Here is a 144179-nt window from a genome sequence, read left to right as displayed (position 1 = left end):
CTTTGTGGATTGGCCCGGGGGCGGCGCAACCACGGCAGTGCGGTGGGGCGGGGAGCGGGGTGTTGGTCGGGGCCACGGATGGCGGAGGCAGGTTGCTCTGCCGTTGGTCGCTGGCTCTTTGGTGAAGATTCCGAACAGTGTTAGCCGGGAGGCACAAGACGGCCATCAAGCCATCCGGCGTAGATCGGACAGTACCAAAATAAAATAAAATCGTGTGACCACAATTTAGTCTTCAGTCGACAGATGTGTGACCACTCTAGTACCTTGTTGTTGATCTCTTAGGGTATTTCTTCAGATCAAAGAGATGTGTCATTCTTAACATTATGCGTTTTCTCCATCTTCAGCCTCACTGTCTTCCGACTCACCGCAGCTGCTCCAACAAGGGAAGCATACACCAGAAGGGAGCTATAGTCCCCACTCAACAGTTCCCTACATCGAATGCGCATGCCCAACATGGACAACCACAACAACTACAGGGCCATCGACAAGTCAGCACATGATGCTCACTCCTATGGATGGCGGCCAGAGAGCTTGTACCCTCATCTTAGTTGTGTGCAACATTTATGGCTTTATTATCCATCTAAGCATGGAAAACAAATTATCACATTTCACTGTATATTCATGTTGATCTCTTACGGGTCTTGTTCGGGAGTTAACGTTGTTCCATAGTTCAGCTAAGAGACTTGTACTTTTGGTAACGTTGTTCCATAGTTATTGTCGGTGTCAAAACCGGCGGATCTCGGGTAGGGGGTCCCGAACTGTGCGTCTAGGCGGATGGTAACAGGAGACAAGGGACACGATGTTTTTACCCAGGTTCGGCCCTCTCGATGGAGGTAAAACCCTACTCCTGCTTGATTGATATTGATGATATGGGTAGTACAAGAGTAGATCTACCACGAGATCAAGGAGGCTAAACCCTAGAAGCTAGCCTATGGTATGATTGTTGTTCGTCCTACGGACTAAAACCCTCCGGTTTATATAGACACCGGAGAGGGCTAGGGTTACACAGAGTCGGTTACAATGGTAGGAGATCTACATATCCGTATTGCCAAGCTTGCCTTCCAGGCCAAGGAAAGTCCCATCCGGACACGGGACGAAGTCTTCAATCTTGTATCTTCATAATCTTGGAGTCCGGCCAATGATGATAGTTCGGCTATCCGGAGACCCCCTAGTCCAGGACACCCTGAGTAGCCCCCGAACCAGGCTTCAATGACGATGAGTTTGGCGCATATATTGTCTTCGACTTTGCAAGGCGGGTTCTCCTCCAAATTCCATGTGCTTGCCGAATAGTGTCCGGCTTCCTTGTAAATGTTGCGCTCCTTGGCTTCCACGTCCAATAATGGCCCTCTTCCACGTGTCGTATGAATGCGAAAAGACAGGGTATTTTTTTGTTTTACCACCTAGCTGCGCGAATAAGCTGCCTATAAGAGGGGCAAGGATCTAGATCCGAATCACACCATCCTCCTTCCGCGAGTACTCATCGAAGCGCCTCTGACAAAAATCCACTCCATCATGGACAGTCGACGCGACTCCTTCTCTCGCGCTCCCAGCCCTCAGCCAGGAGATTGGAGGAGATGTTTAGTCCCGCATAGCGAGCTAGTGATGCTCCAAGCAGAGGGATACCTTCCCCCAGCCTTCATGGTTCCGGTTCGAGCCGGACTGGCCACTTACAAGTGTGGAAAGCAGGCGGAGAGCGTCCCCAATCCCTCTAAAGGAGAGCGGATATGCTTCGTCCCTTATCTAATAAGGGGGCTCGGATTTCCCATACATCCGTTTCTCCGGGGGCTCCTGGAGTTCTATGGGCTCCAGCTTCACCACCTTACACCTGCCTCCATCTTGCACATCGCGGGCTTTGTAGCCCTTTGCGAGCTGTTCTTGGGCATCGAGGCCCACTTTGCATTGTGGAAGAGATTGTTCTTCCTCGTACCCCGTTCTCACGAGGGGTCGATATATCAAGTGGGCGGAGCCGAAATATGGCGCATCGCCGGGACCGGAGACCTATCCGGAATCCCGAAGAAGGCGTTCGAAGACTGGCCTTCGGAATGGTTTTATATGGAAGACGCCCCACTACCGGACCCAGTTCGGATCGGCCTCCCAGAGTTCAGCAACGCTCCTCTGAAGAAACGCCTGAGTTGGCGCCCGCGGAGCCCTCAACGAGAGAATGATAGGGGCGTCCAATATCTGATGGGCCAGATAAGATTACTGGCTCATTCCGGATTGACCATGATTGGAGTCATGGCCACGTGCATCATGCGAGGGGTGCAGCCACTCCAATATAGGGGCCACCACATGTGGGATTTCAACGGGGAGGATGATGCCACTCGTCATGGCCGCAAGGGGCCGGGATCGGTTGCCGATCTGGTGAAGATCCTGTCCGGCTTGTACAAGGGGGAGAAAGAGGACTTCCTTTGTGCGAGTCCATTGAATGGATTCTCCATGAATAACCCTCGGAGCTGGGTAAGCGGACGTTTATCTATCCGATCCATATTTCTAAAGTCAAGTGTCTTACTTTGTGATTTCGACGCAGGAACTGCGCCGGGACATGGAGGGCATACACAAACCGACTCCACAACCCGAGGATCTGGGACGATCCCTCAATCCGGCCTCCGAAGAGTATCCGGACATAGAGGTGGATTTGATCGATGGGGTGTTCCACCAACTTAGCATGGACAATGCTTTGGTCGCCATCACGGCTGACTACCCCGGTTTATCTCCGGGTTCCCAGGTAACTGTGACCGGAGTCCTGACATCGTTACTTCTTCCATGCTTATTTCTGACCACCGTATACCAACGGTGCCTCACAGGAGGCGCCTTTAAGGCGGGAAGCCGAACCCGTGGGGGCTGACCAACAAGGGTCAGTTCGGCCCAGCTGGCGGAAGAGGAGTGCGGCGCCAATCGAAACGTCGCCGCAATGGTATGGCGCACCACCACATTTAAGGGAAAGATTCTTAGGAGGTATACTAACGCTCATGATTTTTCCAGGAGAAAGAGCGCTCGCCGGACTGTGCTCGGAGAGGTTGCCAATCAAGCCTCCGCCAGCGAGGCTCCAACGCCTGGTCCAGAGGGGGAGGCGCACACAAGGCGTGAGCCATATGCTCCTCCAACGGAGGATGCCAACAGGTTGTCCGCCACCAGGTCCGAGGTGGAGAGTGCCATGAATCACAGGCGCCGCCGGACAGTTCTTCGTGATGCGTGTTTCTCCCCGGAGGCGTTGCATGCCTTTAATGCGGGAGACGCGCACCTCCGTGCCACTCGAGATGGTTTAACCAAAGCCACGGAGCAGTATGTGAAAGACATATGGGTGAGGAATTTTAATAGTTATATATGCCAGTAGCCCTCGAGACTTAAAATAGTTAGAATAACTGATTTAAGGATCATTTGTTATGCAGGATCTTACGGAGAAGAATAGCCACCTGTCCTAGGAGCTTCAAGAGTGCAAGGCCCAACTTGAGGCCGCGCTAGCCGCCGCAGGGGGAGGCACAGAGACCCCCTCTGGTAATACATACTTAGAAAAGATAAGTAGTTTATGAAATGCGACGTGTGTATAAGTCTGACAATAATATTGCAGATGGTGCCGGACTAGATCCGGACAAGCAACATCTACTGCGCCAGCTGAGGGCCGGCGAGAAGGTGCTTATGAGGGTGCAGCAGGAGAGGAACAAACTCCAAGATGCCAACACCCAGCTGGGCGAAGAACTAAAAGATGTTCGGGCCCAGCTCTCTGACTCCGTAAAGGAGAATCGGCGGCTTCGTCGCGGCATTTATAGTAAGTGCTTGAGCAAACTCTTTTGAAAAGAAGAGTTCGGCGAGGAAGTCAATTGACAGAAATGTGTCTGTAGGTGTGCTCACAGGTCGTCCTGCGGAGGAAATGCCCGGTTCCACGGGTGACCTACTGCCCGAGCTGCTGCAACTGCACGAACGTGTTCGGCAGGCGATGAGCTGCGTCGTCCAGGCCTTATGGCCATCCGTCTGTGGAAGATATCGGCCTGCCGTCAAGGCGCCAGGGAGGCCTGGGCCATGGTGAAGACGCGGTATACGAAGGCTGATCCAAACCACATGGCCGAGGTCGGACCTGTGGGGCCCGATGGGAAGGAGATCCCTGTGAGCTTAATGTATGGCCAAGTAGAGTTGGCCGCGAAGTATTCCCAGTGGGACTGTAAACTAGACAGCCTGTTAGATGGGATTGAAGAGGAGTACAATCAGTCCATTTGATGATGTAATTTTAAAATGACATGTAAAATGCCTTCTAGCCGGATTGTAGATCGTTTGTCTTTGCGGACTTTTTGTCTTCAATCTCAGGACCCAACGGTCCGGAGTGTGTCCGAATACCCTCACGGTTATATAAAAATTGGGGCATGCATGGAGACCAAGCGTAGGGGTCATTAGTGCTTTATCAGACAAGTGCCCAACTAGTTATGTTATATTACATGGTTAGTAAGAAACATCTTCCAAGGAGAATAGATCCATTAGGGGTTCCTTTCCCTGGGAGGCATGCCCTAAAGTGCATGTCCGGACTGCGAAAAGAGCAGAAAAGCATCTGGGGGCAGATAAATAAATAAGTAAGAAATCATCTTTCAAGTCACCGACCGAATATTCCCTTAAGAACGCTAGCTTTCGGCTTCACCCAGTCTGAGGTACACATCCGGCTGACCCGGCAGTAACAATCGCAGAGGTGCTCCCTTTACCTCCTAGCCGAACAATCGGGAACGTAGGGGTAAGCACAGGAGCCAGGCAACCCAGCTTGGCCAAAACTTAAGTCATATCGATGCATATAATGGTGAATAAAAGGTACATGCGGAAGTGTGACACATGTGTTGGGCATGAAGCCCATATAAATAAGCTTCTGTTAAAGAAGCCCCCAGGTATAATGAGTGCGAGTAGCACGTCAAGTGTGTGCGAACAATGTGCAGATCAACCCTCAAAGGCTTTACAAAAAAGGGAGGAAAAGGGAGAGAAACAAAAGACAGCTAAAGTATAAAATGTGGACGGAGGAAGGAGACGAACTCTGAGTCCGGTGCTAGGCGTAGAATCTTCGGAGACGGGCTGCGTTCCATGGGTTCGGCTCGAGTCGGTTGTCCGATGCGTTTCGTAGACGGTATGTTCCGCCGGTCAGGACTTAGTCGATGATGAAGGGACCTTCCCATTTGGGCTTGAGTTTGTCCTTTTTCTTGTCCCGCAGGCGTAGAACTAGTTCGCCAACATTGTAAGTTTTGGCCCGTACTTCTCTGCTTTGATATCTTCGAGCCTGCCGCTGATAGAATGCGGAACGAGCTTTTTCCACGTCACTCTCCTCTTCTAAGGCGTCCAAGCTATCCTGCCGATCCAACTCGGCCTCTCTTTCCTCGTACATGCGTACGCGAGGTGAGTCATGAATTATATCGCAGGGCAAAACTGCTTCTGTGCCGTATACCATAAAAAATGGTGTGAATCCGGTAGTGCAGTTTGGCGTGGTCCGCAGCCCCTAGAGTACGGAGTCGAGCTCCTCCACCTAGTGCGTGTTAGATTCCGTGAGGGACCGCACTAACCTGGGTTTGATGCCGCTCATCATTAGATCATTTGCTCATTCGACTTGACCATTAGTTTGAGGGTGATAGGCTGAAGCGTAGTCGAGCTTGATGCCCATATTTTTGCACCAGAGTTTAACCTCGTCGGCCGTGAAGTTCGTGCCGTTATCGGTGATGATGCTGTGGGGGACGCCATAATGGTGTACTACCCCAGATATGAAGTCTATCACGGGTCCGGATTCGACCGTTTTAACTGGCTTGGCCTCTATCCATTTGGTGAATTGTCCACCATGACCAATAGGTATTTTTGCTTGTGGGTTCCCCCTTTAAGGGGTCCAACCATGTCAAGCCCCCAGCCGCGAATGGCCAGGTGATGGGTATAGTTTTGAGGGCGGTGGGTGGCATGTGGCTTTGATTAGCAAAGAGCTGGCAACCGAAGCACCGTTGGACTAAGTCCTGAGCATTTGCCCGAGCCGTCGGCCAATAAAATCATGTACGGAAGGCCTTGCCTACTAGGGCCCGGGCTGCAACGTGGTGCCTGCCGAGTCCGGCGTGAATTTCAGCCAGAAGATTTCGCCCTTCCTCTTCGGAGATACACCTTTGAAGGACTCCGGTTGTGCTTTTCTTATAAAGCTCTCCCTCATGGACCTTGTAGGCTTTAGATCACCGTACTATGCAGCGGGCTTCGTTTTGGTCTTCGGGAAGTTCCTGCCTAATTAAGTAGGATAGGAATGGTTCCGTCCACGGGGCAATGAATGCCATTATTTCGTGGGCTGAAGGTGTTATTTCATTGGCTGAGCCACCGATTGTGTCAGAATGTTCAGTGTTGGGCGGTGCGGTTGGATCCGGATTGTTGTTTCCGGACTCCTCTACCCATAATACGGACGGCTTAAAAAGCCGCTCCAGGAAGATGTTTGGAGGGACGGCGTCACGCTTTGCGCCGATGCGTGCCAACACGTCGGCCGCCTGGTTATTATCCCGGGTTACATGGTGGAATTCGAGGCCTTCAAACCGTGCTGACATTTTTTAAGACGCCGTTACGGTAGGCTGCCATTTTCGGATCCTTGGCGTCAAAGTCTCCATTTACTTGGGATATTGCGAGGTTAATCCCCGCGGACCTCTAGGCGTTGAATACCCATGGAGATTGCCATCCAGAGACCATGTAGAAGGGCCTCGTATTCGGCTGCATTGTTGGAGTCCGTGTACATTATCTGAAGTACATATTGGACTGTGTCTCCGGTCGGGGACGTCAAGACGAAGCCAGTCCGTGTACTCTTTAGGGAGTTCGGCTTCGGTCCATTCAGCGATGAAGTTGGCCAAAACTGTCGACTTTATAGCTCGCCGTGGTTTGTAGGTTATGTAGAATGGTAAGAGCTCAATGGCCCATTTTGCAATCCTGCCCGTCGCGTCGCGGTTGTTGATAATGTCGTTGAGAGGTACTTCGGAGGCCACTGTTATCGAACACTCTTGAAAGTAGTGTCGTAGCTTCCGGGATGCCATGAACACCGCGTATGCTATCTTTTGATAGTGTGGATACCGGGACTTGCATGGAGTTAAGACAGTGGATACGTAGTACACTGGTTTTTGAAGAGGGAATTTGTGTCCTTCTGTTTCTCGTTCGACGACGAGCACTGCGCTCACAACTTGATGTGTTGCCGCGATATATTGTAACATTGGTTCGCCCAAGTTGGGCGCGGCCAGGACCGGATTTGTTGCCAATATGGCCTTTATCTCTTCGAGTCCGGCCGTGGCAGCATCCGTCCATTCGAAGTGTTCGGTGCGCCGGAGGTGGCGATAAAGGGGCAATGCCTTTTCTCCCAAGCGGGAGATGAAGCGGCTTAGAGCCGCCACACATCAAGTCAATTTTTGTATTTGTTTGAGGTCTTTTGGGGTTTCCAACTATGACAGAGCTCAGATCTTGGCTGGGTTTGCTTCAATTCCTCTACCGGATACAATGAAGCCCAAGAGCTTTCCGGCTGGTACGCCGAAAACGCATTTTTCTGGGTTGAGCTTAATGTTGTATGCTCGGAGGTTGTCGAATGTGAGCCTCAAATCATCTACTAGAGTTTCGACGTGTTTGGTCTTGGCGACCACATCGTCTATGTATGCCTCCAATGTTTTGCTGATCTGGGTTGCCAGACATGTCTGAATCATGCGCTGATATGTTGCACCGGCGTTTTTGAGCTTGAAGGGCATTGTTTTGAAGCAGAATGGTCTGTATGGAGTAATGAATGCCGTTGCGGCTTGGTCTGTCTCCGCCATCTTGATTTGATGGTATCCGGAGTATGCGTCGAGGAAGCACAATGAATCATGCCCTGCGGTAGCATCGATGATTTGATCGATGCGGGGAAGGGGAAAGGATCCTTTGGACAAGCCTTGTTAAGGTCTTTAAAATCGACACACAGGCGCCAGGATTTGTCCTTTTTTGGTCCCATTACCAGGTTCGCTAGCCAGTCCAGATGTTTTATGTCTCTGATGAATCCGGCTTCTAATAGTTTGGCTAGCTCCTCTCCCATTGCCTGTCTTTTGGGTTCGGAAAATCGCCAAAGAGCCTGCTTGACTGGCTTGAATCCTTTTAGGATGATCAGGCTGTGTTCTGCCAACCTGCATGGGATTCCTGGCATATCTGAAGGGTGCCAGGCAAAGATGTCCCAATTTTCCTGAAGGAATTCTCATAGTGCGGCGTCTACATCAGGGTTTAATTGTGCCCCAATGGAGGCCGTCTTTGTGGGGTTCGTTGGATGGACTTGGAATTTGACTATCTCGTCCGCTGGTTTAAAAGAGGTGGACTTGGATCTCTTATCGAGTATCACATCGTCCCTGTTCACCGTGGAGCGCAGCACAGTGAGTTCCTCTGCTGCTAGGGCTTCGGATAATGCCTCTAGGGCTAGTGCGGCTATCTTGTTTTCAGCGCGGAGTGCTATGTCCGGATCACTGACAAGAGTGATGATTCCGTTGGGCCCGGGCATTTTAAGCTTCATGTACCCGTAATGGAGTATAGCTTGAAAAATTGTGAATGCCACTCGCCCTAATAAAGCGTGATATCCGCTGCTGAACGGGGCCACTTGGAACGTGACCTCCTCGGACCTGTAATTGTCCGGCGAGCCGAACACCACATCTAGTGTAATTTTTCCTGTGCAGCGTGCTTCCCGACTAGGGATTATTCCTCTAAAGGTTGCACTGCTTCGCTCAATGCGGCTCCAGTCCATTTCCATTTTTCAAAGGGTTTCCTCGTAGATGAGGTTTAATCCGCTGCCGCCATCCATTAGTACCTTGGTAAGACAAAAGCCGTCCACTATTGGACTGAGGACCAATGCGGCTGGTGCTCGGGCTGTTCGGAATTTAGGTCCGTCGCTGGCATTGAATGTGATAGCCGTGTCGCTCCATGGGTTTGTTGTGCTCGAGGTTGCCATATTATTTGATGCGAAAGTCTTGAAGACTATTAATGCCATACTGGTACTGTTGGGCTGGTTCTCCGGGGCTAGAAGCTCTTCGCCACTTTTGGCCACCTGCCGTAGTATCCAACATGCTCGAAGGTTATGTGTTGGAGTGGCGCCTCTGTACTACGAATTTTACAGGGTCCGCTGAGCCATCCTTCCAGTACGGTTCCGTGCCCTTTAGGGGCGTTTTTGCTTTTTGGTTTTTGTCCCAGGTGCCTGAGCATGATGCACCCATTTATTTCGGACTAGGGTTGTGTTCGGAGCCGGATTGTCCCAAAACTTAGTTTCGGTTTTCCAGGCACTCTCCATCTCACAGTACTTTCGTACTATGGATGCCAGGTCGGCGAAGCGTGTAATTTCGCGACAACTTATGGCGTTCATGATTCCCTTGTCCGTGCAATTGTTGAAGAAAATTGAGATTGCACTTTCCTCACGGCAGTCCTTTATCCTGTCCATAACCAGGAGGAATCTAGCCCAGTAATGATGTACTGTTTCAGCGGGCTCTTGCCGAATTTGAGATAGATCGCTTGTGTTTGGGTGGGCGGGTGGAATTAAATTTGGAACTCCGCCCAATCTGAGGCTCAAGGGCCGAAAAGTTTCTGAATTTGGAAGCTTGGATTGCTGGATGTTATCCAACGAATCTGGTCCGTTGCCTGACTTTAGGTTTAGTACTTGATTGGCATCCGTCCCTCCGCAGGAATCTGGCATGGAGGGCTCAGGAATCCGGACATAACTGGTCTTTAATATAGAAGAAGAGTCGCCGCGCTGTTCCTCTACCACATCAACGTGGTGGGTAGCCTGGGGAGAGTTAATCTCTCTCAGATCGGTTTCAAGCCCAATCTGATCGTAGTCTGTAGCGACTCCCAGGGCGGCCATGCGATCCAAGAGCTCGTTTACGGAGGAGAGGTCCATCGGATCTAGCTGCTCGGCAAATTCCGAGTTGACGTGAAGATCACTTTTGATGACCCGAGAGGTCATTGTCGGAGCGGCGGCCGAACAGGTGGTCATAAGAAAACCACCTAGCCGAATAGTTTGGCCGGTGGCCAAAGCTCCCTTGGCAATGGTACCGTCTTTGAAGACGGGAAGAGGCATCCTTCCTGATTACGACGGCACAGAGGAACTCTCAATGAAAGCACCAATGTCGGTGTCAAAACCGGCGGATCTCGGGTAGGGGGTCCCGAACTGTGCGTCTAGGCGGATGGTAACAGGAGACAAGGGACACGATGTTTTTACCCAGGTTTGGGCCCCCTCGATGGAGGTAAAACCCTACTCCTTCTTGATTGATATTGATGATATGGGTAGTACAAGAGTAGATCTACCACGAGATCAAGGAGGCTAAACCCTAGAAGCTAGCCTATGGTATGATTGTTGTTCGTCCTACGGACTAAAACCCTCCGGTTTATATAGACACCGGAGAGGGCTAGGGTTACACAGAGTTGGTTACAATGGTAGGAGATCTACATATCCGTATTGCCAAGCTTGCCTTCCACGCCAAGGAAAGTCCCATCCGGACACGGGACGAAGTCTTCAATCTTGTATCTTCATAATCTTGGAGTCCGGCCAATGATGATAGTTCGTCTATCCGGACACCCCCTAGTCCAGGACTCCCTCAGTTATCATCCATCAGCCAATGCTATCCCACAGGCTGGTGATTATCGTATTATTCCACTTCTAGTATTACCGATGTTGTTCTTTAATACTTTTGTGTGTCATCCAGTTAATCTCGAGTACAAACGATACATATTCTGTAGCTTTCATTTGTGTTCTCCATTTAGTTTTTGTGACCTATTGCTGCTAGTTAACCCCAGTCCTATTATTTATGTCATCTCCTATAGGCACTTATTACATAAATCTAACTAGTAGTTGTCTTCCATGCATGTCATATATAATTCCACACACTGATATATCCACAAGAACCTCAGGAAGCAATGTAAAGGCCAATAAACATGATGTCAATGATACCCAATATGATGGAACATGTAAAGGCAGTTCTTCAGAAGACTTGCAGAAAGATGATGAATCCTCTTCACCCCACAAGGTCCTTGCTCTAACTTGGCTCGTGATATGGGTACAACGTGCATATAATGTCATGGAGTGTATCTACTCTGTTGCAATGCCATGTGCTTAGCATGCTGATCATGCATGTAAATATGTTATGCCTTCCTGTTTTTCAGTACCTATTCCACTCATGATAACATGTTTTCAAATTCAAGTACTGTCATTCTACTCCATCACAATGCCATCTGCTTAATTTGTACATCATGCTTCTGAATATCTTATGCATTGTTATTCATCAATATGTACTTCATCTGTCTATCATACAATGCTGTTCTAGTGGTCTGTTGCAATGCCATCTTAGTTTCCCAATCAAACACGTGTATGTTGCCTTAGTTTTTTCTATACGTATTCAGCTAGCATACAGTTTTACATTCAACTAGTCTTTTTTTTTACTGTGTTGTCCTGTCATATCCCTAGCTCTTACACAATACTCCCTTCGTCCGGACTACATGTTGCCGAAATGGACAAAAAAATGATGTATCTAGAATTGAAATACACCTGGACCCATCCATTTTTCCGGATGGAGGGAATATACGTGAGTATGTCATGCGTTTCTATTCTGCAGTACCTATTCCATCTCTCCTGTAGCATGTTTTATAATTGAAGCACCATTCTTCTATACAAGGCATTCAAGGGAAAGACGACTATGTTAGAGTCTGAAGGGTTACAAACAAGGTCTTTACAAAAGATCCAAATGCCAGGACATAGTAAACCAACTCCAGTTTATATAGATACTGCTCCAGCACAGAGAAACCCAGCTCCTACTGATAATAAGCAGATTCCAGTGGCTAAAGAACTAGTCCACTCTAGTCCAGAAAAAATATGTCAACTCCATTCTAAGAAGCGTGTGCGTATCCTCGCATCATGAAATTTTATAGCATGCTGATCATATTTTCTACATGTTTCTTACCCATCTCTCTTCTAGAAAATAAGCTTAACAGACAGAAGAATTTCTGCACTGGTATTGTCTGTGAGGAAAGATTCTTGCAGGAATTCTTTGTGCTCCAATGCAGATGTAAGTAACTGTTGTATATCACTATATTTTTACATCAGCATGTATTTTGTTAGTCGGCATGAATCTAACCTTTATCTGATCTAAATTTAGTTGTAGCAAATTGTACGATTAAAGGCCACAATGTTGATTCTTGTAAGGAAAACTGTCTGGTAGTTTTGCATCCTGAGCTGAATGAGTGTACTATCTCATATCAGTGGGTTTGAATACTTTGGTTCGGTAGTGGGTTTTTAGTGTTCTTTTACTATTTGTCATGTTGTATCCCTTGCTCTTACATCATACTCCCTCCGTTTGGATTACATGTCGCAGAAATGGATAAAACTGGATGTATCTAGAACTGAAGTACGCCTAGACCCATCCATTTATTTCTGGATGGAGGGAATACATGTCAATATCTCATACCTTTCTTTTCTTCAGTACCTATTCCATCTCTGCTGTAGCATGTTTTATAATTGAAGCACCATTCTTCTATATAAGGCATGCAAGGGGAAGATGGCTATGTTAGAATCTGAAGGGTTACAAACCAGGTCTTTGCAAAAGATCCAAACGCCAAGAGATAATAACCAACTCCATTTTTCATAGATACTGCTCCAACATAGAGAAACCCAACTCCCACTGATAATAAGTAGATTTCAGTGGCCAAAGAACTAGTCCGCTCCAGTCCAGCAAAAGAATGTCAACTCCATTCTAAGAAGCTTGTGCCTATCCTTGCATCATGAAATTTTATAGCATTCTGATCATATTTTCTACATGTTTCTTACCCATCTCTCTTTTAGAAAATAAGGTTAAACGATAGAAGACTTCCTCCATTGGGATTGTATTCGAGGAAAATATCTTGCAGGAATTCTCTGTGCTCCAATGCTGATGTAAGTACCTGTTTATATCACTATATTTTTACATCAGCATGTATTTGGTTAAGCAGCGTGAATTCAGCCTTTATCTGATCTAAAATTATTTTTAGCAAAATGTTAAAGGCGCCAATTTTGATTTTTTGTAAGGAAAACTATCTCATATCATGCACATTACTGAATTGTAGTGCTGCTCTGGTTGCCCATTCATTCATTGTGTCAATGTTGCTTTCGTATTATCTTACCTGGCTGATGATAGCTGTGCCATATTGTGTTAATTTGGTGTAGGCTAGTTTCCAAAACGTTTGTTGTGTCAATGTTGCTTTCCTTGTGTTAATTTGGTGCAGGCTGCTGAAGATAAGAAGTCAAACTTTGAGAACAGCAAGGCAATCCCATTGTTTCTTTCCAATAAATCTAGGCCAGGTAATATGGCAATAACTCATGATTAATCTTTTTGGTTCCCCTCCTAATTTGTGTTATGATGCAGTGGTCGAGACACTCTCCACTATCAATAATACAAGCCTGCCAAAATCCCCATCTGAATATGTTCTGTTTCCTTTGTCTCGAATGCAACGGAAAAAATGTATGTTTGTGAACCGATTAATGGCTGAAGCAATGATGGAAATTGTGGAGGAATTAGAGGTGCCGATTCGGGCGCAACAACAACTGATCAATGTTTTTAGAGGCAGTGTAGCAAAGCAACAAGAACTTGCCCACATGCTTATGGGCGTTATCCGTGCTGAGGTTGCAGATTATGACGTTGTAGATCGTTAGGTTCTGTTCATTTATTTGCACTGGCATCAAACTTTGATTCCCCAGTGGATGTAATTTCCTGTAATATATGCTGGATGTGCAATGTTTTTCCCTGCATGCGGTACCTTTGCTTGATCGGTTTTGGTCCTATGCATAATTGCTCATCGTAATGGGCTCAAATTATCTAATTTGGCCTAAAGACATGTACGAACTTTAGTGGGCCCATTAAGTTAACGCATGGGCCATTACCAGGCCGAAAGTTAATGGTCGGCCCTCTTACCTCCCGGGTCGTTAACAGGCCGACGTCGAGGCGGGCAACAGGTGGGCCTATTTGATTTCACGGGCCATTAACATGCCGTTACTAAGGTTGGGCTACATATGGCCCAACTATACTGTGGGCCTTTAGTAGGCCGAAAGAGACAGCGGGCTGGTACTGGACCATGAAGAGCATGGGCCGCTAAGAGGCCAAAAATCAGGTTGTATTGTAAATGGCCCAACTGTGTTGTGGGCCTTTAGCAGGCCGAAAGAGAAATCGGGCTAGTATTGGACCATGAAGGGCATGGGCCATTAAAATGCCAAAACTTAGGTCTGACTACAAATGGCCCAACTCATTTATGGGTTGTCAACAGGCTGAAAGACACACAGGGCCGGGAATCGGCCCGACACTTAAATGGGTCGCTAAAAGGCCAAAACTCAGGTCCGACTAGAAATGGCCCAACTGATTTATGGGTCGTCAATAGGCTGAAAGAAACACCAGGACGAAAAATTAGCCCAACGCTTAAATGTGTCGCTAAAAGGCCGAAAGATGTACATCCTGAAAATTGGCCCATCCCTTGAATGGGGCGTTAACAGGCCAAAATCACATCGGGCCGATGTTGAGCCCAAATATATATCGGGTTATTAACGGGCTCGAACTGACAATGGGCTGCAATGGTGTCAAATCTTTAACAGGCCATTGATGGGCCGAATTGGCACATCTCGTATGGGCCGTGGGCTTAAATGGACCTGACACATGTAGGCCTCATATGGGCCTGCCTGCTAATTTTACCGGGCCGACCTTTTTCACTAGAATGGGCCACTGTTGGGCCGTGCCACGTGTCGACCTATCATAGGCGCCTTGTGTCCAATGAGTGGATGACATCTGTCCCAACGAAAAGGCAACACGTGTTTCTTCCGCCCAATGATGATTTTACACGTGGAAAATCCCCATTGGTCAGGGCTGTTAACGGGTTATCGGATCCAAAATCGGACCCGATAGCTTAACGGCGTTCCGTTATAGTGGATGCCACATGTCGGTCACCCTTGAAGAACACTTCCGTCATGATAATTTTGGTAATTTCATGGAACACTTCTACGATAGCACAGGTATGACTATCTTGATTCTGTCATAAAATCGTCATGGATGTACATGCATGACAGAAAATGTGACCTACTGTGACAAACACATATCATCACGGAAGTGTATTTTTTTGTATTGTTAAGCCATCTGTGGTGTGGCAGGGTGAGGGCGGTGAAGGCAATGCAAACCTGGTCACAACCCCAACCACCAAACACAATGCGGTTGGCGTTGGAGGTTTGGATATCGAGATAATACCCTCCACTCATGAGATCATGGCGGTTATCGCTCCTTGGACCGAACCTTACCTGGCGTACCTTAGGCAAGAGCTCCCCGACGATCAAAATGAGGTGCGATGCATAGTTCAGCACTCCAAGGCCTTCAAAGTACATGAAGGCGAACTATATAAAAGAAGTACTACCGGAGTCCTACAAAGGTGTATCTCAGAAGAGGAGGGAAGGCAGCTCTTGGCAGAAATACATGCCGGTCTCGGCGGTCATCATGCCATAGCCCGTGCCCTTGTAAGCAAAGCGTTCTGGACAGGCTTTTTCTAGCCTACGGCTCGAGCTGACGCCCAAGACCTCGTTTAACATTGCGTGGGTTGTCAACTTTTCGCCAATCAGAGCCACATGCCTCCCACTTCACTAAGAACAATCCCCATTACTTGGCCCTTTGCGGTCTGGGGGCTTGACATGGTCGGACCCCTTAAAGGGGGAAGCTACAAATAGAACTTTGCTGGTTATGGTGGATAAATTCACTAAACGGATAGAGGCCAAACCAGTAAAAACAACTGAGCCTGGACCACTGATTGACTTTATATCCGGCGTAGTCCACCATTATGGTGTCCCGCACAGTATCATCACTGATAATGGTTCTAACTTCATAGCTGATGAGGTGAAAACTTGGTGCGCTAAGTTGGGCATTAAACTCGACTACGCATCTGTATACCACCCTCAAACAACTGACCAAGTTGAACAGGCCAACGGTCTGATCATGAGTGGTACCAAGCCCAGATTAGTGCACTCTTTACGAGAATCAGATAAGCAGTGGGTTGAGGAACTCGATTCCGTATTTTGGGGACTCCGGACCACGCCCAATCGAACGACCGGATACACACCTTTCTTTATGGTGTATGGTGCAGAAGCCATACTACCTTGTGATATTATTCATGACTCAGCTAGAGTGCACATGTATTAAGAGAAAGAAGCTGAACTAGATCGGCAAGACGACCTAGATGGACCTGAAGAGGAGCGTGATGTTTCAAAGACCCGTTCGGCATTCTATCAATAGCAGGCCAGGCGTTAACAAAGGAGAGAAGTGCGGGCTAAAACATATAACATCAGAGAACTTGTTCTACGCCTCCCGGAGAAGAAAAAGGATAAGCTCAAACCCAAATGTGAGGGCCCCTTCATAATTGATGAAGTCCTTACTGGAGCAGCCTATCGCCTTCAAAACGCTGAGGATAATCGCCTTGAGTCGAACCCATGGAACTCCGCTCGGCTCCGAAGATTTTACGCATAATTCGGCCTCCTTTGGTCTCAGTGTACACTAGGTTTTTTCTATTTTCTCCCCCCTTTTACCTTTTTTACCATTTTCTCCTTAAAATTGTATGTCCGGATAAACCGCATTGTGGGGAGTACGCATCCTTAAAAGTATACACCCCACCATACATGGGGGCTTCTTTTAAATGAAGCATCTTATTGCAAATCTTACAAAATTCTTTTGTCCATACTATCTGTTGCTTTTGCCATTTTATGCACCTCTGTGACTTAAGTTTTTGCCAAGCTGGGTTGCCTCACTCCTGTGCTTATACCCTACATTCCCGATTGTTCGGCTATGGTGTAAAGGGAGCACCTCTGCGTTTGTTACAACCAGGTTATCCGGCTCTGTACCTCAGACGGGTGAAGCCGAAGGCTAGCGTTCTTAAGGGAATAATTGTTCGGTACATATTCAACATGATGTTTCCGAAAAACACATAAAAGTGGCTATCTATACTTCAGATACAAGCCCAGCCAAAGAAAAGGAACCCTGAATGGAACCATTTTTCTTGGAAGATGTTTCTTATGTTAAATAGTAATATAACATAACTCCGTCGAACACATTTTGTCTGTTTGAGCAATATGGATTGATTGCCTGGTTTCCGAAAATACTAAATGTTTCTTAGTCAAAAATAGTATATGGAAACACTCCAACCTTTTGGTTCGGAGGTAGAAGCCGAAGGTCTGTGATGACAAAATTTTCATACAATTCGGTAGGAGATAAGTTCGGTCATAAGGTGCATGGGTACATCGAATCAAACGCTCACTCTCTTTCTACGCCATCTAGTAGACTATCTAATTTACAATCCCGTTGCAAAAACTTCGCCGCTGTCCTTACTTGGTCGTATTCCAGGCTTATGGGAATTTTCTTGGTCCCGCGGTCCAACTTTGGCCATATGGTTCGGGTCAAGACCAGTATAGCTTGTCTTCACCATGGCCCATGCCTCTCGAGCACCTTCGCGGCATGCGGATGTATTCCACAGCACGAACCGATGCCGGGCACCCTTGAATAGATTAGCCAATCCTCCATACTTCTTGGAGGGACGTCGGAAGGCCATAAGGCTTTGGCCATATTCTTCATAGCTTTCTGAGCATGCTCGTGCAGCTTTGCCAGCTCCTTCAGAATGTCGCTCTGCAGAACAGGCATTTCCTCCTCGGGGTAGCCGGTCAACATACCTGTATAAATCGAACTATCATATTCCACATATATGACCCTATCAATAATCCAGAGAGTTTACAAGACATACCGAATATGCCGCCCTTCAGCTTCTGGTTTTCTTGTTGTGCCTCTAGGAGTTGAGCCTTCAAGCTCTTTATCTCTTCGGCCTGTTTCTTCACTTCTTCCTCCAGTTTCTTATCATTCCCATAATACATTGGGGCACTCTTTATTTCTTCAAGCTCGGAGATAACAACGCTTAGCTGCATCGGTCTTGTCTCAAGCTCCAGGGGCAATGCACTGTTCCTCTCCTTGAGAACCTGTGGTCATCAAACGATCCTTAAATCGGTTTTGTCCACCCGCTTTAAGTATCGGGGGCTACTGCTATCTATCCACTAAGTTCACAAAAGTCTCTTACCTGCATATCCTTTGAGAACAGGCGAGCGACCCCGGTGAGTCCGTCCCGGACAACCCGAATGTATGCACCTACAGTGCTTAAAGCGCTAAACTCCGGCTCCGTTAAAGCAGGGGCGCGCAAGGCCTCTTTCAAGTGATGATGATTCATTGCACTCTCGACTTCGGAGTTAGTAACGAACATTTCAACCGTCTCTTCATACGGCGGATGAGATTGTGCCGCATTTGCATGCGCCCCCATCCCGGCTGTCGGCGTTCTGGAAACGGGGGTCTCCAGACTTGCCTGCCCATGGCCTGTGGCGTGGCTCAGGGGTGGCCCAGTACAACCCGTCTTCATCAACCCAAGTTCAAGACCCTCGCGAGGGGCCAAGCCTCGTGGGCGGACGACACAAGGCCTCCTCAGGGGCGGCCTCACCAGGCAGGCTCGCGAGGAGGCGGAGGGATAAAGGAAAGGGGCACCTTGCGAGGTGCTCATGACGCAAGCCATGACGATCAAGACCAGGCGGGCGCCAGCCTGCGTAGTGTCCATGTTTCCTCTTTGGTGCAAAGGGGGCAAGCGCAGGCGCAGAGTACCAAGGTGTCAAGCAAAGGTTTCCATATTGGTGCAACAAGACCAAGACAAGTAGGACGGCAGGACAGAGGTCACCGTGGAGCCAAAGACGGCGTCATCACTAGAGCCTTTGGCAGTCGAAGACCACCTTTAGTCAGGATAGCCTGTACTAGCTGTCCCCTTTCAAAATGGTCGTTGTTGGCTCCCTTCTCGCTCAATATTTGGGAAGAGGACTTGGGCCTCTATATATATATATGGCTAGCCACTATAGTAGGAGGCACCGAGATCTCACCCAGAGCCGACGAAGACGGAGCAATTCCTCTCCAAGCACACCACCACAAGAACACCTCTCCTCGCGAGGCTGTTCTTCCCATGTAGTGTTCATCATCAGCCCAAGAGGCAATCCACCACACCACACACTGGATTAGGGTATTACACCAGAACGGTGGCCCGAACCAGTATAAACCTCATGTCTCTTGTGTTGTTCATCGTGCTAGCTTAGATTCACGGCGAGGTTTCGGGGCGTGTATCGGTAGGAAGAAGATCTTCGTGCACACCCCAGAGTTCGAACCTTAAGGGTTTTGCCGGAACCTGATATCCGACATTTGGCGCACCAGGTAGGGGTGCGCTAAAATCCTCTTTCCGCCGATCTGCGTTCCGCTGCTTCGTCGCATCCATGTCCGGCGACCCAACGACCAACGCCGACCGCTGGGCGGCATGGCCTGCCCATGCCATGCCGCCTGCCCAAGGTGACCTCAACCCCGTGCCTCAAGCAGCACGCGCTCTGCAGTACGCTGCGGGGCGCAGGTGACATGGTCAAGCGCCACCTGCCCTCACTCCGCGGTAGGTGCGATCAGCAGCAAGGGCCTCAAACCACGCTGCAGCCACGGCGCTACACACCCAGCGGGAACAAGCGAACATGAGGGCTGCGCTCATAGTGGCTTGGGAGCTGCTGCGGTGCAGGTTGCAGGAGAGCGGCAGAGACGTGCTGTTGGAGCGCGTTGCCGAACTCCTGGATGCCGCAGCTTCCGGGGAGCCTCCCTTCTGCGTCCAGCGTCCACCCGAGGCCCCGAGCGGATCATGCGGCAGGCCAATCCACGTCCGCGCTCCCTCAGGCCTGCCCCAAGGCTTCATCAACATTAACTCAACCATCAGCGTCGGGCGTGAAGCTGCACCAGCACCACCCCAGGTGAGCGAGGGCATACGCATCGCCGCCTATGGCCCGGGTGGGCGGCCGCCCTATCACCCCCAAGACGGCGCTTCGAACCAAGCCGCACAGAACTGGGGCACTACGGCGAAGTCTTCGGGGCGGCGAGCTCGGAGGCTTACGTACCCCACATGGTGGATCGGGTATACGCACTGGAAGACGATCATGACTCGTTTCTCGGGCCTGGCTGGGAGGAAGAGACGCCAGAAGCCGAGCCTTTTCAGGAGCCTCAAGGAAGCCTCACCAACCGTGCTGGTAGCAGCAGCTATTGAGTATGCAAATTCCTCAGGAGCAAGCTTATGCTAACCATGGGTCGCAAGAAGTTCAGGTCATTACAGCAGAAGGCTGCCCCAGCTTGGCAGCCTCCCTTCCGCCAGGAGGGGCGCACTGGGGGCTGCAGAAGAGGGGCCGGGAGCCAGGCCCCTCCCCACGGTGCACGGAGCAAGGTGTTTATCGGAGGTAGGCCCTCTTCATGGGAGGTGCTGCAACGCCTTCCCCCGGCAGAGGAACCGTGGTCGTTGGGGGAACCGCTGGCGTCCCCTTTATCCCATTGGCGTCGTCCTTGGTTTCCGATCGCCGTCAATAGCGGTTGAGGGTGGCGCAAGGCGGGGCCCTCGTCTGGCGATATGAAGCAAGGCCCGTACCTGTGAAGAAGGCCCAGTGCCTGTGAAGCTCGCCACCCATGACACTCTCACGTAATAATGAGTTGGGGCGGCACACGCCTCGGAGTCTCTGGAGATCCGCCCTCGGGCCTCGGGGGCTCCCTCCCATGCCGAGTGGCAGCACTTAGCTCCACATTGGTGAGAAGACGTCGAAGACTAGACTAGGTGCGGGACGCAGCCTTTTGCTTTTTGCCTCCTTTTCTGTGGTCGAGCTTCCTTGCTTCGGATTTAAGTTGAAATAGGATTTGTGTTTGCATATGCGGGGAGGGGTGTCTTGTCTCGTTTGTGTGTTCTCTTGCGTTATGGTTTCTGCCCTAGTCCAGATTTCGCACTAGCTGCCTCTCCCTCGCGGGCCACTCACGGGCAGGACTGGGCCATGTGCACGCGCGCATGCCGTCTCGCGGCTAGCACTCGCTCTCGCGAGGCTCCCACCACATGGTTAGCGGATCCCCCGTAGGACCCTCGGAGGATCACAGCCCCGCAAGCCTACTCAAGGCTTGTCCGAGCTAAAGTTAAACCACAACAACTAACTCATCACGGGGCCCGTAACGTCATGCACGCGCACATTCAGCGTCACCCCTAAAGGCATGTGGACAACAATATTTTTACATGAGAGGATTCCCCTCCCAAAATGCTGTTACAACCTTCAGGGCCGCGCCCGAGGTTATTTTGTGTAGGATAAAATAGCAGGGAGACACAGGATCAGTCAGACATATCGCTCACTGCGTCCTCTTGGTCGCCTCCAGAGGCATCGCTGGCGCCGCTGTCGCCGTCACTGGCATCACCATCACCGTCATTGGTGCCATCTTCACCACCATTCACCACGTCACATTCATCCGCGGCGACTATCACCCCGTCATCATCAGAAGCGAAGGCCCTAACAAGTGCATCCATGTTGTCCTCTACCCACCACGCCAGGTCGCCTTGAATGGCCCCTGGCAATGGGGCAATGACAGCATCGAAGTCGAAGTGGGGGTCCCTGTCCTGAAGATGGCTGAAGACGTGGGAGAATGTGCGACCGAGCAAGCTGCGACCCCTCTCCTCGATAAGTTGGCGAGCTCTTTCGGAGCGATTCTCTAGACGCGTCACCACGTCAGTGAAGAACTGGAGATGGCCGGCATAGTTGGTCACGTGAGGGTGCAGAGCGTTCGCATCGTAGATATTTCCTAGGGCCGTGTTGGCCCTATCCGTGAGTTCTTGGAGCATGGGGCCATGCATGTGCTCCAGCGTCTGCCGCTGGAGAATTTCTTCTCTATTCTGCCATGCAACAGATTCGGCGTCGTCGACCTGCAGTTGAAGAAGCAGCTCGGCGCGGGTGGAGGCCAACTCAGTCTGCGCCTAGACCAGGGCAGCTGTGGTGGTCTCCGCGCGTTGCCCCGTTTCAGTCAGCTTGGACCTGAGAGCGGCAGTTCTGCCCTTAGCCTTCACTTCAATCAGCTCCAGCCTCTGGTTATACATGCACTCAAGATCTGTGCGGGCTTCCGTCACGCGGCAGTCAACCTCCTCCTGGATTCGAGCCTCGCGCGTTCCAAACTCATCTTCCGCCTGGGTAACCTGGCGCTCCCTCATCTCCAACCGCTCAAGGTCAAGATTGTGCTCGGCGGGCTCCAGCGTCAGCACTTTCTCGCGCCTCCAGAGCTCTTCCTCCTCGACAAGCGTCCCTTCAGCGATGCAAGGGCTGTCTAACACAGATCCACCTGCTGCTCCAGGGAAGCGCTCCAGGCTTGGAGCTCACACGCGCGCTTTTCCACGACCTTGCGCCGTGGTCTGCTTCTCGAGCCTGCTCAATAGCTCGGGAGCAGGCCTTTCGTGAGGCTGCAACGGATGCTTCGGCCTTCGCGTTGTCAAGCTCCCGCTGATGACGCGCAAGGTTGGCTGCCACCTTCAGCTTGCGTTGCTCCTCAACCAGCCACATGCCTTCAGCTACAAGACACGCGTCCACGTCCGCGAGTTCTCCACCAAGCTGGCCCATCCCGCACTCGCCTGAGCAGGTCGTCGATGTCGTCCTCCGCCGCCGGTGTTGGCAGTGGGCCCTGAGGTGGTACACCCCCTGTCGGCAGGGGGCTGGGGGCTGGCGCCCCCACGATCATCGGACGGGCTCCGCAAGGGACCCTGGCCGGCGTAGATGCATCCCCAGAAGAAGAGCCAAGGAACGATTTCAACCATTCGCCGTCCACGATCAGAGGAGGAGCCCTGGGTAGGCTGGTCACACCCTGGGAGAGGCCGCGAAGGAAAGGCGGCAAGGGCACAGGCTCAAGGCACCCTGCGGACCGACTTACTTCTCCGGCCGAAATCGCGTCAGGGGCAGCACGCGAGTTTGAGATGCTCAAGGCCAGCGAGGAAGGCGAGGGCGGAGGAAGTTGCTTCTTGGCATACTTTGCAGGCTTGGCGGGAGGGATCCTGAAGGGCCACAGTCAGGAAAGGGAGTAGCGGTTGAGGAATTACAAGAATGAGGTACTTACTCATCTATGGCGAAGTACTTCCTATGCTTCAATGGTCGGAAGAGGCGCCCACCGCCACTCGAAGACTTCTTCCTCTTGCGGAGGGCGTCGAAGTCCACGCAGAACCGACCCAGGCGCTCAATGTGAGGGCCCGCACGCGAAGCGGATGAAGAAGCACTCAGGCAGCCAACCTCAAGGGCACCAAGCTAGGAGGAGCGATAAGGCACCACTTCCTGGTGACCTGCCGAGGCCTCGAGGGCTTCGGCCTCGGGAGTCGTGGGTCGCGTCCACCCATCGACAACTGCCTCAGGGCAGGCTTCACAAGCTCCGGAGGATGACGCCTCGGGAGCCCCGTGTGATGTCGGCACCACGACACCAGAGCCTCCAGCTTCAAGCGATGCTTGCCTCCTTGCACCTGCTCCTCTGACAAGATCGGTGTTGGCGACGGGGAAGGGAGCCACGGCAATGGGATTCTCGCGAGGCCCCACAAGGCCAGCAGGGTGCAACCCCCATTCGTCGAAGTGACGCATCTGCCTCGCGAACTCGGCCCCGCCCGAGCAGAGATACAGGAGGCTTCCCTCGTGCCGGATATCGCCCGGCGAGGGGTCGCCATTCAAGACCTCGAGCACCTTCTTGAGCGTTTCGGGCGCCAGCACCGTCTCCTGGAGCCTCATGCGGTCCTGGTACCCGGTCAGGGGCCACATCGGTCGGGAGTGGCGCTGGAGAGGAGCAATGCGACACTGGAGGAACTCCTTCACCAGCCCGGGCGCAGTCACGCCGAGCTCTCTCAACCTCTCCAGTCGGCGCCAAACAAAGGAGAGCCGGGGGCTCACGAGCCTCTCGTGGCCCTAGCCCGGATTGGGGATAGTAGGCAATGTCGAATGCAAGAGTAAGGGGCTGGGCGCTCCGACATCCACATACAGCCACCACGTCTGGAACCCGCTCGTGGAACGTGGAAGGCCAAAATAAATCCCCAAAGTGGCCGTCTCTACCACGGCCTGGAAGCTCACGCACCCCAAGCACTACAAGGGGTCGGTCAGGCGCAAGGAGAAGGAGTGGTGCAAGAGGGCAATGGAAGGAGCAATGCCCGCCATGGCTTCACAGACAAAGGCGAAGACAGCAAGAAGGGTAACAGACTGAGGATCAAGATGCATCATATGGATCTGATAGTGGGAAAGCACCGCATTGAAAAAGGCGGAGAAAGGAGGAACCAGGCCAGCCCACAGGGCATCAACGAAGAATCGAACCTCCATGATGATCCTGTCGACGGAGGCATGGGATGCAAGCCAAGCCGTCGTCTTTCCGCACTCGTTGAAGCTGGAGGCGAGTGCGGAGCGGACCTTGTCCAAGGCTTCCAGATTGAGCACCAGCGACCGGCGGACAGCGGGATCGATTGCCAGAGGCGAGCTAGACGAGGGCGCGGGCTTCTTCCCTTTCTCTTTGTTAGTTGGCGCCATGGCGATGGAGGGGGCAGAGCTCAAGTCAGATTGGAAGCGGAAACAGAGGTTCAAGGAAGAAAGGGTAACAGGAAGCACACGGGCAGCAAAGAGGAAATAACTGTGTAAAGCTTCATGGCCCTTTGGCTTCGCTGCTAAGCCAAGTCCGAGCGCGCCTAGGGCCCGAGGGCTACTGTCGGTGTTATGGGAACGGGGGTCCCCAGATTTGCCTACCTGCGGCTTGCGGCGTGGCTCAGCAGTGGCCCAGTACGGCCCATCTTCATCAACCCAAGTTTAAGACCCTCGCGAGGGGCCAAGCCTCATGGGGCAGATGACACAAGGCCTCCTTAGGGGCGGCTTCACCAGGCAGGCTCGCGAGGAGGCGGAGAGATCAAGGCAAGGGTTACCTCGCGAGGTGCTCGTGATGCAAGACATGACGATCAAGACCAGGAGGGCGCCAGCCTGCATAGTGTCCTCATTTCCTCTTTGGTGCAAAGGGGGCAAGCGCAGGCGCGGAGTACCGAGGCGTCAAGCAAAGGTTTCCATATTGGTGCAACGAGACTAAGACCAGTAGGACGGCAGGACGGAGGTCATCGTGGAGTCCAAGAGGGCGTCATCACCAGAGCCTTTGCCAGTCGAAGTCCACCTTTAGTCAGGATAGCCTGTACTAGCTATCCCCTTTCAAAATGGCTATTGTTTGCTCCCTTCCCGCTCAATATTTGGGAAGAGGACCAGGGCCTCTATATATATAGGGCTAGCCACCACAGTAGGAGGCACCGAGATCTCATCCAGAGCCAACGAAGACGGAGCAATTCCTCTCCAAGTGTACCACCACAAGAACACCTCTCCTCAGGAGGTTGTTCTTCCCCTATACTATTCATCATCAGCCCAAGAGGCAATCCACCACACCACACACTGGATTAGGGTATTACACCACAATAGTGGCCCGAACTAGCATAAACCTTGTGTCTCTTGTGTTGTTCATCGTGCTAGCTTAGATTCGCGACGAGGTTTCGGGGCGTGTACCGGTAGGGAGAAGATCTTCGTGCGCACCCCAGAGTTCGAACCTTAATGGTTTTGCCGGAACCCGATATCCGACACCAGCCGGTACCTCCGGCTCAGTTGGTTGCGATATTGCTTATGGTTCGCCATATACCCCAACTACGATGATAGAAGGAGGATGGGAAATGACAATTCGGCTTCACATTCGAATATGACATAAGAGGAATATACCTTTTGGGTGATGGAGCAGGTTCAGCGGTGCTACCGACTTCCTTTCGCTTTGCGCGAGCCTTCCGCGAAGGGTCTGACCTTCTCTTGGTCACTCATCCCTGAGTACGGCTCGCTGAGCACTGATCTTGTGAAACATGGTCCAATGCGGAGGATAAAATGATGAGCAAAAGTATCCCACTTCCCTGAGAATACAATTTCCGAATACTTACCTTCACGAAGGGGTAGAGGTCGGGGTAGTCCGCCATAATGGCCACTTCCAAGCCGTCAAGGCTCGCCTGGTAGTGGACCTCATCTTCGAACTCTACAAATATGTCCAGATATGATCCTCATGGAATCCGGGGTCTTCATTGCGATCATGATCCTCTGGCTAGGGGGCGGGGTAGTTAATGTTCTTGAAAATTTGCCTCCATGACTATTCAAAAAATAAATAGCCAGGGTATCCGGTCAATGCATCTCTATGGATAAAAAAGCATTGAGCGGTTAGAAAACTTAACCATTCAATAGGAGTGTACATGGAAGAGGCTTCTCGGCAATTTACATGAAGGAAGTCTTCTTCTTCTCCTTTATAGAGGTCGGCCAGAGCTACCGCCAATGCGGCTTGGCCATCCGGACCCTTTCGCCTGTAGCGGGATGCGCCGTCCTCCCCGTTGTAGTTCCATAGGGGAGTTACTCGGGATTGAAGTGGCTGGATGCATATCTGTATCATAATAGCCATAACTTCCACTATGGAGAGTCCGGAATAGGTCAATATCTTGATCTTGTTTACCAAGCTCATCACCTCCGCACTGTCTTCTTGGGCGGAGGATTTGGGACGCCAGCTGTATAGCTTCTTCAAGGGGGTAGCGACCAGACCTCAAACAGTCTGATCTCTGTGCTCAGTGTCATCCCTGGATCAGTAATGCTGACACCACACAGTACTTGGAGGATTTATAGCAGAGTAGAAATCACACACTTATTACATCGAATGTCTCAAGAGAGAACTTATTGAAATAAATATGGCTTAAGGCCAACTAAAAAGATAACAACGGAAGGCTTGGAAGATAAGCGAGTCCATCAACTCCAACGGCATCACTGAGTATAGAACCACGACCTAAAGACATCTTACTCGTCGTCTGAAAAGTCTGCAACATGAAACACCGCAGCCCGAAAACGAGTCAGCACATGGAATATGCTGGCAATGTAACACATAGAGAATAACAATGGAATAAACTATACTACATGCATATTTGGCTGGTGGAAAAGCTCGATGGTTACAGTTTTTGCATAAAGCCAATTTTTCCCTACTGCAAAGGAATAAAGTTATTTAACTATCATGGTGGTTGTTAAACATTGAGAATGGTTGATAGCATTCTCAATCCCAATTAAAAAGTACTCATTAAACCCAACAATATTAAATTAGAAGTAACATGATGAGATTCACATGATATCCAGGTACTAGATACTCAAGATGTTCATAACCGAGAACACGGCTAACCATGATTAGTTTATACACTCTGCAGAGGTTTGCACACTTTTCCCCAAATGACTCGATCGCCTCTGCTTGGTTTCTCGCACTACATGGTGTTTGAGAAACGGATGACCGAGACATAGTCTTTCAGAAGCACTTGCACCTTACATAAGGGGTAGACTGAACCAACCTACATCCCCTACATCTGCTAGTCCACCCCGTAAGAGTTCGCACAACTTAGTCAACTATGCTAGAGCCCATAATAGCATGTGGCTGCACACGGAAGTTTCTAGTTTGAATAATCTCATGATCCCTTTGAGCCTGGGTGGCGGTCCGAAGAAATACAGGAAAGTCCTGATGGAAACCAGGTGCCTCAATCCACCCAGATGTGTATTCAAGTTGCCACCTTAAATAAACCATTTATTAACAATCTCACATCTGTCACGGAAATTCACTCACCCAATCCACGTCTACTGGCATAGCATGGCAATATAAGCAAACATAGAAGTAACTCCCAAAGGTTTGATAATAAAACAGGTAACAGGTACTACCTCACCTACTTCCCATCCCACAGTTTAATTAGATCCTAATCATGCAATGTTTGAAAATAGATCTAATGCATAAAAACTGGGTAGTAGAAACGTATGATCAAGTGTTACTTGCCTTGCTGATGATCCGCGAGACCTAGAGACTCGAAGTAACAGGCGGCGCACTACGGGTATTCTATCGCAGACAAACAAACAAGCATACAATAAGTGCTCATCTAATGCACAGGTAAAGCTCGAGTAAAAGATCTAACCAGAATGTTCAACTTAAGAACTCCGGTTTGCAAAAATAAACAAATCAAACAAAGCAACGAAAGCCAAACGGCGAAAGAAAACAACTTCGTTTTACTAATCTGGATCTAAGTCAAATTTTACAGAACCAAAACTTGTTTAAGTAGATTATTCGGAAAGAGGGTTTCGAGACGAAACTCCAGGCGCTTGAATCGCCTGATTCCAATAAACGAACGAAAATTTATACTAAAACGAAAATCGGATCAGGAATCGCGATCAGAAAAATCGCGGATTAAATCCGAGAAAAAGAAAAACGACGAACGGGTCAACGAACGAACGTTCGTTAACTAAACTAATCTGACGAACATGTTCGTTAAAACGAACGAACGAGCGAACGCTCGCTAATTAAACTAAACCGAAAATAAAACCGATCTAACAAAAAAACCGAAACTAAAAAAACCGAAAATGAACCGATGGAAAACCTCTCGGTTTTCTAAAAAAACAGGCACGGAAAACGAGGCGGCAGCGAACCTCGGCGAGCGTGCGGGCGGCGAGGTCGGCGGGGTCCGGCGGCGGCATCGGCGGCGGCGGCGGCTGGGCCTGGGGGGCGCCGGGCGGTGCTGTATATAGTGCCCCCTCGGGCGGAGTCCCGCTCGGGCACGGCCCGTAGGTCGGTTGCATTTTTTTAAATAATTTCGTGCAGAAGAAAAATAAAAATAAATATTAACTGACTCCAAAAATCCCGAAATAAATTCTCCCCAGCTTCTAAAATCAAGCCGGGCAAGATGAACATTTATTTGGGGCCCAAATGCAATTTTGAAAAACGCGCATTTTTCCTAAATTCCGATAAAAGGCAAAAAACTCCAAAATAAATCTTATTTGATTTTTTTATTAAATCTTCATTATTTCTTTATTTTGGGAAACTCATTTTATTCTCTCTCTGAAATTTTGGTAGTAGAAATAATTGAAGATAAAATAAATAAAACCAAACGATCCTATTTTCAAAATTTGAGGAGAAACCCAAATATGAAAATAACGAAATCCCCAACTCTCTTCGTGGGTCCTTGAGTTGCGTAGAATTTCTAGGATCAAGCCAACAATGCAACAAAATATGATATGCAATGATGATCTATGTATAACATTCCAAATTGAAAATTTGGGATGTTACAAAGGGGGCGCTGTAAAATTTTGGCAGTCCGCACCGAATAGGGTTCGGAAGGGGTACATCATCAATATAGAACCATTCTAAAGACCATTCGACAGATCCTTTCCTCGGAGTCCCGATGAGATAGCCGGATCCGACTATACGCCATACTTCGGGCCCGCCCACTTCAAAAATAGACCCGCTGCCCTGATGGCGGGGGACGAGGCAGAAGAACTTTTTCCATAGTTCAAAGTGAGCCTTGCAAGCCGAGAACAATTCGCAAAGAGCGACAAAACCGGAGATTTGTAAAGTAGAACCCGCACTACTAGAGAAAACCTTACTAATGGCGCTGGTTTTTTACATAGCAGTAGCGTGGGCACCCTCGCTACTGCTAGGGCGCTACAGTTATTACTTAACAGTAGCGTGTTTCTAAACAAGCGCTGCAGCTAAGATACTTAGTAGTAGCGCCTCTTTCTCTATGAATGCTACTACTATCATCATGTAGTAGAAGCGCCCTATTTTCTCCCCACGCTATAACTAGGTAAATAGAAAAAAAGTCAGATGCAATATTGATGGAAATCAAGAGAAGTCTAGTGCAAATAAACTAAGTTCACAGAACCATCTCACAAGCATTAACGACAATACCACATTTAATATAACCACACAATCTCACAAACTAATATAACGACAATGCATGGATAGATCATAGTTGATAAGTCTACTAGGTAGTCATAATAGCATATATATGGTTCAGCAGCCACACACATGCATATGTAGTTCTAGATGATATCGATGACGACCATCATCCTCAAGCCTGGGTGGTGGGTGTTCCTGATAGTAATTAGGATTGCCTGTCCAACATGAAGATTCTTGCCGATGAGAAAGCTCTTCTACCAAACCGAGTTGAAGTGTGTGCGACCGTCCGTGTCCACGCCGTATGCACAAGTGGTGACGGAGCCCCTCGTGGTAAGGCGTATTCCAGCAAAGCCTTCTTCATCTGGCTTGATACCACAACTCTCAGATAGGCTATTTGGGAATTTTTGAATAAGAAAAACATATCAATTAATAAGTAGCCTCACACATTCTACACTATCAAAAGACGGTACTACATTTCTGCTAAGCACGAATTTTACTAATAAGTATATATGGATTCTACACTATTAACAGTTCTTTGGATTCTACACGAAGCATATATATCGTCGGATTCACTAAGCATATAGATCATCAGATTCACTAAGCATATAAGATTCACTAAGCATATATATCATCGAACTCTACACTAAGTATAACAATAAAGCATATATATCATCGGATTCACTAAGCATATAAGATTCACTAAGCATATATATCATCGGACTCTACACTAAGTATAACGACAAAGCATATATATCATCGGATTCACTAAGCATATAGATCATCAGATTTACTAAGCATATAAGATTCACCAAGCATATATATCATCAGACACTACACTAAGTATAACAATAAAGCATATATTTCATCAGACTCTACACTAAGTATAACAATAAAGCATATAAGATTCACTAAGCATATATATCATCGGACTCTACACTAAGTATAACAATAACGCATATCATCAAATTACTATAGTAAATGCAACATACCATGATATGCCGATAAACCATGGAACTTGTCAGGCGGGTCACAAATGGCACCCCGACGAAGTCAGCACGTGGCGGAATGATGTCCCATAGGTTGCACACCTCCTCCTCGCTCGACCACATTCTTTGAGCTACGATGGCTGCACCAAGTGGGTCGTCATCATCCTCATCATCCTCATCATCTTCAGCATCTTCTGCTTTCTTGACATAAATCACGGCCAACTTCGGTCTTTCTGCTCTGAAGGAGAAGCTGTTCAACTCACCAGCGATGATACACATGTGGGCGATGAAACGGACCCATCCATCTCCTCCCACCTGCGTCATATTTCGTCCTTTCTCGACCTCTATAGTGTAGGGGCCCCCAGGAGCCTCAAAGGTTACAGAGTCTCAGGTCAGCTTGTTGAATTCTGACCTCACATTGCATGGGACGATCTGAGTACAAAGATAAAAACGATATATACACGATGCATTAATGCCAATAACACTAAAAACAAAATAGTGGTTACTAGTGACATATAATTTATTACCGCCGCATGAAGAAAACTAGACTTGAAGTAGATGCCGAACAGCGTGCCAGTTGCAAGGCTGCTGGCGTACCTTGACTTGCACCATCGACATGGTGGTGGTGGTGGTGGCGCAATTTCCATAAACCAATATGATTAAAGGATTAATGATCCAAAAAGTAAACATAAAGTTTTCAATACACATCAGGTTTGAATAATATACACATCAGGTTCACATCATAGAGAGTACACATCAGGTTCACATGGCAAGCAAAATAACAACTAAATTGTAGTTCAGTTCAAACAATAACCTAATAGAGATCATTGTAACCCAAACAGAGCCTAATAATAAGATAAATGGAATATTGCCATTATTGCATAAACATACAAGCAAAAGTACTTCAATCGAGAGAGAGAACCCATCTCTAAACCCTAGAACACTAGGCACCGCCGCCGCCGCCACTAAACACAAGCCAAGGCAGGATGAGAGAGAGAACCCCTCTCTAAACCCTAGAACACTAGGCACTGCCACCCCCGCCAGTGCTCCAGGGACAGCAGCCAAGGAAGAAGAAACCAAGCATCCGCCCTTCTGCTACCCTTAATCCCCCTCGCTCAAGTCAATTCGTTCGCTCCCTTCTGCTGCCCTCAATCCCCCCTCCCGCCTCTACCGGGTTGTGTCAGTGGGAAACGACACCTATGGGATCACGAGAATCCCTACTGCGGTTGTGGGGCGCGGGGTGGTGAGAAGAGCGGGATCAACAATCAGCACAAACACTCAGGTCGTTTTACCCAGGTTCAGGCCGTGAGGATGTGTAATACCTAGTCCTGCTTTGATGTGTATATATGTGTTCTTGGAGTTCTCGAGCTAGCTATACTTAGCATAACTTGTCCAAGAGTCTGAATCCTTCTCCTGGATGCCTTGGGCCTCCTTTTATAGGCAAGGGGATCACCACGGTGTCACATAGGAGGTGGGATCGGGGTACTATGGCTAAGCCTATTGCTTGCCATTACGGGACAAGACGCATTTAATGCGCCTTTGACGTGTCTCCTTCACTTTATCGCTTCCTTGCCCTGCCTTGACACACGCCTGGGCAAGCGAGGCGGTCAGCGCCATGTAGGCTGGCAGGATGCTGAGGTGGCGCGGTGGTAGGGCCTTCACGAAGGTTTGCATGCCACCATGGAGGCATGCGCTGAGTTAGCCGAGAAGCCTCATTTCGACACGCAGGCGCCTGCCTAGCAGGTGGGCTGGCAGCTGCATGGGAGTGGTGGTAGAAACTTGGCGGGTGCGTGCCTGGCTGTGGCCTAGCGGATGTCCTCGGCAAGGGCCTTGCCGGGGCCCCGACAAGGGTCTTGCAGTGGCATTGCGGTCATCCCCGGCAAGGATCTTGCTAGGGGTCTTGTGGGTTTCCTCGGCAAGGATCTTGCCGAGGTTCGCCGTCTTGTAATCCTATTTTGATTTGGAGTGTTTCTTGTCTTCACAAAGATCTACATGCCATCATAGAGGCGCCTCCCGAGCCCAGGTCCCAACGTGGTTGGCGGTGTTGGAAAAACTGGGTCTTAAGGGTGACGCGCTCTGCTGGCATCGGGTAAGATGCCTCGGCAAGGTCCTTGCTAGGTCCGTGGAGGCTGCCCCGGCAAGTGTCTTGCCGGGGGAAACCTCCTTGCCTTCTTGCTCTTTGTGCCCCTCTCTTGGTGTTGCTTTGGCCATCTTGCGGCTATGATTCCCTGTCCCTGCTCTGCTTAAGCATGGCCACAGGTGTGGCTCTAACTGCCAGTGCACGAGTAAGGGGTACGAAGGAGCGTCCCTACTTTAGTACACCGACAAGAGCCCCCGGGCCTGGGCCACACATAAGCACAAGGCGCTGTTGGGCTAGGCCCAGAAACCATGCGCGGGCAGGCGGGGCCGTTTTTAGTTGCGGTGATTTTTCCGCCCGCTATGCTCTCCCACGACCCATGTTGCACGCGTGACGTGGGGATCGTGCACGCGGGTGATCGAAGCATGCTTGCGTCATCCAGCGGTGAACAGTAAAGAGGCGACTTGCGTGTCCCTTTGAGACCACAGGGCTGCTGCTCATTTACTCTCCTTACCTGGGAACTGTCGCTCCACGCGTCCCATTACGCCCATCTCTTGCGCCACGTACGCCGCATGCACTATGTAGGGCGAATGACAGGCGCGTGGAATACGGGAAGACGTGCGCGCGTGGGTCGATACCCATGCGCCTTCAATTGGGCGGGAAGGGCGGTCGACGGCCTCGCCCGCTGTCTCCTTAATGAGCCGGATTGGTTGAGAGGGGCTGCCGAGCCCTGACCCCGTCCCTTTATAAGGAGGGGTGCGGGAGGGATCGCGCTTCTCAGTACTTCGCCATCCGTCTCTCCCCATCCCTTCCCCTTCCTCCCTTCCTTCATGGAGAGAGGGCACGCTGATGCTTCATCGGTGGCGGCAAGGGTCTCTGCTCGACAATGCGTCGATCCTCCCCAAGAGCCCGTGGCAACGGAGCCGACCGCGAGGGGAAGGGGGAGGGGGAAAGGTCGATGCCGCCGTGGTGCTCGGGGAAGAGAAGGACGGGGCGGCGCATCGGCCTCGCCTCCGCCAGCGGTCCTTCACCCAGTGGAGGACCACGTCGGGGACAACCCTTGCAAGTTCTTCATCAGGCTGCGCCAGCCGGCGCGCTGTCGTCTTCGTCTCCTGACCCCATTCTCCCGGGAGATGGAGCTTGACCTGCCGCAGGCGCTGAGGCTGCACATGAGGGGCTACGGGAACAGCGGCACATGGGCCGACGTCGACTTCCCAGCCCCTCACGTCATGTATCTTCGCCGTGGGTTGAAGACCATCGCTCGCATCCACAGCTGACTCCGGGTTCATTCACTACTTTAAGTTAATGGAGAATGGCCACCTCTCCGTCAAGTTCTTCGGCGACTTCGGAACTCGCCTAAGTGCTGCGTGGAAAGCTCCTCGGATGACGAAGACTCGTCCTCAAGTGAGAGTGACGAGGAGGACAACGACAGTGATTACGAGGGTAGCAGGTAAGAGGATGACGCGTCTGACTAGGTGTCGGACCCACAGCCCCGGGGCGGTGCCGGCAGCAGCAGCATCTGCACCGGGCTCCACCCGGTGCAGCCGGCTCCTTAAACTTCTCGGGGTCGCCTCCTTGGGCAGCTAGCGTGGGAAGGCCGGAGAAGGCGAAGAAGGCGGGTGGCGGGCCGTCAAGTCAGAGTACAATGGCACCGACGCCTTTGTAGCATATTGGCCGACCGCTGCCTCATCTTCGAGCTCTTCCTCCAGCACCACCACCACCAGCCCTCTCCTAGGACGCCGCCAACATGTTCTCTTGGTGCCTTCTGCTGCTCGTACCTCGCCTTAGGCGCTCGTTCTACCCTTTTGTCTTCTTGTTTCATTTCCTGAGGAGAGGGACAAGAAAGGGATTATGTGCACCTTATCTTTTTTTAGCTTGTAAGTCTAAGGGCCTTAGTTAGATTTAAAACTTGTAACCTCTCTGTTCATGTTTACATTCCGTACAAACTGTACCTGTATGGAATGTATTAATGAAAAAAGGGTGCTTGCTGGGTCTTGTGTGTGTGAGCAAAGACCATACCAAGGAACAAATCCTTGTAATTTTCAATATAGACACTGTTGCCCAGCGGAAGGCCTTGCCACTCCCCTACTCTGTTCGACCATACTCACGCTTTTGGCGGGGGCAGGGATGAAGTAGAGGTGCCCCCCTATGCTTGCTTCCTTACCGCCGCGGCTACAACCAGATTCCGAACCAAGAAGAAGTTCTTGGGTGGTAGGAATGAAGGGAGCACGACAGTCTTGGAATAAAACGAGGTTTCATACGTCCCAGTCTTTATACTGAAATGCATAACAGGAGATAAGAAGGCTTATCAGGATCTGCAGCCCCCCGGCAACCGTAGCTTGCCGCGGGTGGACCTTTGTGTCTTCAGTTCCCGGCAAGCTTGGCTTGCCGGGGCGGAGCGCCGACTTGTTCTCTTCCTTCCCCTTTGCTTGGCGGAAACACTTAAGTACCCTGTGAACCAGAGAGGATGGACAGGAACAAAGATATGAAAACTCGACCTCTATGCTAGGGGTTAGTTGCTATTAAGCACTATCAACCCTAACCGAGGGAGAGACTAGATCTAGCATGCATGCTATAACTTAGGGTGCCAGCGCTTCGTTTATTTATGATTAGGGTCTGCGCCTGGCTTTGTACAGAGGGTTACATGCCTTGCCGGCAAAGCTTGTACAAAAGGTGGCTTGCCGGGGGGCCCGATATCCGCGCCTTATGGGTAAAAATTGCGAAGATGCTCGATGTTCCAAGAGTTGCTCACTGGAATGGCATCTTCGGTCTCCAAGCAGATTGCGCCTGGCCTGGTGACTCATGTTACGCGATAAGGGCCTTCCCACTTCGGCGTCAACTTGTTGGAATTCTTGGCCAACTGAACGCGCCAAAGAACAAGGTCGCCTTCCTCAAAGCTTCGGGCATGAACCTTGTAGCTATGGTAGCGGCGCAAGGCTTGCTCGTTGCGTGCTGCTCTCACAGCCGCCCGAAGACGATCTTCCTCGAGGAACGTTGCATCATCTTTGTCGGTGTCAAAACCGGCAGATCTCGGGTAGGGGGTCCCGAACTGTGCGTCTAAGGTTAATGGTAACAGGAGGCGGGGGACACAATGTTTACCCAGGTTCGGGCCCTCTCGATGGAGGTAATACCCTACTTCCTGCTTGATTGATCTTGATGATATGTGTATTACAACAGTTGATGTACCACGAGATCGTAGAGGCTAAACCCTAGAAGTTAGCCTATGATCATGATTGTTGTTATCCTACGGACTAAACCCTATCCGGTTTATATAGACACCGGAGCAGGCTAGGGTTACAAAAAGTCGATTACGGAGAAGGAAGTCTACATATCCAAATCGCCGAGCTTGCCTTCCACGCAAAGGAGAGTCCCATCCGGACACGGGACGAAGTCTTCAATCTTGTATCTTCATAGTCCAACAGTCCGGCACAAGTACATAGTCCGGCTGTCTAAGTACCCCCTAATCCAGGACTCCCTCAATCTTGCCGCAATCCCTCTTACTCAAGCTCATCATAAGCGAGTACTCGTGGTGACCCGTATATGAGTTCCGTGGGGAGAACTGCTTCTGCCCCATAAACCAGGGCAAAGGGTGTCTGGCTGGTGGCTCGATTTGGTGTCGCTCTGATCAACCAAAGAACCGCCGCCAACTCATCAATCCAGCGCCTTCCGCTCTTGTTCAGCCTGTCAAAAGTCTTCATCCTCAGACCACGTAGTACTTCAGCATTTGCCCTCTCTGTTTGGCCGTTGCTCCGTGGATGTGCCACGGAAGCAAAACAGACCTTGCTGCCGAGGTCTTCAATATACTTCATGAAGGTGTGGCTTGTGAACTGTGTGCCGTTGTCGGTGATGATTCTGTTCGGCACACCACAGCGGCAAACTAGCCCCTTGAAGAATTTGACGACTGACTGTGCGGTCGCCTTCCTCACTGCTTCCATTTCCGGCCACTTTGTGAACTTGTCGATTGCAATGTACAAGTACTTAAAGCCCCTGATGGCACGGGGAAAGGGGCCCAGTATGTCGAGCCCCCAGAGCGAGAATGGCCATGAGAGAGGGATTATCTGCAAGGCTTGAGCTGGATGATGAAGCTTCTTTGAATGGGACTAGCATGCTTCACACTTGGTTACTAGCGCCGTTGCATCCTAGAGGGCAGTGGGCTAGAAGAAACCTTGCCGGAAAGCTTTTCCTGCAAGGGCCCTTGACCCTATGGGGGAGCCACATATGCCTCCATGTATCTCCGCCAAAAGCTCCAGTCCTTCCTCCTGGGAGATGCACTTCAATTTCACTCCATTCGGTCTTTTTCTGTATAGAAAGTTGTCAACAAACTGGTACAGAGCAGACCGGCGGGCTACTTTCTCTACTTCTTCCTGCACTTATTCGGGAAGCTCCCCTATTTGGAGGAATTGGACGGTATGCTGCGCCCATACTGGAGCCTGTGGCTCGACGGCAAGGACCAAAGGCATTTCTTCCGCCGCGGGAACGGTTGCCTCCATGGCAAGGGCTTGGCGCCCCGCCGGAGTCGGTTGTCCTATGGCAGGCTCGACGTCCACGGCAACTCCTTCGCTGGCGGCTCCAGGGAGCTCGGTAGGGAAGTACTGGCTGGGGCCGGACTTCCTTCGCTTATTCTGCTCTGTTGATGGTTCAACGGAGGGTTGAGTTCACCGAAGCACAAAGGTACCTGGTTCCACATGTAGCTTGAGGGCAACGCGCTTTGACATGTAGTCGGCGATGTCGTTCTCCACTCGAGGGACCTGATCTGCCTGTATACCGTCAAAGCGCTCCTCCAGTTTCCTCAGTTCCTCCATGTAGGCTTCCATCAACGTGCTCTGATAGTCCTTGTTGATCTGCCTGACGACAAGCTGCGAATAGCCCCTGACGATGAGCTTCTTGACTCCGAGGTCTGCCGCGATCCTGAGACCAGCAAGCAATCCCTCGTACTCAGCAGTGTTGTTCATCGATATCTCCCTGGGAAAGTGCATTTGGATCACGTACTTGAGGTGCTCTCCAGTGGGTGCGACGAGAAGCACACCAGCACCGACGCCTTGTAGCGAGAAAGCCCCATCAAAGTACATAATCCAGTTGTGACTCGTTTCCTTGCCGGGGAGAGTGGTCTCCTGGATCTCTTCATCGGGCGTCGACGTCCATTCAGTAATGAACACCGCCAAGACTCTGCTCTGAATCGTCGAGGTGCTTTCGAACTTCAAACCAAAACATGATAGCTCCAAGGCCCATTCCACAATCCTCCCTGTTGCATCTGGGTTATGCAGTATCCGTTGCAACGGAATGCAGGTGACAACAGTAATCTCGTGTGCTTGGAAGTAATCACGCAGCTTCCTCGAGGCCATAAGGGGGCCGAAGAGCAATTTCTGCACACCGGAGTACCTCGACCTAGCCCCCTGCAAGAGGGAGCTCACGAAGTAAACTGGGTGATGCACCATCTTCTTCTTCTTCACCACTTCACCTAGTCGCATGGGCCCTATCGCATTAGTGTCAGTCCTTGTCGGTGGCTCAGTCTTGCCGGGACCAAGCCCTGCCGGGGAGGGTTCTGGCTCGCCATCTGTCGACTCCGCCGTTGCTGCCGCCTCTTCATCGACCTCCCTTTGCGCCACCAGCGCAGCGCTAACCACTTGATTTGTTGCCGCTAGGTACAGCAACAACGGTTCTTGTGGTTTGGGCGCAACCAGCACTGGGGTAGAGGGGAGGTATTTCTTCAAATCCTGCAGCGCTGCCTCGGCATCCGAGGTCCACTCCATTGGGCCCGCCTTCTTAAAGATCTTGAAAAAGGGAAGGGCACGCTCGACGGACTTGGAGATGAATCTGCTCATGGCGGTAACGTATCCAGTGAGCCGACGCACGTCCTTGATCCGCTTAGGTGCCTCAATCTGCTCGATGGCCTTGATCTTGTCTCGATTTGCCTCAATCCCACGCTTTGACCGAAAGAACCCGAGAAGCTTGCCGGATGGAACACCAAAGACACACTACTCAAGGTTCAGCTTGAGGTTGATCTTGCGCAGGTTTGCAAATGTTTCCTCCAGATCTTGCACAAGTGCTGCTTTGTCTTTGGTTTTGACAACAATGTCATCCATATAAGCATCCATATTTCTATGTAGCTGGGGCTCAAAAACAATTTGGACTGCTCTTGCAAAAGTCGAGCCAGCACTCTTCAACCCGAAAGGCATCCGTAAAAAGCAATACGTACCACATGGGGTGATGAATGTTGTCTTCTCCTCATCTTCTCTTGTCATGAAGATCTGATGGTACCCTGAGTAGTCGTCGAGGAATGATAGCAGGTCACACCTGGCCGTGGAGTCAACAATCTGGTCGATGCACGGTAACGGGAAAGGATCTTTTGGGAAAGCTTTAGTGATATCTGTGTAATAAATACACAACCTCCACTTCCTGATTGCCTTGTGCACCACTACCGTATTGGCCAGCCACGTCGGATGGAGCACCCCTCTTACCAAGCCTGCCGCCTCTAGCTTCCTAATCTCTTCCGTGATGAACTCTTGCCTCTCTAGAGCTTGCTTCCTGACCTTCTGCTTGACGGGCCGTGCGTGAGGATAGACAGCAAGATGGTGCTCAATCACTTCCCTAGGAACGCCGGGGATGTCAGATGCTTGCCATGAAAACACATCGAGATTCACCTGCAGGAAAGTGACGAGCTCTCTTTCCTATTTGCCATCGAGGGAGGAGGTTATGGTAAAAGCTCCTCCCGCGCCGTCCTCCTTGATGGATACCTTCTTGGTCTCTGGTGGTGCAGCTCTGGACTTCTTGCTCTTGCCGGTGGAGCTCTATGGCACGTCCTCGACGGGAGCGCAACACCCTGAAGAGGTGCACTTGCCGGAGTGGGTGCGAGGAGTCTTGCCGGGCTTCTTTCCTCCCGGGGCTTCAATGGCAGGAGCAAGTGCCCTCACGGCAGCTGCTGCAACCGCTTCCCAATAGAGTTGGTCAGCCCAAATCAACGCATCTTTCTTGTCGGTGGGGACAGTGATGATATTCATCGGCCGGGCATCTTCAGCGTGTTGTAGGCGTAGTGAGAAGCCGCGATGAACTTGGCCAGCGCCCGGCGGTCGAGGATCCCATTGTAGGGCAAGGGGATCTTGGCTACATCGAAGACAATCCTCTTCGTCATGTAGTTCAACTCACCTCCAAATGTCAAGGGCGGCGTGACCTTTCCCTTCAGCTGGCTCCTCCCCGGGTTGACCCTTTGAAACGTGCCCATCTCCTTGAGGTCTCCATCAGGGATCTGTAGCCTCTTTACCACAATAGGCGACATCAAGTTCAGACCGGCCCCGCCACCGACTAGCATTTTTGTCACCTTGAGGTTGTGGATCGTTGGTGAAACCAACAACGGCAAGCACCCGACCGCAGCGGTCAGGGTGGTCCTCGGTGTCGAAGATGATAGGCGTGCTAGACCACTTCAGTGGCTTCCGTGCATCGAGTGACGGCTCCACCGCCGTGATCTCACGTGCCCACTGCTTGAGCTGGTGGTGGGATGCATGTAGCGAGGCGCCACCATTGACGCACATGGGCTATGTTGCTCTCTGGAACTCATAGTCGCCAGACTCATCGTCCTCATCATGATCATCGTCTTCCTGCTTCTTGTCGCGGCCCCAGGCGGGCCTCTCTTGTTGATTATCCTTGACGCGGTGGCCTCCTTGGCCGCCATGCCTCTTGCCGGATCCTTCGGCACCGTCTTGTCCCTTCTCCTTGTCCTACCGTTCATATTCGGCTTTCTGCTTCTCAGCGAGCAGCTCAACTTGTCGACAGTTCTAGAGGTTGTGGCCTTTGGTGCGGCGGATCTTGCAATACTACTTGTCAGAGCCCCCTGGCTTGTCGGCAGCCGCCAAGGCCTAGCAAGCGGCATACCTGGAAACCACCTTGCCAGGGTCGCTTGCCTTGGCCTTTTTGGCAGCGCCGGTGTCGTCGGATCCTTCGACGGTAATCATGGTCTTGCCCTTGCGCTTCCGGTTATGGCACTGGCCCTTCTTTGCCGGGGCGGAGTGTCATCTGTGGAGTCGGTTTCTACGCCGGCGTCCTCACCGGGGTACTTCCTCCCCTCTTCAGCTCGAGCGCACCAATCGGCGAGAACATAAAGCTCGTCCACATCCTTGACCTTGTTCATTGCCAGCTCCTCACACATCTTGCGGTTGCGCACATTCTTATGAAATGCAATGATCATGACGGCAGGATGAATGTCTGGGATGTTATACTGCACTCGGCTGAACCCCTGGATGTACTTGCACAAGTTTTCTCCTTCCTTCTGGGGGATGATGTGAAAATCGCTCGCTTGTCCATGAGCTTGATGGCCTCCAGTAAAGGCACCAACAAACTCATGACATAGATCCGACCAAGAACAAATGGAGTCCACCGGCAAGTGCATCAACCAAGACATAACATTGGGCTTGAGTGCCAACGGGAAGTAATTGGCAAGCTATGTTAGAAGGAGCCCTATCATGGCCCTGCGGCTGTCCGCCATTTTCGCCAGCACCTCGGAGTGCATGCTGGCCCTCCTCGTCACGTGAAGGGCATGCGGGACTCTTCCCGGGGCGGCGCCCAGGGTCACCAGCGGGGCGGCGCTGCTCTTCGCCCACAACTTGAGAAGAGCATGCCATGGGTGCCGGTGTTGGTGTCTGGGAGGTCGCCGCACCGCTGTTTGCGGCGTGTGGCTCGTCGCCTGGCGTACGAACGACGCCGCTCACCAGGCCCGGACTGCCAGGGTGATGCGGATGTTCGCGGGCCGCGCCACGGGTTCTTTCCGCGACTGGCCCTCTACTAGTCCGCACCGGTACAGGCAGTCTGGTCCCGGATGAACCAATCGCCGTGGTCGTCTTCTTCTTGGGAGCCATGGCGACAAAGAACTATGCTACTATCTGCTAAACCAGATTCTCACTACTGAGCTCCCCTATCTGGTGCACTAAAGATGTCGGTGGGAAACGACACCTATGGGATCACGAGAATCCCTACTGCGGTTGTGGGGCACGGGGTGGTGAGAAGAGCGGGATCAGCAGTCAGGACAAACACTCAGGTCGTTTTACCCAGGTTCCGGCCGCGAGGATGCGTAATACCCTAGTCCTGCTTTGATGTGTATATCTGTGTTCTTGGAGTTCTCGAGCTAGCTATACTGAGCGTAACTTGTCCAAGAGTTCGAATCCTTCTCCTGGAAGCCTTGGGCCTCCTTTTATAGGCAAGGGGATCACCACAGTGGCACATGGGAGGTGGCATTGGGGTACTGTGGCTAAGCCTAACGCTTGCCATTACGGGACAAGACGCATTTAATGCGCCTCTGACGTGTCCCCTTCACTTTATCGCTGCCTCGCCCTGCCTTGGCACACGCCTGGGCCAGCGAGGCAGTCAGCACCATGTAGGCTGGCAGGCTGCTGAGGTGGCACAGTGGTAGGGCCTTCCCGAAGGTTTGCATGCCACCACGTAGGCATGCGCTGAGTTGGTTGAGAAGCCTCATGTCGACACGCAGGCGCCTGCCCAGCTAGTGGGCTGGTAGCTGCATGGGAGTGGTGGTAGAAACTTGGCGGGTGCGGGCCTGGTTGTCGCCTCGCGGATGTCCTCTGCAAGGTCCTTACCGTGGCCCCGGCAAGGGTCTTTCGGTGGCGTTGCAGTCGTCCCCGGCAAGGATCTTGCTCGGGGTCTTGTGAGTTTCCTCGGGAAGGATCTTGCCGAGGTTCGTCGCCTTCTAATCCTCTTTTGATTTGGAGTGTTTCTTGTCTTCACAAAGATCTGCATGCCATCATGGAGGCGCCTCCCGATCCCAGGTCCCAACGTGGTTGGCGGTGTTGGAAAAACTGGGGCTCAAGAGGGGCACGCTCTACTTGCATCAGGTAAGCTTCCCCGGCAAGGTCCTTGCCGGGGCCGTGGAGGCCACCCCTGCAAGGGTCGTGCCGGGGGAAACCACCTCGCCTTCTTGCTCTTTATGCCTCTGTCTTAGCGTTGCTTTGGCTATCTTGCGTCTTTGATTCCCTGTCCCTGCTCTGCTTAAGCATGGCCGCAGGTGCGGCTCTGACTTCCCGTGCACGAGTAAGGGGTACAAAGGAGCGTCCCTACTTTAGTACACCGACAGCTTCCTTTTCTGTCTCCTGGATTCGACCTAGTTTGGCTGACCAAACTTGTGCATCTAGATTAGTTCCTCACCTAACCCCTCTCTCCACTCTCACCTAATCCCTCTCACCTAACCCCTCTCTCGCATCACAGAGGCTCGGCGGCACTGCTGCTCTTCTGGGCCGTGCTCGGCGGCACCGCGCCGACTACGTGCTCTGAAAGGACGCCACCAAACCATCAACACACGCTGCCTCTCCAGTCCTGCGCTAAAAATGGATAGAACCTGCATCAGCTTCACCGACGAGCAGAGCTGTACTAATAACTACACCTTCACCGCTTTAATCTCCAACGACAAGGGTCAGCGTCAGTGATGAAGAGTCATCATTCGTTTGGCAAGGGCAGCATAGCGCGCTGCTCTCTCACTGCTGCTCCTCCCACCGCGCGCTATCCAGCAGCTCCCGCCGCCTCCTATACCTCTCCTGCACCACTCATGCCGCCCAACAAAAATCCTATACTTCTCTCTCACCTAACCCCTCTCTCTACTCTCTCCCCAATCATGCGAGGAAACAAGCCTGGAACACGTCGCATCGAAGCGTGGAGCCACCGTGCAATCCCTAAATCCCTTTCCCCCATGTGAAATCCCAAAACATGGCAAGCCTCCGCGGCAAATTGATCGGAGCCTAGCTAGCTAGTGGTGGAGCCCATGGAGGAGGAGATCAAGGGGGACTTACGGGCTAGAGCGTCGGAGGAGGCGAGAGGCGATCGCGCGTGGTGGCGGTGCACGGCGCCGTCGACGGGGGTGAGGCGGCTGTGGAGGAACCCTAACCACGGTGGTGTCGTCAGGTAGAACGGATCGATATTGTGAAAGTGAGGGGGTGGGGGGCGCTCTGGCCGGTTTTCTTTTTCTCTAGTAGTAGCGCTGGGTAGAGGCCGGCGCTACTGCTAAGCCCACCAGCTGTAGCGCCCGTTCGAAACAAACGCTACAGGTAAGTGGGCTACCATTTTTCCCTTATGGCCCATGTAACAGCAGCGCGGCCCAAGCTAACAAACGCTGCTGTTATTCAGTAGTAGTAGCATGTTTTCTACCCAACGCTACTGGTAAATACCAGTAGCGTGGGGTCATAAACTGGCGCTATTGGTAAACTTCTATCTATAAGCACTTTCCTAGTAGTGCTGGTGTGAGGTTGTGCACCTGGATCCCGTAGTGTTCCAGTAGGCCCCTAATGATGGGGTGGATTGGGAATCCCACGCCTCTCAAAAGGAATGAGGTAAAGCACACCCTCTCCCCTTGACAGGGATTGGGGAAATTCTCTGCCAATGCATCAACACCTATAGTGGTTAGCCCCGCCCGTATAGAGACTAGATCTAGGGGAGGGAGATATCCTTGTGTTTGGAGTCGACTGAGCTAGAGGTGAGATACGGAGCAACTCTGCTAGTCCCCCTCTTGAGGGCCATGAGAACGTTAGGATGAACCAGGGGCGCTCGCGATGGTCTGAAGTTTTTCGTGGCTTGCTCTGTTACTTTTGGTGCGATGCGGGAGGACTGCTTGAAGATTTCACCTCGCTTTATAGGCGCGGCATGTGCTTGTCAGGAATATTACAATATAGGGATAACGAATCAGTCGCATTCACTTGGGCGTGTGGAAATCAAGGCGACGGCAGGGAGGAATTATAAAAACTGGGCGCGGAAATCGATGCTGGACTACCATCAATCCAGAGTATAATGGAGAACTCGCGTTGCAAAGCTGAAGACTTGTGTCCGCATACTATATCAACGTTGATGGAAAGTTCGGGGGCTACTGAGGGAGTCCTGGATTCGGGTGTCCTAAGGTGTCTGGCCTAGGAGTGTGGGCTGGGTTACATGGGCCGTACAAGATCAAGCTGAAGATCATCAACCGTGTCTGGATGGGACTTCTCAATACGTGGACGGCAAGAATAGAGTCTGGAGGTTTCCTCCCCTGATAAACCGACCTTGTACTAACCCTAGACCCCCTCCGATGTGTATATAAACTGGAGGGGTTAGCCTGTAGGGGGGACTTTTGAATCAGAATCTTCATAGGCTAGTCAACTAGGGTTAGCCATTACGATCTTGAGGTAGATCAACTCTTGTAATATTCATAATCGTCGAATATAATCAAGCAGGAGTAGGGTTTTACCTCAATTAAGACGGCCCGAACCTGGATAAACATTGTGTCCCCTGACTCTTTGTTACCATCGATCTCTATATGCACAACTTGGGCCCCCCTACCCGAGATCTGCCGGTTTTTTACACCGACGATCACCATCATTGGAAATAGGAAGAGAGCCGAAGAATGCCTCTAGAAGAGAACCAAGATTGTAGATGAGGAGATGGCAGTAGTGGAATTGGAAGAATACAAAACGAAAGCAGATTCGAGTGATTTACACTACTCTAAGAAGCCTGCTTCCGAGTCTGCTTTCCAGATGGCAGGAGAGACTAAACAAGTCCACATTCACCTGGAGGATCCTAAGGCTGCTTCGACTAATATCTCAATGACACTCGACAGCAAATAGGAAGCCACGCTCATCTAGTTCCTCCGTGAGAACTGGGACATCTTTGCATGTAAACCATCCGACATGCCTGGTGTACCCAGGGGACTGGCTGAGCCCCGCTTGAGAGTTGACTCGAAGGCCGAACCTGTCAAAGAGCATCTTCGCTGCTCTATTGCCGAGAAAAGGAAGGCGATTGGCAAGGAGGTGGCTCGGCTCCTGGCAGCCGAGTTCATACGTGAGATATACCACTCCGAGTGGCTCGCCAACGTCGTCATTGTCCCTAAGAAGGACAAGTCACTTCGTATGTGTATTGACTTCAAGCATCAATTGGGCTTGCCCGAAAGATCACTTTCCGCTTCCCAGCATCGACCAGATAATTGACTCGACTGCGGGGTGCGAGCGTTTGTCTTTCCTTAATGCGTACTCCGGTACCATCAAGTTCGATTGTACGGGCCAGATGAAATAAAAACAGTCTTCATCACCCCTTTCGGGTGTTTCTGCTATGTTACCATGCCATTCTGTCTTAAAAATGCTGGTGCCACGTTCATGCGCATGATCCAGAAGTGCTTGCTCACTCAGATCAGTTGGAATGTTGAGGCCTATATGGATGACATCATGGTCAAGTCACGCCAAGGTTTCGACCTGCTGACTGGCCTCGCTGAAACCTTTGCTAACTTAAGAAGATACGACATCAAGTTAAACCCTTCCAAGTGCACCTTTGGAGTACTGGGTGGCAAGTTACTTGGTTTTCTCATTTCCAAACGAGGAATCGATGCCAACCCCGAGAAAATTAGGGCAATTGTCCGAATGAAGCGCCCGATGCACGTGCATGATGTTCAAAAGCTCAAGGGTTGTCTTGCAGCTCTCAGTCGGTTCATTTCTTGTCTTGGAGAAAAAGAATTGCCCTTGTACCGAATGATGAAGAAATCTGATAAGTTCGAGTGGACCCCTGAAGCTGAAGCAACGTTTGTTGAGCACAATGCCCTGCTTTCCACACACCTAGTGCTTGCTACTCTGAATAGCAAAGAGTCTCTACTTTTGTACATCGCAGCCACTGGTCAGGTCGTCAGCACAATTCTCAAAGTGGAGCAAGAAGAAGAAGGCAAGGCCTACAAAGTTCAACTTCCAGTGTATTATATTTCTGAGGTTTTGACTCCATCTAAGCAGAGATTTCCTCACTATCAGAAGCTTGTCTATGGCATTTATTTTATAGCGAAGAAAGTGGCTCATTACTTCCAAGAACACTCAGTATTAGTCGTCAGTGATGCCCTGCTCTTTGAAATTATGAACAATTGGGATGCAACTGGTCGAGTGGACAAATGGGCTATTGATCTCCTTCCTTTTGATATTAAGTTCGAAGTGAAGCAGGCGATCAAGTCTCAAGCGCTCGCAGATTTCATGGCTGAATGGATAGAACAGCAGCTGCCAACTCAGATTCACTCAAAACACTAGACTATTTTCTTCGATGGGTCTAAAATGCTGAATGGCTCTGGTGCCGGTGTGGTCCTGGTGTCTCCAAGAGGTGACTAGCTCAGCTATGTCCTCCAGATTCGCTTTGATTCTCCCAATAATGAGGCTGAGTACCAAGCACTGCTCTACGAGTTGCGTATGGACATTTCACTCGGCGTACGTTGCTTGATGGTCTAGGTGACTCGGATTTGGTGGTCAATCAGGTGATGAAGGAGTGGGATGTAAAAAACCCTACCATGATTGAATACTGCAACACTGTGAGGAAGCTAGAGAAAAAAGTTCGAGGGTTTGAAACTCACCACATTCCCTGAATCAAAAATCAAGCAGATGACGACCTGGCAAAATTGGTTCCACTCGGAAACCTATTCCTAGCAATGTGTTTCTTGTGCACCTTCATTCCCCATTAGTACATGAAGACCCTTTCACTGAAGAGCATCCCCAAGCGATAAGTCCTATAGATCTGACTGAAATCAAGATCCTTGCTGTTATTGACTTGTTGATGGAGATTCTGGCGATTACCCCTGATTGGACAGTGTCCTACATTGCATATTTTCTTAGGCAAGAACTCCGAGAGGATGAGGTTGAGGCGCGTCAGATTGTTCACAGATCCAAGGCATTGAAAGTGATAGATGGACAGCTTTATAGAGAAAGTGTCACTAGCGTATTCTAGTGATGTATTTCCCCAGAAGAGGGTCGACTTATCTTGGAAGAGATCCACTCATGCGTCCTCTCGGACAATTGTGGACAAAGCATATATACCGAGCTGGATTTTACTAGCCACGGGCCAATGAAGCAACTAAGGAGATCGTTCAGCATTGTGAAGGTTGCCAGTTCTACACAAACATGCCCCATAAGCCTGCATCTGCCTTGAAAACCATTCCACTTGTCTGGTCGTTCTTCACAAACATGCCCCATGATTGGAACGCTTAGGACAAGCAGGAGCTGCTTCACACATTTGCTCGTGGCAGCCGACAAATTAACCAAGTGGATCGAAGCCAAACCAATCAAGAAGCTAGATTCACGACGACCATCAAATTCCTAAAAGAGTTAATATTCAGATATGGAGTCTCACACAACATTATCACGGACAACAACTCAAACTTTGATTCGGAAGAGTTCAGATAGTTTTGCGCTTCAGGGCACTCGGGTGGATTACGCATCCGTTGCGCACCCACAGTCAAATGGTCAAGCTGAGAGAGAAAATGGCCTCATCCTCCAAGGATTGAAGCCTCGACTCATGCATGACCTCGAGCACATAGCTGGAGCATGGGTGACTGAACTGCCATCTGTTCTGTGGGGCTTAAGGATGACTCCTAACTGATCCACCGATCGCACCCCTTTCAACATGGTGTATGGGGTTGAAGCCGTGCTGCCTAGTGATCTCTTCCACAATTCGCCTCGAGTGGAACTCTATGCAGAAGCTATGAAGTAGCAAACACGGTAGGACAGCATTGACCTTTTGGAGGAAGAGCGGGAGATGGCCATGATAAGATCTTCGTCGATTCCACGCAAGGAACTTCGAGGGTCGAGAATTTCACGAAGGATACAACATGCTTTGAGTGGACCAACAGCAACCACATAAGCTCGCCCCCGCATCGGAGGGTCCTTTCATCACCAAAGTGCTACACAATGGGGCTTATCACCTCTATGACCTTGCAAAGAGGAAAGACGAACCAGGCTCCTGGAACGCAGATCTTCTTCGTCGATTTTATACCTGATGGTTGGGTTGTTAGGATGTAATAAGAGTACTTTTTAGATTATTTATCAAGACATGACTCCTGGAGTCCTTCAGTAATTATACTCGCACAATCATGTGTGTTCAAAAATCCCACTCAAGTGGGTGGCTTACCTGCGAACCAGTTCTCGCCTAAGTTAAAAACATCTCCGAGTGAAAGCATCCCTTTCCCTCGAAGGCTTAGATGCGAGCCAGTTCTCTCCTAAGTTAAAAACTACTCCGAGTGAGAGCATTCCTCCCACTCGGGGGCTTAGCCGCGAACTAGTCCTCTTCTAAGTTCAAAAAAAAACTCTCCAAGTGAAAGCATCCCTCTCACTCGAAGGCTTAGCTGCGAGCCAGATCTCGCCTAAGTTAAATACATCTACGAGTGAAAGCATCCCTTTCCCTCAGAAGCTTAGCTTTGAGCCAGATCTCGCCTAAGTTAAAAACTACTCTGAGCGTGAGTGTTACTCTCACTTGGGGGTGAGCCACGAGACAGTCCTCGCCTAAGTTAAAAAACTTCTCCGAGTGAAAGCATCCCTTTCACTCAAAGGATGAGCTATGAGCCAGATCTCGCCTAAGTTAAAAACTACTCCAAGTGAGAGTGTTCCTCTCACTCGAGGGCTTAGCCACGAGCCAGTCCTCTCCTAAGTTAAAAAACATCTCCAAGTGAAAGCATCCCTTTAACTCGGAGGCTTAGCTATGAGCCAGATCTTGCCTAAGTTAAAACTATTCCGAGTGAGAGCGTTCCTCCCACTCAGGGGCTTAGCCGCAAGCCAATCCTCGCCTAAGTTAAAAAAACTCTCTGATTGAAAGCATCCCTTTCACTCGGAGACTTACCTGCGAGCCAGACCCCACCTAAGTTAAAAACTACTCCGAGTAAGAGTGTTCCTCCCACTCGGGGGCTTAGCCGCGAGCCAGTCCTCGCCTAAGTTAAAAAACCTCTTCGAGTGATGAAGAGTCATCATTCGTTTGGCAAGGGCAGCATAGCACGCTGCTCTCTCACTACTGCTCCTCCCACCGCGCGCTATCCAGCAGCTCCCGTCGCCTCCTATACCTCTCCTGCACCACTCATGCCGCCCAACAAAAATCCTATACTTCTCTCTCACCTAACCCCTCTCTCTACTCTCTCCCCAATCACGCGAGGAAACAAGCCTGGAAAACATCGCATCGAAGCGTGGAGCCACCGTGCAATCCCTAAATCCCTTTCCCCCATGTGAAATCCCAAAACATGGCAAGCCTCCGCGGCGAATTAATCGGAGCCTAGCTAGCTAGTGGTGGAGCGCAGGGAGGAGGAGATCAAGGGGGACTTACGGGCTAGAGCGTCGGAGGAGGCGAGAGGCGATCGCGCGTGGTGGCGGTGCACGGCGCCGTCGATGGGGGTGAGGCGGCTGTGGAGGAACCCTAACCACGGTGGCGTCGTCAGGTAGAACGGATCGATATTGTGAAAGTGAGGGGGCGGGGGGCGCTCTGGCCGGTTTTCTTTTTCTCTAGTAGTAGCGCTGGGTAGAGGCCGGCGCTACTGCTAAGCCCACCAGCTGTAGCGCCCGTTCGAAACAAATGCTATAGGTAAGTGGGCTACCTTTTTCCCCTACGACCCATGTAACAGCAGTGCGGCCCAAGCTAACAAACGCTGCTATTATTCGGTAGTAGTAGCATGTTTTCTAGCCAACGCTACTGGTAAATACCAGTAGCGTGGGGTCATAAACTGGCGCTATTGGTAAACTTCTATAAGCACTTTCCTCGTAGTGCCGGTGTGAGGTTGTGCACCTGGATCCTGTAGTGTTCCAGTAGGCCCCTAACGATGGGGTGGATTGGGAATCCCACGCCACTCAAAAGGAATGAGGTAAAGCACACCCTCTCCCCTTGACAGGGATTGGGGAAATTCTCTGCCAATGCATCAACACCTATTGTGGTTAACCCCGCCCGTATAGAGACTAGATCTAGGGGAGGGAGATATCCTTGCGTTTGGAGTCGACTGAGCTAGAGGTGAGATACGGAGCAACTCTGCTGGTCCCCCTCTTGAGGGCCATGAGAACGTTAGGATGAACCAGGGGCGCTCGCGATGGTCTGAAGTTTTTCGTGGCTTGCTCTGTTACTTTTGGTGCGATGCAGGAGGACTGCTTGAAGATTTCACCTCGCTTTATAGGCGCGGCATGTGCTTGTCAGGAATATTAAAATATAGGGATAACGAATCGGTTGCATTCACTTGGGCGTGTGGAAATCAAGGCGACGGCAGGGAGGAATCATAAAAACTGGGCGCGGAAATCGATGCTGGACTACCATCAATCCGGAGTATAATGGAGAACTCGCGTTGCAAAGCTGAAGACTTGTGTCCGCATACTATATCGAAGTTGATGGCAAGTTCGGGGGCTACTGAGGGAGTCCTGGATTCGGGTGTCCTAAGGTGTCTGGCCTAGGAGTGTGGGCTGGGTTACATGGGCCGTACAAGATGAAGCTGAAGATCATCAACCGTGTCTGGATGGGACTTCTCAATACGTGAACGGCAAGAATAGAGTCCGGAGGTTTCCTCCCCTGATAAACCGACCTTGTACTAACCCTATACCCCCTCCGATGTGTATATAAACTGGAGGGGTTAGCCTGTAGGGGGGACTTTTGAATCAGAATCTTCATAGGCTAGTCAACTAGGGTTAGCCATTACGATCTTGAGGTAGATCAACTCTTGTAATATTCATAATCATCGAATATAATCAAGCATGAGTAGGGTTTTACCTCAATTAAGACGGCCCGATCCTGGATAAACATTGTGTCCCCTCACTCTTTATTACCATCGATCTCTACATGCACAACTTGGGCCCCCCTACCCGAGATCTGCCAGTTTTTTACACCGACGATCACCATCACTGGAAATAGGAAGAGAGCCGAAGAATGCCTCTAGAAGAGATCCAAGATTGTAGGTGAGCAGATGGCAGTAGTGGAATTGGAAGAATACAAAACAAAAGCAGATTCGAGTGATTTACGCTACTCTAAGAAGCCAGCTTCCGAGTCTGCTTTCCAGATGGCAGGAGAGACTAAACAAGTCCACATTCACCTGGAGGATCCTACGGCTGGTTCGACTAATATCTCAATGACACTTGACAGCAAATAGGAAGCCACGCTCATCTAGTTCCTCCGTGAGAACTGGGACATCTTTGCATGTAAACCATCCGACATGCCTGGTGTACCCAGGGGACTGGCTGAGCCCCGCTTGATAGTTGACTCGAAGGCCGAACCTATCAAAGAGCATCTTCGCTGCTCTATTGCTGAGAAAAGGAAGGCGATTGGCAAGGAGGTGGCTCGGCTCCTGGCAGCCGAGTTTATACGTGACATATACCACTCCGAGTGGCTCGCCAACGTCGTCATGGTCCCTAAGAAGGACAAGTCACTTCATATGTGTATTGACTTCAAGCATCAATCGGGCTTGCGCGAAAGATCACTTTCCGCTTCCCAGCATCGACCAGATAATTGACTCGACTGCGGGGTGCGAGCGTTTGTCTTTCCTTAATGCGTACTCCGGGTACCATCAAGTTCGATTGTACGGGCCAGATGAAATAAAAACAGTCTTCATCACCCCTTTCGGGTGTTTCTGCTATGTTACCATGCCATTCTATCTTAAAAATGCTGGTGCCACGTTCATGCGCATGATCCAGAAGTGCTTGCTCACTCAGATCAGTTGGAATGTTGAGGCCTATATGGATGACATCATGGTCAAGTCACGCCAAGGTTTCGACCTGCTGACTGGCCTCGCTGAAACCTTTGCTAACTTAAGAAGATACGACATCAAGTTAAACCCTTCCAAGTGCACCTTCGGAGTACTGGGTGGCAAGTTACTTGGTTTTCTAATTTCCAAACGAGGAATCGATGCCAACCCCGAGAAAATTAGTGCAATTGTCCGAATGAAGCGCCCGATGCACGTGCATGATGTTCAAAACCTCAAGGGTTGTCTTGCAGCTCTCAGTCGGTTCATTTCTTGTCCTGGAGAACAAGAATTGCCCTTGTACCGAATAATGAAGAAATATGATAAGCTCGAGTGGACCCCCGAAGCTGAAGCAACGTTTGTTGAGCACAATGCCCTGCTTTCCACACAACTAGTTCTTGCTACTCTGAACAGCAAAGAGTCTACTGCGATTGGAGCATCCAATATCTGATGGGCCGGATAAGGTTATTGGCTCATTCCGGATTGACCATGATTGGAGTAATGGCCACGTGCATCATGCGAGGGGTGCAGCCGCACCAATATAGGGGCCACCCCATGTGGGACTTCAACAGGGAGAATTACGCCACCCGTCATAGCCGCATGGGGCCGGGATCGGTTGCCGATCTGGTGAAGATCCTGTCTGGCTTGTACAAGGGGGAGAAAGAGGACTTCCTCTGCGTGAGTCCATTGAATGGATTCTCCATGAATAACCCTCGGAGCTGGGTAAGCGGACGTTTACCTACCCGATCTGTATTTCAAATGTTAAGTGTCTTACTTTGTGATTTCGATGCAGGAACTGCGCCGAGACGTGGAAGGCATACACAGCCTGACCCCACAACCCGAGGATCCGGGGCGATCCCTTGATCCGGCCTCCGAAGAGGATCCAGACATAGAGGTGGAGCTGATCGATGGGGTGTTCCATCAACTCAGCATGGACAATGCTTTGGTCGCCATTACGGCCGACTACCACGTTTATCTCCGGCTTCCCAGGTAACTCTGAACAGAGTTCTGACATAATTTCATCCATGCTTATTCCTGACCACCGTATACCAATGGTGCCTCGCAGGAGGCGCCTTTAAGGCGGGAAGCTGAACCCACGGTGGCTGACCCACAAGGGTCAGTTCGGCCCAGCAGGCGGAAGAGGAGTGCGACGCGAATCGAGATGTCGCCGCAACGGTATGGCGCACCACCGTATTTAAGGGAAAGATTCCCGGGGGGTATATTAACGCTCATGATTTGTCCAGGAGGTAGAGTGCTCGTCGGACTGTGCCCGGAGAGGTTGCCAATCAAGCCTCCGCCCGCCAGGCTCCAACGCCTGGTCCGGAGGGGGAGGCGAACACAAGGCGTGAGCCGGATGCTCCTCCAACGGAGGATGCCGCCAGGCTGTCCGCCACCAGGTCCGAGGTGGAGAGCGCCATGAATCACAGGCGCCGCCGGACAGTTCTTCGTGACGCATGTTTCTCCCTGGAGGCGTTGAATGCCTTTAATGCGGGAGACGCGCACCTCCGTGCCGCTCGAGATGGTTTAACTAGAGCCACGGAGCAGTATGTGAAAGACATACGGGTGAGGAATTTTAATAGTTATATATGCCAGTAGCCCCTGAGACTTAAAATAGTTAGAATAACTGATTTAAGGATCATTTGTTATGCAGGATCTTACGGAGAAGAATACCCACCTGTCCCAGGAGCTTCAAGAGTGCAAGGCCCAACTTGAGGCCGTACTAGCCGCCGCAGGGGGAGCCACAGAGACCCCCTCTGGTAATACGTATTTCAAAAAGATAAGTAGTTTATGAAGTGCGGCGTGTTTATAAGTCTGACAATAATTTTGCAGATGGTGCCGGACTAGATCCGAACAAGCAACATCTACTGCGCCAGTTGAAGGCCGGCGAGAAGGTGCTTATGAGGGTGCAGCAGGAGAGGAACAAACTCCAAGATGCCAACACCCAGCTGGGTGAAGAACTGAAAGATGTTCGGGTCCAGCTGTCTGACTCCGTGAAGGAGAGTCGGCGGCTTCGTCGCGGCATTTACAGTAAGTGCTTGAGCAAACTCTTTCGAAAAGAAGAGTTCAGCGAGGAAGTCGATTGAAAGAAATGTGTCTGTAGGTGTGCTCACAGGTCGTCCTGCAGAGGAAATGCCCGGTTCAACGGGTGACCTACTTCCCGAGCTGCTGCAACTGCACGAACGTGTTTGGCAGGCGATGAGCGGCGTCGTCCAGGCCTTATGGTCGTACGTCTCCCTACCCGAGGGTCTTGGAGGGCTTGCGGAGTAGCTTCAGGGAGCGCGTCAACGCTTCCGTCTGTGGAAGATATCGGCCTGCCGTCAAGGCGCCAGGGAGGCCCGGGCCATGGTGAAGACGCGGTACATGAAGGCTGATCCAGACCACATGGCTGAGGTCAGACCTGTGGGGCCTGATGGGAAGGAGATCCTTGTGAGCTTAATGTACGGCCAAGTAGAGTTGGCCGCGAAATATTCCCAGCGGGACTGTAAACTAGACAGCCTGTTAGATGGGATTGAAGAGGAGTACAATCAGTCAATTTGACGATGTAACTTTAAAATGACATGTAAAATGCCTTCTAGCCAGATTGTAGATCGTTTGTCTTTGCGGACCTTTTCGCTTCAACCTCGGGACCCGATAGTCCGGAGTGTGTCCAAATACCCTCACGGTTATGAAAAAACCGGGGCATGCATGGAGACTAGGCGTAGGAGTCATTAATGCTTTATCAGACAAGTGCCCAACTAGTTATGTTATATTGCATGGTTAGTAAGAAACATCTTCCAGGGAGAATAGTTCCGTTAGGGGTTCCTTTCCCTGGGAGGCATGCCCTAAAGTGCATGTCCGGACTGCGAAAAGAGCAGAAAAGCATCTGGGGGCAGGTAAATAAATAAATAAGTAAGAAATCATCTTTCAAGTCACCGAACGAATATTCCCTTAAGAACGCTAGCTTTCGGCTTCACCCAGTCTGAGGTACACATCCGGCTGACCCTGCAGTAACAATCGCAGAGGTGCTCCCTTTACCTCCTAGCCGAACAATCGGGAACGTAGGGGTAAGCACAGGAGCCAGGCAACCCAGCTTGGCCAAAACTTAAGTCATATCGATGCATATAATGGTGAATAAAAGGTACATGCGGAAGTGTGACACATGTTTGGGCATGAAGCCCGTATAAATAAGCTTCTGTTAAAGAAGACACCAGGTATAATGAGTGCGAGTAGCACGTCAAGTATGTGCGGAAAAAGTGCAGATCAGCCCTCAAAGGCTTTACTAAAAAAGGGAGGAGGAAAGAGGGAAACAAAAGACAGCTAAAGTATAAAATGTGGACGGAGGAAGGAGACGAACTCTGAGTCCGGCGCTAGGCGTAGAATCTTCGGAGACGGGCTACGTTCCATGGGTTTGGCTCGAGTCGGTTATCCGATGCGTATGCTCTGCCGGTTAGGAGCCTACTCCTCCTTGATTGATATTGATGATATGGGTAGTACAAGAGTAGATCTACCATGAGATCAAGGAGGCTAAACCCTAGAAGCTAGCCTATGGTATGATTGTTGTTCATCCTACGGACTAAAACCCTCTGGTTTATATAGACACCGGATAGGGCCAGGGTTACACAAAGTCGGTTACAATGGTAGGAGATCTACATATCCGTATTGCCAGGCTTGCCTTCCACGCCAAGGAAAGTCCCCTCTGGACACGGGACGAAGTCTTCAATCTTGTACCTTCATAGTCTTGGAGTCTGGCCAATGATGATAGTTCGGCTATCCGAACACCCCCTAGTCCAGGACTCCCTCAGGGGGGGTTGGATGAACAGTGAGCGATGGTGTTGCCTCTGGATGAACTGGACCCAGTGGTGTGGTGGAGGGCTGGATGAACAGTAGACGGTGGAGGGGTGCCCGTGGAGGGGTGGTTGAACAGGACCCCGTGGTGTGGAGGGCTGGATGAATAGTAGACGGTGGAGGGGTGGTTGAACAGTAGCCGGTGGAGTAGCGCGCAGTGGAGGCTGGATGAACAGGAACCCATGGAGGCTGGAGGAGGTCGACGGTAGCCCGTGGAGGCTGGAGGACATCGACGGTGGAGATGAATAGTATCCCGTGGAGTCCCGTTTTGCGGTACGCCACACCCCTCCCGATGAAGAGGATCCCCGTTTGGACCGTAGCGCTCCAACACAAGTCCGTTTCGTTCGTTTTGCGGTACGCCACACCCCTCCCGATCAACAGGACCCCCATTTCGAACGTAGGAGGTCCGTTTAGTCCGTTTTGCGGTACGCCACACCCCTCCCGACCAATAGGACCCCCATTTCGACCGTAGGAGGTCCGTTTCCTCCGTTTTGCGGTATGCCACACCCCTCCCGATCAACAGGACCCCGTTCCGAACGTAGGAGGTCTGCTTCCTTCGTTTTGCGGTACGCCAGGCCTTGTTTCCATCGCCTATTCCGTCCAAGCCCTCCCGATGAACACGAGCACACATTCCGTTCCGACCCAGCCAGTTGGCTCCCACACGTTCTGTTGCCTCCCAATGAACACGACGCCTTCCGTTGCCTCCCCATGAACACGACGTATTCCGTTGCCTCCCCATGAACACGACGCATTCCGTTGCCTCCCCATGAACACGACAACGATGTTGTTTCTCCGTTCCGACCCAGCCATGTACACGAGCCCTGGCCGTACGTATGCGCGAGTAGGCGTTCGACACCCCGCCCGTATGTACACATATGTGGCCGTATTTTCTTTCTTGCACCCTGGCCGCTGTACGTACGTGTACATGCTACGTGCGCTCCTCTACTACGACACGTGCGCGCCTCTACATCCACCAGACCAGAATGACAACGCTACGTACGCTTGGACCAGGTGGGTCCCGACTGTCAGGCACATCCTTGCTTGTGAAGATGTAGCTGGTGGGTCCCTACAGTCAGGGGGGCGAATCGTTTTGGATTTTTTTCCCGAACGCACTTCCTTGCTTGCGAAGGTATAGCTGCTGGGTCCCAACAGTCAGGGGGACGAATCATTTTTTTGCCCGAACGCACTTCCTTGCGTGCGAAGGTGCAGCTGGTGGGTCCCAGCAGTCGGGGGGCGAATCATTTTTTCGGACACACTTCCTTTCATGCGAAGATGTAGTTGGTGGGTCCCAACAGTCAGGGGGGCGAATCGTTTTTTTTTGAGACGCACTTCCTTCCGAGAGAAGATGTAGCTGGTGGGTCCCAGCAGTCAGGGGGCGAATCATTTTTTTCGCGAAATACCGTGGCCCGTCCGGTGGGTCCCCGCTGTTAGGTGGAGGAATAATTATTTTGCGCGTAATAAGGAGGCACTTCCATGCGGCTGCCTTGGACCCAGCTGTCAGCCTCTCCACCTACAGTCCACGTCCGATGGAAGTCGTTCCTTGACCACAATGACCATGCCGCGCCGAGAGCACCATGGCGGTGGATGATGGCGAGGCCTAGGAAGGGGACGTCACGGAGCTGGGGAAGACGCGGCAGTGGATGCACACGCGAAGAGGAGTACGAGGGTTCACTGGTTCGGCTGTACTACCGTCACCGTAGAACTACAGGTGGTGTGGGTGAGTGGAGGGATGGCCTAGCCAGCGGTGGGAGTAGTAGGGGCGGTGAGGCCTCCACGGTAGCACAGCCGGCCACGGGAGGCAGGAGCAGGCGGCACGACCGGCTGCTTTGGGTGGCTGGAGACCAGAGGTTGAAGAAGCACGACGGCCGTTGGATGGACATCGTACGGTCACTGTAGCTAGAATCGTTTATATTGACTAAGTTGACAAAGCCCTTGGAACGCGTCGACTTAGTAGGCCCATAAGTCAGCTTCCGAAATGGTGCGCCCCAGATGTCCGGGGGAGGAATCATTTTTTGGGCGGTGAAGCTAGAATATCCGATATTCAAGAAGAAGCACGACATCCATTGGATGGACATCCAACGGCCACTGCTGCTAGAACCGTGTGTTGACTATAAGTTGACAAAGCCTTGCATACGCGTCAACTCTGTTTTTTTAGGGGACGCGTCAACTTAGTAGGGCCAAAAGTCTGTGGCAGAGAACTTATAGCCCATTTGAGATTTCTAAGAATGTGTAGCCCATTTTTTAATTCTAATGGAATTTACTACATCCCATTTACAGTTTGTTAAAAGTACAACCCATTTCAACCAACCGTTCAAAACAGGATTCAATAAAAATTTCCCACATTTTGATGGGATCCGAATATTTTTATCATGAAATTTCTAGTCAGAGTAAATACAATTTCAGTATAAATTTATATTATGTAAAAATCCAACAAAACATTGCACTCGCAATAATTAATGAAATTAAAATTTTCAATGTCCAAAAATAATAATTTATAAAGTAATCACGTGTTTGGTGCATTTTTTTATAGTTACTACACAGTTTTTATAATTACATCCCATTTATTATTTCTTAAAGCCCATTTTCTTGTTAAGCCTAATGCATCCCTCCTAGGAAAGATTTGTAGCCCAGCAGGGCAGAGAATAACAACTTGACCTTGCCTGGGTATTCCTAAAAAAAATATAGCTGGTCTAGCCATTTTTAGCTTGAAAAAAATTAATATCTGGGCTGGATATCTGGCCTGGGCTAGACGGGCCACAGCCTGCCCATTTAATACCTGCAGTGATGTTTTCATTGTGGTTAAGAGGAGAAAAATTAATATCTGGGCTCAACATCAAAAAACTCTGCAGTGCTCACACCTCAAAAACACAAATACTGCTCGAGCTGCTTGGTCCCAGCTGTCGGCCGCTTCTTGTGCAATTCTCTCGTTTATTGACTACTCCCTCCTTTCCGGTTTATAATGCTCAATTCAAAAATCTCGCCAATCAAGGTAGATGGCGAGTGGTGGAATACTTTTTGTAGTTTTGCAAAAGCACCTAACTAATGCTCTTGTTATCCTCAAAAAATTATGTTTATCAATGCATTAATTGCAATGCATGCATGCATAAAGTACATGCATTGGTCAATTTTCTCTTAATACATGCATGCAATGATTTAATGCACCTTGGAATCTGAACATGTGATGGAAAACAACCAAATTGAGCCTTATAAAATGGAAAAACTAAAATTTTGATATAAGCCCTATAAACCGGAAAGGAGGGAGTACATAGGTTGACAGTGGTGTGGGACCGTGATGTCAGGAAACCAGGAGGAAGCAAAATAAATTATAGTTATATATATATATATATATATATATAATCATAATAAGGAGGCACTTGCGTACGTGAGGCTATGGACCTGGTGGGCCCCCATTGTCATCCTCTCCAAGTAAAGTCATCTACTCACTACTAGGAAAAGGATTGCTAGTGGCGCACCAATTTTGCCTACTAATGGCGCTCTACTGGTGCGCCACTAGCACCACACCATTATAATGAAATACTAATGGTGCACCCCTGGTGCGCCATTAGTATCTGGTATACTAATGGCGCACCACAGAATGCGCCATTAGTATAGCCCAACGTGCGCCACTAGAATGCCTCCCAGGGGGGCATATTTACCCATGTGCTTTGGCATACTAATGGCGCACTAGGGGGTGATGCACCATTAGTGTCCTTTCTGCAGTGCACCATCAGTGTGCTGAGTGGTGTGCCACTAGTATGTATATTAAGGTTTTTCTTCTTTTCTGATATTTGCACAGGTTACAAAATATATTATTGGAAAGAATATAGACAGCACCACACAGCAACAGCAGATTCATCGAATACAATAGAAGATTAGTCTCCAAATACAATTCATCATATTAGTCTCCGAATTCAAAAGACCGAACAAAGATAGAACATTACAAGTCTCGAGACCGCGAGAAGCGAGTTTGTCTTCACATTACAAGTCGGTATTGATCATCTAAACTACTATCACATAGAAGAGAGCTGCGGTCATCATGATGAGCATCATCATGATGAAACTGGTCTACATCCGGTTCCTCCAACGCTCCCTCCTCTCTCCCGCTAGATAGCGCACGTATCTAGATTCCGCCTCCGCCCTAGTGGTGTACCCTTTGTAACTGTTACCGCTAAAACGGTGAACCTGTCTCCGACACTCCTCCTAGTCGTCGTAGACTCCGGGAACCTTACCCTTGTTCACGACATACGACGACATCTCTATGCACTAGCCAAACAAAACGTTAGTAGCAATTCACAAACAATACATAAGCAATATATAAGTATGCAACAAAAGGATCAGAAGAGAAAAGAAAGACATTAATAGCACGATTCATGGTCCTACTAATAAATAGCATCGATTACATCTAAGTTGAATGACTGTCCAAACCAAAGAGACATACAAGTTCATTAAAGTTTAATTACAACATGAGCTAATCGATGTTTTAGAACTACACATAGCATCACTACTTTCGACTCGACTCAGGGACCGGAGCATGGATGAAGCCGCCATCTCTCGTGATGGTCATGAAGTCGCGGGCATTGTCAGCCTGCATTTGTAGTGTTGTGTCTATATCACTGTTGGACGGTTGATATCTGAGGTAGAACTGCCCGAGTTACGAAGGACATCTTGATGGATGATTTTTGCAAACTCCGACTGGATGCGAAAGAATTTTTGTCTGATGTCCGCATCCTAGATTGCCGACAAGTGTGTGGCCCAAATTTTGAGATTATCTGGTAGCAGAAGGTGATTATGGTCCCGTACGATCGCCCGCATGGGATGGAGGGCGTAGTAGGCATCCTTCTAACCGTTAGGCGGCTGCTTGATGCAGGGGAACGTCGTATTGTGGGTGAACACATGCTTGCCATACCTACGAACTGGCATCTTAAAGGTGCGTCTAGATGTGGCGTAGCTGGGGAGAGCATCATCAAGAAATTTCTTGATATTTGTGTAGTCTATCTTGGACTCACGGTCCGGGTCGAAATACGTGGCCATGGAATATTTCGGGCTTAAGATGATGAGTGTGCAATGTGTGTCACTGCACACGAAATGTTACGGGGCGGTGAGGGAATGACTTACTCGGGAAAGTAAGGCACAAGGAAGTTATCCTTCTTTGGGTTCGGTAGAATGACACCTTCGAGGTGTGAACTCGCGACTTGCCGGTCCCCAGCGCTTCCCAAATGATCTTGGCAAGCATGTAGAAGGGGTCGACTATCCCGATGCCCGAGGTCTTGTCTCTAATGATCCACATCTCCATACTCAACGAAAACAGCCGAACGAAGGTGTCGTGCAGCGGATGAAGGTTAAACATAGCGAAGATGTCATCAAACCACAGGACGATCGTACTCCCGATGGCGCTATCCACAAAGCCCTTGCCCTCTGGCACCTTGGCCACGAAAACCGGGTATGCCACATCATTCTGGGAGCGACGCCGCTTCTCCAAGGAAAGAACACTGTCATGCAGACTCCGCATAGCACCGGTTGCAGCATTGAGCATATTTGTCGGTAGCATCGCCCTACCCGCGACATGCACCCTCCTCGAGATATCCTTAGGTGAAGGTGGCCCATCCTGAGCACGGATCATACTCGGTGCCGGCTGGCTCGCACTGAAACCCTTGTTAGTCTTTCGTTTCTGTCCCTTCTTCTTGATCTATTGTAATGGGATCGAGTTTTGCTCACAGACCGCCTTCTTGAGTGTGTTGGGCTGATAATATTTCGCACCTCAGCTATCTGAGGCTTGGTGAAGGAGGCAGCTAGAGGCGTCTCTTGAGAACTGAACGCCAGACTATGCCTGTTGCAATTGGGTTTCTCGGCGGAACCAGCTAGATCGTGGTCATCTTTTTTAGGGTTGGGTTCTTGAGAAGGAGGCCGGCAGAATTCGTCACCGTACCCATGTTCGGCAAAGTACTTATCGATGTTGGTAAATGTACCGTCATCGTTGTCGTCGTCGTTCGGATCCTGTGCCATATGCATTTCTGGATCCTGTGCCATAGGGATGTCCGGCATGTCCGGTAGTGTTGCGACGGTCTTGCCATGGCTTGGCGCCGGCACGACTGGCGGTCTTGTCTGTGGGGTGGTGTCCCCCGCCCCCAAACGAATCTGGCTCTTCGGCCAAAGCAGGGGCCAACTTATGCAGGCGCTGAGGGTCATCACATCATCTTCATCGGCCCCAACGGGTCGAATCAGAGGTAACAACTCATCGCAGCCTGGCAGCACCTGAACCAATTCAACCCTATATACGGTGGGTTGCATCGGATTACCGTGGAACACGGGGTTGCCCGGTTGAATGATTCTGCCCTTGGCGACATCGACCAACTCGCCGCCCACGAAGTGCAGGAGAGTGCACGGAACGTCGGCGGCGCCCTGCGAAAACATGTAGGGCGTCAGGGATGCCCGGTCAAAGGCAAGGAGATGAAGTCATCGGCCGAGAGGCTTAGTTACCGTGATGCCGTCGAGCTCGGCTAATGTCGAGGCACCGCCAACCGCGGGCATGCAACTGACGGAGGGGCCGCTTGCTGGCGAGGTGCCGGCCGGCGTACACTCGGGTGCATTAAGCTCCAATGCCCGTGCTGGCGCCGGAGACATGAATACCGCCTCCGCCGGAGACACCAATGGCGCCGCCTGCGCATTTTGCGAGTTGCTAGCCGTGAAGCTGGGAACCGGGGGCAGCCCCTGTTGGCCGCCTGCAATCCACGTCGTCAGCCCCTGAATCAAGGTAGGCACCATGGCGGTGAGCGTCCTTCCCAGTTGTTGTCGCACTTGCTCTTGGACAATCTCCGGAATCCGCGCCACTTGTGCCTTGAGTTCTTGAACCTCGCGCGACTGGCTTTCCAAGCTGGTCTTTTTCTCCTTTCGCCCACCAGCGGTATAGTATGACGACCATTTTGTGGACAAGCCTTTGCCGGCCACACGACCAGCTGATGACGGCTTACTGAGCTTATCCTTGTTTTTCATTATGTTCAACGCCCTATTTAAAGGGGTGTCGAAAGGGGAGCTCTTAGACGACCCCGCGCTACTTCTTTCAGTGTCCTGCGGAAGGAACATGAACAATTTATAAATATTGGGGAATTATTTATAATGCAACCATATGGAGCTAATTACGCGGGGGTGTATTCCTTACCAGAACAAGCTCAAGTGCCTTGGTCTCAGATCCGTGGTAAGCTCCTTTGTTACCGGGTCCTCCTTGTACCGGGCCCTGACAAAGTTCCTGGTCTACTTGTCACGCTATTTCTCGAAGCGGGGTCGTAGGCCTTGCTCGGCACGCTCCACGTCCTCCTTGTCCCATATAGGCTCCGCCACTCTGTAACCGCCAGGACCGAGTTGGTGGACCCCTAAGTTCAACTGTCGCATTTCTTTCCCCCACTGACTTGATTCGGAGGTTGCGCTGCTCTCGTACTTGATCTTGAACTCCTTGTAGTCATCTTCGCTGATCTAAGGATTTTTCGCCTTGATCTTCTCATAACTATCACCTTTTCAATCATTCCCTTCATCGTGCTTCTCCAAGTAGACAGGGCCGTGCTCATCCTCGTGAGGGCGGCACTGTTCACTTTATTCCCTGAGAGGCGTGTGTTTGCAAAGTCAGCGGGGAACTTGTATCGTTTGTGCAGCTTCGTGAAGAGGAGGCTGTGCAAATTCCCTCGGTCCTTATGCCTTAGGTTCTCGGTGTTGGTCGAGACGGTGCTCCGGAGAATGCACCCGAGATGAACCGAGTACCCCTTGACTAATTCTTTGGGCGCTGTTGGATGCCCGTCGGAGTTCACTTCAGTAAATTCCTCCTTGTCGGTGCCGACCATGTTCGGGCGCCGGTCCTTCCGTTGCCTCTTTGATTGGCTGCCATCTGTGCGTGCGCTGCCATCATCAGTGGTGGCATCCTCGGCAGCACCATCATTGGTGTGTCCCCAACGCCACTAGGGGTTGTGTAGTCAGGATCGGTGTCTTTTGCGGCGTCCTCATAGCGGTGAGGTTCTTCCTCCATCTCCTGGGACAGCTCCCAGAATTGGTTGCCGCTGAACCACCGGCCTCATTATTGTAGGCCATGTTTCTCTCTAAATAGGAAAAAAGTTTGGTCAAAAAGTTGGTTATTGTCAAGGAACGAGATCATGGTCTCATCATTTAGGGTTTGTCAACACCGAGCCATCCTCAAAGCTAAGCTTTTATCATTTAGGGTTTGTCGACGCCGAGGCACCCTAAAAGCCTAAGCTTTCATCATTTAGGTTCTTATCGACACCGAGGCACCCTAAAAGCCAAGGTTTTATCATTTAGGGTTTGTCGACATTGAGGCACCCTAAATGCTAAGTTAATTTTTCATCATTTAGGGTTCAATGCCGAGGCACCCTAGGTTGACTGATATATATGGGTATCTTCTAATAATATACCCTATCAAGAAAAGGGAAGGAGAATTCTAAGTTGGGCCTAATCACTTGGCTCTATTGCCACCTATGGTTTAATGTAGCAAGAATAAAGGGGCAGTTGATCCTACTTAATTAAGTACTAAGATACCCCGGCCCATGCATTAGTCGCAAGTACCCCATATGTCCTATTTTTAGCAAAGTCATGCTAAAATTCACAGAAAATTTCAGCATGACCTTTGCTGAAAATAGGACATATGGAGTACCCGAATTTGCCAGAACGGAAGTTAATCGACATTCCGGCAAACTCAAGGGCCTCTCGGGGTACCTGCAAAATCATTATCCCCGCGTAATGAAGTTGCCAATGGGTCATTTCAGAAGATCACAAGTAGGATCATCACAAGTACAACATCATCACAAGTACAGCAGCAGTAGCAGTGAATACTGGCATAACAGCAGCAGCAGTAGGTTTATTCTTCTTCTTCATAAACACTAATTGTCTAATTGAGCAATACAGCGACAGTGTGAACAAATAAAAACACAAACTACACCTACATATTTGGGTACCTCTATGGTAGTAATTCAGTTTCAAGGGTTTTATAAGTATTGCTTGTCAAATTCTAGTTAACTCCTTACAATAATTTGGAATTTGACCACAAGGAGTTATTAGCAAGAATGATCCAATAATTTTTTTTAGATGACCCATAAGACAAACTGAAAATAGTTGTTGTTGCTGAACTAATCTGACCACTATAACTTGTTCATCATTCAGCCATAGTTGTTGTTGCTGCTACAATTTCAGCAAGCAACATGCCTAAATCCAGTGCTTGTTTGACTTTACTGAATTACCAACACATGGCACACAACACATTTATATTATTCAAGTCACACAACACATGCCTGAGGAGCAAGATTGAATTTTCTACAGAAGCATCATCAGGTACACTTCAACTTATGCTAGCAGCAGCAAATGGTCAATATTCATTCTTATTTATGGTCAATATTTATAACCTATCAACAAATGGCAAGAATATTGAGTAATCTACTGCAGTTTGATCTACTGCAAATAATCTGTTGCAATTTGATCTATTACATAAACATGGTTGACCTTCATTTTGCATAAACATGGTTGAGTATTATAGAGCAATTGATAGAAAATTGACCTAGTTGGAATTCATACAGCAATAGTAACAGTTAATTGAACTTCTTTTGCATGCATTTATCACTATAGAAAACTTTCAGTAACAAGTGAGAAGCATCTGCATTTTCTTAGTGAACTTTTGAGTGCATTTATCACTTGTTGGAGTATGCTACAGCTTCTGCAAATCACAAACTCCTTTAGTTTACATCTCAGTTTTAGCAAACACTACAGTTTCAGTGAAGGAGTCATAACTGAATAACAGGCACTATAGTTTCTCTACAGTATTGGAACACTGAACATTTTCAGTTAACTGTAGCAAGAAAAACTTCCAAAAACTAGCAGATCTCCAAGAATGCCAAGAGTATTACTCAATGAATTTGATGGCTTCAAACTAAATTTTCACTATAATATGTTCATCATTTAGTAGCAGTGTACAGCCTTTGTCCTGGATTATTTCTCTACCTTCGTATCCACTAACTAAATTTCCTCTACAGCTTGACAACTAGTGTAAACTACTGTACTGAGAACAGCAAATTCAAACTCACAACAACAAATTGAATAGTGAGTAAGCCTGAAGATTCTTCTCTTGCAAAACCCCAACCCGAGATACTAATTCTCCAACCCCCTTTCTCTTGTCCAAAATTCTCCAACCCGCAACCCCACAACACATCAAAAGGAAATCAAGAGGGGGAAGAGGGGGAAGTGGCTCGGGTGCTCACTAGGGAGGTCGAGGGCGACTCGGGGTAGCCGGAGCTAGTCGAGGCGGCACGAATTCGGTGTCGAGCGGTGGCGATGGTGGCCGAGGCATAGGAAATCGGCGGGCGTCGAAGGGATGGCTCGAGGGCGTCCGAGCTCGTCCGGGTCCTTATAGTCGAACAGGAAGACGACAGCGGTCCTCCTGGGCAGGCCACGCGGTGTTGGACGACGAGCACGAGGTTGACGCAGGTGGGGCTGTGGGGGGAGGGGCGCTTGGGCGGGAGGACGTCGAGGGCACGGGCACGGGCGGAGGGGGACGGCGAGGGAGGTGGCGCTCGGCTCGGGGAGTGGGCGTTGGGGGCGGTGGTGGTCGGGTGCGGCGGGGGCAGTGAGCACGGCCGGGGTTGGCGAGCACGGGGTCGGTGGTGGTCGGTGGTGGTCGGGCGCGGGTGAGATGAGGCAGGGGAGGGATTAGAGAGAAATGTGAGAGATTGGGGATTTTAGTGTGGGGGAGGCTTAGCAATGGCGCACCACCTAGCGATGCGGCATTAGTATGGTTTTTTAGATAGCAATGGCGCACCCCCGAGCGATGCGGCATTAGTAATCTTTTTTTAGATAGCAATGGCGCACCAGCCAGAGGTGCACCATAAGTAATTTTATTATTATTATTATTTTTTGTTGCATCTAATAATTTTTTAGAAAATGAATATGAATATGAAATAGTAATAATTTTTTATAAAAACACTAATAATTTTTAAAAAATATCATCAAATTTTTTATTTGAAAATGTTTATGAATATGAGAAAATATCATCAAATTTATTATTTGAAAATATCATCAAATTTTTTATTTGAAAATATAATCAAATTTGTTTTTTTGGATTTTTAGTTGCATTCATTTCTGACGGTGGAGCGGGGGAGGGTGCGGGGGGTCGGCGGCGGCGGTGGAGCGGTGGAGGGTGTGGGGAGTCGTTGGCGGCGGTGAAGCGGGGGAGGGTGCGGGGGGCCGTCGGCGGCGGTGGAGCGGGGAAGGGTGCGGTTGGTCGTCGGCGGCAGTGGAGCGGGGGGTGCTCGGCGGCGAGGTGGATCTGGCGAGGTGGGATAGCGATTGAGATGGAGGGGGATCGAGATCGAGTGTCCTCATGAATATTCAATATTTTTTTCATATTGAATTTGAAAAAATATCATCAAATTTGAAAAAATATTCATGAATTCAAAAAGTGCCCATGAAATTTAAAAATATTCATGAGTTCAAAAAGTGCCCATGAAATACAATCGAGAAATGAAGGCTACAATTTAAATACAATCGATCTTAGCTAGCTATCTATTCACAATCTTCTTGCCCTTATTTTTCGTAAATGGAGTTCTTCTCTTGAACAGACGTCCTTTAGGTAGGGTGGTCCTACTTCTTCTTGTGGTGTATGCTGATACTTCATCCTTGTTGTCATGTTCCATCTTCGGGTCACCGTACTTGTCGAAGTCTTGCTCATTGGCGACTCCATTCATTTCGATGATCTTCCTTTTGCCTCTCCTCACGACAATACGACTGGGCTTTGACGGGTCGGTAATGAAGAAGCATTGGTCCACTTGGGAAGCTAGTACCCATGGCTCATTTTTTGCGGTTACATTTACGCCCGCGATCTTGGATTTGGCTTCGGGTATAACCATGGTGGTGAAATACCAGTCTTCTTTTATGACGCTCTTGGCCCATCTAACACGGAACATCGGGACCTTCTCTCCAGCGTAGCTCAGCTCCCAGATCTCCTCGATCCTTCCCTAGTATCTGTCCTTGTTGTTACCGGTGTAGGAGTCCATCATTACCCCAGAGTTCTGACAACCATCGCTCTTCATGTCCTTTCCCTCAGTGTAGAATGTGTAGCCGTTGATATCGTATGCCTCATAGGTCATCAGGTTGTGCTCGGCGCCCTGTGATAAGGCGAATATGAGTTGTTCTTCCGCGGAAGACTCCTCATGTCAAGGGTACGACAGAAGCTTCTGCTTGAACCAACGCGTGAAACATGAGTTGTGCTCTTTGATTATATCTCCGTCCGTCCTCTGTTGGCCTCGGTCATTGTACGTCTTCTCAATAAAGGTTTTGTGCTCTACCACCCAAGGATCGACCACATCTATGTGTTGTAGCGTGACTAGGTTTTCTCTTTCAAAGTCGGCGAGTCGACCCTCGAAGTCGACATACATTTTGCGGCGACCCTCACGGTGACCCCATCCAGCGAGCCTGCTGAGGTGCCTGTTGACGGGTAGACCAACGGGGTTCTCGATGCCTAGATAATTCGTGCAGTAGGAGATGCACTCTTCGGTCAGAAAGCCCCTGGCTATGCTTCCCTATGGACGTGACATGTTGCGAATGTATCCTTTAATGACACCATTAATCCTTTTGAACGGCATCATGATGTGCAGGAACGTCGGCCCGAGTTGGATGATATCCTCCACGATATGGACCAGCAGATGCACCATAATGTCAAAGAATGCAGGCGGGAAGTACATCTCAAGCTCGCATAGTATCACCACGATCTCTTCCTATAGCCTTCTGAGTTACCTCACGCCAACCGACTTTCGAGAGATGACGTCGAAAAAGTTGCATAGGCCAAATAGCATTTCACGGACGTACGCGTCCATGATCCCAGGGATTGCAACTGGAAGTATCTGCGTCATCAGCACGTGACAGTCGTGAGACTTCATCCCGCTAAACTTCTGCTTCGCTGAGTCTAGGTACTTCTTATCTTCCCCGCGTAACCGTAAGGAAGTTTTACTCGTACGAGGCAGGTGAAAAACTGATCGATCTCCTCCTGACTTAGAGTGAAGCACGCGGGAGGGAAGTCATTTCCGGTCTTCTTGGCCTTTTTGCCTTTGCGACGACTTTCCGTGTCCTGCTTTGCCTCATCATCATCATCATTAGTGTGAAGCTCCTCCCTAATGCCCATTGATTTCAAACCTGCCCTTGCTTTCGGCCCATCTTTGGTCCTCTCTGGCATAATGAGCAGGGTACCAAGAAGACTCTCGCACACGTTCTTCGTGATATGCATGACATCAAGGCTGTGAGGCACACGGTGGATCTTCCAGTACGGCAAGTCCCAGAAAACAGACCTCGTTTTCCATACCTTCAGCTGCGGCTCTGGCGCCTTTCGCTTCTTTCCCGGCTCTAGCACCTATTGCTTCTTTCCCAGCAGTGGGCAATCTTTCCAATTTTTCAACAACTCGTGTATTTCCTCGCCGCTCCTCGTACGCGGGCGTTTCGGGGTTCGGTTTCACCATCGAACAGATCCTTGCGTTTCCTCCATGGGTCATCATCGCGAAGCCACCTTCGATGTCCCATGAACATGGTTTTCGAAGACCCGAGATCTCTATCTCGCTGGCGATACGTTCTATCATCCATGCACCTGACGCATCCAGAAAATTCGTGGACCACCTACCCCGCAATATATCCGTAACCAAGATAGTCATGCACCTCGTGAGCAGTGTGGCTCTCATAGGGAAATATTCTTTCTCTGCGGTGTCCCACGTATTGGCTGGCGTTTTCCACAGCGTGTCTAGCTCCTCTTTCAGCAGCCCCAGATACAGATTGATGTCGTTCCCTGGTTGTTTCGGCCCTTCAATTAGCATACTCATGTGAATGTACTTACTCTTCATGCACAACCAGGGGGGAAGGTTGTACATCCGCACAAACACAAGCTAGGTGCTATGTGTGCTTCTCTGGCTGCCAAATGGATTGACTCCATCGGTGCTCGCACCCAGCATGATGTTCCTTGGATCCTTCCCAAATTCTGGGTGTTCGAAGTTCAACGCTTGTCACTGGCTCCCATCCTTAGGGTGACTCAGCATCTTATCTTTTTTATTTATCTCCGGATAATTTGCGTCATCTTCTTGCTTCTTCTCTGTCAGGACCCCGACTCGATGCCACATAGGTCTAGCATGTAACACCTCATATCACTTTGCGGCCTCACGCACGGTATTCCCACGGGTGTCGCCTTACCTTTGCCCGGGACCGTTTGCGCCTTTTGGCACACGTATATGATAGTGTCACTAGTACCCATATGATAAGGACCCCGGGCTGACATGGCTAGTCGTAAACCCAGAGTGGCACAGACTTACAGGGACAGGCATCCATGACCCAGCAACGAACGTGTCGGTCATCAGCAAGTGGGTCCAGGCTGTAGCACTGGGCTAGCAGGACTTCGGTAAACCGGGCTGTAGCGGGCTAATAGGACTCAGGTACTCAATGCGTGACATTTCCCCGAAGGGACAGACACAGGAACGAAGAAGGACACATGCCGGCCAGCCTAAGTGTTCCAGAGCAGTAGCAAGCTACCATGGCTCAGTGGTAACACTAGGAGACATTTCCCGGTAAGAGAGGCTACTAAGGATAAACAACTAGATAGTCAGATCCCACACATACCAAGCATTTCAATCATACACACAATATGCTCGATATGTGCAAATACAACAAGGCATCACAACATGACTCTATGACACAAGTACTTTATTTAAGGCTCAGAGAGCCATACATAACATACACATAGGTACGGGTCACACGACCCAGCATTCAAGTCATACAGTCATACAAACCAGCAGCGGAAGTAACTTGTCTGAGTACAGACAACTAGTAAAATAAAAGAGGCTTGGGAAGCCTAGCTATACTACGTGGTCCTTCACAAGCTCAGGATCACCACCTGGGCCTTAGCCTACTCATTGATGTCAACGTCTACGAAGAACCCATCAGAAGGGGTTGCAGTGTCTTCTGTAAAAATGTAAATTATAGCAACATGAGTACAAAGGTACTCAGCAAGACTTACATCAGATCCTACATACATGCACATTATCAAGAAGGGTTGGTGGAGTTATTGCAGCAAGCCAGCTTTGACTCTTGGCTAGAGTATCCTACGAGACTCCAACTTGAAATGGTTTTGCGTACACGAGTCCACTACTCACCACTTCAATACACTACCGAGGATCCACCTCCGTCTTCCTACGGAAGAGCCATCCTCGGCACTCACACTTATCTTGAGGCTTTTAGTAGTTTCCATTTACTTGTCTATGAACTGTATAGGCAACCAAGTAGTCCTTTACCGCGGACGCGGCTATTCGAATAGATCATGATAACCCTGCAGGGGTGTACTTCTTCATACACGCTCTCACCACTTACCGTCGTTTACACGACATGCACTCGGCAACCTTCAAGCGGAAGCCCAACGTGGGTGTCGGCCACGACCTACCTAATCACCTAAGTCTCCAATCCAGGTTTATCGCCTATCCAGGTTCCATCCGCAGGGAGTCCGGCCGAGGTTTCCCATACGGCCCCGAACGATGTGTACAGGGGTCCGTGACACCTAACGGGTGCTCGGTATCCCCGGCCACGTACCTACCGCATCATAGCCCACCCCTACGGTCAGCGCTGTCCACGGCCTCCAGTAGGCTACAAACACCAGAAACTACTTGCAACTCCTGGACGGAGAACTAGGGTGAATAAGAAGCCGAGAGGGTCCATTGGTTTCGGCCCAATGCATGGTAGTAGCTGATTATTAAATCACACATACAGATCTCAGTGCTTAAGGTCGGCTTCAATGAAACAACCCACCATGTACTCCTACATGGCCTTTCATCGATACCTTTACCAAATCGTGTTCACCACACCACTCTTATTACCGACATAATCATTTCACTCTAGCCCATCACCCAGATGAACCAGACCTGACACGACTCTAAGCATAGCAGGCATAGCAAGGTAGGAACAACACATACATATGGCTCAATCAACTCCTACACATGCTTGTGGGTTTCATCTAGTTACTGTGGCAATGACAGGTCATGCAGAGGAAATGGGTTCAACTACTGTAACACACAGCAGTTTGAAACGCGTTGTCTTAATGCAGTAAATGAGAGTAGGAGCGAGAACATGGGATTGTATCAATATGATCAAATGGTTGGTTGCTTGCCTGATGATTCGACGCACTGATATGGTTCTTCGTTAGGGTAATCACGGTACTCCTCGGAGGCAGAACCTGCCGCAAAGAACACCGATACACAACTATCACCAAACAATGTGCAACAATATGATGCATGCATGAAACATGGCAATATGAGTGTGTTGGGCTAATGCAACTAAGACCAGAAGGGTTTGAATTAATTTGAATCAAAGATTCAAATTTCAAACTCAAACATGGCCCTTTAAAGTGTTTTTCCTTGTTCTGCATTAAACATCAGGTTAACTTGTTTAATCATGCATGAAAATAGTACAGATGGATAGATTGGATTTTTCTGATCATTTTTCATATATAATTTGTCTGATTTCGAGTTACAGAATAAAAGTTATGAATTTTTGAAGTTTAAACTATATTCTGGAATTTCCTATATTAGATTAAATCCAGAAAATCAATTACTGCGTCAGCCTGACGTCAGTGTGATGTCAGCAGGTCAACGGGAGACGTCCAGGTCAAACCTGACAGTGGGTCCCGCGTGTCAGTGTGATTAGATTAGTTAAAGTTTAATTAAAACTAAACCTGTTTAATTAACAGGGCTGGGCCCCACCTGTCATTGACTCAGGAGAGTCAACCAGGTCCCACCCGTGGTCAAACCCGGGTCGGCTGCACCGGCGTTTAGCCGCCGGCGAGCCCGACGCGGCGGCGGAAGTGATTTTTGCCGTTCCGGCAACCAAACGAGCCGCGGAGGCCACCGGAGAGGAGCTGAGGTCGAGCCGCAGCTCTTGGTGGAGTCCGTTGGGGTCGGGGTGGCCGGAGTTGGCGCCGGCGACGACTTTGGCGGCCACCGGAGTTCGGCCGAGGTCGAACTTGTCGCTAGGGGGGTCGGTGGGGTGCGGGGAGTAGCTAGTTAGGTGCTACGTGATGCGGTGAGCATGATGGACACCGTGGAGTGGCCGGAAGATGACCGGGAACACGTCGGCGACGAGCTCCACGGTGGTGGGTGCGGTTGAGCTTCGGGAGGTCGCTACATGGCTCGGGAGCAAGAAAAGAAGGGAGGGGAAGATGGCTAAGCTCACGGGGGGTTCGACGAGGCCCTTGGTGCTGCCGGGGACGGACCGGAGCGACGACGATGTTGAAGGGGATCTCCGGCGACGGCGGTACGGTCGAGGTCGATGCAGTGGCCTCGGGCCTTGCGAGCACTCGGGGCTCGAATTGCTCGAAGGAGAGGAGGGTAGCGGAGCTCCTGGACACGGAGGCACGGCATGGGGTCGACGGAGGGCGTGGCTACGGCGAGGGGGTGGCAGCGATGGCGTCGGCCATGGCGGGGGAGCGCGAGAGAGAGGGATTGGGGGAGAATGGAGGTGTCCTGCGGGTTCACGGTGCTACATGGAGCTCATCCATCCAGCCCCGAGGCGAGGAGGTGGAGCAGGGCGGCAGCCAGCTGCGTGGCGCGCGCTGCGGTCGCCGTGGGGCACCTGCCTGCCTGCATGGCCAGCAAGCAGCTCGCTGGAGCGGCGCTGGGCTGGGCCGGCAGGTGGGCCGGGTGCTGGGCGCCAGGTAAGGTTTTTCTATTTTTCTCTGTTTTCTGTTTTTTAATACTTCTGCAACTTTGTTGAATTAATAAAAATACCTAGGCAACTCCTAAAATCACCAAACTACTCCTGGCCCATAGTTGGATTGTTTCCAACATGAAACATTTTAGTTTGGAGATATTTGGGCATCTGAATATTTTATATAATTTTAAATGCCCAAATTCAAATATCTATGATTTAATTCAAAGACCCTAGGATGACCTAGGAAAATGTGCATCACTTTTGGCAGAGGTTCTGAACCAAGACAAAATTGATGGGCATTTTAGAAGGGCATTTCAGGTTCATTGAAAAAGTTTTTAGTAAACCCTAGTTGGTTTCAGAGGGGGCTGGGGGTTCTGTCATCCCCATTTCAGGTTTCTGATGAAAGAATAAACATGATGCAACACTCTAATGCATGACTAGCTAGGGTGTGACAACTCACCCCCACTCAAAAGAATCTCGTCCCGAGATTTGGGTTCCTCCGGAAAGAGGGCGGGGTACTCGAGTCGAAGACGATCCTCCCTTTCCCAAGTTGCTTCATCCTCAGAATGGTGCGACCATTGAACTTTGAGAAACTTGATATTATGACGTCGAGTGGTACGCTCGGCCTGATCGAGGATGCGAATGGGGTACTCTCGATATGTGAGATTATATTGGAGATCAAGCGTTTCGTGGTCCACTCCATGGATAGGATCCGAGAAGCAACGCCTGAGTTGAGAAACGTGGAAGACATCGTGGACTCTGGAGAGGCGCGGAGGTAGTTCCAACTGGTAGCCAACTTCTCCTCATTTAGCGAGAATACGAAAAGGTCCAATGTAACGGGGAGCCAATTTGCCTTTGATACCGAAGCGATGGGTTCCCTTCAGAGGAGTAACCCGAAGGTAAGCCTTCTCGTCAACCTCGAAAGTCATAGCCTTATGTTTTCGGTCATATTGACTCTTTTTACGAGATTGGGCTGTTTTCAACTTTTCACGAATGATGTGAACTTGCTCTTCTGCTTCCTGAATCATATCCGGCCCAAAGAATTGTCTTTCCCCGGTTTCTGACCAGTTAAGGGGTGTTCGACACCGTCGTCCATAGAGAACTTCAAAAGGGGCTTTACCCAAGCTAGATTGATAGCTGTTGTTGTAGGCAAATTCGGCAAATGGAAGGCATTTCTCCCACTCCATTCCGAATGAGATAACAGAGGCTCGAAGCATGTCTTCTAGGATCTGGTTGACGCGTTCTACCTGACCACTCGATTGAGGGTGAAAAGCGGTGCTAAAGGAAAGGCGGGTTCCCATAGCATTTTCGAAACTTTCCCAAAATCGAGAGGTGAAAAGACTTCCTCGGTCCGAGTTAATTTCCAAAGGAACACCATGGAGAGACATTATTCGGGAGATGTATAAGTCTGCCAATTGACTAGCGGTTATACTCTCACGAACAGGTAAGAAATGGGCTACTTTGGAAAGACGATCGACAACGACGAAGATAGCATTATTCCCTCTCTTGGTCCTGGGAAAACCGGTAATGAAATCCATACCAATTTTATCCCATTTCCATTCAGGAATAGCTAGGGGTTGAAGGGTGCCAGCAGGCCGTTGATGCTCTGCTTTTACACGACGGCAGACGTCGCAATTAGCAATATACTGAGCAATTTCTCTCTTCATTCTAGTCCACCAGAACCTCTGGCGTAGGTCCTGATACATCTTGGTACTACCGGGATGAATGGTGAGAGGAGATTCATGAGCTTCCTTAAGGATCAATCGCCTCAGGTTTCGCACTTTGGGAACCACTAGTCGATTCCCGAAGTACACGACCCCTTGATCATCAATGGAGAAACAATTTGCAACTCCTTTCTTGATGTTTCTCTTGATGCGGGAAATTCCCGGATCTACCTTCTGTGTTTTGATGATCTGATCCGTAAGGGTAGGTTTCGCCACCAAGGTGGAGAGAAAACCTTGAGGAACAATGTGAAGGTTAAGCTTCCGAAATTCTTCATGGAGAAGTGGTTGACTTTGTTGTAGCATCAGGTTGTTACAATAGGATTTACGACTTAGCGCATCAGCCATGACGTTGGCTTTCCCTGGGGTGTAAGTTATTCCTAAGTCGAAATCTGTGATCAACTCAACCCAACGTCTTTGCCTGAGATTCAAATCCGGTTGGGTGAAGATGTACTTCAGACTTTGGTGATCAGTGAATATTTCGCAATGATTACCGAGGAGGTAATGTCGCCAGGTCTTAAGTGCATAGACTACGGCTGCAAGCTCTAGATCATGAGTAGGATAATTCTCCTCATGTGGGTGCAATTGCCGTGAAGCGTAAGCAATTATGTGTCGATCTTGCATGAGAATGCAACCTAGTCCTTGTCGCGAGGCGTCGCAGTAGATAACGAAGTCCTTGGAGAAGTCTGGCGTTACCAATACGGGAGCAGAGGTCAGGCGTCTTTTCAATTCCTGAAAGCTGTGCTCACATTGTGGAGTCCACTCGAACCTTTTATCTTTCTTGAGGAGTTCGGTTAGAGGTTTAGCAACTTTGGAGAAGTTTTCGACAAAGCGACGGCAATAGCTCGCTAAGCCCAGAAAACTCCGAACTTGCTTGACCGATTCAGGTGGAGTCCAATTAAGGACGGCTTGAACTCGCTCAGGGTTAACAGCAATACCTTTACCAGATATTACATGACCCAGATAGGTCACTTCTGACAACCAAAATTCACATTTAGAGAATTTGGCATAAAGACTATGCTCTCGAAGTTTCTTCAGCACTAGCCTTAGATGTTCGGCATGTTCTTCCTCGTTCTTGGAGTAGATGAGTATATCATCAAGGTAAACCATGACGAATTTATCCAAATACTCCATGAAGATTGAATTCATCAATCGAGAAAAAGTGGCTGGAGCGTTGGTTAAACCGAAGGACATGACGGTGTACTCGTATTGGCCATAACGAGTAACAAATGCCGTTTTAGGAATGTCCCAGTTCCTGATTTTGATTTGATGGTAGCCCAACCTCAAATCCATTTTGGAGAAGACTGAGGATCCAGCGAGCTGATCATACAGGTCGTTGATCCTGGGGAGCGGATATTTGTTCTTGATTGTGACCAAATTGACAGGTCGATAATCTACAACCATCCGGTCCGTACCATCCTTCTTCTTGACGAAGAGGACGGGGCAAGCCCACGGAGATGAACTAGGTCGGATAAAACCCTTTTTCAAGGACTCATCGAGTTGTTTCTTAAGCTCGGCTAGTTCTAGTGGTGCCATCTTATAGGGTCTTCTAGCAATCGGGACGGTTCCTGGGATAAGGTCTATTACGAACTCAACATCCCTGTCAGGTGGAACACCTGGCAATTCCTCTGGGAAGACATCCGGGAAGTCACGGACTACCGGAACGTCCTCAAGGTCTGGCAAAGGGCTGGCGTTAAGAGAATATAACTGTCGCTTGGCTATTCGGGTCAAGACATTGACTATCTTCCCCGAAGGATGAGTGAGTTGAACAGTCCTAGAGAAGCAATCAATTTTGGCATGATGAGCTGACATCCAGTCCATACCCAAAATGATATTAATATCTGAAAATTTGAGAGCTATCAAAGATGCAAGGAAAACAAGTCTGTCGACTTGGATTTCATTTCCATAACTTACCCTGGAGGTTTGCCATCTAGAACCAGGAGTAGAAATTTCCATAGTGGATGGCAAGTCACAGAATGCGGTGTTATGCAAACGAGCATAGTTCTCGGATATAAATGAACGAGAGGCTCCTGTATCGAAAAGAACAGATGCCGGGTGGAAATTAACAAGGAGCGTACCGAGAACGACGTTGGGATCCTCTTGAGCTTCTTCGGCAGTGATACAGTTGACATGGCCACGTGTAGCGGTGGCCGGCTTGGCGTGGAACACTTTCCCTGTCGGCTTGCCACGGCCAACAGCTTTAGCAGGTTGGTTGGGGTTGGTCTGGGGACACTCACGCATATTGTGGCCAGATTCCCCACACTTGAAACAAGTCACGGAACTGGTACGTGGAGGAGCACTGTTGGTTGGACCACCATAGGGCTTGGCTGATGCAGACTGTTGAACAGGGCGAGGCGCCTGGAAGGATGGCCTCGGTGTGAACCTGGGTGGCAGGGCAGTGTTGGGCACCCACACGCGGCGCTTCTAAGGGCCAGCACCGGATGAGGAACCCACATCACGGCCATGCTTGCGTGTTGCGTCATAATCAGTCTGACCAGTCTCAGCACTGATGGCCTTGTTAACAAGCTTCTGAAAAGATGTGCACTCATGCAGACGGAGGTCGCGGCGAAGCTCAGGACTAAGTCCCTTACGGAACCTTGCTTGCTTCTTGGCATCAGTAGAAACTTCCTCAGTGGCATATCATGCGAGGTTACCGAACTCCCTGCTGTAAGCATCCACAGAGAGTCGGCCTTGAGTGAAACTGCAAAATTCCTCACGTTTACGGTCCATGAGACCCTCCGGAATGTGATGTTCACGGAAAGCCTCGCTGAATTCAGCCCAAGTAGTGACATGGCCCGCTGGGCGCATAGCTCCATAATTCTCCCACCATAGACTGGCGGGGCCTTCAAGATGATATGCAGCAAAGGTGACCTTGTCAGCCTCAGCTACCAGCGAGGAACGCAGTTTGTGAGAGATACTGCGAAGCCAGTCATCAGTGTCGAGAGGCTCGACGGAGTGGTGGAACGTGGGTGGATGTAACTTGATGAAATAACTGAGTGACACCACGTTAGTCCTCTGATGGTGTGCTGTGTTCTGTTCAATACGCTCCAACAAACGGTTGGTCTCCCGCTTGTTTCTTTCGGCTTCCATCATAACCTCGGCTAGGGAAGGAGGATGAGGCAGATTTGCATTCCTGACTTCACTGCCTTCGGCCGGCTCTTGAGGAGCGGGGTTATTGCGCGTGTTGACCATCCTAGGTAAACAAGACAATGATTTAGTCAGAATGATAAGATTCCGACACAGGATACAGAATGTAAGGAATAACTCGGAATGCAAGATGATCATCCGTATGACATGGTAGATAAAGAAACTGCTTCTTTATTCCATCGTCATACACACCATACAAGGTTTAGTACAAGACCAAACAAGGTACTATTACGGTGAAAAGAGGATTACATCTCATCGGAGGCATCCCAAGCTCCTATACATTATTTTTCTACACCTCCGGAAGGCGGTACAAACTAGGTCATATCCCACGAGTCACGCAGGACGATAAATGACACAGCTAGTACGAACTAGTGATACTACCACTAACTCAGACCGATCCGTAGTAGTTCTCGTAGAAGTCACCTCCATAGCCTGGAAGCTCAACATGATCATCCGGGAACAGACGATCTCGCGGAGCTTGTGGACCATAGGGGCTAGGATGAGGTCTTGGACCAACAGACGGTGGCCTGCGGGGACCGCGAGGTGGGGTGAGGCCTCCTACATCATGCCAACCCATCACGTCTGGCAAAGCAGATCTCACAGGATAGAGATCGCGCATATCCGAATATCCAGCTTGCACCGCCGGTGCAAACCGAGTCAACGTGGCCCAATGGTCAGCACGGGTATTGAAGAGCTCTAGCCTCAAGGCCCGATTTTCACGGTCCTTATCCTCGAGCATCTCAGCAGTGGTGCGAGTCCGTGAATCCTCCTGAGTGGGGTCAGGATAGATAGCCTGAAGATACCCTTGTGCTCCCGGAAGTGATCCTGGCATATATCGGAAATCAGAGTCCCGAAATAGACCAGACCTGACTCGCATGATGGTCATCATAGAGTAGGCGGCGTCCTGCACAACCATCTCAATAGTAACCCCGAGTCCATAGGAGCAGTGAAGGGGCTCGGTGGATCCAGGATAAGATGGAAATATCCTGACAGTGCAGAGATACTGGCTTTGATTAAAGTCTCGAAATTGCTCTTCGACCGTGTACTCAGGATACCAACGGTATCCAGCCTCAGTCATTACCCTGACCAACATGGCGGTATGACCGGGTACATCTAGGCATCGAGTCAGGTGAACCACTTGATTGAGGTCGCGAGTGGCCATCTGGAAGCACAACCATAATGCAAAGGCATTAGAATTTCTAGCAAAATTTCGGCAGCATAACAGCTGTAAATGCTCAAGAAGGATTTTGAGACATTTGACAAAGGATTTCATACACACTCAACATCATCATATCAAAGTTCTGAGTCCATCCTAACAACATAATATGGTAGTAGAACTGAACTAGGCTTGTATCCATCAAACCTATAAGGTACTACTGATTAGTAACACGTGATCCTGATGGAGAGAATAGATCCTAATTCCTTAACCCCCGGTGGAAGAATAGACTGACTCAGATCAGAATGTCATAAGATAAAGGAGTAAAAAGAGCCTTACGTTCCAATCCACAAACAATTCCCCTACATATAACTAAAGAATTTCTAGACTCAACATCGACCAGTTTGGCTTGGAGAACCTACAGGCAGTCCGGCTCTGATGCCAACGCTGTCAGGATCCCGACTCGATGCCACATAGGTCTAGCATGTAACACCTCATATCACTTTGCGGCCTCACGCATGGTATTCCCACGGGTGTCGCCTTACCTTTGCCCGGGACCGTTTGCGCCTTTTGGCACACGTATATGATAGTGTCGCTAGTACCCATATGATAAGGAGCCCGGGCTGACATGGCTAGTCGTAAACCCAAAGTGGCACAGACTTACAGGGACAGGCATCCATGACCCAGCAACGAACGTGTCCGTCATCAGCAAGTGGGTCCGGGCTGTAACACTGGGCTAGCAGGACTCCGGCAAACCGGGCTGTAGCGGGCTAACAGGACTCCGGTACTCAATGCGTGACATTTCCCCGAAGGGACAGACACAGGAACGAAGAAGGACACATGCCGGCCAGCCTAAGTGTTCCAGAGCAGTAGCAAGCTACCATGGCTCAGTGGTAACACTAGGAGACATTTCCCGGTAAGAGAGGCTACTAAGGATAAACAACTAGATAGTCAGATCCCACACATACCAAGCATTTCAATCATACACACAATATGCTCGATATGTGCAAATACAACAAGGCATCACAACATGACTCTATGACACAAGTACTTTATTTAAGGCTCAGAGAGCCATACATAACATACACATAGGTACGGGTCACACGACCGAGCATTCAAGTCATACAGTCATACAAACCAGCAGCGGAAGTAACTTGTCTGAGTACAGACAACTAGTAAAATAAAAGAGGCTTGGGAAGCCTAGCTATACTACGTGGTCCTTCACAAGCTCAGGATCACCACCTGGGCCTTAGCCTACTCATTGATGTCAACGTCTACGAAGAACCCATCAGAAGGGGTTGCAGCGTCTTCTGTAAAAATGTAAATTATAGCAACATGAGTACAAAGGTACTCAGCAAGACTTACATCAGATCCTACATACATGCACATTATCAAGAAGGGTTGGTGGAGTTATTGCAGCAAGCCAGCTTTGACTCTTGGCTAGACTATCCTACGAGACTCCAACTTGAAATGGTTTTGCGTACACGAGTCCACTACTCACCACTTCAATACACTACCGAGGATCCACCTCCGTCTTCCTACGGAAGAGCCATCCTCGGCACTCACACTTATCTTGAGGCTTTTAGTAGTTTCCATTTACTTGTCTATGAACTGTATAGGCAACCAAGTAGTCCTTTACCGCGGACGCGGCTATTCGAATAGATCATGATAACCCTGCAGGGGTGTACTTCTTCATACACGCTCTCACCACTTACCGTCGTTTACACGACATGTACTCGGCAACCTTCAAGCGAAAGCCCAACGTGGGTGTCGGCCACGACCTACCTAATCACCTAAGTCTCCAATCCAGGTTTATCGCCTATCCAGGTTCCATCCACAGGGAGTCCGGCCGAGGTTTCCCATACGGCCCCGAACGATGTGTACAGGGGTCCGTGACACCTAACGGGTGCCCGGTATCTCTGGCCACGTACCTACCGCATCACAGCCCACCCCTACGGTCAGCGCTGTCCACGGCCTCCAGTAGGCTACAAACACCAGAAACTACTTGCAACTCCTGGACGGAGAACTAGGGTGAATAAGAAGCCGAGAGGGTCCATTGGTTTCGGGCCCAATGCATGGTAGTAGCTGATTCTTAAATCACACATACAGATCTCAGTGCTTAAGGTCGGCTTCAATGAAACAACCCACCATGTACTCCTACATGGCCTCTCATCGATACCTTTACCAAATCGTGTTCACCACACCACTCTCATTACCGACATAATCATTTCACTCTAGCCCATCACCCAGATGAACCAGACCTGAAACAACTCTAAGCATAGCAGTCATAGCAAGGTAGGAACAACACATACATATTGCTCAATCAACTCCTACACATGCTAGTGGGTTTCATCTAGTTATTGTGGCAATGACAGGTCATGCAGAGGAAATGGGTTCAACTACCGTAACACACAGCAGTTTGAAACGCGTTGTCTTAATGCAGTAAACGAGAGCAGGAGCGAGAACATGGGATTGTATCGATATGATCAAATGGTTGGTTGCTTGCCTGATGATTCGATGCACTGATATGGTTCTTCGTTAGGGTAATCACGGTACTCCTCGGAGGCAGAACCTGCCGCAAAGAACACCGATACACAACTATCACCAAACAATGTGCAACAATATGATGCATGCATGAAACATGGCAATATGAGTGTGTTGGGCTAATGCAACTAAGACCAGAAGGGTTTGAATTAATTTGAATCAAAGATTCAAATTTCAAACTCAAACATGGCCCTTTAAAGTGTTTTTCCTTGTTCTGCATTAAACATCAGGTTAACTTGTTTAATCATGCATGAAAATAGTACAGATGGATAGATTGGATTTTTCTGATCATTTTTCATATATAATTTGTCTGATTTGGAGTTACAGAATAAAAGTTATGAATTTTTGAAGTTTAAACTATATTCTGGAATTTCCTATATTAGATTAAATCCAAAAAAATCAATTACTGCGTCAGCCTGACGTCAGTGTGACGTCAGCAGTTCAACGGGACACGTCCGGGTCAAACCTGACAGTGGGTCCCGCGTGTCAGTGTGATTAGATTAGTTAAAGTTTAATTAAAACTAAACTTGTTTAATTAATAGGGCTGGGCCCCACCTGTCATTGACTCAGGAGAGTCAACCAGGGCCCACCCGTGGTCAAACCCGGGTCGGCTGCACCGGCGTTTAGCCGCCGGCGAGCCCGACGCGGCGGCGGAAGTGATTTTTGCCGTTCCGGCAACCAAACGAGCCGCGGAGGCCACCAGAGAGGAGCTGAGGTCGAGCCGCAGCTCTTGGTGGAGTCCGTTGGGGTCGGGGTGGCCAGTGTTGGCGCCGGCGACGACTTTGGCGGCCACCGGAGTTCAGCCGAGGTCGAACTTGTCGCTAGGGGGGGTCGGTGAGGTGCAGGGAGTAGCTAGTTAGGTGCTACGTGATGCGGTGAGCATGATGGACACCGTGGAGTGGCCGGAAGATGACCGGGAGCACGTCGGCAACGAGCTCCACGGTGGTGGGTGTGGTTGAGCTCCGGGAGGTCGCTACACGGCTCAGGAGCAAGAAAAGAAGGGAGGAGAAGATGGCTAAGCTCACGGGGAGTTCGACGAGGCCCTTGGTGCGGCCGGGGACGGACCGGAGTGACGACGGCGTTGAAGGGGATCTCCGGCGACGGCGGTACGGTCGAGGTCGATGCAGTGGCCTCGGGCCTTGCGAGCGCTCGGGGCTCGGCTTGCTCGAAGGAGAGGAGGGTAGCGGAGCTCCTGGACACCGCGGCACGGCGTGGTCGACGGAGGGCGTGGCTACGGCGAGGGGGTGGCGGCGATGGCGTCGGCCATGGCGGGGGAGCGCGAGAGAGAGGGATTGTGGGAGAATGGAGGTGTCCTGCGGGTTCACGGCGCTGAGTGGAGCTCATCCATCCAGCCCCGAGGCGAGGAGGTGGAGCAGGGCGGCAGCCAGCTGCGTGGCGCGCGCTGCGGTCGCCGTCGGGCACCTGCCTGCCTGCCTGGCCGGCAAGCAGCTCGCTGGAGCGGCGCTGGGCTGGGCCGGCAGGTGGGCTGGGTGCTGGGCGCCAGGTAAGGTTTTTCTATTTTTCTCTGTTTTCTGTTTTTTAATACTTCTGCAACTTTGTTGAATTAATAAAAATACCTAGGCAACTCCTAAAATCACCAAACTACTCCTGGTCCATAGTTGGATTATTTCCAACATGAAACATTTTAGTTTGGAGATATTTGGGCATCTGAATATTTATATAATTTAAAATGCCCAAATTCAAATATCTATGATTTAATTCAAAGACCCTAGGATGACCTAGGAAAATGTGCATCACTTTTGGCAGAGGTTCTGAACCAAGACAAAAATGATGGGCATTTTAGAAGGGCATTTCAGGTTCATTGAAAAAGTTTTTAGTAAACCCTAGTTGGTTTCAGAGGGGGCTGGGGGTTCTGTCATCCCCATTTCAGGTTCTGATGAAAAATTAAACATGATGCAACACTCTAATGCATGACTAGATAGGGTGTGACATTCTCCTCCCTATCCGTGTGCCAACGCAAGAGCTTTGCTACCTTAGGGTCCGCGAAATACAGTTGCAGACGAGGAGTGGTCGGAAAGTACCACACCACTTTTCGAGGAGCTCTCTTCCTCTTCTTGTATCGAGTGACGCCGCACACCGGACATATGGTAGACTCCACGTGCTCGTCCCGATAAATGATGCAATTGTTCATGCACACATGGTATTTCACATGCGGTAAATCCAGAGGACACACGATTTTCTTCACCTCCTCGAAACTGGTCCGGCACTTGTTCCCCTTGGGAAGACGTTTGTGCCAGAATGACATGTTCTCGTCGAAGCATCCGTCGGTCATTTTGTGTTTTACCTTCATCTCCAGAGCCATGAGCGTTACTTTCAGGCGGGTATCCTCGGGCCTGCATCCTTCATAATGGAGTAACCGCGTCTATCTCCAGTTGATCCAGCTTGGCTTTCTCTTGGGCGGCAGCTTTTGCATTATCCGTCTGCTTGAGAAGTAGCTCTTGAATATGAGGGTCCTGCACCCTGCCCATCGATGGTCCATCGTCGTCTGCTCCGGCATCTTCATCTTCATGATCATGCCCTTCGTCTGCTCCGGCATCTTCCTCATCATCATGTCCTTCATCTTCTACATGATGACTGTGTACAGCATCACCGTCGTGATCATGTCCTGGAGATTCTTTGTCTTCTCGCCCGCCCGAGCCGCGGTGGTTGTATTGCTGCCCTTCCTCATTTCTTGCCCGGCCCCCATGGACGACTTCATAGTCATCTTCATCACCTTGCCACCGATAGCCATCCATGAAAACACACAAGAGCAGGTGGTCCCGCACCTGCCCGGAATCCGGGTCCGCAATAAGGCTCTTCAGCTTGCATCTTCGACACGGACATCTTATCTCCATCTCGTTCTTTTGAAGCATCTCGGCCTTCGCGGAGCTCAAAAACCTATTCACGATGCCTTAAGTCATCGTGCGGACCATGTTCTCCTGCGGGGTAGAGAAAAACGATATTTTAGAACCAAGAAAAAATTTGGCATGACTTTCCCTAAAAATAGGACCAAAAAGAATGCATAGTGCCAAAATTCTCGCCGAAACGGTAATGAATCAACATTCCGGCAAAATATTGGCAACTACCACATTTCAAATACTGGTACCTGCAAACACAAACATATATGCAACACCACAATCATATGCAACACCATAAACATACATAGATCTCACTAGGCCATAAAAAGTGCATGTGAACGTTGTTGGAGGGAGAAAAAAATTAGATCTACAACATAAAGATAGCTGCCCCCTTACTTACCTATCAAAAAAAGGTAATTTAACCACTTAATTTGGATGAACCTATGGTGCAAATGAGGTGAGGAGGAAGAGGCTGCCGAGGCAAGCTTGGAGGAGGAGGTGGAGAGAATGAAGTGGGGAAAGTGAGTGGGTAGGTGTGGCAGTCCAAAATATCTAGCTGGTCCCAGGTTACTAATGGCGCACCACACACATGCACCATTAGTAACCCTGGTTACTAATGGCGCACCAGCTGGTGGTGCGCCATTAGTAGTTTTGCATATATATATATATATATATATATATATATATATATAGTAGTGGCGCACTGTGTCGCTGGTGCGCCATTACTAGTTTAAACTAGTAATGGCGCACTGTGTCCTGGTGCGCCATTAGTAGTTTTGCAAGAAAATAAAATATATTAGTGGCACACTGTGTGGCGGGTGCGCCATTACTAGTTAAAGCTAGTAATGGCGCACTGTGCCCTGGTGCGCCATTAGTATTTTTGGAAAAATTAAAAAAAATTGTTACTAGTGGCTCACCATGTGTCTAGTGCGCCATTAGTGTCTTTCACACTAATGGCGCACGAGCACATGGTGCACCACTGCTATATAGTAGTGGCGCCCCACATGTCTGGCTCGCCATTAGTGGCCATATCATCTATAGCCCTTTTCCTAGTAGTGCCTCGCCCGCGCGCGCTTTCTGCCCGAAACAGTCAGCACCGCCCGCCCCGCTTCCTGGTGCAGGCAATTGCTCCGCCTTCAAATGACACAAGTGTCGTTCGTCCGTCCATCTGCCGCACACATTAATGATACGCGGTTGCCGAGGTGGCTACTCCGGCGCCACGCGTCCGTCCCTCCGCCCGCCCACCATTGCTATATAAACTGCTGCGCCGGCCATAGCCGCAGTCGTCCGCATCTGTTCCCTTTCTCCTGTCCACACCACTACTGCCCACCATGGCTTCCTCGCGCTCCAGCACTGTTCGGGACGGGCGAACGACGGACCACAAGGAGATGGCAGCCATTGCTGCCGACCGGCTGGCCAGCAGGCAGTCGGAGGATGACGTCGTCCCAGTGGAGAACATGGTAGTCGACGATCCGGCGCCAACCCCCTCCTCCACGCATCCTTGCCGGTGCATTGCACCATGACCATTGGCGAGGCCCATGCCCAATATATGGACAGGGTGAGGCAGATGCGTGAGGAGCAGTTCCGGGAGGCACAGGCCGACGCCGCCTACAACCACCATCTCCTCCAGGAGCACCTGCAGGCGGAGGAGCAGATCGCCGCGGAGCGGGCGGAGCAGGAGGCGCTGCTCGACTCGTACCGATCCGCCCGCAAGGGCCGCCTCAAGCGCTGGCGGTACCGCATGCGAGTGGTGGAGGCTGCGTCCGGCTACAAAGAGGCTAGCAAAGAGGGTGATGAAGCGGGCGAGGCGCTGTTTGGCGAGACCGAGGACGAGGCAGAGGACAATGCCGGCTCTGACGAGTCCCGACTCCACTGGCATCGACGAGGCCCTGCTCCGCCGAGGCCCCGTGGCGCCAACAATGAGGCAGAGGACACTGCCGGCTCTGCCGAGGCCCCGCGGCGCCAACAATGAGGCAGAGGACACCGCTGGCTCCGCCGAGGCCCCGCCCCGCCAACAACGAGGCAGTGGACATCGCCGGCTCAGCCGAGGCCCCACCCTGTCGGCAACGTGGGGGAGGATTTCCACCGCTCCATTGCGGCACCGCTAGCTGGCAACGAGACAGAGGACACCGCCGACTCCGCCGAGGCCCCGCCCCGCTGCCAATGAGGCCACGCCACACAGAAAACAAGGAAGATTAGAACACGGTAGGTCGCCGCCGCTCGGGTCCAAGTAAGGCCACCGCTGCTACCCTCTGGTTGAATCCAAGCTAGGCGGGTTGACCATTGACGGCCGGTTAGCTTCTTGGCAGCGACGTGGAGTTGGAGAGCTGCGCTGGAGAAGAACGCTGCCTCTACTTAACTGCTGGTGCAGTTGGCTGACTGACACGTGGGCCCAATAGGCCACCTGTCAGTTATGCAACTGCACCTGCAGTTAAAGCACCGAAGCTTCTATTCGGCCCAGCGGGACACAGGTGGGTTGCTTCGGTTAATTAATTTAGCGCACCCCTTTTTATTTGAAGAACGTATCAAATGTAATGAAATCTGGCATGTTTATATGAAATCCGACTGTGTATGAATGAACTTATTTCGATTAGTTCGACTTCCTGTATCACTGGCATTGGATGAACATGCAAAACAATACATACTAGCAATATTCCCAGGATGATCACCTCGTTTGAGCAGTTTCACAGTTACTCCCTCCGGTCCTTTCTAGTCTGCATACATGTTTTGTCTGTAGTCAAAGTATCTCTACTTTGACCAATCTTATACAAAAAAGTATGCACTTCCACAATGTGCAAAGTAAAAAGGAACAGAAGGAGTACAAAGAGTTTGAGCAGCCTTTTAGCGTTTTTGTACATTGCAATCAAACACACAGGCCTGGCAATTTATAGAGAACATTCAAAACAATCGATGATTATGCATCTCAGCGACTCACATGTCAGAGGCAATATTTACTTCACAACTAAAGAATAAAGAAAAAATTGATCGACGCTACTGACAGCAAAGGGCATCCCATTCAAAAATATCAAACGCATGTCTTTCTAAAATCAATGAGCAAAATTTGACAAGGTTGTCCCATTCCAAAATATCAAATGCCTAAGATTGTGGAATGAGCAGGGTTTGCCATCAGTTCGTACATTGACATGGCACCTCGTGCTAAATAAACCAGCTGTTTTTTTGTGCAGTTCCACCAAAATCTACCAAATTCGTGCGTAGCTTGTCTGATTTTGCCCTTATATGTTGCAATGCCTTGAACTAATCAGCACCTCCTTTCTTGTGGTGGAAATGAATGATTCGATGTATTCATGAACATTTTGTGCAGTTCCCATTGAAATCAAGCTGAGCACCCGTGTTTGCACAAATACAAAAAAGTGATTAGTATAAAGCAAACTGTACTATGAATTGACAGTTTCAACAGGCACATACATGATCCATTTAGAGCACACTTTTAGAGAAATGGAACTCACTAGAAAGAAACCTAGAACAACATTGTACTCACGCATCACAGCAAAAAAATGGAGATTTGTCAGTCTTTTTGAGCTGAAGTTAGTTTGGTCTTGCGGGGAGTAATGTAACCATCCTTCAACTGCTCCTTCTGATGAGAAGATAGACATGGCTTCTTCATCCTGGCATAATCGGAACTAGTCACTTCACGTACTCCATAGTCTTCTTCAGAGGAAGATGATCCTGTTGTGCAAAGACAAGAGGACTACTAAATGCTAGCACCCCTGTTTCTTGAAAAAAAGGAAAGGAAATATTTAAAACAACACAGATGAAGCACTTCTCAAGGACAATACCACTTTTTCATGACAGTATCTAAACAGTAGCACAACACCAATAGAGATGACAAAGCTCAATCATATGGATGAAATCAGTGGGCGAGTACCAACCTTTGTCAGGAGGCTTATTGTGTAGAGCATATAGATGAAGCACTTCTCCAGAACCATCTGTTGCTATCTATGGTGGTCGCCATGCTTACTATATACTCCTCGATTAGTTTAATGTTTCCAACATCTTCTTGTGCAGTTCCATTAAAATATATGGTATCTTCAAAGAAGATCCCTATTTGCAGAAGTAGAGATAATCACGTATTAGATTAAGAGTGGCATCAAATCAGTGGCAAAACAATTGCTCATTCCAGCCATAGAAATAAATTAATATGCAAAACTATATCATACTTGTGTGATCAAAGTTCCAGTGCTTCATTACAACACCGGGAGTTGATTTTTGTTTTTCTTCCGCGTGTTATTCCCCTTCATCACTTGGTTCAATATCAGACAAGCTTCGGCTTCAATATAAGATTTGGCATGTCAACTAGGGAGCACAAGTATAGTACTAAACTTAATTTTCTGATGAAAGTGGCAAAATACAGGCCAGCAGTTGTGAAATATCCTTACCTTACCTCAATGGGATATTATGGTGCACATATAGATTGGAAATCTTGTCTCCATTTGTGCAGTTCACTAAAATCAAGCAACATTATCATACAAGTAGCACAACATATGAAAGCACACTGCAGAATCATGTGAAAGAAGGATAGTACTGACCTCTCATGATGCAGAATTCAAACAACTCACAAGAAGAAGATCTGAACCAAATTCGCCTTAACGGATAGGAAGTAATTAAGATCTCCTCTTGTGCAGTTCCACTAAGATCAAGCAATCAAGCAACATTGTCAGTGTGACATTTTGGTTGAACTGCACAAAACACTCTTAAACAAAAATGTTTCGTGCAGTGCAACAAAAGGTCACAATGGCAATGAGGTGAAGTAGATAACCATGTTTACACAAAGGTGCAAAGGAAACAATTAGTGGTCAATAACGGTGGATGACACAGAAGCCAACAAAAATAAGCATCTACCTTATCTAAATGGGAAAGAAAGAAAGACAGTAGCATTTCTCAAACGGTGGCATTGATTAATGTTAACATAGAGATTATATTAACAATAAAATTCGTTGAACATGTAATTTGCTTTTAACTGTGGCATTGCATCAATTTTCCAGCGGCATTATTAGAGGGTGTTTGTTTACACGGACATTTTGGTGTAGGGACTAAAAAAACTCCATGTCAGTCCCATCTAAACCAAACAGGAGGGACTTTTAGGGACTAAAAGTGGGCATTTGGTACTAAAAAAAGAAGACCCCGAGGAAGTCTTTTTGGGACTTTCTCCAACAGTTGCCCCTGCCACGCATTGCACCTTGTTTCTATTAGTTCATTACTAGGGGTAACATGGTCTTTTAGCATGTCATTCAATAACCTCTAGTCCATGTTTAGTCCCTGGAACCAAGCAGGTAGGGACTAGGGAGTTTTTAACCATAGAGGGCCTTAGATTAACAGCAGCTAATGAGTTGCACGGGACAGTGGACGCACCAGCACCATGTGCATCTACCGATGTACTGTGCTCATGCACAGTCTGTTGCAACAAAGAACAAACAACCAAGGAACATATTTGTGTTGGTCCCAGTTTTGTTATCTTTAGCCACCTTTCCCTATGTGAGTGCAGCAAATATAGTCCTGCTCAAACTCTACAGCCTTGTCCCTTCCTTTCCTTTTTTGAACTAGTACTTTTGCCCCTTCCTTTCCTCTTTGAACCACGTCCTAGATTTATGCGATGCAACTTTCCCGACTACTTTCCCCCATTCCTTTCCTCTTTGAACCATGTCCTAGATTCATGCTATACAACTTTCCCCCTTCATTTCCTCTTTGAACCACGTCCTAGATTCATGATATATACAACTTTTCCCACTACTTTCCTCTTTGAACCACGTCCTAGATTCATGGTATACATGCAACTAGAGCAATGCATGTGGAGTAAATAAATTATACCTTAAGGTTCTTGGGGCGTGGTTCAATGGGCAACGGGACGGCGGTGAAGAAGAAGGGGTCGGAGGCCCTCCCGCTCCGCTGCTGGGTGGAAAGTGAACAGTTGCGCCGGTAGTGGATTCCCTCCCTCGCCGACGGCGACAGCGTTAAGCCTCCTTCCCTTCCCAGTGGACGGATCCTACCGGCTCTTTGAGCAGCAGTGAGGGGAGAGAGAGGCCAACGAAGTCTTTTTTAGATCTGGAGAGGGCGAGAGAGTGTGAGGAGAGCAACTACAAGCGCAGAGGCTCCAGCGGGAGAGGGCGAGTGAGTGTGAAGAGAGCAACTACAAGCACTAAGGCTCCAGTGTGTATATATATATATATATACTGGAGAGAGAGTGTGAAGCGTGCAAACCCTAGGAAACATTTTGACCAGTCAAAGAATCCTCTTGGCACAAAGTATGCTCAAGTGTTGTTATCGAACCCGAGACCTCAAGTTTGATGAGCGAACAGGCTAACCAGCTACACAACGCTCCCGTTATGTTCAACGAGAGGAAACTAACCTTTTATACATTCCTGCATTCGTGTGACATGCATGCCGTGTTTTTTGTGTGTGTGTGGGAGTCATTGGGATTTCAATCATAATCATGTCATGTGGCTTTGGTGGTAAGACTATCCACAGTGGTGCACAAATAATGCAGCCTTAGTCACCTTACCTCTCTCCACATAGTACGTTGGGTCCCAACAGTCAGAGGGTGAAACAAACAAATTAATAAGAAAAATTAAAAGCTCCAGCGGGGTATCTTACCTCACACATCTTGCTACTGCTCGGGAACATTGATGAAGCCATGTACCTACCGTAGGGTCATGGACCTATCCAAGATACCCTCCCAAAGGACATCTCTAGAAGAAACTACCTTTCAGTCGACCTCGAAGGATTCCACTCGACGGACTCGAAGACACTCGACCATGAAGCCACTCACTCGACCACCAGGAGATCTAGAGTCACTCTGCACACAAACGGTCGGTCATTAAGTAGTCTTTATGGTCATCATAGCACTTTATGTATGGCGTTTCCAGTAATGCCAGATCTTAATGTACCTTAAACCCTGCATAACTGAGGGCCGGAGGGGTCTGGCGGACTCTATATAAGCCACCCCCTCCTCAGTGTAAAGGGTTCGCACCCCTGTAACTCATACACACATAATACAGTCGACCGCCTCCGAGCTCCGAGACGTGGGGCTGTTACTTCCTCCGAGAAGGGGCTGAACTCGTAAACATCTTGCGTATACAACTACTCCATAGCTAGGATCTTGCCTCTCCATTACTACCCCCTATTCTACTGTCAGACTTAGAACCACGACAGTTGGCGCCCACCGTGGGGCAGGTGTCTTAGCGACCTTTTGGAGAAGTTGCGATTGTTCTGATCCCCTTCATCATGGTTTCACGCGGAGTTTTGGTTGAGGGCCGCGAGATCCGTCTCGGCGCGCTGACGTTCATCACCGACGACTCCGCTTGGCTTCAGGAGGCTCCACTCGACATCGACGCGCTCCCCTTCTGCGGGGCGACGCACTTCCGTGCGTGCGTCCGCCGCATTCTCCTGCGGCAACCGTCGACCCAGTATCGGTCAACCCCTATGTCGTTGAGGGAGTCCTGGACTAGGGGGTGTCCGGACAGTCGGACTATCATCGTCCGCCGGACTCCAAGACTACGAAGATACAAGATTGAAGACTCTGTCCCGTGTCCGGATTGGACTTTCCTTGGCGTGGAAGGCAAGCTTGGCGATACGGATATGTAGATCTCCTACCATTGTAACCGACTCTGTGTAACCCTAGCCTCCTCCAGTGTCTATATAAATCGGAGGGCTTTAGTCCGTAGGACAACATACATTACAACAATCATAACATAGGCTAGCTTTAGGGTTTAGCCTCCTTGATCTCGTGGTAGATCCACTCTTGTACTACCCATATCATCAATATTAATCAAGCAGGACGTAGGGTTTTACCTCCATCAAGAGGGCCCGAACCTAGGTAAAACATCGTGTCCCTTGTCTCCTGTTACCATCCGCCTAGACGCATAGTTCGGGACCCCCTACCTGAGATCCGCCGGTTTTGACACCGACATTGGTGCTTTCATTGAGAGTTCCTCTGTGTCGTCATTGATAGGAAGGATGCCTCCACCCGTCTACAAAGACGGTGTTTTCGCCAAAGGGGCCTTGGCCGCCGGCCAAACTATCGGCCTAGGTGGTTTTCTTATGACCGCATGTCCGGCCGCCGCTTCGACAATGACTTCTCAAGTCGTCAGAAGCAATCTTCGCGTCAGCTCGAAATCTGCCGAGCAGTTGGATCCAATAGAGCTCTCGTCTATTAACGAGCTCTTGGATCGCATCGCCGCCCTGGGAGTCGCTACAGACTACAATCAGATCGGGCTTAACACCGATCTGAGAGAGATTAACTCTCCCCAAGCCACCCAGCACGTCGCAGTGGTAGAGGAGCAATACGACAACTCTTCGCCTATATTGAAAACTAGTCACGTCCGGATTCCCGAGCCCTCCATGCCGGATTTCCGCGGGGGGACGGACTTCGATCGTCATTGAACTTAAAACCATGCATCGCCCCGGACTCGCTGGATCGTGTCCAGCAACCCAAGCTTCCGAATTCGGAAACTCCTCGGCCTTTAAGCCCCAAGATGGGCAGGGATCCGGATTTTAGTCCACCCACCAACCCAGACATATGCGATCTATCTCTAATACGGCAAGAGCCCACTGAAACAGTACATCACTACTGGGCTAGATACCTCCTGGTTATGGACAGGATAAAGGACTGCCGAGAGGAAAACGCAATCTCAATCTTTTGCAATAATTGCACGGACAAGGGAATATTGAACACCATCGGTCGTCGTAAAATTACACGCTTCACCGATCTAGCATCCATAGTACGAAAGTACTGTGCGATGGAGAGTACCTGGAAAACCGAAAACCAATTTTGGGATAATCCGTGTCACATCCCTGGTCCTATTATGCACTAGGCTAGACCTCATGTGAGCATCATGTTTTAATTCAAATGAAATTTGAATTGAGGGATTTTCAAAGCCTCAGAAACCTTCTAAAAATGATCAACATTAAAATCTCCTCAAAGAAGTCCAAGAAAATGTTCCTCTTAGTCTCTGAAAATATTGCAAAGAGGTAAAACTCAAAACAATATTTTTGGTATCTCAGAGTTAATTATTTTGGGCCTTTGAATTAAATAAATAACTATTTGCATTGGATATATATTTCTTAATTAATTAATATATGTCCAATAATTCTTATCTTTGATGAAGGGCTTTGGAATAATCCTACTAGTCCCTACCATAATTATCAGAAGCAATAAAAATGATTTAGTGTCTAAAACTAAATCAAAACAAACTACAGAAAATAGAAAACAGAATTAAATAGAAATAAAAGAGAGAGAGAGAGAGAGAGAGAGAGAGAGAGAGAGAAGGACATATCTGGCGCTCACCTGGTAGCCAAACCGGCCCAGCACTGCAGCTGGCAGGCCCAGCCCGCCACCGCTACCCCCCCTGTCGCCTTCCTCCTCTGCCAGGAGGACGGGCACGCGCCCGGCGCGCGCGGCCACGCGCCCCGGCCACCTCCTCCCTCCCAGCCTGCTTGGCTCCTCCTCGACGCCCCGGTGACGCCACGCGGCCCCCTCGACCCTCTCCTACTCTCCCCGTGCCCCTCTCCTCTCTCTCCCCGGAACGCTCTCCCCCTCCTCTGTTCTCCTCACCGAACGCGCCCGCCGCCGCCGACGAGAACCACCGTGGCCACCGGCCACCCCACGTCTCACCGACGCCCCAGGAAGCTCCGCCCCGACCCCCTCTTCCTCCCCACCGATCCACGGCCCTCCGGAAGCCCTGCAGTGTCGCCCTCAAGCTCGCCCCCAACCTTCGGCCGCCGGCGAACTTTCCAGGATTCACGAGCTCCAGCCCCTCCCCGGCCCCGCCGTTGCCTCCACCAGATCCGCTGTGAGCTACTCTTCCATTCCCCCTCCTCCTCGCGCTCGTTCCCGTACTCTAGCCGCCCTTTTCACCGGAGCCGATTGCTCCTCGCCGCCGGCCATGGCGTGGCCGTGGCCACAGCCACCGTAGCTCGCTCACGAGCCCACCAGCGTGCTCACCGCAACCTTAGGAACCCAAAGCACCTAACCACTCGTCCTCCCGTGCACCGCAGCGCCGGTCCCGCGAACCCCCGAGCTCCGGCCGCCGCCTCAGACTCCACTCCGGCGAACCCCGGCCACCCCCGCACCTCCCGTTGGTTCCCCTAGATGCGCACGGGCACGGGCTACCTCCTGGTGCCCTTGGCGCGTCGATCCGTCGTCTCTGGCGCAACTCCGGCGAGCCACCGCTGCTCTGGGTCGTCGCCGTCGTCCAACCGCCGGCGAATCCGACGTGGCCGGTCATTAGGGCCTAACCACCCCCACTAACCCAGGCCTAGGGCCACTGACCGGTGGGCCCTACCGTTTAATTAACCCGGCTAACAATTTAGTTAAGTTGATTAAACTCTGTTAAATCACTGTGCAGCTGACATGTGGGTCCCGAACGTCAGGTTTCACCCTAGTCAACCTTGGTTGACCTGCTGACGTCATAGCACAGTCATGCTGACGCAGTAGAGGTTTTCTGGAATTTAAATAAATCTTAAATGATTTATTAATTTCAGAAAATGCCCTAAACTTCAATAAATCATAGAAATTCAACCGTAACTCCAAATTAAATAATTTATATATGAAAAATTATCAGAAAAATTCAAGGAATCCATCTGTACCATTTTCATGCATGTTTGAACAATGTTTGTCCTCTGTTTTGGACAAAACAAATAAATGGCATTTAAACTCTCACATATGGAGTTTGAATTTGAATCTTGTATTCAAACCAACCCCATTTAACTTGTTGCTAGATGCATTACCCCAAAACACATTCATATTGCCATGTCATGAGCATGCATCATATTGTGCATTGCATTGATTGTATTTCTTCTTTGTTGCCGGTATTTGTCCCCTCTCGATAGACGTGATACCGATGATGTGATCGATGACACCGATGAAGAACTATACTATCTTCAGAAGTGCCAGGCAAGCAAAACCCCCTTGTTCATTCCGATACAATCCTACTCTCTCGCCCTGCTCTCTTCTACTGCATTAAGACAACAACGATTCAACTGTTACTTGCTGCGGTAGCTGAACCCCTTTATCCTTTGCATGACCTGTCATTCCACAGTAAATAGATGAAACCCACTAGCATGAGTAGGAGTTGTTTGAGCCCTGTTGTGCCTACTCATTCATGTTTATTTGTCATGCCTGCTATTGCTTAGAGTTGTGTCAGGTCTGATTCATCCGGGATGAATCAGAGGTGTGTGAACATGTCCTACTGTGTGTGAGCTAAGTGTGTGAATACGATTTGGTAAAGGTAGCGGTGAGAGGCCATGTAGGAGTACATGGTGGGTTGTCTCATTGCAGCTGTCTCATTGCTACTACCACGCATTGGGCCCGAAACCAATGGACCCTCTCGGCTTCTTAATCACCCTTGTCCTCTGTCCAGGAGTTGCAAGTAGTTTCTGGAGTTTGTAGTATGCTGGAGGCCGTGCACAGCGCTGACCGTAGGGGTGGGCTGTGATGCGGTAGGCACGTGGAACGGTGTACCGGGCGCCCGTTTGGTGTCTCGGGAACCCTGTTCACATCGTTTGGGGCTGTGAGTGAAACTCCGGCCGGATCTCCTCATGGATGGAACCCGAATAGGCGATAAACCTGGACTAGAGACTTGAGTGTTTAGGCAGGCCGTGGCCGACACCCACGTTGGGCTTCCGCTTGAAGGTTGCCGAGTACATGTCGTGTAAACGGCGGTAAGTGGTGAGAGCGTGTGTGAAGAAGTACACCCCTGCAGGGTTAACATCATCTATTCGAATAGCCGTGTCCGCAGAAAAGGACTTCTGGGTTGCTTATATCAGTTCATAGACAAGTGAAAGTGGATACTCTAAAATATGCAAGATAAGCGTGAGTGCTATGGATGGCGTTCTCGTAGGGAGACGGGAGCGGATCCATAGTGGTGTATTGATATGGTGAATATGTGGACTCGTGTGCGCCACCTCAAAAGAGTCGCTTGCAGTCGTAGTTCAGGATAGCCACCGAGTCAAAGCTGGCTTGCTGCAGTTAAACCCCACCATCCCCTTTGTTGATAATGAAGCATATGTAGTTAGTTCTGATGTAAGTCTTGCTGGGTACATTTGTACTCACGTTTGCCTATTTTATGTTTTTGCAGAGAGACTTCAGTCTCACTAGTAGCTCCGCTTGGACTTCGACGTTTAGCTTGTTACCTCAGCTACAATCTTGTGCCCTCGGCAGGATCTGGTAGACAGTCAGGCCTCTCAGTCTTTTCATTTATAGATGTCTGTACTCAGACATGATAGCTTCCGCTTGTGCTTTGACTAGTATGCTCTGAGTGTTGGGTCATGAGACCCATGTTTGTAACATCTCGCTCCTCGGAGCCTAATGAATACATACTTGAGTCGTAGAGTCATGTTGTGATGACATGTTGTGTTTGCACATATCGAGCATATTGTGTGTATGTTATTAAAATGCTTGGTATGTGTGGGATCTGACTATCTAGTTGTTTATCTTTAGTAGCCTCTCTTACCGGGAAATGTCTCCTAGTGTTTCCACTGAGCCATGGTAGCTTGCTACTGCTCCGGAACACTTAGGCTGGCCGGCATGTGTCCTTCTTCGTTCCTGTGTCTGTCCCTTCGGGGAAATGTCACGCGATGAATACCGGAGTCCTGTTAGCCCGCTACAGCCCGGTTCACCGGAGTCCTGCTAGCCCAGTGCTACAGCCTGGATTCACTCGCTGATGACCGACACGTTCGATGCTGGGTCATGGATGCCTGTCCCTGTAAGTTTGTGCCACTTTGGGTTTACGACTAGCCATGTCAGCCCGGGCTCCTTATCATATGGATGCTAGCGACACTATCATATACGTGTGCCAAAAGGCGCAAACGGTCCCGGGCAAAGGTAAGGCGACACCCGTGGGAATACCGTGCGTGAGGCCGCAAAGTGATATGAGGTGTTACATGCTAGATCGATGTGGCATTGAGTCGGGGTCCTGACAGCGTTGGTATCAGAGCTTGACTGCCTGTAGGATTACCAAGCCAAACTGGTCGAAGTTGAGTCTAGAAATTCTTTAGTTATATAAGGGAATTGATTGTGGGATGGAACGTAAGGCTCTTTTTACTCCTTATACCTTATGCCCTTCTGATCTGAGTCAACCTCTTCTCTTCTACGGGGATTAAGAACTAGGCCTTCTCATCTATCTATCAAGATCACGTGTTATTAATCCGTAGACTTATAGATTGTTGGGTTCAAGCCTCAGTTCAGCTCCTACTATCTTCTGTATGTTCATAGTTGATCTCAGAACCTTGATATTATGATGATCGAGTGGTTATGCCACCATTTTTGTGAATGTCTCAAATCTTTTCTGAGCATTTACAGCCGTTATGCTGTCCGAGTCATCCCAGGTTTCTAAACAATCTGATGCATTTGCAAAATCCTTTTCCTCTGGTTTCATTGTCTTTTAGGCCAGGTTAATCACACAATTGTTGAGTTGAGGTACTCTACTGCCTCGACCTTTATGTTGGAGTTATTATTATGACCCTAGGTGTCTCAGGGGATCATCTAGTAGTCTAGCCATGTTTTGTGTTCCCAGTGTGATCATTCTGGCCTTTATTCCCGAAAGCATCCCGTGATGCTACTTAGTAGTAGGTATTCTACTTCCGGGTTTTTGAACCCGAGATTCACACTACTTACCTCGTGTTGATAGTGTTTGCTAGTTCCTTTAGGATAATAGTAACCTTGCGATAGTCCTCGAGGTCCGTGGTATTTCCTTCTTCCAAATACTATGAACCGCTTATGGCAGATGTTTATTGGATCAATAGATCACAATTAGAGTACTCTTGAGGAGTTCTCCATTCATAAATCGTGACTCTGCCAGTTCTACCTTTCTGCATGGGTTATCCGGAAGAAATATGTTGAACTTCGTTCGACATGCTAAACCATGCATCCACAACTCAGAGAATCGTATGTTCCTTTGAGTTGTCCCTCTTAGTTGTATTCTGACCCCTGTCTATCATTTGATAGTCAAGAGTATGCGTGCATTCGTTTATCGATGCCTATTACTCTTGTGGTCCGTCAAGCCATTCTATCGCGGAATGACTAGGAGAAACAAACTCCAGTACCTCATCCATATCTAGGATTGGGTCAAAGCAGTTGTATTCCACAGATCGAATGCCAATCCAGCTTTTGGTTCTGTTCTACCTTGGGGTATTACCATCTTTTATATCGGGATTATTGTAGGAATTGCACACCATCCTATGAACTCTTGGTACAGTGATACTTCTTGCCATCATTGTTCATTCCTCGGTTCCTGTGTTATTGTAACCGGAATGCCGACAAATGAATCATGGTGTATGAAATCAATACTGCTAGCAACTCTATTGCTTGGTAGTTAAATGGACGATAACCTCATTCTTAGCGTGTTGATTATTGAATCGTCACCCTAAGACTGATTGTGCTGCCTAGTCCCTATTTCTGGTGCACTCCTCGACCAATGAGATAGGAATTATTTCAAGCCCTCACTCATTTGATCATATCGTCTTGCCCTCAAAAGCGAGATTGTTCTCGAGCTTAGTAACATACCGGTGGTTCGTGATTTTCTGAATGTCTTCTCGGAAGTATCACCAGGTCGTGACATGACCGCTATGTTGAGCTCGTGATCAAGTTGGTTTCTTATGAACCACGTTCTCTCCAAGAATCGGTGTTAGATATCCCTGAGCTAGTTGGTTAAGCTAGACAACAACTTGGAGAGTTGGAAGATAAAAGCTTGTCTGACTTTGTTCGTTCCAAAGGGATATTCTTGTGTGGTGTGTGTTGAAGAAAGATGATATCTTCATCGATTGGTCCCTGTGTTCAGTTGCTGGACCTATTGTCTTATCAATCCTTTGATTTGAGTGTGGGCTATCGTCAGATCAAATCAGTACCAACGATGCTCGTAATGTTGTCTTATCGTGGTTGATCCCTTGAGCATATACCATTACATCTTTTGGTCTGACCAATACTATCACCGTGTTCACATGATGGTGGAAGTCCAGTGATATGGAAATTCCGATGAGTTGTTGTTGAGCCCATTGACAACATCCTTATCTCCTCCATGATTTTGTTGAACATTAAGCTAGTGTTGGAAACTTTTGAAAGCATTTTCTTCATGCTAGTTCATGAAGTAATTGTTTGATGAAAGGAGTGACTTCCTCTTATACACGTGCATTTGGTGAAAGTTGCCGCCGTGAATTTGAGAAAGTTAGTTTTGCTTCCTCTAGAATCATCCCAAGTCAGTCATACAGATGTGCGAAGTATTCTGTGGTTTGGAGATTTGCAACCTTCATTCCATATGTATCCCTAGCACACCAAGCCACTGATTGATTTGTTCAAGGAGAAGGATTTCCTTCATAAGAGCTAATCCGGACTTATGTAAGGACTTCGATACCCTCGTTGATGGTTCCCAACCTGAACTCGGTAGTGTTTTATTGTAAGACTACCACGTGGTCATGTTTGTCTAGGACATCGTGTTCACACGTGTGTAGCAGAACCAGCTCATGTTTTGGAGTTTGCTATCGTAGTTCATTCCCCGAGAATCTCACAACGCCGTCTCGTCGATTTGTGTTGTAAACTTTCATTTTTCTTTCTAGACTTGATGAGTCTGGAATATTCTGACACCAACCAGATCTGAATCTCAGGCAGATGTGATGGTTGGAACATTTCCCAAGAACTATAATATTGGTCTCGCGATAACCGGTAAAGTGGATGTCGTGGCCAACACACCCAGCCGGAAGACCTATTATTATAATATCTTGATTGAGGAAGTTGGCCACCTCCCCATAGGGATTTCATAGGATTTACTCCCTAGTTGCCCCTATGGATTTCTGTATTCCGAAGTCCGACCTTCTTACTTGATGTTCTAGATATCAAACCATATCTATGAATGGGTTACACTAGCACATCAAGGAGAACATTAGAAGCGGAGTGCTAAATGTCTCTCGGTCGATTATCCAGATTTTATTTCCTTGGCCCCGCCAAGGGTGAAATCTAAGAAGGTGTTATCTTCCTTTGCATCTGCATCCTCCATCACCATTCATCATGGTAGTAAGTTGTGTTGCCAGGATCCTTGACACGGATATTGGTAAAACCTTGATGATTGTGGAAATGCTCAAGTTCTTGAAAGCATGCAGAAGCGCTAGGTGTTATCATCGACACTAACTGGGATTCCTCTCAGTTTCCTCGGCAATGCTATGACCTTTCAAACAGTGAACTCACTCTCTATTGTTGGGTTTTCCCTAGTTACTAGAATCATTCCCAGCATTTGCATTTTGTTCCCAGCTTGCACCGCCACTGTGCCATTCTACCATGGGTCTCTTCCATTTCCGGTGATAAGCAAAAATCATCCATTGCGTTATCTTCAACAAGGTAGTTCACATCATCCATTCTAGTCCGGGTGTACCATTCCTTTGCACTCCGCCAAACGATCGTTTGTGATTGCCTTAGGCTGGTATAAAGAGATTCAATGATCTTTGTATCAAAAGTAATTCTTTTTGCCACTTAGGGGAATAGCTCCTTGCGTCACCTTTCCTAAGGTGTCCCGTTATGGAGTCATGGAAATCATCTCCTTGTTACTTTGAAACCATGCACCATTTTACTTAAGTGTGGAATGGTTGCCTACCAATTTGAACCTTCGTCATCCATTTCTTTACCATCATTCCTAATGTGTGTTTGGTGTCTCAACTCAAGAGTTGATCTTACGTCTCTCCATGAACTGATCTTGAGTTGCTCGATCTTCGAAGACGAGTAAATTCTGTAGGGTTTTCCCCCTTCTTCCTGTTGTCGTGTCGAGTGAAGATCTCGAAAGAAAAGACGTCAAGACCAAGATGATGGAATGGATCACCATCTCCGAGAAGGGCAATTGGATCATAAAGATTGTGATAGTTTTGTGACTTCCCTTTTCCTCTTACCTCACGTCTTGAATCTCGGGGCGAGATTCTTGTTTAGTGGGGGTGAGTTGTCACATCCCTGGTCCTGTTATGCACTAGGCTAGACCTCATGTGAGCATCATGTTTTAATTCAAATGAAATTTGAATTGAGGGATTTTCAAAGCCTCAGAAACCTTCTAAAAATGATCAACATTAAAATCTCCTCGAAGAAGTCCAAGAAAATGTTCCTCTTAGTCTCTGAAAATATTGCAAAGAGGTAAAACTCAAAACAATATTTTTGGTATCTCAGAGTTAATTATTTTGGGCCTTTGAATTAAATAAATAACTATTTGCATTGGATATATATTTCTTAATTAATTAATATATGTCCAATAATTCTGATCTTTGATGAAGGGCTTTGGAATAATCCTACTAGTCCATACCATAATTATCAGAAGCAATAAAAATGATTTAGTGTCTAAAACTAAATCAAAACAAACTACAGAAAATAGAAAACAGAATTAAATAGAAATAAAAGATAGAGAGAGAGAAGGACATATCTGGCGCTCACCTGGTAGCCAAACCGGCCCAGCACTGCAGCTGGCCGACCCAGCCCGCCACCGCTACCCCCCCTGTCGCCTTCCTCCTCTGCCAGGGGGACGGGCACGCGCCTGGCGCGTGCGGCCACGCGCCCCGGCCACCTCCTCCCTCCCAGCCTGCTTGGCTCCTCCTCGACGCCCCGGTGACGCCACGCGGCCCCCTCGACCCTCTCCTACTCTCCCCGTGCCCCTCTCCTCTCTCTCCCCGGAACGCTCTCCCCCTCCTCTGTTCTCCTCACCGAACGCGCCCGCCGCCGCCGACGAGAACCACCGTGGCCACCGGCCACCCCACGTCTCACCGACGCCCCAGGAAGCTCCGCCCCGACCCCCTCTTCCTCCCCACCGATCCACTGCCCTCCGGAAGCCCTGCAGCGTCGCCCTCAAGCTCGCCCCCAACCTTCGGCCGCCGGCGAACTTTCCAGGATTCGCGAGCTCCAGCCCCTCCCCGGCCCCGCCGTTGCCTCCACCAGATCCGCTGTGAGCTACTCTTCCATTCCCCCTCCTCCTCGCGCTCGTTCCCGTACTCTAGCCGCCCTTTTCACCGGAGCCGATTGCTCCTCGCCGCCGGCCATGGCGTGGCCGTGGCCACAGCCACCGCAGCTCGCTCCCGAGCCCACCGGCGTGCTCACCGCAACCTTAGGAACCCAAAGCACCTAACCACTCGTCCTCCCGTGCACCGCAGCGCCGGTCCCGCGAACCCCCGAGCTCCGGCCGCCGCCTCGGGCTCCACTCCGGCGAACCCCGGCCACCCCCGCACCTCCCGTTGGTTCCCCTAGATGCGCACGGGCACGGGCTACCTCCTGGTGCCCTTGGCGCGTCGATCCGTCGTCTCTGGCGCAACTCCGGCGAGCCACCGCCGCTCTGGGTCGTCGCCGTCGTCCAACCGCCGGCGAATCCGACGTGGCCGGTCATTAGGGCCTAACCACCCCCGCTAACCCAGGCCTAGGGCCACTGACCGGTGGGCCCTACCGTTTAATTAACCCGGCTAACAATTTAGTTAAGTTGATTAAACTCTGTTAAATCACTATGCAGCTGACATGTGGGTCCCGAACGTCAGGTTTTGACCCTAGTCAACCTTGGTTGACCTACTGACGTCATAGCGCGGTCATGCTGACGCAGTAGAGGTTTTCTGGAATTTAAATAAATCTTAAATGATTTATTAATTTCAGAAAATGCCCTAAACTTCAATAAATCATAGAAATTCAACTGTAACTCCAAATTAAATAATTTATATATGAAAAATTATCAGAAAAATTCAAGGAATCCATCTGTACCATTTTCATGCATGTTTGAACAATGTTTGTCCTCTGTTTTGGACAAAACAAATAAATGGCATTTAAACTCTCACATATGGAGTTTGAATTTGAATCTTGCATTCAAACCAACCCCATTTAACTTGTTGCTAGATGCATTAGCCCAAAACACATTCATATTGCCATGTCATGAGCATGCATCATATTGTGCATTGCATTGATTGTATTTCTTCTTTATTGCCAGTATTTGTCCCCTCTCGATAGACGTGATACCGACGATGTGATCGATGACACCGATGAAGAACTATACTATCTTCAGAAGTGCCAGGCAAGCAAAACCCCCTTGTTCATTCCGATACAATCCTACTCTCTCGCCCTGCTCTCTTTTACTGCATTAAGACAACAATGATTCAACTGTTACTTGCTGCGGTAGCTGAACCGCTTTATCCTTTGCATGACCTGTCATTCCACAGTAAATAGATGAAACCCACTAGCATGAGTAGGAGTTGTTTGAGCCCTGTTGTGCCTACTCATTCATGTTTGTTTGTCATGCCTGCTATTGCTTAGAGTTGTGTCAGGTCTGATTCATCCGGGATGAATCAGAGGTGTGTGAACATGTCCTACTGTGTGTGAGCTAAGTGTGTGAATACGATTTGGGAAAGGTAGCGGTGAGAGGCCATGTAGGAGTACATGGTGGGTTGTCTCATTGCAGCCATCTTCAGGAACTGAGTTCTGTGTTTGTGATCCATGATTCAGCTACTACCACGCATTGGGCCCGAAACCAATGGACCCTCTCGGCTTCTTAATCACTCTTGTCCTCTGTCCAGGAGTTGCAAGTAGTTTCTGGTGTTTGTAGTATGCTGGAGGCCGTGCGCAGCGCTGACCGTAGGGGTGGGCAGTGATGCGGTAGGTACGTGGCACGGTGTACCGGGCGCCCGTTTGGTGTCTCGGGAACCCTGTTCACATCGTTTGGGGCTGTGAGCGAAACTCCGGCCGGATCTCCTCATGGATGGAACCCGAATAGGCGATAAACCTGGACTAGAGACTTGAGTGTTTAGGCAGGCCGTGGCCGACACCCACGTTGGGCTTCCGCTTGAAGGTTGCAGAGTACATGTCGTGTAAACGGCGATAAGTGGTGAGAGCATGTGTGAAGAAGTACACCCCTGCAGGGTTAACATCATCTATTCGAATAGCCGTGTCCGCGGAAAAGGACTTCTGGGTTGCTTATATCAGTTCATAGACAAGTGAAAGTGGATACTCTAAAATACGCAAGATAAGCGTGAGTGCTATGGATGGCGTTCTCGTAGGGAGACGGGAGCGGATCCATAGTGATGTATTGATATGGTGAATATGTGGACTCGTGTGCGCCACCTCAAAAGAGTCGCTTGCAGTCGTAGTTCAGGATAGCCACCGACTCAAAGCTGGCTTGCTGCAGTTAAACCCCACCATCCCCTTTGTTGATAATGAAGCATATGTAGTTAGTTCTGATGTAAGTCTTGCTGGGTACATTTGTACTCACGTTTGCCTATTTTATGTTTTTGCAGAGAGACTTCAGTCTCACTAGTAGTTCCGCTTGGACTTCGACGTTTAGCTTGTTACCTCAGCTACGATATTGTGCCCTCGGTAGGATCTGGTAGACAGTCAGGCCTCTCAGTCTTTTCATTTATAGATGTCTGTACTCAGACATGATAGCTTCCGCTTGTGCTTTGACTAGTATGCTCTGAGTGTTGGGTCATGAGACCGATGTTTGTAACATCTCGCTCCTCGGAGCCTAATGAATACATACTTGAGTCGTAGAGTCATGTTGTGATGCCATGTTGTGTTTGCACATATCGAGCATATTGTGTGTATGTTATTGAAATGCTTGGTATGTGTGGGATCTGACTATCTAGTTGTTTATCTTTAGTAGCCTCTCTTACCGGGAAATGTCTCCTAGTGTTTCCACTGAGCCATGGTAGCTTGCTACTGCTCCGGAACACTTAGGCTGGCCGGCATGAGTCCTTCTTCGTTCCTGTGTCTGTCCCTTCGGGGAAATGTCACGCGATGAATACCGGAGTCCTGTTAGCCCGCTACAGCCCGGTTCACGGGAGTCCTGCTAGCCCAGTGCTACAGCCTGGATTCACTCGCTGATGACCGACACGTTCGATGCTGGGTCATGGATGCATGTCCCTGTAAGTTTGTGCCACTTTGGGTTTACGACTAGCCATGTCAGCCCGGGCTCCTTATCATATGGATGCTAGCGACACTATCATATACGTGTGCCAAAAGGCGCAAACGGTCCCGGGCAAAGGCAGGGCGACACCCGTGGGAATACCGTGCGTGAGGCCGCAAAGTGATATGAGGTGTTACATGCTAGATCGATGTGGCATTGAGTCGGGGTCCTGACAATCCGGCCCCAACCCCAGTCCGCAACAAAAGAGTGCCTCTCACTCAGGCCCCAGATGCAAAAATGAAAAAGCAAAAACCCCATAAAGGTCACGGAACCGTACTGGAGGGATGGCTCAATGGACCCTGTAAGCTTCATAGTACAGAGGGAGCCGTCCCAACACATAGCCTTCGAGCATGTTGGATACTACGGCAGGTGGCCAAAAGTGGCGAGGAGCTTCTAGCCCCGAAAAACCACTCCAACAATACCGGTATGGTATCAACAGTCTTCGAGACCTTCGCATCAAACAATATGCGAAAACGAACAATCCGCGGACTCGCCGAAGTCTACCAAGTAGCAACAGCAAATCCATGGAGTGACACAGCCATCACCTTTAACGCTAGCGACGAACCTAAATTCCGAACAGCTCGAGCACCAGCCGCACTGGTGCTTAGTCCCATAGTGGACGGCTTTCGGCTTACAAAGGTCCTCATGGATGGCGGCAGCGGACTAAACCTCATATATGAGGAAACTCTTCAAAAAATGGAAATAGACTGGAGCCGTATTGAGCGAAGCAGCACAACCTTCAGAGGAATAATCCCTAGCCGGGAAGCGCGCTGCACCGGAAAAATCACACTCGATGTGGTGTTCGCCTCGCCGGACAATTATAGATCCGAAGAAGTCACGTTCCAAGTGGCCCCGTTCAACTGCGGATATCACGCTATATTAGGACGGGAGGCATTCACAATTTTTCAAGCAGTACCTCATTATGGGTACATGAAGCTCAAAATGCCTGGGCCCGGCGGAATAATCACTCTCGCTAGTGATCCGGACACAGCACTCCGCGCCGAAAACAAGACAGCCGCACTAGCCCTGGAGGCACTATCCGAAGCCTTAGCAGCAGAAGAACTCACCGCGCTGCGCTCTACGGTGAACAGGGACGATGTGATACTCGACAAAAGATCCAAGTCCACCTCCTTCAAACCAGCAGATGAAATAATAAAATTCCAGGTCCATCCAACGGACCCAACAAAGACGACCTCCATTGGGGCACAATTGAACCCCGAAGTAGACGCCGCACTACGTGAATTCCTTCGGGAAAATTGGGACATCTTCGCCTGGCATCCTTCGGATATGCCCGGAATCCCATGCAGGTTGGCAGAACACAGCCTAAACATCCTAAAAGGAATTAAGCCAGTCAAACAGGCTCTTCGACGATTTTCCGAACCCAAAAGACAGGCAATGGGAGAAGAGCTAGCCAAACTATTGGAAGCCGGATTCATCAGAGATATCAAACATCCGGATTGGCTAGCAAATCTGGTAATGGTACCAAATAAGGACAAATCCTGGCGCCTCTGTGTCGATTTTAAAGACCTCAATAAGGCTTGCACAAAGGACCCCTTCCCTCTCCCCCGCATCGACCAAATTATCGATGCTACCGCAGGGTACGATTCATTGTGCTTCCTCGACGCATACTCTGGCTATCATCAAATCAAGATGGCGGAAGCAGACCAATCCGCAACGGCATTCATCACTCCATACAGACCATTCTGCTTCAACATGATGCCCTTCGGACTTAAAAATGCTGGCGCAACATATCAGCGCATGATTCAAACATGTCTGGCTACCCAGATCGGCAAAGCAGTCGAGGAATAGGTAGACGACGTAGTCGTCAAAACAAAACACGTCGAAACTCTAGTAGACGATTTGAGGCTCACATTCGACAACCTCAGAGCATATGACATCAAGCTGAATCCGGAAAAATGCGTTTTCGGCGTACCAGCAGGAAAGCTGCTGGGCTTCATTGTATCCGGTAGAGGAATTGAAGCAAACCCGGCTAAAATCCGAGCTCTGTCACAGTTGGATATTCCAAAAGATCTCAAACAGATACAAAAATTAACAGGATGCGTGGCAGCTTTAAGCCGCTTTATCTCCCGTCTAGGAGAAAAGGCATTGCCCCTCTATCGCCTCCTCAGACGCACCGAACACTTCGAGTGGACGGATGCTGCCACTGCCGGACTCGAAGAAATAAAGGCCATATTGGCAACAAATCCGGTCCTGGCTGCGCCCAATCTAGGCGAACCAATGTTGTTATACATCGCAGCAACGCATCAAGTCGTAAGCGCGGTACTCGTCGTCGAACGAGACACAGAAGGGCATAAATTCCCTCTCCAAAAACCAGTGTATTATGTATCCACTGTGTTAACTCCCTGCAAATCCCGTTACCCACACTATCAGAAGATAGCGTATGCGGTGTTCATGGCAACCCGGAAGCTCCGACACTACTTTCAAGAGTGTTCGATAACAGTGGCCTCCGAAGTACCACTCAATGACATCATAAATAACCGTGACGCAACGGGCAGGATTGCAAAATGGGCCATTGAGCTCTTACCATTCGATATAACTTACAAACCTCGGCGAGCTATAAAGTCACAAGTTTTGGCTGACTTCGTCGCTGAATGGACCGAAGCCGAACTCCCTAAAGAGTACAGTGCATGCTCCAATTGGGTTATGCACTTCGACGGCTCTAAAATGTTGGCCGGACTGGGGGCTGGCGTCGTATTTACGTCCCCAACCGGGGACACAGTCCAGTATGTACTTCAAATAATGTACACCGACTCCAACAACGCAGCCGAATACGAGTCCCTGTTACATGGTCTCCGGATGGCAGTCTCCATGGGCATTCAACGCCTAGAGGTGCGCGGGGATTCAAAACCTTGCAATATCCCAAATAAATGGAGACTTTGACGCCAAGGATCCGAAAATGGCAGCATATCGCAACGCTGTCCTAAAAATGTCAGCTCGGTTTGAAGGACTCGAATTCCATCACATAGCCCGAGATAATAACCACGCGGCCGACGTACTGGCACGCATCGGTGCAAAACGTGATGCCATCCCTCCAAATATCTTCCTGGAACGGCTCTTCAAGCCATCCGTACTATGGGAAGAGGAGCCCGGAAACGACAAATCGGAAAAAACCGCGCCAATCGGCGATTCAGCCGATGACATAACACCTTCAGCCCACGACATAATGGAAGTAGTCACCCCGTGGAAAGAACCATTCCTAGCCTACTTGCTTAGGCAGGAACTTCCCGAAGACCAAAACAAGGCCCGCTACATAGTCCGGCGGTCGAAAGCCTACAAGGTCCATGAGGGAGAACTTTATAAGAAAAGTACAACCGGAGTCCTTCAAAGGTGTATCTCCGAAGAGGAAGGGCGAAACCTCCTGGCTGAAATCCATGCCGGACTAGGCGGACACCACGCAGCAGCCCGGGCCCTTGTAGGAAAGGCATTACGTACAGGATTTTATTGGCCGACGGCCCGGGCAGATGCCCAGGACTTAGACAGTGATGCGTTGGTTGTCAGCTCTTTGCTAATCAGAGCCATATGCCGCCCACCGCCCTCAAAACTATACCCATTACCTGGCCGTTCGCGGTCTGGGGGCTTGATATGATTGGACCCCTTAAAGGGGGAACCCACAAGCAAAGGTACCTATTGGTCATGGTGGATAAATTCACCAAATGGATAGAGGCCAAACCGGTCAAGACGGGTACACCATTACGGAGTCCCCCACAGCATCATCACCGACAACGGCACGAACTTCACAGCCGACGAGGTTAAGTCATGGTGCAAAAATATGGGCATCAAGCTCGACTACGCTTCAGTCTATCACCCTCAAACCAACGGTCAAGTGGAACGAGCAAATGGTCTAATAATGAGCGGCATTAAACCCAGACTAGTGCGGTCACTTACTAAATCTGACACGCATGGGGTCAAGGAGCTCGACTCCGTACTCTGGGGGCTGCGGACAACGCCTAACCGCACTACCGGATTCACACCATTCTTTAGGGTCTACGGTGCAGAGGCAGTCCTGCCCTGCGACATTATTCATGACTCACCTCGAGTGCGCATGTACGAACAAAGAGAGGCCGAGCTGGATCGGCAGGACAGCTTGGACACATTGGAGGAAGAACGCGACGTCGCCAAGGCTCATTACACATTCTATCAGCAGCAGGCCCGAAGATACCAAAGCAGAGAAGTATGGGCCAAGACTTACAACGTTGGTGAACTAGTTCTACGCCTGCCGGACAAGAAAAAGGACAAGCTCAAGCCCAAATGGGAGGGCCCCTTCATTATCGATCAAGTCCTGACCGGCGGAGCGTACCGTCTACGAAATGCGTCGGATAACCGACTCGAGCCGAACCCATGGAACGCAGCCCGCCTCCGAAGATTCTATGCCTAGCGCCGGACTAAGAGTTCGTCCCCTTCCTCCGTCCAAATTTTTACACTTCGGCTGTCTTTTGTTTCTCTTTTCATTACCTTTTTACTACAAAGCCCATAAGGGCCTACTTTCGCATTGTTCGCATACACTTGATGTGCCATCCGCACTCATTATACCTGGGGGCTTCTTTTACAGAAGCTCAATTATAAGGGTCTCATGCCCAGCACATGTGTCAAGCTTCCACATGTACCTTTTACTCACCATTATATGCATCGATATGACTTAAGTTTTGGCTAAGCTGGGTTGCCTGGCTCCTGTGCTTACCCCTACGTTCCCGATTATTCGGCTAGGAGGTAAAGGGAGCACCTCTGCGATTGTTACTGCCGGGTCAGCCGGATGTGTACCTCAGACTGGGTGAAGCCGAAAGCTAGCGTTCTTAAGGGAATATTCGGTCGGTGACTTAAAAGATGATTTTTTACCTACTCATTTATCCACCCCCAGATGTTTTTTCTGCTCTTTTCGCAGTCTGGACATGCACTTTAGGGCATGCCTCCCAGGGAAAGGAACCCTTAACAGAACTATTCTCTCTGGAAGATGTTTCTTACTAACCATGTAATATAACATAACTAGTTGGGCACTTGTCTGATAAAGCACTAATGACCCCTACGCCTGGTCTCCATGCATACCCCGGTTGTTTCTTAACCAAAAAGGTATTCGGACACACTCCGGACTCTAGGGTCCCGAGGTTGAAGCGAAAAGGTCGGCAAAGACAAACGATCTACAATCCGGCTAGAAGGCATTTCACATCTCAATTTAAAGGAAAACATACATTGTCAAAATTACTGATTGTATTCCTCAATCCCGTCTAACAGGCTGTCTAACTTACAGTCCCGTTGGGAAAATTTAGCAGCCAACTCTACTTGGCTGTATACTAAACTCACAGGGATCTCCTTCCCATCGGGCCCCACCGGTCCAACTTCGGCCCTGTGGTTGGGATCCGCCCTCTTGTAACGCGTCTTTACCATGGCCCAAGCCTCCCTGGCACCTTGGCGGCAGGCCGAAATCTTCCATAAACGGAAGCGCTGCCGCACTCCCTAAAGCTTCTCCGCAAGCTCCCCAAGGCCCTCGGGTAGGGAGAGGGCTGGCCATAAAGCCTGGATGACGCTGCTCATTGCCTGCCAAACTCGTTCAAGCAGCTGCAACAGCTCGGGAAGTTGATCACCCGTTGATACGGGCATCTCCTCCGCGGGGCGACTTGTGAGTATACCTACAAGACATAATTTGTCAATTGATTTCCTCGCCGAACTCTTCCTTTCAAAGGAGTCCGCTCAAGCACTTACTATAGATGCCGCGACGAAGCCACTCAGTCTCCTTAACGGAGCCGGACAGCTCGGCCCGAACACCTTTCAGCTCTTCTCCGAGCTGGGCGTGGGCATCCTGGAGCTTGTTCCTTTCTTGCTGCACCCTAGTCAGCACCCTCTCGCCGGCCTTTAGCTGGCGTAGTAATTCTTGCCTATCCGGATCTTGTCCGGCGGCACCTGCAATGTCATTATTAGACTTGCGCGCACGCCGCACGACGCTTATATTCATTAATAAAAATGTGTTACCAGGAGGGGTCTCTACGTCTCCTCCTGTGGCAGCAAGTGTGGCCTCAAGTTGGGCCTTGCATTCTTGCAGCTCCTGAGAGAGCTGGGCATTCTTCTCGGTAAGAGCCTGCGTTTTAAATGAACCTTAAATCAGTTAGTATAACTACTTTAAGTATCAGGGGCTACTGGTGTATATAACCATTAAAATTCCCTTACCCGTATGCCTTTCACATACTGCTCCGTGGCTCTGGTAAAACCATCTTGAGCGGCACGGAGGTGCGCGTCCCCTGCGTTAAAGGCGTCCAATGCCTCAGGGGAGAAGCACGCTTCACAAAACACTGTCCGGCGGTGCCTATGGTTCATGGCGCTCTCCACCTCAGACTTGGTGGCGGACAGTCTGTCGGTGTCCTCCGTTGGAGGAGGATCCGGCCCGCGTCTTGCGCTTGCCTCGCCCTCCAGGCCGAGCGCTGGAACCTGGCCGGTATAGGTTGGATCGGCAACTTCCGCACCCGCAGTCCGGCGAGCGCTTTTTCTCCTATAAAGGTCATGAGCACTCAGACGCTTCCTAGGAACGTTGCTCTGAAAATTTAAATACAAGTTATACCTTTGCGGCGACGTTTCAGTCCGTGCCGCGCTCCTTTTCCGCCTGCTGGTTCGGACTGACCTTTGTTGGTCAGCCGCCACGGGCTCGGCTTCCCGCCTTGAAGGCGCTTCCTGTAAAATACCATCGTTTGCGAAGGTCAGAAATGGGCAAGGAAGAGATAATGGTGTCTGGACTTCGGTCACAGTCACCTGGGAAGCCGGATACAGTCCGGGGTAGTCCGCCGTAATGGCGACCAAAGCATTATCCATGCCGAGCTGGTGAAACACCCCGTCGATCAGCTCCACCTTGATATCCGGATCCTCTTCGGAGGTCGGATCCAGGGATCTTTCTGGATCCTCGGGTTGTGAAGCGGGACTTACCATGTCCTCCACAGTCCGGCGTAGATCCTGCGCCGAAGACGTAATGTAAGAAGCCTAAACTTCGGAAGCATGGGTTGAGCCCTCGAAAGTGTTCGCTTACCCACCCTCTAGGGTTGTTCATGGAAAACCCATTCAAAGGGTTCGTTCGAAGGAAGTCCTCCTTCTCCCTCTTGTATAGGCTGGACAGGATCTCCACCAGATCCTCGGTCGAATCCGGCCCTTCGCGGCCATGACGGGTGGCATCGTCTTCTCCGTTGAAATCCCACATGGGGTGGCCTCTGTATTGCAATGGCTGTACCCCCCGCATGATGCATGTCGCCATGATTCCAATCATGGTCAGCCCGGAATGGGCCAGTAATCTTATTCGGCCCATCAAGTAATGGACGCTCTTGTCTTCCTCCAATCGGGGGCTCCGTGGGTGCCAGCTGAGGCGTTTCTTCAGAGGAGCAGCACTAAACTCCGGGAGGCCAATCCGGACTGGGTCCGGCAGCGGAGCGTCTCCTATATAAAACCACTCTGAAGGCCAGTCTTCGGACGCCTTCTTGGGAGTACCGGATGGGTATCCGGTCCCGGCAATGCGCCATATTTCGGCGCCGCCCACTTGATATATGGAACCCTCGTGGGGACGGGGTACGAGGCAGAACAGCCTCTTCCACAATGCAAAATGGGGCTCAATGCCAAGGAATAGCTTGCAAAGAGCTACGTAGCCCACGATATGCAGGACAGAGGCGGGCGTGAGGTGGTGGAGCTGGAGTCCGTAGAACTCCAAGAGCCCCTGGAGGAATGGATGTATTGGGAATCCGAGTCCCCTTATCAGATAAGGGACGAAGCATACTCGCTCCCCTTTATTGGGGCTTGGGGTAGCCTCCGTGTCGGTGTCAAAACCGGCGGATCTCGGGTAGGGGGTCCCGAACTGTGCGTCTAGGTGGATGGTAACAGGAGACGAGGGACACGATGTTTTACCCAGGTTCGGGCCCTCTCGATGGAGGTAAAACCCTACGTCCTGCTTGATTAATATTGATGATATGGGTAGTACAAGAGTGGATCTACCACGAGATCAAGGAGGCTAAACCCTAGAAGCTAGCCTATGGTATGATTGTTGTAATGTATGTTGTGTCCTACGGACTAAAGCCCTCCGGTTTATATAGATACCGGAGGAGGCTAGGGTTACACAGAGTCGGTTACAATGGTAGGAGATCTACATATCCGTATCGCCAAGCTTGCCTTCCATGCCAAGGAAAGTCCCATCCGGACACGGAACGGAGTCTTCAATCTTGTATCTTCGTAGTCTTGGAGTCCGGCGGACGATGATAGTCCGGCTGTCCGGACACCCCCTAGTCCAGGACTCCCTCAGTAGCCCCTGAACCAGGCTTCAATGACGATAAGTCCGGCGCGCATAATGTTCGGCATTGCAAGGCGGGTTCCTCCCTTGAATAATCCAGAGAAGATCATGAACACCAGGATAGTGTCTGGCTCTGCAAAATAAATTCCACATTCCATCGTAGAGAGAATAAAATGTACACTAGTTCAATCTGCTGACGTATTATGCGGCGTGACATCACACCGCTACCAAGCCACTGCTTGAATCACGTTTAGCGAAGCGGTTTCCTTGGCACGTTTTGTCGAAGCAGAGATCGTGTTTCCCTTATTCCGGGATTCTCATCAATACATGCGTGGGTAACCCAACCGTTCCCGTCGCCACGCCTCCTCTATCAAAGGTGAATCCCAAACGGTCACAGAGACGGCCCTTGGTATTTTTCCCCTTTATAAGAGGACCAAGGCTCGTTCTTGTTCTTCAATCTCGCATCGAATCTCCTCCTCGCTCCCAGTTCCAACACCCAGAGCCTCAGATTCGAGCGCTTCGGATCCTCAACCATGTCCGGCTCTGACCTTCAGGGCCGGTGGATGCCTTCCTCCATCACGGAGGAGGACATATTGAAGTTACGTGAGGCCAAGTACCTGACTTACGAGATTTCGCACAGGTTGCCTATCCAAGGGCAGGCCGTGCCCGCCCCCGAGCCCGGCGAATACGTCGTCTTCGTATCCCACCTCCGTCGGGGTTTAGGCTTCCCGACGGACCCCTTCGTGAGAGGGCTCATGTTCTACTACGGGCTGGATTTTCACGATTTGGCTCCGGAGTCCATCCTCCATATCTCCGCATTCATTATCGTCTGCGAAGCCTTCCTCCGCGTCACTCCCCACTTCGGCCTGTGGCTGAAGACCTTCAATGTGGAGCTGAAGATGATCGGGGGGCGTCAAGCGGAGTGCGGCGGGGCGGCCATAAGCAAAAAGGCCGATGCCCCGTGGCCCGAGGGTTCCTTCCAAGAGGAACCCGGACTGTGGCAGCAGGAGTGGTTCTATATCACCGCTCTGAATGGCAGCAAGGAAAAGCCGCCGCCTTCATTCCGCCCGAGACCTCCACGTCAACTGATGTCGTGGGTCAACCAAGGGCTCAATTGGGGCCGTTCGAAGACGTGCCCTCACTGCAGGGCCGGATTCGAGACCTCCAAGCGAGGGAGATCAATCTGATCGTGGTGATGCATGTTATGCTAATCAGGCATCTTCTGCCCTGCAAACGCCATCCTCTCCGTCTATGGGAGTTCAACGCGGAGGGACCTCGGATTCTCCAACACTTCATGGGTGCAACACCCGTGGAGATGTACAAGTTGTTCTTCGGACCGCAGGTGGCGTGTCCGGAATTAGCCGAGGACGCAGGCCTAAGCCGCAATCGCCCGGATACTCAGGTAAATAGCTCAGAGCCGAACATTCTGTTTATCTGCCTTTCTAGAGTACGCCTCCTGACCCATTACTCTTCACAGGAGTGGGTGGCGTGATCAAGGCTGATAAGGTCTCCGGCCCCCCTCCCAGAGACCGCACTGGAGCCCGTGCTGGTCAGAATGTTGGAGGTCGCGCCCACAGAAGGGAGCGATGGGGAAAATAGAGGAGCTAATATTTCGCCCAAAGGGGTGTCTGAAGAGGGGGGAATCAAGAACCCCTCCTTCCAGGGGGAGAAGAGGACCGCCTCCGAAGATCCGGAGGCCAAAGCCCCTAAACGGGGGAAGAGATCTTCCCCGGGGGGTCCAGCGTCCGGGGAGAATCCGGACGCACAATCATCGCCAAAGAATCAGCCCTCCAGCGAGCCGTGAGTATGAAAAGGGAATTTCATCAGTAAGAAAATACCTCCATTTGTGCTTCCGTGGGTAACCGAAATTTTTATCTTGCAGTTCGGATTTGCAGCCTTCGCAGATGAGTTCGTCTTCGGGGGACCTTCTTCTGGAGATGATGGAGAGCGAAACGCCCCCGTCTGCTGCGCCATCAGATAAGGCAGACGAGCCTGAAGTATCGTCACGGAGGGTATCCCAGAGTCCGGAGGGGCCGGAGAGTTCGGCGCCCGCTAGTATCCGGCCGGGAGAACTGAAGAATCTGCTTGAGAGGGCGTCCATCTCAGAAGATCATCGTGCGTTGATGCACATCGTGATTGGAAGGATTTCGTCCGCCAAGAGCAGATTGCGTAACGCCGCTATGAGTTTGCTGGCGGGATTTGAGGTACGCGAAAATGACGCACCTTCTATTTTTGACAGTTTTGCACATAAAAGTGTGCTCTGTATAGATAGTAGCCCCTGAGACTCGGTAGGTTGTCGAAGACGACAGCGTGCCGAGGATCGAAATCGCAAGTAATGAATGTCGCCGTTCCAATGTAGGTGGCGGATAGTCCGAGGGCTAGCTGGACTAGTGGGGTTGCCGAGTTAATGCGGCAACTTGACGCGGCGGATGCGGACATCGCACTTGTCAACCGGCGACTTGACGAGTCGCAAGGTAAATGAGTTCTCCACGGTCGCTTTATTAGTGGGGTCAAAGCGCTCCGCTGATAAATTATATGCTGTTATACAAACGGTGTTGCTGCTGTGGAGAGCCTTCGGGCCGAACTTGCTCAAGCTAGGGAGCAAGCCCGAAGGAGTGACGCGGCTGCCTCAAGGGCGGCCGAGGAGTTGAAAGCCAAAAGGGCTGCTCAGTGCCTAAGCAGGGAAGAGGTGGCTGAATTGGCCGTGAAAGTAAAAGATGCTGCCGACCGCTATGAGGCTCTTGAAAAGGAGCGCTTATCGGAGCGGGAAGACCTGAAGAAGGCCACCGCCGAGGCCAAGGATGCCCGCTCTGCAATGCGGGCCATGAGGGAGGAGCTGCGCCAGGCCGGAGATATCGTGGCTGGCAAGCCGTATCTGCTGCGTCGCCGGTTTATGGATCAAAAGTATGCTCAATTTGATCGGCCGTGGAATCCGGAGGATCCGTATATGGACTTAGCGGCAAGTGCGGCTGATGCCGTTGAGCACTTCCGGAGCCAGAAGGATCACAAGACGGAAGAGCTATTTTGGTCTCAATTCCATAGTCCGGATTGCTCACTTCCGTTGACCGACCGGTTGGCCGAATGGGCCGAGCTAAATAGATTATCCGGACTTGCCATGACTGGCATCGTGGCTCATGTCTGGCCAGAGAGATCCAATGCGACGAGCTACTTCGGCTTACTTCAGCAATTCCTTGGAGCGGTGCCGCATATCAAGGAGATGAAGCGGTCGGCCTGCATCGAAGGCGCGCGGATGGCACTCCTCTTGCCTCCCACCTTGATAAGTGACCAGTCCGGCTCGGACTGGGACCATGAAGGCCGGAGGGAGATATCCCCCTGCTTGGAGCTTCGCTAGCTCGTTGTGCGAAACAGAGCACCTCCTCCAATCCCCTGGAGGTGGGCTGGGAGCGCGAGAAGAGGAGCCGCGTCGACGGTCCATGATGGAATGGATTTTTAGGTCAAGGGCACTCCGATGAACTATTCGCGGGAGGAAGATGGTGTGGTTTGGATCTGGATTTTTGCCTCTTTTGTAGGCGAACGACTCGCACGACTAGGGGGTGAAACATAAAAAGACACCCTGGCTTTTCGCATTCGTGCGATGCATGGAAAAAGGCCATTATTGGGCGTAGAAGCCGAGAAACACAGTATTTATGATAAAGCCGGACACTGTTCGGCAGGTACATGGAACTTGAAGGGAGAACCCGTCTTGCAACGCTGAAGACTATATACGCGCTGGACTTATCGTCCTTGAAGCTTGGTTCGGGGGCTACTGAGGGAGTCCTGGACTAGGGGGTGTCCGGACAGTCGGACTATCATCGTCCGCCGGACTCCAAGACTACGAAGATACAAGATTGAAGACTCCGTCCCGTGTCCGGATGGGACTTTCCTTGGCATGGAAGGCAAGCTTGGCGATACAGATATGTAGATCTCCTACCATTGTAACCGACTCTATGTAACCCTAGCCTCCTCCGGTGTCTATATAAACCGGAGGGCTTTAGTCCGTAGGACAACATACATTACAACAATCATACCATAGGCTAGCTTTAGGGTTTAGCCTCCTTGATCTCGTGGTAGATCCACTCTTGTACTACCCATATCATCAATATTAATCAAGCAGGACGTAGGGTTTTACCTCCATCAAGAGGGCCCGAACCTGGGTAAAACATCGTGTCCCTTGTCTCCTGTTACCATCCGCCTAGACGCACAGTTCGGGACCCCCTACCCGAGATCCGCCGGTTTTGACACCGACAGTCGTCCAACCTCCCTGTCTCCTGCCGACGCAAGCGCTCCATTCGGTCGAGGCTTCAGTGGTGGGTGAGGCACGTGGTGGCTCGCCAGTTGGCCACTCCCCAAGTCGCGGCGATCGAGCCGGACGAATCTCTCTACGGCCTGTTTGACTGGCTCCGTAGAGACTGCATCCGAGTGCGACAACAGTGATCCGGCGGCGGTGGTTCTGATGGTCAATGGACCACGCAGTCCTCCCAGTTTTCCCCACACCAACGGAGTCAATCGCGGAGGCGATCCGGCGCACGCCCATGAAGAATATCAGCCCGAGCCCCTCACGTCGCTACAAAGGGAAGATCTTCGGTGCCGGAACATGGATGCGCTGCATACTCCTATCGTTGGAGAAACCACCGAGGCTCATGCATTAGAGGACGCGCGTTTGGCCAACTTGGCTGAGCGCACTCGACTGTAGAACCTCCAGCAAGCACTCGACGAGCGTGCGCGGCAAGGAGTTCCAGACTCTAGTCGACGTCAACTCTTTCCACCACCGACTCAGTTATATCGAACTCCGATTCAGAATCTAGCAGCTGCAGCCCGTATAGCAGAGTCAATTCAGCACTCCCAGTCAGAGGCTGGCAGAGGCTTGCTACAGATTAGAGATTTACTCTGGGCTGTAGGAGATCAAAATTCAGCTGTATCGCAGTCGCAAAATAGGATTCACAGCAGATCCGTCGCTGCGAATAGATTCCAGTCGGCCCATAGCCCAAGATCGCCCCCGAGGCGTGAGGGACGTGGAGGCTGGCGTGATCAGTATGATGACCGATTCGATCGTGATGATCGACATCGAGTGCCCACTCCTCCCCCAAGGGGTGGGTCATACGCTCCTCGACAGCAAGATGACAGACATTAGCAAAGTGTTGGGTGAAGGACTCCAATTGACCCCAGAGAACCAGGCTTTGATGCGAGATCCTTTATCGTTCAAGGTTTGGTCGATCGGAACAGAGCTCACCGAGAAGGCCATGACAGAGATGTGCCCACCAGCAGCAGAGTTCACGTCTCAGGACCAGAGTGTTTTAGCAGAGCCATCAGGGCCTCGGTGATTCCTCCCAACTTCAGGTTGGCGACTGGAGTCAGTAAGTTCACTGGTGAGTCCAAGCCCGATACTTGGCTTGAGGATTACTGAGTGGCTGTCCAGATTGGCGGTGGCAATGATGAGGTGGCCATGAAACACCTACCTCTTATGTTGGAGGGTTCAGCCAGAGCATGGCTGAATCAGTTGGCACCTAGCAGCATTTACACTTGGGAAGATCTTGCCCGAGTGTTTGTTAGAACATTTGAAGGAACTTGCAAGCGACCAGCAGGGTTGACAGAGCTGCAGGTTTGTGTGCAAAAGTTGAATGAGACTCTGAGGGATTACATCCAGAGGTGGATCACGTTGCATCACACGGTGGAGAATGTATCTAATCACCAGGCAGTCTGTGCCTTCAAGGAAGGCGTTAGGAACAGAGAGCTAAGTTTGAAATTCGGTCGGTCCGGAGACATGACTCTGAGTCGTATGATGGAGATTGCCACCAAGTATGCCAATGGTGAAGAAGAGGATAGGCTCCGGAGTGGCAAGTACAAGCCAACCGCTCATGAAACCGGGGGAGGGAACTCCAGTCAGAAGCAGAAGCGGAAAGCCGAGCTAGCTGCTCCTGGAGAAGCCTTGGCCCTGACTCAATGGAAGTTTAAAGGGAAGCCCAAAGGGTCTTGGAACCCTAAGAAGGTGAAGGATAAGGAAGGAAATGACGTGATGGATTTGCCGTGCCACATCCGCACGAAGAAAGATGAGGAGGGTAAATTCATTTACCCGAAGCATACCACTCGACAGTGTCGGCTCTTGATCCAACAATTCCAGGGGAAATAGCCCAAAGATAAGGAAAAGGAGTCGGACAAAATTGAGGACAAAGAAGATAGTGATGACGGATATCCCCAAGTCAATTCCACCCTGATGATTTTTGCTGATGTTGAAAGCAAAAGTCGATTGAAAGTTATCAACCGAGAGGTGAATATGGTTGCTCCGGTGATACCCAATTATCTGAAGTGGTCTTAGACTGCCATCACATTCGACCAGTTCGATCATCTGACACATATAGCCACCCCTGGGAGGCAAGCTTTGGTGGTCGACCCAGTCGTCGAAGGCACTCAACTGACTAAAGTCTTGATGGATGGTGGCAGTGGCCTGAATATATTGTATGCAAAAACATTGAAAGGGATGGGCATTCTGATGTCCAGACTCAGTACCAGCAACATGAGTTTCCATGGAGTCATTCCTGGGAAGAAGGCTGAGTCACTCGGCCAAATTGCTCTTGATGTGGTTTTCTGTGATTCCAAGAATTACCGCAAAGAAAAGTTGACATTTGAAGTGGTGGATTTCTAGAGTGCTTATCATGCTATTTTGGGCAGGCCAGCTTATGCACGTCTCATGGCTCGACCATATTATGTGTACCTCAAAATGAAGATGCCTGGTCCCAAAGGTGTGATCACTATTACTGGCAATCGGAAGAAGGCGGAAGAGTGCTTTCAGAAGGGCTCAAAGATCGCCGATGCTCAGATGGCAGTGGTAGAGCTGCAGGAATACCAGAAAACTACGGATCCGAGTGATTTGTTGCGAGCCAAGAAGCCCGCTACAGAGTCAATGTTTCAGTCGTCCGGTGAGACGAAGCCCGTTCACATTCACCTGACCGACCCCAGTGCTGCTCCGACGAATATCTCTACAACACTCGACTCCAAATAGGAAGAAGCGCTCATCCAGTTCCTCTGTGAGAACTGGGACATCTTCGCATGGAAGCCTGCTGACATGCCGGGTGTTCCCAGGGGTCTGGCTGAGCATCGCCTGCGGGTCGACTCAAAAGTAAAACCTGTCAAGGAACATCTTCGACGGTCCGCCGTCCAGAAGAGAAAGGCCATTGGTGAGGAAGTGGCTCGGCTCTTAGCAGCAGAGTATATCCAAGAGATTTACCACTCCGAGTGGCTCGCCAATGTTGTCATGGTCCCCAAGAAGGACAAGTCACTTCGTATGTGCATTGACTTCAAACATATCAATCGGACCTGCCCAAAAGATCATTTTCCTCTCCGCCGCATCGACCAAATAGTCGACTCAACTGCGGGATGTGAGCGCCTGTCTTTTTTAGACGCCTATTCCGGTTACCATCAGATCCGTCTGTATGGACCCGACGAGATTAAAATTCTTTCATCACTCCATTCGGGTGCTTCTGCTATGTCACCATGCCATTCGGCCTTAAAAATGCCGGAGCCACGTTCATGAGGATGACTCAGAAGTGTTTGCTCACTCAAATCAGTTAGAATGTGGAAGCGTACATGGATGATATTGTGGTCAAATCACAGAAGGGTTCCGACCTGTTGACTGACCTTGCTGAAACATTTGCCAATGTCAGGAGGTATGATATCAAGCTTAATCCATCAAAGTGCACATTCGGAGTTCCTGGCAGAAAGTTACTCGGTTTTCTCATTTTCGAACGAGGAATCGACGCCAACCCAGAAAAATTTGGCACTATACTCCGAATGAAACGCCCTATGCGTGTGCACGATGTCCAGAAGCTCACTGGATGCTTGGCCGCTTTAAGTCGATTCATCTCTCGTCTCGGTGAAAAGGCATTGCCTCTTTACCGACTGATGAAGAAGTCAGACAAGTTCGAGTGGACTCCAGAAGCTGATGCAACATTTGCAGAACTAAAAGCTCTCCTCTAGACCCAGCTGGTGCTTGCTGCGCCAATCAGCAAAGAGCCTTTGCTGCTTTACATTGCAGCCACAGGACAAGTCGTCAGTACCTTACGGTCGAGCGGGAAGAAGAAGGAAAAGCCTTCGAAGTTCAGCGCCCAGTATATTATCTTTCTGAAGTGTTGACCACATCAAAGCAAAGATACCCACATTATCAGAAGCTTGTATATGGGATTTATCTGACCATGAAGAAGGTTGCTCATTACTTCTCTGACCATTCCATCACAGTCGTCAGCGACACCCCATTGTTAGAGATTCTGCACAACAGAGATGCAACTGGTCGAGTGGCGAAATGGGCGATTGAACTCCTTCCCCTTGATATCAAATTATAGGCAAAGAAAGCCATCAAGTCCCAAGCAGTAGCAGATTTCATCGCCGAGTGGATTGAACAACAACTACCGACTCAAGTTCACTCGGAGCACTAGACCATGTTCTTTGATGGTTCTAAGATGCTGAATGGTTCCGGTGCTGGGGTAGTGTTGGTTTCCCCCCGAGGAGATAAGCTCAGATATGTGCTCTAGATCCACTTTGATTCCTCCAACAATGAAGCAGAATACGAAGCACTTCTGTATGGGTTGCGTATGGCCATTTCACTCGGCGTCCGTCGCCTCATGGTCTATGGCGACTCAGATTTGGTGGTTAATTATGTGATGAAGGAGTGGGACGTTAGAAGTCCAGCCATGACTGGTTACTGCAATGCAGTGAGAAAGCTAGAGAAGAAATTTGAGGGGTTAGAGCTCCATCATATACCCCGACTGAAAAATCAAGCGGCTAATGATTTGGCAAAGATAGGTTCCAAAAGAGAAGCCATTCCGAGTAACGTGTTTTTGGAACACATCCATACACCATCAGTTCAAGAGGATCCTTTCACCGAAGAAGCTCCACAGCCAAAAAGTGTCACAGATCCGACTGAAGTTGAAGTTCCAGCTATGGTCGACCTGATCATGGAAGTCTTGGTCATCACTCCCGACTGGACAGAGCCGTACATCGCGTATATCCTAAGGAAAGAGCTCCCAGAGAATGAAGAAGAGGCTCGACAGATCATCCGTCGATCCAAAGCCTTTACCATGATAAAGGGACAGTTGTACAGAGAAAGCGCGATTGGAGTCGGTCAGAAATGTATAACACCAGAATAAGGTCGGATAATCCTTGACGATATCCACTCGGGGACCTGTGGTCATCATGCGTCATCTCGGACCATTGTGGCTAAAGCATATCGAGCGGGATTTTACTGGCCAAGAGCAAATGAAATGGCAAAGGAAATAGTCGACAAGTGTGAAGGGTGTCAGTTCTATTCCAGTCTATCGCACAAACCCGCCTCAGCCTTGAAGACCATTCCACTTGTCTAGCCCTTCGCTGTTTGGGGGTTGGATATGGTTGGACCACTGAGAACTGGCAGGAGTGGCTTCACTCACTTACTAGTGGCAGTCGACAAGTTTACTAAATGGATTGAAGCTAAGCCTATCAAGAATCTTGATGCTGGTACTGCTATCAGCTTCATCAGAGAGTTGACATTTAGATATGCAGTTCCGCACAGCATCATCACTGATAATGGGTCAAACTTTGATTCTGACGAATTCAAAGATTTTTGCGCCTCTCAAGGCACAAGAGTCGACTACGCTTCAGTCGCTCACCTCCAGTCAAATGGGCAAGCTGAACGGGCAAATGGACTAATTCTCAAAGGACTGAAACCCCGATTGATGCGTGATCTCAAACACGCAGCAGGAGCATGGGTCGACAAACTTTCGTGAGTTCTTTGGGGATTGAGGACCACTCCTAATCGGTCGACTGGGAGAACTCCGTTCTTCCTGGTCTATGGAGCTGAAGAAGTCTTGCCGAGTGACCTGCTTCACAATGCAGCCCGGGTCGAACTCTACACTGAAGATGAAGCAGAACAAGCCAGACAGGATGTAGTCGACCTTCTATAAGAAGAAAGAGAGATGGCCATGATCCGATCGACTATCTATCAGCAGGACTTGCGTCGATTCCACTCCAGAAACGTGAAGAGTCGAGCCTTCCAAGAAGGAGATCTGGTTCTCCAAGTGGATCAGCAGAAGCCACACAAGCTTGCTCCTACTTGGGAAGGTCCCTTCATCGTCTCCGAAGTCCTCCACAATGGAGCATACCGTCTTTACAATGTCGATCGCCAGATTCACGAGCTACGAGCTTGGAACGCGGAGCTGCTCTGCCCCTTTTATACTTAAGTATTCAGTCGGATGAGATGTAATAAAAGTACTTATGTAGTTTGTTTTTCAAAGACAAGAGTGTTATAATTTTCCCAGTGATTGTTGTTACTTTTGTTTATGTAAAAAAATCCCCAAGTGGGTGGCTTAGCTGCAAATCCGTTTCGCCTAAGTTTGTAAAAAAATCCCTGCCTTGTGGTGAGCTAGCCTTTCACTCGGGGGCTTAGCTGCGAACCTGTTTTGCCTAAGTTTAAGACAAAATCCTACCGAGTGGCGAGCCAGCCTCCCACTCGGGGCTTAGCTGCAGTCCAAGTACTCGCCTAAGTGTTTGAAATCCTACCGAGTGGTGAGCCAGTCTCCCACTCGGAGGCTTAGCTGCAGTCCAAGTACTCGCCTAAGTGTTTGAAATCCAACCGAGTGGTGAGCCAGTCTCTCACTCGGAGGCTTAGCAGCAGTCCAGTACTCGTGTAAGTATATAAGAAAATGTGCGTTCTGCAAGGACGATGAGGTGCAGGTCGACTGCTACCTTCTCCTTCCGAGCTACGCCACAAATACAATGTGCGCTCTGCAAGGACGACGAGGTGCAGATCGACTGCTACCTTCTCCTTCCGAGCTATGCCATAAATACAACATGCGCTCTGCAAGGGCGACGAGGTGCAGGTCAACTGTTACCTTCTCCTTCGGAGATACGCCACCGAAAATCCTACCGAGTGGAGACCAAACCACCCACTCGGGGGCTTAGCTACAGTCCAGTACTCGCCTAAGTATCTGAAAATCCTACTGAGTGGAGAGCAAACCTCCCACTCGGGGGCTTAGCTGCAGTCCAGTACTCGCCTAAGTATCCAAAAACCCTACCGAGTGGAGAGCAAAACTCCCACTTGGGGGATTAGCTGCAGTCCAGTACTCGCCTAAGTATCTGAAAACCCTACCGAGTGGAGAGAAAACCTCCCACTCGGGGGCTTAGCTGCAGTCCAGTACTCCCCTAAGTATCTGAAAATCCTACTGAGTGGAGAACAAACCTCCCACTCGGAGGCTTAGCTGCAGTACAGTGCTTGCCTAAGTATTTGAAAATCCCACCTAGTGGAGAGCAATCCTCCCACTCGAAGGGCTTAGCTGCAGCCCAGTGCTCGCCTAAGTACTTAATCTATTCCTCTCTGCAAAATGACAAGGTGCAGGTCGACTGTTACCTTCTCCTTCTGAGCCACGCCACAAATACAACGTGCGCTCTGCAAAGATGATGAGGCGCAGGTCAACTGCCATCTGTGCTCCGTCCCTACCTGCAAAAGGGTGAAGTGCAGGTCGACTGGATTTTCCACCTCAGAGCGGTGAAGCATTGAAGTGTATTCCGAGTGAAAGACAAAGTTCGCTGGAAGGCAAGTGCAAGCATATTTAATGATAAACAAAGTTCAGATAACGGATTCAGAAGTGCTCAGGCATCAAGCCTGTAAAAGTTTACCGGTTACAAAACAACTCTGCATTCCGAGGCAAATTTAAGATGAGGCATAGAAGTTTTTTACTCCTCAGGTGGAGGACTGGAGGGCGCGACGAACTGGTCCAGGTCGATTCCGTCAGCAATCCGAGTGGCAGCAGCAATGAAGGTCTCCATGAAAGATTAGAAGTCATGCTTCTTGGTATTGGCCACCCTGATGGACGCCAGCTTGTCCTCTCGCGCATCCTTGCAGTGAACACATACCAGGGACAGAGCAACATTAGCACCACACCTGGCGGAAGACTTCTTCCATTCCTGCACTCGACCTGGAACGTCATTCAGTCGAGTCATTAAAGACTCGAGGTCATTTTGAAGCGTTTCTCTTGGCCAGAGTGTCGTGTCGATCCGCGACACCGCAACCTTCAATCGAGCGAGGTAGTCCACCACACCAGCAACGCGAGACTCCAGTCGGAACATGTTCATAGCAGCCTCGTCCTTCACAGGAGAGTTAATGGGGTCCAAGTTTGTCTCCAGTCGACTGGTCTCCTCCTCGAAGTTTTGACAGAATTCTGTAAGCACAATTTGAAGTTAAGCCAACAATTCTACGATGAGTCGATGATAACGAGTCAGTCGGATAAAAGAGATTACCTTCAAGCATGATGAATAACTTCTTGGCGAGCCCCTCCAGATAAGCCTCCAGATCGTTCTTCTTCCCCATCAGTTCACTAGCCTTGTCACTCAGAGCTATCTTGTCATTCTTCAGACGGCTGACCTCCTTATTGGCCGTGTCGAGAGCAGCTTTCAGATTGGTATTCTCCTCTTCAAGTTTACCGACTGAAGCTAGCTTTTCTTCTGCGAGCTTCGTCTTCTCCGAAGCCGCTTTCTGCGCCTCGGCGAGGTCAAGGTCCTTCTTCTCCAGAGCCTCCTTCAGTTTATCTGCAAAGTGACAATGAGATCAGAATGAGGAATGGATAGAAAAATAAAGGCAGTCGTCAAGATTCTCACCAAACATAACTTTTGCTTCCTCCATTGCCTTCGTGAAGTTCTCCTGGACAAGCTTCAAGTCAAGTTCGAGCTGGATATGTTTGTTCTCCAATTCAGTATAGCGAGCCACAAGCTCGCAAGATTTCTGCGAAAGGTCAGTCGACAGACATCAAAGATAGGTCACTTCTGAGTGACTAAGAGAAAAAATCGTAGCATTTCTAAGACTACAGCCGAATCAAAATATTCAACAGTAGTCTTGGGGACTACACCCAGTGGGTGCACTCAGCATGCCCCCACTGGTTCTACCGACTCGGTTCGATCAGTCGACCGAAAGAGACAAAAAGTTATGATCCTAAACCGTAGCTAACTGCCAGCAGTCAGCCACGGTATCATCATGATCTAAAAAAGAGATGTTCTTCATACCTTAGTCGACTGCCAGCAGTCGACCATGGTCTCAGGGACTACACCCAGTGGGTGCATGCAGCGTGCCCCCACTGGTTCCAAGATTCCATTCGACCAGACCGAGTGGAGAAGTTAGAGTGAACAAATTCAAAGTATAAAGACTACAGTCGACTGCCAGCAGTCCACCATAGTCTCGGGGACTACACCGAGTGGGTTCACTCAGCGTGCCCCTACCAATCTAAAGATTCAATCGACACACCCAGTGGGTGTACAAATACAAAGGTCTTCAGAAATAAGAGTTTTCAGGTACCATATCCTAACAGAACAAGCGGTGACCAACTAACCTGGACGTTGCTCTGAAGAGCTGAGCTTGCATCATAAGCTGCTTGGCTGGCGTCCCGGATCACCTTCACCTGCTCCATCATGACCCCCGCCTGGCATATAGCCTCCTTAGCAGCACCCGCTTGGTCCTCTGGGACGTGGTGTGTGGCGAAAAGGGAAGACGGATCGGCAGTCGACGATGAAGGATGAACACTCGTCAGCGGCGCAGCGAAGGACACCAAAGTCCGAGTGATGTTGCCACCCTCCTGAACCAGCGTCTCAGATGCTGGCACAACCTGAGCAGTCTTGCCAGCAGGCGCCTTTTTATTCCTCCTCGGCCTCGGAGGCACCTCATCGTCATCATCAGGGAGATCAATGACATGAGGTGGGGCTACGAGAAAGATTCAAAGTTAAAAATGAAGACCCAATAGACCAAAAGCGACACTACAGAGATCATACCAAGGTTGGAGGTGGCAGCATCTTCCATTTCTTCATCCTCGTTCCTGGCTGAGGTCTCGGAGGTAGCAGCACTGCAGATTTCAGAAATCAGTCGGTTTGCTAACGAGTCGACCAAGAGTTTATCCATGCCAAACAAGAAAACACAAGTTCTGCTATTACCCGGAAATAGTGGGAATCACCATCCTCATCTTCGGCAGGGCCTTCGTCGGCTTTGATGACGTCGCTCGGGGTTGCTTTGGCGCTTTCTCAATCGGCACTGGAGAGGTCGTCCGAGGGTGTTTCGTCGACTGCCCAACAGGCACAGTCGCTTTGCCACGCTCGACTGCGGGGTCATGAGCGAGCTTGGATCGCCTTTCGGTGCGGGGAGGGTCGACTTCCTCCTCCTCTTCCTCCTCCTCCTCCTCTTCACCACAGCCGTCGTCTTCTTCATCCTCCTCACCATCAGATTGCCACTCCTCCTGACTTTCACCTCCGCTCCCCTCCTCCTCCTCGATCTGTTCTTGTGCCCCGTTGGGCATCAAGTACATCTCGGTAGTGACCTGGAAGACAACAAACAAGAAAAAAGTCAGTCGACCGATGTTAAGCAAACAGGATGGAGAAAGCAGGATCACGGTCAAAGATACAAGATTGGACCTTGTCTACTTCATATGACTGGTCGAGTGGAGGAATCCTCCTAGCTCCTCAAGGGTTATCCTTGTTCCCTGTGATGGCAGTCATCCACCTCTCCAGCGTGGCATCCTCGACCTCCTACAGGTGGATCCGAGTGGTGTCTTCAGTGCCAGAATACATCCACATCGGATGTTCTTGATGTTGAAGCGGCTGGATCCGTCGTCGGAGGAAGACCTCCAAGAGATCCATGATGGTCACCCCGTCACAGATAAGATGGACTACATGCTCGACCAACACATTAATATGCGCCTCTCCTCCGGGACCACCTTCAAAGAGGACGGCTTGCTCACTCGGTCCATGGAAAAGGAGGGAGTCCAGTCTACTACCTTGGCGTCGGCTAGTCTTGGCAGTAGAACCAGGTAGATTGCCACCCTCGGACCGACTCGGGAAGGACCATGGCTGGAAAGGCACTTTTTGGCGATCATGACTTGGGAAGGACCATGACTCGGGAAGGACCATACGGAGTTTTGCCCAAAAGAAGTTCAGAAATCCCCGGAAGAAAGGGTGGGGTGGCAAAGAAAGCCCGCGGTCAACATGAGTGGCCAAGAGGACACACTCACCCTCCTGAGGCTGCGGCTGCCACTCCTTCCCCGGGAGCCTCGCCGATCCATGGGGGATCAGTCCTTCATTGGCCAGGTCGTCAAGATCTTTCTGACGAATAGTCGAGCAGATCTAGTCGCCCTGGATCCATCCCTGCGGCAGGCCGGCCCTTGACGAAGATCCGCCCCGACTGGTCGCCCTTCCCTTCGCCTTCACCGTCGCCTTCTTCGCTCGCTCCAAAGCCGTCGTCTTCTCCTTCACCATCGTCGCCGGCGAAGCGCGCACGGAACAGCAGCGCTGGGATGGAGACGAACGCGGCGGATGAGTCTGAGGAAGAGGGAAGGGGAAATGAGGGCGCACTGTTCAAAAACCCCCGTCCGGCGCCTTATATGAGGTTGCTTCCGAGTGACTGACTTGTAGGCCCAGACGATCCTGTCAAATCCAGGAACAGTCACGCACGCGATACGTGGCGAAAAAGGTGGCGCGGAGATCGAGGCGTTCCTGCCTTATCCCATCTGAGTATCGTGGCCTCCTCGGCCTCGCGCGCTTCCCAAAATTCAGATCCCGCTAAATCCGCGAACTGCAGAGCAACTTGTCAGACGAGAGATTTCCTCTGCTCTGTCATTCGGAGATCTCCAAGTACAGAAAATTCACTCGACGGATTCAAAAAATGGATCAAGGCGACTGAAAAAGAAGTTGGTGCCGTCACCTAAGTTCATTGATCCAGAACAAGACATACTCATAACACAAAAAAATGAGTCGGAAAAGTTCTCAACTCCTTCCCCACTCAAACCCCAATCCATTCGGGGGCTAATGATGAAGCCATGTACCTAGGGTAGGGTCATGGACCTGTCCAAGATACCCTCCCCAAGGACATCTCTAGAAGAAACTACCTTTCAGTCGACCTCGAAGGATTCCGCTCGACGGACTCGAAGACACTCGACCATGAAGCCACTCACTCGACCACCAGGAGATCTAGAGTCACTCTGCACATAAATGGTCGGTCATTAAGTAGTCTTTATGGTCATCATAGCACTTTATGTATGGCGTTACCAGTAACTCCAGATCTTAATGTACCTTAAACCCTGCATAACTGAGGGCGGGAGGGGTCTGGCGGACTCTATATAAGCCACCCCCCTCCTCAGTGTAAAGGGTTCGCACCCCTATAACTCATACGCACATAATACAGTCGACCGCCTCCGGGCTCCGAGACGTAGGGCTGTTACTTCCTCCGAGAAGGGCCTGAACTCGTAAACATCTTGCGTATACAACTACTCCATAGATAGGATCTTGCCTCTCCATTCCTACCCCCCTATTCTATTGTCAGACTTAGAACCACAACAAAAACTGCCCAATTGATCCCTCTGTTCACTCACGTACTATTTTAAGTGAATCCTTATTATAACATGCACACAAATTATGGGCACTTGTATTCGACTTAAGTCAGTGTGCCACCGTATCTCGTATACTTACTACTCCCTCCGTCTAGGTGTAATAAGTCACATTAGAAGGTGCAACGGGACCAAGGTGCGTGTTTGTGCGTGTGTGTGTTTAATAGCATGTGTGTTTTAGAGAGTGCGGACAGCTGCCACGCCCGCTCCTGACCAGCCTGGCCCACCCAAAGCCCCTCCATCGCCCGCGTGCGCTTCCCGCCCGAAATGGTCAGTGCCGCTCCAAAGAATCGGTGCCGCATTCACGCCCGGGCAGAGCGGATGCGACCTCTCACTGGCGCAAGAGTGATGGTTGCTTCGTCCGTCCAACTTACCGCTAGGTCTATGTGATTTGATGACTCATTGGTCTTTATTACTGAGGTGGTAGGACTGCTGGATGTCCCACGCTTTTGGCGAAAGGAGGTACTACTACTACTAGATTACAATTTTCTGCATTCTTACAGCGGAGGAGTGCAAGAGCAGTGAAAACACGCAGGCTCAGTGATTACATGGCCCACATCACACTATCACCGTGCGACACCTAACTCTTTACATAGTACTCCCTCCGTTCCTAAATATTACTAGATGAGTCCCCGCGCGTTGCCCCGGAACAACGGTATATCTCTCTGCGCAAAATTATCGATTTCATAGAACTAAAAAAACTCTATAAACGCATGACAAATGTGGTAGCCAAACTAAATAAACTCCCATCATCATTTAGATCATCCCACGTAAGGAAAAAAGATCAGCCAACTCCTACTGCATAATGGGATTATATTTTTCTTTTTGACATGTTAATGGGACTTAAAAGCTCACTTACATGCATGCTACCGGTGCATGCTTGCATGCAGACATGTTGATGTGATTTAAAACCCACTCACATGCATGTGCCACAGTATTTCTACATGCTTGCATGTGGCTTAGTGCGGAGCCTCTCAACATCTAGATCAGACGGCTATTATGGACTGATTTACTTCATGTAACGGCTACATCAATTTTGATGATGTGGCTCAAGGAGAGGATAGAGAATTCCTAGTAGTGGGGGCTAGCTATTACTAGTAGATAAGTCTTTGTAGAGATTCCACTAGGTGAACTACATACGGAACAAAATGAATGAATCTACACTTAAAATGCATCTATATACATCCGCATGTGGTTCATGGTGAAATCTCTACAAAGACTTATATTTAGGAACGGAGGAAGTACTAGTATAGTAAGTACTATAATTTATCAGCGAGATAAATTTGTACAATGCTATGAAGCTTCCAGCTTCTGTTACATGTATCTTGCGTCCAAGGTTGCCCGTGGCAACATTTCATCAAATACAAAGGAGACTAACATGCATGCTATTGCATCTCAATGATTGACAGATCATAGCAAATATGTACTCCCTCCAGTCCAAAATAAGTGTCTCAACTTTGTGCAAACTTTAGTACAAAGTTGTACTACTACTAAAGTTGACACTTATTTTGGAACAGAGGCAGCTAAAGAAAAAACAATCCATGCAGTCCCTAGCCCTTGAACCGTGAACCCTGACCAGGCTTCAATTTGCTGGCAACGTTCGAGCTTCCTAATAAATGAAGTTTGCAACCTTTTGACCATCGGATCATTTTGTGTAGTTTCACCAAAATCGAGATGAGCATCCCTGTGGCAAAGAAATTGAAGAAGCGTGATTAGAATAAGATTACTGGGACTAGTTGATGAGACATAAACTCATCACAAATACAGTACATAGAAGCCAGTAGAGGTATTAGGTATGTGCGGGGCAAAGAAGTAGAGAAATATCCACAGGGAGTGATGTGGGCAGCTGGAGCAGTGGTGCAAGCCGACTGTAAAGGAAGTTGTACCTGAGGGACGTAGCTCAACCTTGAGGAGGGCGGCGGGAGGCGGCATCCACCCACGTCGCAGCAGTGAGCAAGGGACGAAGGCAACCTCGCCGGCTTTGTGAGAGAGAACGGCGGGGACCCCTGATTGGGATGTGCCGACAGTGGATTTTCGCCATCGGCGACGGCCACCGCATCTACACTAAGCATCCAGCCCTTCCCCAAGCGGACGTGATCCGCCAGGATGTTAGTGATGTGGCCACAGTCGTTTTGTGCGAGAGATCGTGAAGAGAGCAACCCCAGTAAGCAACCGTGTAGGCTGGCCCGTCCTGACTATGTATATAGTGGAGCGCTTTCCTTTTCTCTCCATATGAACCTATCATATTGCGTACATGCCACTTAAGAAAAAAAACTTTATTTATAAATGACACGGCACCTACTACTCGTTCTCCTATAACCTTGCGCTTGGCATCTCCAAAATATTAACCTTGCGATTGGCTCTTCGCCTCTTCGGGAAGTCGAGCAATAATGGTAGTGTAGTATATATCGTTCTGGCTATATGAGACCGAATGAATTGCTACACTTCCACCACGTGGGCAAGGGTCGAGGGGCGAGGGAGAGTGCTACATGCGGAGCAAAATGAGTGAATCTACACTCTAAAATACGTCTATATACATCAGTGTTTGGAGTATGTACTAGTAGGTCATATTGAAATCTACTAAAGGACATATATATTCCAAACAATATGATATAATCTCTATAACCAAGGTAGTAGGGACGAGGAGTAAATGGAGGGAGTAGTAATTTTTCTCCTCGTCCTGTGAGCCACCGCGCGCATGGGCGAGGGAGCGGGCGTAAGGCGGAGCAAGCTTCACCTCATCCTGCGAGGCACCGCGCCCGTGGGCGGGGGAGACAGCGTACTAAGCAAGCTTCTCCTCGTTCTCCAAGTTGACAGGACACATCAAAAGTACTCCAGTGTGTAGAGCCTTGCCTCTAAGGTAGACCCCACATGGTTTGCCTCTTTTTTAAATTTAACATAATGCGTCAAGTCACAATTTGTTTGTTCACCGGTGGTAGATCATCCTCCCTCCACCAAGTGGACAACCAGTACACGTGCAAAATTACCACGTGGGCGGCCTTTTTCGTACAGAAATGAGCTCCACCGTGTACCCGCGTGGGTGTGGTTGGGAAAGAGACGGGAGTATGTGCACCGTGCATGCACCTCTTCTCTTCGTGCATGTCCCCCACCTATGTGGGTGTGTGTGAGAGATACAAACCGCGTTCGTGAGTGTTTTTTGTTTTGGTGTGGGAGGTGGGGGTGGGGTGGGGGGTTGTTTGCGTGAATTATTTTTGGGAATATGTGTCGATGACATCTCAAACAAAATTTTGCATGCAATGTGTGTGAAATGGAGGCCTATCCATATCATACATAGACGGTCGGGCAATCCACAAGAAGAGAGGGAGGGGTCATAGCTATCAATAGAGTCGAAGAGAGGATCAAGTGGGTGGGTGCGAGATCGATGAAGAGAGCCATCAAAATTGTGTGTGTGTGTGTGTGCAAGTCAAAGATATAGGGCGACTGGCCTACCGGAACGTTAGAGGGAACATGTCAAGTTTGTGTGTGGCAGGGAGACATGACTAGAGCGCTCGATGTATCGGTGTGTGTGGGGGAGGGGGTGGGGGGAGGGGTAGGCAGAGGCCTAACTATAGAGGTAGAACGACTCGTATATGTGTTGAGAAGGAGAGACCTAGCTATGTCTTGAGGGAGATCGGTCGACATCCATACATAACTGAAGGACGGGAAATATGATGGGACAAAGAGAGAGAAGAGAGAGAGAGGGGGAGGGAGAGGGAGGGAGAGGGGTAGAGTGCTGGATGGGTGATGGAGTTGCTTCTCGGAGATGTTGGGAGAGGCGTACTAGACAAACTGAGGGTGGAACTGCAATGTTATCAATAAGAGTGGGGATGTGTTTCTGTGTGTGCCTGTGCGTGATAGATCTGTCGGGACGCATCCATGGATGATGAAGGGGAACCATGTGTTTGGTAAGCAAACCTAACTAGATCGGTAGATAGATTGTTGTTTGTCGGAGGAAGGGAGAGACACAACTAATGAGGTAGATCGATCGACGTGTGGGTAAAAACGAGTTATAAGGACCTAGCTAGCTATATGTATAGCGACAGATCGGTCGGTGTACGTCCATTTGTTAGATGCAAATAAGGCCTAGCGAGACGGATAGACAGAGAGAATGGAGCTTGAAGGTGGTGCGAGAGGCCCAACTACTAGCTATATAGGGGGAGGAGTGTGCGGTTGTGATATCGATGAAAAGAGGGGCGAGAGTTTACACGTGTGTCTGACCGTATGAGAGACACGAGGCAAGGACACATAAAGGAGGAGATTGAAGGTGTGTGTGTATGTTGTAGGCAGGCATCGCTGGAGAGGTTTATCGATCGGTGTGTGTCGGAAAGGAGTTGTGGAAACTCTGGGAGAACGACCTAAAGAAAAAAATGAATGAGCCCGGTGGATAGAATGTCGAGTGAGGGGGAGGGCGTGTGCATGCACGAGAGAAAGTTAGTGGTAGCTACAAAGGTTAGAGGATTGTGTGGGTGTAAGAGACTAACAAAGATCATAATTTGATATGAAAGCGGATTCATATATTTGAATAGGAGACCATAGTGTTTTAAACATTGCATGCATGAATATAGCGGTGGTACACGTGTTGTGCACATGTTATACCATAATGTGATAATGCATGGCGTTTGCAACTCACAGCTAAATGGCAAACAATCTAAACCAGGCTATACATCAAATCTCATGTTTTATTTGAATTTGTGACAATGTGTGGCGTTTGCAGCTTACAACTAAATATTGAGCAATCTAAACAATACTATATATCGAACATTCTCACATTTTATTTGAATTTGTGGTAATGTGTGGTGTTTGCAACTCACATCGAATTACTTGTAGGCGTAGGGGGCAGGGCACCATACATAATGTGATAAACACACTATACATATGAGACATGGTTTAGATTATGAAGATCTAGCTAGAGCTAGAAATGTAATGTGATTTGAAATCAAAATAAATTGAATTCAGAAAATCTAGTTCGAGTTTATATAGTACACATAGTTCATATGTAACTCGAGACTAATCATGTGGTGTGCTGTGATGATAATACACAAACTATGGTTCAACTTGACAATAATGATGATTGTAGATCTTATTAAAACAGAGAAACAAATTCAAATGCTTTCACTTCACAACAATCATTACTATAGATCTTATTCAAATAGAGAAACGAATTCCAATTTAGTTCATATTGAAGCGGTAGTATATACGTTTGGAATGCACTAAAACATTCATTCGAGTAGTAGTTTGCATGCATTATACACGTAGCGAAATATTTTAATTGAACATAACATGAATTCAAACTTCTGAATGACATTTGTAGTGCGCGTTGATTTTGTACAGTACACGTTAGGCTTGTCCGGAAATTTCAATGCGCGCCTTGTTAGCCCGAAATATTTAAGATATATCTTTGTCTCGTTGTGCTCCGACAACTCCCTCCATATCAACCCGCGCCTTGATATTCCGAAATTAAAACGCACGCGAAAACTCCCACCTCCTATGAAATCCCGACGCGCGAAATGCCCATGGTACCCCTGAACCGAAAGAACCGCCTCAAATCGGTGGGGGGTACTTTCATAACTTACCCCACATTTCGGACAAGCACGTCTCTAAGCCATGGTTCCCCACTGCCATCCCATCCGCGCACTGCTACGTCTCGAGCTTGCGTTGGTTTTCCCCGAAGAGGAGATGATGATGCAGCATAGTAGCATAAGTATTTCCCTCAGTTTTTGAGAACCAAGGTATCAATCCAGTAGGAGGTCACGCGCAAGTCCCTCGTACCTGCACAAAACGATAGCTACTCGCAACCAACGCGATTAGGGGTTGTCAATCCCTTCACGATCACTTACGAGAGTGAGATCTGACAGAGATAATATTTTTGGTATTTTTGGTATAAAGATGCAAAGTAAAAAGTAAAAGCAAAGCAAGTAAATAAAGTGATGGAGATTGATATGATGAGAATAGACCCGGGGCCATAGGTTTCACTAGTGGCTTCTCTCAAGAGCATAGATATTCTACGGTGGGTGAACAAATTACTGTTGAGCGATTGATAGAATTGAGCATAGTTATGAGGTTATCTAGGTATTATCATGTATATAGGCATCACGTCCGTGACAAGTAGACCGAAATGATTCTGCATCTACTACTATTACTCCACTCATCGACCGCTATCCAGCATGCATCTAGAGTATTAATTTAAAAACTGAGTAACGCCTTAAGCAAGATGACATGATGTAGAGGGATAAATTCATGCAATATGATAAAAACCCATCTTGCTATCCTCGATGGCAACAATACAATATGTGCCTTGCAACCCTTTTTGTCACTGGGTAAGGACACCGCAAGATTGAACCCAAAGCCAGGCACTTCTCCCATTGCAAGAACTACCAATCTAGTTGGCCAAACCAAACGGATAATTCGAAGAGACTTGCAAAGATAACTCAATCATACATAAAAGAATTCAGAAAAGATTCAAATATTATTCATAGATAAGCTAGATCATAAACCCACAATTCATCGGTCTCAACAAACACACCGCAAAAAGAAGATTACATCGAATAGATCTCCACGAGAGAGGGGGAGAACATTGTATTGAGATCCAAAAAGAGAGAAGAAGCCATCTAGCTACTAGCTATGGACCCGAAGGTCTGAAGTAAACTACTCACACTTCATCGGAGGGGCTATGGTGATGATGTAGAAGCCCTCCATGGTCGATGCCCCCTCCGGCGGAGCTCCGGAACAGGCCCCAAGATGGGATCTCGTGGATACAGAAGGTTGCGGCGGTGGAATTAGGTTTTTGGCTCCTGTTCTGGTCGTTCGAGGATACGTAGGAATATATAGGAGGAAGGAGTACGTCGGTGAAGCTCCAAGGGGCCCACGAGGTAGGGGGGCACGCCCTCCACCCTCGTGACCGCTTCTGGCTCTTCTTGGAGTAGGGTCCAAGTCTCCTGGGTCACATTCGGTTGGAAAATCACGATCCCGAAGGTTTCATTCTGTTTGGACTCCGTTTGATATTCTGTTTCTTCGAAATACTGAAAAAGGCAAAAAACAACAATTCTGGGCTGGGCCTCCGGTTAATAGGTTAGTCCCAAAGGTAATATAAAAGTGAAAAATAAAGCCCATTATAGTCCAAAACAATATATAAAGTAGCATGGAGCAATCAAAAATTATAGATACATTGGAGATGTATAAGGCATCCCCAAGCTTAATTCCTACTCGTTGTCGAGTAGGTAAATGATAAAAAGAGAATATTTGATGCGGAGTGATACTTTGGCATAATTCAATGTAAATCTTCTTAATCATGGTATGAATATTCAGATCCGAAAGATTCAAGACAAAAGTTCATATTGACATAAAAATAATAATACTTCAAGCATACTAACAAAGCAATTATGTCTTCTCAAAATAACATGGCCAAAGAAAGTTATCCCTACAAAATCATATAGTCTGGCTATGCTCCATCTTCCCCACACAAAGTATTTAAATCATGCACAACCCCGATGATAAGCCAAGCAATTGTTTCATACTTTAACATTTTCAAAACTTTTTCAATCTTCATGCAATACATGAGCGTGAGCCATGGATATAGCACTATATGTGGAATAGAACGGTGGTTGTGGAGAAGACAAAAAGAGGGAAGATAGTCTCACATCAACTAGGCGTATCAAAGGGCTATGGATATGCCCATCAATAGATATCAATGTGAGTGAGTAGGGATTGCCATGCAACGGATGCACTAGAGCTATAACTATATGAAAGCTCAACAAAAGTAACTAAGTGGGTGTGCATCCAACTCGCTTGCTCACGAAGACCTAGGGCATTTTGAGGAAGCCCATCATTGGAATATACAAGCCAAGTTCTATAATGAAAAATTCCCAGTAGTATATGAAAGTGACGAAATGAGAGACTCTCTATCATGAAGATCATGGTGCTACTTTGAAGCACAGGTGTGGTAAAAGGATAGTAGCATTGTCCCTTCTCTCTTTTTCTCTCATTTTTTTATTTGGGCCTTTTCTCTCCTTTTTTTATGGCCTCTTTTTTTTATTTTCGTCCGGAGTCACATCCCGACTTGTGGGGGAATCATAGACTCCATCATCCTTTCCTCACTTGGGACAATGCTCTAATAATGATGATCATCACACTTTTATTTTTCTTACAACTCAACAATTACAACTCAATACTTAGAACAAAATATGACTCTATATGAATGCCTCCGACGGTGTACCGGGATATGCAATGAAACAAGAGTGACATGTATGAAAGAATTATGAAAGGTGGCTTTTGCCACAAATACGATGTCAACTACATGATCATGCTAGCAATATGACAATGATGGAGCGTGTCATAATAAATGGAACGGTGGAAAGTTGCATGGCAATATACCTTGGAAGTGCCATGATAGGTAGTTATGGTGGCTGTTTTGAGGAAGGTTTATGGTGGGTGTATGATACCGGCGAAAGGTGCGCGGTATTAGAGAGGCTAGCAATGGTGGAAGGATGGGAAAAAGTGCGTATAATCCATGGACTCAACATTAGTCATAAAGAACTCATATACTTATTGCAAAAATCTAGAAGTTATCAAAGCAAAGTATTACGCGCATGCTCCTAGGGGGATAGATTGGTAGGAAAAGACCATCGCTCGTCCCCGACCGCCACTCATAAGGAAGACAATCAATAAATAAATCATGCTCCGAGTTCATCACATAACGGTTCACCATACGTGCATGCTACAGGAATCACAAACTTCAACACAAGTATTCTTTAAATTCACAACTACTCAACTAGCATGACTCTAATATTATCACCTTCATATCTCAAAACAATTATCAAGCATCAAACTTATCTTAGTATTCAACGCACTCAAAAGAAAGTTTCACATATCTTGAATACCAAGTATATTAACATTAAGAAAATTACCATGCTATTAACGACTCTCAAAATAATCTAAGTGAAGCATGAGAGATCAAGTTTCTTTAAAACAAATACCCCACCGTGCTCTAAAAGATCTAAGTGAAGCACTATAGCAAAAATTATCACGCTCAAAAGGTATAAGTGAAGCACTATGAGCAAACTATCAAGCTCAAAAGATATAAGTGAAGCACATAGAGTATTCTAACAAATTTCAATTCATGTATGGCTCTCTCAAAAGGTAAGTATAGCAAGGATGATTGTGGTAAACTAACAAGCAAAGACACAAATAATACAAGACTCTCCAAGCAAAACACATATCATGTTGGTGAATAAAAATATAGCTCCAAGTAAATTACCGATGGAAGTGGACGAAAGAGGGGATGCCATCTGGGGCATCCCCAAGCTTTGAATTTTTGGTGTCCTTGGATTATCTTGGAGGTGCCATGGGCATCCCCAAGCCTAGGTTCTTGCCACTCCTTGTTCCATAATCCATCAAAAGAATTCACCCAAAACTTGAAAACTTCACAACACAAAACTCAACAGAAATCTCGTGAGCTCCGTTAGAGAAAGAAAACAAAAGACTACTTCAAGGTACTGTAATGAACTAATTATTTATTTATATTGGTGTTAAACCTACTGTATTCAAACTTCTCTATGGTTTATAAACTATTTTACTAGCCATAGATTCATCAAAATAAGCAAACAACACACGAAAAACAGAATCTGTCAAAAACAGAACAGTTTGTAGCAATCGGTAACTAACGCAAACTTCTGGAACTCTAAAAATTCTACCAAAATAGCAAGTCCTGTACAATTTGTTTATTGATCAGAATCATAGAGAATCAACGCAAAAGCACGTTCCTGTGATTTATCATAACCAAATTCGTGCGCGCAAAGTTTCTGTTTTTCAGCAGAATCAAATCAACTATCATCGTAGGTTATCCTATAGGTCCTACTTGGCACAAAAACTAATTAAATCGTAAAACCACATCCAAACAGAAGGTAGATGGATTATTTATTCCTAAACAGAAGGAAAAAAAAAGAACACAAAATAAAATTGGGTTTCCTCCCAACAAGCGCTATCGTTTAACGCCCTTAGCTAGGCATAAAAGCAAGGATAGACCTAGGTATTGCCATCTTTGGTAGGCAATCCATAAGTGGCTCTCATGATAGATTCATATGGTAATTTTATTTTCTTTCTAGGTAAGTGTTCCATGCCCTTCTTTAAGGGAAATTGGAATCTAATATTCCCTTCCTTCATATCAATAATTGCACCAATCATTCTAAGGAAAGGTCTACCAAGAATAATAGGACATGAAGGATTGCAATCTATATCAAGAACTATAAAATCTACGGGCACATAATTCCTATTTGCAACAATAAGAACATGATTAATTCTACCCATAGGCTTTTTAATAGTGGAATCCGCAAGATGCAAGTTTAGAGAGCAATCATCAAAATCACGGAAATCTAGCAAATCACATAAAGTTTTGGGAATAGTAGAGACACTAGCACCCAAATCACACAAAGCATGAAACTCAAAATCTTTAATTTTAATTTTAATAGTAGGTTCCCACTCATCATAGAGTTTTCGAGGCATAGAAAATTTCAACTCAAGTTTTTCTTCATAAGATTGCATCAAGGCATCAACAATGTGTTCGGTAAAGGCTTTATTTTGACTATAAGCATGAGGAGAATCTAGCACAGATTGCAACAAGGAAATACAACCAATCAAAGAGCAATTTTTATAATTAAATTCCTTGAGATCCAAAATAGTGGGTTTAGCAACATCACAGTTTTTATTTATTTCAATCCCACTTTCATCAATTTCATCATCGAGATCTAGGAACTCCGAATTCTTAAAACGCCTTCTAAGTAAAGGAAGATAATCTTCAGATTCATCAAGATTCATATGGCAAAACAAAGATTTAATAGGGGACACATCAATAACTTTTAGATCTTCATCTTTATTTTCATAGGAATTAGAAGAACACGCTTTAATAAAGGCATCTTTGGAAGCACGCATCCTAGCGTTTGTTTCTTTGCACTCATCAATGGAAATTCTCATGGCTTTGAGAGACTCGTTGATATCATGCTTAGGAGGAATAGATCTAATCTTTAAAGAATCAATCTCGAGAGAAATTCTATCAACGTTCCTAGGCAAATCATCAACTTTAAGCAATTTCTCCTCAAGCAAAGCATTGACATTCTTTTGTGAATTCACAAACTCTTTAACACTACTCTCAAATTCAGAGGGCATCTTATTAAAATTTCCATAAGAGTTGTTGTAGGAATTTCCATAATTATTAGAAGGATTACTAGGATAAGGCCTAGGATTAAAATTCCCTCTATACGCGTTGTTACCAAAACTATTCCTACCAATAAAATTCACATCCATAGATTCATTATTATTCTCAAGAAAAGTAGATAAAGGAATATTATTGGGATCAGAAGAAACACTCTTAGCAAATAAATTCCTAAGTTCATCCATCTTTTCACTCAAAACATTGATTTCTTCTATAGAATGCACCTTTTTATTAGTAGATCTTTTAGTATGCCATTGAGAATAATTTACCATAATATTATCTAGGAGTTTAGTAGCATGTCCTATAGTGATTTCCATAAAAGTGCCTCCCGCGGCCGAATCTAAAAGATTTCTAGAAGCAAAATTCAATCCAGCATAAAAAATTTGTATAATCATCCACAAGTTCAAACCATGAGTAGGACAATTACGTAGCATTAATTTCATTCTCTCCCAAGGTTGTGCAACATGTTCATGATCAAGTTGCTTGAAATTCATAATATTGTTCCTAAGAGAGATAATCTTAGCGGGAGGAAAATACTTAGAGATAAAAGCATCTTTGCACTTATTCCAAGAATCAATACTATTTTTAGGCAAAGATGAAAACCACGCTTTAGCACAATCTCTAAGCGAAAAAGGAAATAGCTTCAATTTAACGACATCATTATCGACATCTTTTTTCTTTTGCATATCACATAAATCAACGAAGCTATTCAGATGAGTAGCGGCATCTTCACTAGGAAGGCCGGCAAATTGATCTTTCATAACAAGATTCAACAAAGCAGTATTGATTTCACAAGATCCAGTATTGGCAAGAGGAGCAATCGGAGTGCTAAGGAAATCATTATTATTGGTATTGGTGAAGTCACACAATTTGGTAGCATCTTGAGCCATGGCAACAAGTGATCCAACACACAAGCAAACAGAAAGGCAAAGGGAAAAAGGCAAACGGGAAAGAGAGGAGGAGATTGGGAAAGAGAGGGCAAATAAAACGGCAAGGGTGAAGTGGGAGAGAGGAAAATGAGAGGCAAATGGAAAATAATGTAATGCGAGAGATAGGGATTGTGATGGGTACTTGGTATGTTGACTTTTGCGTAAGTCTCCCCGGCAACGGCGCCAGAAATCCTTCTTGCTACATCTCGAGCTTGTGTTGGTTTTCCCCGAAGAGGAGAGGATGATGCAGCAGAGTAGCGTATGTATTTCCCTCAGTTTTTGAGAACCAAGGTATCAATCCAGTAGGAGGTCACACGCAAGTCCCTCGTACCTGCACAAAATGATAGCTACTCGCAACCAACACGATTAGGGGTTGTCAATCCCTTCACGGTAACATACGAGAGTGAGATCTGATAGAGATAATATTTTTGGTATTTTTGGTATAAATATGCAAAGTAAAAAGTAAAAGCAAAGCAAGTAAATAAAGTGATGGAGATTGATATGATGAGAATAGACCCGGGGGCCATAGGTTTCACTAGTGGCTTCTCTCAAGAGCATAGATATTCTATGGTGGGTGAACAAATTACTGTTGAGCAATTGATAGAATTGAGCATAGTTATCAGGTTATCTAGGTATGATCATGTACATAGGCATCACGTCCGTGACAAGTAGACCGAAACGATTCTGCATCTACTACTATTACTCCACTCATCGACTGCTATCCAGCATGCATCTAGAGTATTAAGTTAAAAACATAGTAACGCCTTAAGCAAGATGACATGATGTAGAGGAATAAATTCATGCAATATGATAAATACCCCATCTTGTTATCCTCGATGGCAACAATACAATACGTGCCTTGCAACCCTTTCTGTCACTGGGTAAGGACACTGCAAGATTGAACCCAAAGCCATTTACTTCTCCCATTGCAAGAACTACCAATCTAGTTGGCCAAACCAAACGGATAATTCGAAGAGACTTGCAAAGATAACTCAATCATACATAAAAGAATTCAGAAAAGATTCAAATATTATTCATAGATAAGCTGGATCGTAAACCAACAATTCATCGGTCTCAACAAACACACCGCAAAAAGAAGATTACATAGAATAGATCTCCACGAGAGAGGGGGAGAACATTGTATTGAGAACCAAAAAGAGAGAAGAAGCCATCTAGCTACTAGCTATGGACCCGAAGGTCTGAAGTAAACTACTCACACTTCATCGGAGGGGCTATGGTGATGATGTAGAAGCCCTCCGTGGTAGATGCCCCCTCCGGCGGAGCTCCAGAACAGGCCCCAAGATGGGATCTCGTAGATACAGAAGGTTGCGGCGGTGGAATTAGGTTTTTGGCTCCTGTTCTGGTCGTTCGGGGATACGTAGGTATATATAGGAGGAAGGAGTACGTCGGTGGAGCTCCAAGGGGCCAACGAGGTAGGGGGCGCGCC

Source organism: Triticum dicoccoides, chromosome 5B, assembly GCF_002162155.2.
Source record: "Triticum dicoccoides isolate Atlit2015 ecotype Zavitan chromosome 5B, WEW_v2.0, whole genome shotgun sequence".
Lineage (NCBI taxonomy): Eukaryota > Viridiplantae > Streptophyta > Magnoliopsida > Poales > Poaceae > Triticum > Triticum dicoccoides.
This window is presented reverse-complemented; position numbering follows the sequence as displayed.